The 141,506-nt window shown below is 49.4% G+C and overlaps 6 protein-coding genes and 1 long non-coding RNA gene across 8 annotated transcripts in view; 3 read left to right on the top strand and 4 right to left on the bottom strand.

Moving 5' to 3' along the window:
* The window catches only part of ZNF283 (zinc finger protein 283), an 11,769-nt gene extending 6,649 nt beyond the window's left edge, over positions 1–5,120 (bottom strand). The window contains exons 1-2 of the mRNA XM_052656800.1: positions 5,112–5,120; positions 2,968–3,094 (exon numbers count right to left, since the gene is read on the bottom strand). Coding sequence (XP_052512760.1) covers positions 2,968–3,094; positions 5,112–5,120 — 136 coding nt within the window. The remainder of the gene's footprint in view (positions 1–2,967; positions 3,095–5,111) is intronic.
* Positions 5,121–43,902: 38,782 nt separating this feature from the next.
* LYPD5 (LY6/PLAUR domain containing 5) lies at positions 43,903–48,005 on the top strand. Its single transcript, XM_052655955.1, is given in 5 exon segments — positions 43,903–44,101; positions 46,202–46,330; positions 46,866–47,042; positions 47,243–47,389; positions 47,746–48,005. Coding segments are annotated over 5 exon segments (912 nt in total).
* A 13,692-nt stretch (positions 48,006–61,697) lies between these two features.
* On the top strand, positions 61,698–75,041 carry KCNN4 (potassium calcium-activated channel subfamily N member 4). Its single transcript, XM_052655954.1, has 9 exons — positions 61,698–61,856; positions 64,937–65,032; positions 66,301–66,731; positions 68,892–69,027; positions 71,988–72,098; positions 72,219–72,337; positions 72,739–72,808; positions 74,028–74,195; positions 74,453–75,041. The coding sequence occupies exons 1-8, from the start codon at positions 61,698–61,700 to the stop codon at positions 74,190–74,192; spliced, it is 1,287 nt and encodes a 428-aa protein (XP_052511914.1). The 3' UTR covers positions 74,193–74,195; positions 74,453–75,041.
* Positions 75,042–77,428: 2,387 nt separating this feature from the next.
* Positions 77,429–81,709, bottom strand: LOC128063275 (uncharacterized). Its single transcript, XR_008200890.1, has 3 exons — positions 81,635–81,709; positions 80,922–81,056; positions 77,429–77,491 (listed from the first exon to the last, which is right to left on the bottom strand). It is a non-coding gene; the product is annotated as an uncharacterized LOC128063275 (long non-coding RNA).
* A 3,309-nt stretch (positions 81,710–85,018) lies between these two features.
* Positions 85,019–105,385, top strand: SMG9 (SMG9 nonsense mediated mRNA decay factor). Of its 2 annotated transcripts, none has more exons than XM_052655235.1 (14): positions 85,019–85,489; positions 88,521–88,676; positions 91,033–91,107; positions 91,202–91,466; positions 91,563–91,660; positions 93,403–93,515; positions 96,644–96,755; positions 98,880–98,975; positions 99,387–99,472; positions 101,996–102,102; positions 102,815–102,922; positions 103,123–103,251; positions 103,531–103,675; positions 104,880–105,385. In XM_052655235.1, the coding sequence occupies exons 2-14, from the start codon at positions 88,527–88,529 to the stop codon at positions 104,956–104,958; spliced, it is 1,563 nt and encodes a 520-aa protein (XP_052511195.1). In that variant the 5' UTR covers positions 85,019–85,489; positions 88,521–88,526; the 3' UTR covers positions 104,959–105,385. The 2 variants fall into 2 exon arrangements, with proteins under 2 accessions (XP_052511195.1, XP_052511196.1); XM_052655236.1 differs by lacking the exon at positions 104,880–105,385 and adding an exon at positions 104,162–104,866.
* A 2,252-nt stretch (positions 105,386–107,637) lies between these two features.
* LOC128063974 (interferon-inducible GTPase 5-like) lies at positions 107,638–110,130 on the bottom strand. The gene is made up of 2 exons (XM_052656799.1): positions 109,527–110,130; positions 107,638–108,293 (listed from the first exon to the last, which is right to left on the bottom strand). Exons 1-2 carry the CDS (start codon positions 110,128–110,130, stop codon positions 107,638–107,640), a joined length of 1,260 nt encoding a protein of 419 aa, XP_052512759.1.
* A 3,353-nt stretch (positions 110,131–113,483) lies between these two features.
* LOC128063653 (interferon-inducible GTPase 5) lies at positions 113,484–114,890 on the bottom strand. The gene has a single exon (XM_052656459.1). The coding sequence runs from the start codon at positions 114,888–114,890 to the stop codon at positions 113,484–113,486; it is 1,407 nt and encodes a 468-aa protein (XP_052512419.1).
* Positions 114,891–141,506: the final 26,616 nt, after the last annotated feature.

Genomic DNA, 141,506 nt, shown 5'->3' with positions numbered 1-141,506 from the left:
CCGGGACCAGCACACACTCCTTTACTAACTCTACCCTTCTTAGAGAGTTCTTCCAATAAAGTTCCTTACCACCTTCAGGGCCTTTGCCCTTCAGTTCATTGTGACTGAAATGTTCCTCCCCCAGGTATTCATATAACCTGATCCTAGACATCACATTTCTATTCAAAAATGCTTTCCCTGACCCCCTTGTCTGAATTAGCTGTATCAGTTTAGTTCAGTTCAGTTGTTCAGTCGTGTCCAACTCTTTGCAACCCCATGAACTGCAGCACGCCAGGCCTCCCTGTCCATCACCAACTCCCAGAGTTCACTCAAACTCACGTCCATCAAGTCGGTGATGCCATCCAGCCATCTCATCCTCGGTCGTCCCCTTCTCCTCCTGCCCCCAATCCTTCCCAGCATCAGAGTCATTTCCAATGAGTCAGCTCTTCGCATGAGGTGGCCAAAGTACTGGAGTTTCAGCTTTAGCATCATTCCTTCCAAAGAACACCCAGGACTGATCTCTTTTAGAATGGACTGGTTGGATCTCCTTGCAGTCCAAGGGACTCTCAAGAGTCTTCTCCAACATCACAGTTCCCATCATTTTCTGTTCTCTTATGCTGCCTGCCTCTCATGAATAACATGTTTCATTACATGATACTATTTATCTATTTATTTACTTATTTATGTTTCTCCCCAATGACGCAAAGTACACAAGAATGAGCAAGTTTTATCAATCTTGTTCCTGATGGTATTAGTAGTGCCCAGTATGCAGCCTGGCTAGGAGTAGGAACTCCAAATAGGTGGTGAATTGATGAACGAGTATGTATATTCATTCACATACACAAATGCAAAACAGCTGGAAAATAGCTATATCCAACATGTAAGTAAAATGGTTCCAATGGGAACAAAAAAGAATTCCTCACTGAAATGGGAGGGAAATAGAAGAAGAGAAACAAGGAGTCTCAGAAATGAGATCAAGATGAAGTTCCTCTGGTAGCTCAAACTGAGATCTCTATTTTCTCCCAGGTGTCAGGCCTTCACTCCACAGGCCTTGGTCCTTCATAACGAACTTCCAAACACCATCCCAGCTGTTCCCTTTCTCCTCCTGTGTGACCTGTGAGGGTGTTCCCTGGGCTGATGGCTCCCTCCTGCCTTTGCCTTCCTGGGATCTAACTTCTTGCACCTCCTCACATCCCCAACAATTATCCAGGGCTCTTCTCCTTGCTCCAATAATGCTGCTATATATGGCTTAGAAATGGAGTGTCTGGTTGCAGGAAAAGAAATCTCAAATGGTGCAGAGATTTGTTTTTTGTTTTTTTTAATAATAAGTGCAAAACATTTGGTCTAATTTGCAATAAAGGTAAAAATGATATTGACAAAGACTCCAGAGAAGAGAGAAACAGTGGGAATGAAGAACATGAGATCATATAAAGTAGAAAAATGACCTTGTTTTAGGCTCATTCAGGTTCTGCCTCTTTTGAGCAAACAGAACACATAATGGTGGTTTTAAAACACAGATTCTAGAGCCAGACTTCTTAGGTGCAACTGTTGCTACTGTGTCCCCACCAGCTGTGTGACCTTGGGAGGTCATTTAAACTGTGTATGTGTCTCAGTAATCTCCTCTATAAAAAGGGTTAAAAATAGTACCTACCTCATGGGGATGTTATAAAAGTTAAAAACATTCATGTATTTGCTCTGCTTAGTACAGGGCCTGGTTTTTAGTAAGTATAATGTTAACTATTAATGTTATTATTGTTACTGTTGTTATTTTGCTAAGGTGAAAACAAGTTTTGTGAGACATTTCTAGGCTTTAACTCAGTGTAGGATTTAACTTAGTAAAGTGCAAAGTTCAGGTTGTAATTTTCAACTTCAAATATGTTGGAAGTAAAAGAACATGTTCACTTAGTATGCAATGAATTTCTGTTCATTCAGTCCACCACTCTATTAAAGTAGAGAGGTTCTTCTGAAAGCCACAGTGTATCAGGATTTTGTTTCTAGCTGCACTTCCCATATGTGGGTCAGAATATAACAAATGGGAGCAACTTTTTAAGGGGAATAAAAATCACCAGGGACCATAAGTAAATACAGATGCTGGAGTAGGACCTGACAAGCTGCAATTTCTAACAAACCCTGGAAGCAGCTTATCATAGGTGTTTGTGTAACACTTAAAAATAAAAAAGTTAAAACCCCACGTAAACCAAATCATGGCTTCTAATCACTGAGAGAACAATCCACATTATTCCCCGAAACCAACACCACAGCCTGTCACCTGGGCTCTTCCTGTCTCCCTCACTCACTTCTGGGTACTCTCTCTCTCAGTAACTCTGTTCTGGCCTTTCTATGGTCCCTCACATAAAAGAACCACATAGGCAACGGCACCCCACTCCAGTGCCCTTGCCTGGAAAATCCCATGGACGGAGGAGCCTGGTGGGCTGCAGTCCATGGGGTCACTAAGAGTCAGACATGACTGAGCGACTTCACTTTCACTTTTCACTCTCATGCATTGGGGAAGGAAATGGCAACCCACTCCAGTGTTCTTGCCTGGAGAATCCCAGGGATGGGGGAGCCTGGTGGGCTGCCATCTATGCGGTCGCACAGAGTTGGACACGACTGAAGTGACTCAGCATAGCATAGCATCACTAGCAAGGACAGAGATCACCTGTAGAAATGCTGACATTAAACACAGTCTGAAATGTGGTTTCTCTGACAGTAGTTATGAAATAAACATATGCCCCATAATACAAATCCAGCTCCTTGGTCATTGAAGAGAGGCCACTGCAGAAAAGGCCAGAGGGTTGAAGCTCCTGAGGGATGGGATGATCAAGGTGCTCAATGAACCCATTTCTAAGCCAATGAATACCAAAGCATTATTTTGAGAACATGAAGGAGAAATTCACCTGATTTCTTCAAAAACAGCCCTGTAATTCCCAGTGGAGAAAGCTGATGTTGCAGATAGAAAAGTAAATTATTTCAGGCAGATGAGCTTACCCAGTGAGACCAAGTTGCTGTAGTTCTCCAACATCACATCCACATACAAGTCCCTCTGAGCAGGGTTCAGGAATTCCCACTCCTCCTGAGAGAAGTCAATGGCCACATCCCCGAATGTCACCAAGCCCTAAAACCAAAAACCCACTCATTACTTGAGAAATTAAAGAAATTGAAAAAATATTTCCAAGAGGAAAAAAGAGAGGAGTATGAAGGATAACCTATAAGAAGAGAAAAATATAGCAACCAAGTCAGCTGAAAGCCTGTGAAACAGATGGGTAGGAAAAAGTAAGGAAATTAGTTTGATTAAAGCAGAGTGTCTACATGTTCAAGAAGAAACCTGTTATCGCAGAACTTCCTGTATACTGTGAGATAACTCAGCTGTCCAGATCTGTCTGATACGCATAAAATAACCCCAGTTTCTCTTCTATTAAATAAAAAGTGTGTTGGGGGAAGGGACAGGGATGTTTATGGGTGTGTATACATACATACAACCTGCTAGGTGCCCACTTCATAAATTCTTTATATATAGGAATTGCTACACCATCTCATCCCTTTTAAAAAATATGGAAAAAAAAAAAAACACTTTTCCCAAATGTACTATAAAATCTCTTTATTTTAGAAAAATGATTTCCATTAAATTAAGGATTACCATTAAACCTCAAGTGAATCATTTTGTTAGATTATATCATAGGCATTTTCCTTTTTATAACTTATATTAATTTTTTACTGATGTATAGTTGATTTATAATATTGTGCTAGTTTCAGGTATATAGCACAGGGCTTTCAGATTCTTTTCCCTTATAGATAATTATAAAATATTGAGTATAGTTCCCTGTGGTTAGCATTCTTTTCTTATTGTGATGAATTGGATACATAAAACATTTTTATTAGCTGCAGTTCAGTTCATCATACGAACGTACAAGATTAATAACTATTATACATTCAGAGTGAACAAAAGTTTTAAAGATTTTCTTAATTCCAGGAGTCTGTTATCATCCAGTATTTAAGAATTTGGATCCTCTTATGTGGTACCATCAACCATCCATCACTTAACACATTCCTTGTTCTCGAGTTGGAAGATACGGATAGAAGATCAGACATGACACAGATGTCACAACCTGGTCAATAACAAAATAGACTTTGACACTGGTGTTTATTGATAAAGGAATCCCTGGAAAGAACCACTCACTCCCCACTCTAATCCTGAAAGTTTACAAAACATGTGATCTCATACAAACTGAAGCTGAAACTAAGAAATCCTATATTCTAAGTTATCTTTCTGGAAAACTCAGGTTTATGTAGAAGTTCCAAGTTTTCCTGTGTGATCCAAAGGAACCCTCATCACTAACTCATCACACCACAGACTTGTCATGGGAATGAGAAACCCTAATAAAGGAAATGGGGCAGCCCTGGCTGAACAAAGATGGAAGTAATAACAAAAGGCAAGACCTAAGACAGCCTGATATGGATCTGTGCCAGTTAAATACCAAAGCTCTACCAGAGAATACAAAATTGAAACTCTTCCCATGGGTGAGCATTCAGCTGGCTAAGGGTAGAGCACCCTGACCCGCTTCTTTGATGGCTGCATATTAGCCTGAAAAAGGAAAACTATTGAGGGAACTTTATCCTTTTTTTTTTTCTAGATAGAACATGAATTAATTGGCATCTTGACTTGCAAAAGGAAAACTGTTGCTTTCCAAAGATCTGAAGTCTTCATTCTCCCCTCCTTCCTCCTCTTTATATGAATCCTCTTCGTGCCTTTGAAAGATGATGAACTCAACCTACTGTTGGTTTTCCTAGTATATAAATAAAAGCGAACTGATTGTTCAGTATATTTCTTTGTGTTATTCTTGGACAGATGCTCAAATATTTCCCTTAGAGGACTCCATCCCTTCACTACTCTTGATGGAAGACTGAGCCACAGGAGACATTGAGTCAAGTGGTTGATAAATACGATGGTGCTGACTGGAAATGGCACAGAGGGCAGACGCTGGGCTATTTGGCATCACCCTTTACTGGAACAGGATGAACTAAGAAGGAGGTTCAAGGAAGGGGTTCTGTTAAGTAGAAAGCTTTAGGGTAATTCAGGAAAAGATCCACATGACCTAAACATCACAACATGTCAAGGAGAAAGACCAACTTACGTCAGTCATGGTTCTACAATCCCAGGAACTAATTAGTGCTCCATAGGGTTCCTCTGGTAAAACACAGAGTCCAGAAAAGCCAGAGCTGCAGAAGGAAAAAGAAGCTTTAGTCTAGGTGTGCTGAAGTGAGCCTGTCCTGACTTAAACAACTGAATAAAAAGACATCAAAATAATAAGAATGATTAACTCTACGGGATATAATTTTTAACTTTCTTCTCTATACATTTCCTGGATTGGTGAATGTTTTCCAACAAACCTGTGTTAACTCTGTCATCAGAAAAATAAAAGTGAAAATGCTCAGTCGTGTCCAATTCTTTGGGACCCCATGGACCGTAGTCTGCCAGGCTCCTCTGTCCGTGGAATTCTCCAGGCACGAATACTGGAGTGGGTAGCTGTTCCATTCTCCAGGGGATCTTCCCAACCCAGGGATCAAACCTAGGTCTCCCACATTGCAGGCAGATTCTTTTCCACCTGAGCCACCAGGGAAGCCCAAGAATACTGGAGTGAGTAGCCTATCCCTTCTCCAGGAAGTTTCCTGACCCAGGAGTCAAACTGGGGTCTCCTGAATTGCAGATGAATTCTTTACCAGCTGAGCTACCAGGGAAGCCCAATCAGAAAAATAAAGATATTTGCAAATGTAAAAAATTGAGTGATAGGGAATTCAGTCATGAAGAAAACCGAACCAACAGGCCCAACACTGAAAATCAGTGGGTCTGAAACAAATGACATCTACCAGCTCCTCAACATCTTGTAGCTGTAGCTCACTACAGTGAGACACTTTCACTGTCAAGATTCTCCTGTGAATGAACACAAATCATTTTTCTCCTTCGAAGTCAGAGCAAGGAAATCTACATACATAAACACAATATTTCCTACAGAGTAGATACTTAACAAATGTGGCTACCCCATTCTCATTCTTCACTGAATAGTCAATTTAAAACATTTGGATATAATCCTTGAAAAATGTCTTCCAATGCATCTGAGGATTTGAACAATTTGCCATATGAACAGATGGCTACTGACTGAGGAGAAGGACAATAGGGGGTCTCTGGGGAGAGGGCTACATCAGCGTGGTGGGTCATTCACCAGAAGGCCCAGGACAGACACTACTAATGGAGATATTTCAGGTCAAGGAAAACTAAAATTCTCATGATTTAAAAACAAAGGTGGGACTTCCCTAGCAGTCCAGTGGTTAGGACTTCGCTTTCCAATCCAGGGAGTGTGAGCTCGATCCCTCCACCAAAAAACCAAAACATGTAACAGGAGAAACGTTGTAACAAATTCAATAAAGACTTAAAAAAGAGACGCAGAGAAAGAGAAGAAACAAAGGGAACTATGAATTAAAAAAAGAAAGACAAATTCACCTGAACCTTGATGTCTAAACATGCAGCAACAAAAAATATGCAAGAATTATTTCCTACTTCTCAGGGTCATCTCAGAAACCCAGCAGCACCGGGGGTGGGGGAGGACGCGGGTATGAGGGGGGTCGGTAGGGGCGGCGGGAAGGGATGAGAAGAAATCGTGAGACACCAGCATTCCTTGGAACACAGATAGACCTACCTAAAAACAAACAAAACACTTTCGGGGTCACATCTGCCGTAGTCCACACACAAGCAAACTGAATTAAAGGGAAAGCTGCAACTCAGCTGAGAGCAATTCTTGGGGACAGAGGTCTGGTTGCAGTGGTGCTGACACATGAAGCTGGCCCCGCAAAGAGGAATCCTACACATCTTCCCCAGGAGACTGTGATGAGGACGCTTCCAGATGTAAAACTGTAAAATCCTCATCTCAAGACTCGATCTGTGTCTTCTTGCCGGAAACACACATTCTAGGGCTTAATACACGGCTACTTTGCTTGTGGTCCCTTAACTCAGGCAGCGACTAAGAGAGTCTAGAACCTAGAGCGTCCCGCCAAAGCAAACCACACGTACTAACAAGACCACGCACCTCGTCACTTCGTCACACAGTCCCAATCTCGCACACCGTTAGGGAGACACGCTCTGGCCCTGTCACGCCGTCTGTCACACACCATTTTTCTGACTCTCGCTCACACACCAGGCTTGAGGCTCCGGGACAACATACAACCTGTCAGCCGCCGGGCCTTCTCACCTCGAGCGCCTCCCTCCCTCACTGCCATTTCTGACAGGGCGCTGGAGAAGTCCGCAGAGCCTTCCCACCCTCCCGGGGGGCTGACCACTTGCTCCAACGCGCCCAACTCACCGCACAGAGACCAAAAATCTCGAAGACACCGGAAAGGGACCCAGCGACTGAGATTAGTTTAGGGCCAGAGGTTCATGGGAAATAAGAGCCCGAAAATCCTTAGAGGCTCCAGCGGAGCACTTCGAAGAGCTCTCCCGTAAACTCGCCCCGCCCGGAGAGGATTTGTGCCGAAAGACGTCTGGGAAATGTAGTCCGGAGCCAGCGAATCCCCCGGAAGGTGGGAATTTGGACCTTCATCGCAGCATGCAACTTGGCTCCGCCTGTCACAGGCGCCTTTTCTAAAGCCAATCTGAATTTCTGATCTTTGCTGGAGAGAGAAGTTCCGAGTATTGGCCGAACCTAGTGGCTTCGTTGTCTTTGGCGTGGCTGAGGGAGAGTTAGGAAGTTGTCAGCGAACGTCGAGGAAGGCATTCTGAAGTCCAGGGCAGGTGGAGATGGGGGTTATGATAGCTTACTTTGAACGATGTCGGGTTTGTGATCTCCAAAAAAGATTTAGTTTCAGGACTAGGGACCAGGCTTGATCACTCAAGAGCTTTTGTGTAGCAGAGTTTTATTAAAGTATGAAAAGGGACAGAGAAAGCTTCTGACATAGACATCAGAAAGGGGACGGAGAGTGCCTCCCTCGCTAGTCTTAGCAAGGGAGCTATATACTTTTTAAATTGGTTACTACAATAAATCAAAAGAATGTCTCAAGGTTGTAATGGTCTTACTAGGCCCACTCCCACAATTTACATTTTTAAGATGACAGGATTAGTTCATTTCAGTTCAGTCACTCAGTCGTGTCTGACTTATTGCAACCCTATGGACTGCAGCACACCAGGCCTCCCTGTCCATCACTGACTCCCGGAGTTTACTCAAACTCATGTCCATTGGGTTGGTGATGCCACCCAACCATCTCATCCTCTGTCGTCCCCTTCTCCTCTTGCTTTCAATCTTTCCCAGCATCAGGGTCTTTTCAAATGAATCAGTTCTTTGCATCAGGTGGCAAAAGTGTTGGGAGTTTCAGCTTCAACATCAGTCCTTCCAATGAATATTCAGGACTGATTTCCTTTAGGATAGACTGGTTGGATCTCCTTGCAGTCCAAGGGACTCTCAAGAGTCTTCTCCAACACCACAGTTCAAAAGCATCAATTCTTTGGCACTCAGCTTTCTTTATAGTCCAATTCTCACATCCATACATGACTACTGGAAAAACTATAGCCTTGACTAGACCTTTGTTGGCAGAGTAATGTCTCTGCTTTTTAATATGCTGTCTATGTTGGTCATAACTTTCCTTCCAAGCAGCAAGCATCTTTTAATTTCATGGCTGAGTCACCATCTGCAGTGATTTTGGAGCCCCCCAAAATAAAGTCTGTCACTGTTTCCGCTGTTTCCCCATCTATTTGCCGTGAAGTGATGGGACCAGATGCCATGATCTTCGTTTTCTGAATGTGGAGCTTTAAGCCAACCTTTTCACTCTCCTCTTTCACTTTCATCAAGAGGCTTTTTAGTTCCTCTTCATTTTCTGCCATAAGGGTGTTGTCATCTGCATATCTGAGGCTATTGATATTTCTCCTGGCAATCTTGAGTCCAGCCTGTGTGTCATCCACCCAGCATTTTTCATGAGGTACTCTTCATAAAAGTTAAACAAGCAGGGTGACAATATACAGCCTTGACACACTCCTTTCCCAACGTGGAACCAGTCTGTTGTTCCATATCCAGTTCTAACTGTTGTTTCCTGACCTGCATACAGATTTCTCAAGAGGCAGGTCAAGTGGTCTGGTATTCCCATCTCTTTCAGAATTTTCCACAGTTTGTTGTGATCCACACAGTCAAAGGCTTTGGCATAGTCAATAAAACAGAAATAGATGTTTTCCCGGAACTCTCTTGCTTTTTCGATGATCCAATGGATGTTTGCAATTTGATCTCTGGTTCCTCTGCCTTTTCCAAAACTAGCTTGAACATCTGAAAATTCATGGTTCACGTACTGTTGAAGCCTGGCTTGGAGAATTTTGAGCATTATTTTGCTAGCATGTGAGATGAGTGCACTAGTGTGGTAGTTCGAGCATTCTTTGGCATTGCCTTTCTTTGGGATTGGAATGAAAACTGACATTTTCCAGTCCTGTGGCCACTGCTGAGTTTTCCAAATTTGCTGGCATATTGAGTGCAGCACTTTCACAGCATCAGCTTTCAGGATTTGAAATAGCTCAACTGGAATTCCATCACCTCCACTAGCCTTCCTAAGGCTCAGTTGACTTCACATTCCAAGATGTCTGGCTCTAGGTGAGTGATCACACCATCGTGATTATCTGAGTCATGAAGCTCTTTTTTGTATAGTTCTTCTGTGTATTCTTGCCACTTCTTCTTAATATCTTCTGCTTCTGTTAGGTCCCTACCATTTCTGTCCTTTGTTATGCCCATCTTTGCATAATATGTTCCTTTGGCATCTCTAATTTTCTTGAAGAGATCTCTAGTCTTCCCATTCTATTGTGTTCCTCTATTTCTTTGCGTTGATCACTGAGGAAGGCTTTCTTATCTCTTCTTGCTATTCTTTGGAACTCTGCATTCAAATGGGTATATCTTTCCTTTTCTCCTTTGCCTTTCATTTCTCTTCTTTTCACAGCTATTTGTAAGGCCTCCCCAGACAAACATTTTGCCTGTTTGCATTTCTTTTTCTTGGGGATGGTCTTGATCTCTGCCTCCTGTACAATGTCACAAACCTCCATTCATAGTTCTCCAAGCACTCTATCAGATTGAATCCCTTGAATCTATTTGTCACTTCCACTGTATAATCATAAGGGATTTGATTTAGGTCATACCTGAATGGTCTAGTGGTTTCCCCTACTTTCTTCAATTTAAGCCTGAATTTGGCAATAAGGAGTTCATGATCTGAGCCACAGTCAGCTCCCAGTCTTGTTTTTGCTGACTGTATAGGGCTTCTCCATCTTTGGCTGCAAAGAATATAATCAGTCTGATTTCGGTATTGAGCATCTGGTGATGTCCATGTGTAGAGTCTTCTCTTGTGTTGTTGGAAGAGGGTGTTTGCTATGACCAGTGCGTTCTCTTGGCAAAACTCTATTAGCCTTTGCCCTGCTTCCTTCTGTACTTCAAGACCAAATTTGCCTGTTACTCCAGGTGTTTCTCGACTTCCTACTTTTGCATTCCAGTCCCCTATAATGAAAAGGACATCTTTTGGGGATGTTAGTTCTAGAAGATCTTGTAGGTCTTCATAGAACCGTTCAACTTCAGCTTCTTCAGCGTTACTGGTCAGAGCATAGACTTGGATTACTGATATTGAATGGTTTGCCTTGGAAATGAACAGAGATATAATATATATTTTAAGATGACAGAATTAGTCAGAAGGTTCTCAAGAAGGAAAAATATGTCCACAAGCAGGATACATTGTTGTTATATTATCATTCCTACAGAGTTTAAGGGAAAACATATCCTTGAGCAAGATGAGTTGTTTTCTTGTGCAATCATCGGCTCTGGGCTTAAAGAACAAAATGTTTGTCCTTTTCTCCTCCTTGAGAACTCCAGACCCCTCTCTCCTCCTCTGGGACCCTGAACTTCTTGTCAACCTACCTAGGAATGATTCTCTCAGTTAGGGGGCTTAGGCCTCAGTGAGCTGAGGCATCTGGGGTAAAAGTCATGGAAATGACCCTGAGCTGGGCCACGACGAGCTTCCCTGGGTATGAGAGACTGGAGCAGGGTCTGGCAGTTGAAAAGATGAGTGTGTATTGCCTTAGGTGAGCTTGTGGATGCAATTCGACGTCTGGAACACTGTGTAGAGTTGTTTATATTGATGGGATAGTTTCTGCAAATGTGAATCTCTGCTTCCTGGGCTTCCCTGGTGGCTCAGCTGGTAAAGAATCTCCCTGCAATGCGGGAGACCTGGGTTCGATCCCTGGGTTGGGAAGATCCCCTGGAGAAGGAAATGGCTACCCACTCCAGTGTTCTTGCCTGGAGAATTCCATGGACTGTACAGTCCATGGGGTCATAAAGAGTTGGACATGACTGAGCAACTTTCACTTTCAAAGCAGTTTGTATTAGAGATTATATGCCATTGTTGGGAAACAACAATAAATGGTCATGAATGGATATTGTGACCATGGGGACCTGTGAGAAGGACAGAGACTTGAGGTCTGTGTCTTTGTGTATTTCTATTAATGTCAGTAAAACTGAACATGACAGTATTTGTGAGATGTTTTTTCTGATAGGTTCTTCTTTTGTGTGAGTACCATGGTGATTGTGAAAATGGGACACTGTCCAGCTGGAATTGAAAAACAGTACAATGTTATCTAACTTGGCATGTTAGATTTTTAGTTTGATTATCTACCAACCACTATATGTGCCTGGGAATCGTGACTGTGTGTTTTGATAGTGAATGACGTGACTGAACAGGACAATAATCCAGTTTCATTACCTCAAAAATAGAATAGTGTCATATCATCTTGTCGGAGAATCAAATTTAATATGCAGAAAAAGACTTGAACTTTATCTACCAAAAGATTTGGATATTTTATAATGAATCAAATATGTTTTATGGGAAAGAATGCAAATCAGCATAACCTTGAAAAATAAAAAAGAAATCAAAGTAACAGCCAGTCACGGAATGGCTGAGGTAGGCTTCCACTCTTCTATGATGTTAAGGGAACTTGAGCAAATGACTTTGAAAACCGTGGACTAAAGAAATAAATTCCCACTGGTAGGGGCAGGTAGATTAGAGCAGAGCCCAGAATTAGGGAATCAGATGTCCTATCTTATGGGTCAGATAAGGGATGGTATCTGTTTGAGACGATGTAATTAGTCAGTCAGAAAATTACTTGTTTTATTTCCAAAAATGATTATTGCATTTAAAAATATTCTAAATATACAAAATCAAGTTTTTATTTCTTAGGCAGGACCTGTGCCAGTTGCAATGCTGAACCAAAATATCTATAGTTTCTTCTGCCAGACTTTTTTCTCTTATCTGAAATGGTAGATAAAAATAGATGAACAGTTAATGGGCATAGTATTAGGGAAGAAGATAAAACTCCTCTCCTATTGTAATTTCAGAATAAAATTCTAAGCATTCCTGAAAAAAAAAAAAAAAAGGATTTTCTTTTCTGACCTTTTTTTGTTGGTTGGTTTGTTTCTCTTCCAAAAGTCTCTATTTTGCTTCACCCTAATTGGTTTCCTGGGTGTTCACTGGAAGGACTGATGCTAAAGCTGAAACTCCAATACTTTGGCCACCTCATGCGAAGAGTTTACTCATTGGAAAAGAGTCTGATGCTGGGAGGGATTGGGGGCAGGAGGAGAAGGGGACAACAGAGGATGAGATGGCTGGATGGTATCACTGACTCAATGGACATGAGTTTGAGTAAACTCCGGGAGTTGGTGATAGACAGGGAGGCCTGGTGTGCTGCAATTCATGGAGTCGCAGAGTCAGACATGACTGAGCGACTGAACTGAACTGAACTGAACTGAACTGAACTGGTTTCATCAAAATTTTCACTGTCATCAAAATCAACAACATTGATTTCACTACATTGCTTTCACTGTTTTCATTTCACTGCAATAACAAATCCAGAAATGAAACATGCCCATCAGAAGAGGAATGGATAATTAGGTGTGGAGTACATATACAGTAGGACAGTGCACAGCAGTGAAAATTACTGAATTTAACAAATATGATGAACAAAGCATTATATACATACAGTATAATTTCATCCATAAAACTTTTAAAAGAGGCAAAACAAGCAATATTTTGTGCACAAGTGGTACATAATAAAAAACAAACATTATAAATTCAGGAACGTGGAAACTACAGGAAGACAAGAAGATGAAGAGATAAGCTGATAAAAGGATTTAAAGTTACTTTGTGTTTTCTATTTCTTGGGTTGTACTTACACAATTATATACTTTTAAAATATATTCATTAGTTATAAAAAATTTATCTGTGCTGAAATTTTAAACTTTTTGATATAGAAATTGAAGGCAACTGTGTTGGTATGAGTGTATGAACAAGGGCAAAGTTATGTATGCCAGATTTTTAACAATATTCTATGCCTGTTAAAAAGGTCAAATACAGGACTTCCCTGGTGATGTAGTGGATAAGAATCTGCCTGCCAATGCAGGGTACGTGGGTTTGACACTTGGTCCAAGAAGAATCCACATGCTGTGGAGCAACTAAGCCTGTGTGCCACAACCACTGAGCCTGTGTGCCCTAGAGCCTGTGCAGCAAACAAGAGAAGCCACCGCAATGAGAAGCCAGTACACCACATCCAGAGAGAAGCCCCTCCTCTCCACAACTAGAGAGCCCATGCAAAGCAACAAAGACCGAGCACAGGCAAAAATAAAAAAATAATTTAATAAAAATTTTTAAAATGTAAAATACATACATACACCTCTTATTTACATGTATATGTGTCAGAAGAGACTGAGGGCTACTAAGAATCATTATAACAAGGCAATAGATGTCCAGGTGTTTTCATTTGATATGTTTATGCCCTACTTGAATTTTTGACAAAATCTATTTTAGGTAATTAAAGTATTGCCACTCATGCTTTTGGTGGTTCAGCTGTAAAGAATCCACCTGCCAGTGCAGGAGACGTGGGTTCGATCCCTGGGTCAGGAAGATCCCCTGGAGAAGGAGATGGCAGTGTTCTTGCCTGGGAAATCTCATGGACACAAGAACCTGGCAGGCTAGAGTCCATGAGGTTGCAAAGAGTTGGGCACAACTTAGTGACTAAACAACACCCATGATTTCATTTTTAATTTGCATGGTATGTCTTTTTCCATGCTTTCACTTTCAGCTTCTGTGTGTCTAAATTTAAATTGAATCTCTTGTAGATAAAATATAGTTGGATCTTTTTTGTTTATTCTTTCAACAACTGTCTTTTGATAGGGAGGTTTAATCCATTGTTATTTAAAGTAATAATTAACAGGGAAGGACTTACTATTGTCATTTTGTTAATTGTTTTCTGTTTGTCTTACAGCTTTTTTGTCACTTTTCCCTTCTTGCTATATTCCTTTCTGTTTCCTTGATTCGTGTGTGTGTGTGTGTGTGTGTGTGTGTGTGTGGTCGGCTGTCTTTCTCATTTTCTTTTGAGTGTCTTCTATATGTGTATTCTTTCAGGTTACCATGATCTCACTGTGGATTACTTTGGATTCATCCTATTTTGAGTCTATATGGCTTCTTGAATCTTGATGTCATTTATTTTCCTGGATTTGGGAAGTTTGGGGCCATTATTTTTTCTTTTTTTTTCAATCCAGGTAACATTGGTTTATAACATTATGTTTCATGTGTATAACATTATATTTCTATTTCTGTATGCACTTAGGCCTCCTTACCACCAAAAATTTAGCTTCCATCCATGACTCTACAGTTGACTGCCTGTGGGGAAGTAAAGATATTGAGTAATAGTCTCTGAACTGAGAAGAAACTTTGAGACTGGAATATTAAGCAGGCCACTACATAAAGTACAATTTTAAAGTTCATTGTGGTTAACTTACATACAGTCAGGAAAGATCTGGTAGATGGATGATCCAGAAGCATTCACAGCTGGACTCCATGTCATCAAAAAGGGTGTGGGGTAATTTAAAGGGGTCAAAGCTAAAAATAGAATTTGACTACCAAGTAAAAAGGACACCCACACTGACAGGAATGGGGCATTTTTCCTCTCTCTGATGGGTCTCATGACCACTGACCATCGGCACCAGCAAAGCATTCGACTATTTGCCTATCAGATGAAGGCAAGGGTAAAAATTGATAGAGAACTTATCTGGTTTGTGTGCGTTCCTTGTGAGGAGGCTAAGTTCAGTCACTCAGAAGGGGAAGATGGTAGGACTGTGAGTCTGAGAATGAGCTGACAAAATGGAGTCAGTGTGGTCAAGCCAGACACCCCTTTTAACCACTTCACCTTCTCCCACCCACCAACCTACTCCTTCCCCTCTGGCAACCACCACTCTGTTATCCATGTCTACACATTCAGTTTGATTTGGCTTGTTCATTTATTTTGTTTTTTGATTCTTTTTTTTTTAATTTATGCCACAATATGCATGAAGCCATATGTTGTTTGTCTTTCTCTGTCTGATTTATTTCACTTGGCATAATTCCCTCAAGGTCCATCCATGCTGTCTCAAAGGGCAGGATTTCACCTTTTTATGGCTCAATAATATTCTTGTGTATCTGTGAATCTCCCACATCTTTATCCATTCATCCATTAATGGGCACGTAGGTTGTTTCCATAATACTAAGATGAACATAGGGGTGCATATATCATTCCTGTTTCTTTTCTAAGGTTTCTAATGTTCTTAGCCCTTCGTCCAATTTCCTAGAGATTCCTCCATTTTAATTTCCAACCACTCTACTGAACACTTCACCTCTTCTGTCATGTTTCTAAGTCCCAGTAGTCTTTTTGGTCTTCTATCATTCTTTTGATAGCATACTACCCTTGCCTTATGCATGTAATAGAGTTTCATATCTCACCAACAATATTGCTTACAAACTGTAAAATTTTAGCTTACTTCTTTAATATCCTTTTTCTTCTACGTTATTTTCCCCTATCTGTTTGTCTTTGTCTTTGTTTCAGGATAGAATATTTCTTCAAGTGCCTGCTGGTCCTTAGCTGATCCATTTTAAGGATGAGGCCTTAAAAAGCTAAATCAAATTATATGTAGTAGGGCAAGAATAGTATCAAGTAGGTCTTCCACTGGAATTATTAATAGCTCCCTGTCATATAGGATAATGCCGAGAGTCAATAAAAGTGATCCCTTTTTTCTTGGGTAGAGGAAAACATATTTGCTGCATTGAAAGACAATATGCAAAGAGAAAATACAAAAGCATACAGAAAACTAAACTAAATCACAAATCACATTGAAAAATAATACATTTTAGATGAGTCTACAGCTAAACTCAGTCACTGAATATTGAGTGCTTAAAAAGTGTTGAATGAATGGTAGCTATCTGTAAAACGACTATTTGGAGATTTTTGTTTTACCACAAATAACAACGTAGGTTCTGAAGATTTGAGTATCACACCTGATGAGCACAAAGGGGCTGAGAGCTGGAAAACAAGCAGCCAGGAATGCACTGACATTCACTAGTTGCAAGCTGTGGTTGACAAAGCAAGTCATATAAAGTGATAAGATGGAGGAGAGAGAATAAAAGGAAACAAATGAGCTCACCAGAAGCAAGACAGTGCGAATGGCAGAAGCCTCCTGGGATGCTCTGGGAGAGAGACTATTGTGGTAAATATACTGGACTCTCTGCTTATGTCTTTGCAGGAAGAGCACTATGGAACCACTGGCCCAACCCATGGGTACCAAACACAACATATCAAGGAAAGGAAACAGGAAGGCATAGACTGAGGTCAAAAATGAATCAGGCATTTTTGCAGAACACAATCCAAAATGTTGCTTTTCTGTTACATTTGCAGTAATTATCTGGTGAGTCAGTTTCATTGGCACAACAACATTTATCAGGAGATGAACAATCCAACAGAGGGAACAGGCAGGTTGAACAAATTTTGGAGCTTCAAGTTTGAGTTTTGCCCACCTGGAATTACTAGGGCTGATTGTGATAGCCTGGAAGCCACTCAAGAGGCAGGTGGTACAGAGGGAAACCCCCCGGGCCACTCTGTGAGTATAAAAGCTAACCTTACATTCAGCTTCTCCCAGGAAATGTTTCAAACCAAAAGCATCCAGTGTCTGAGGGATTCCCCTAGAGAAAAGGACCAGGGAGTTGGCTAAGGTCAACTGATTGAGAATTACATTTGTGGGCCTCTGACTGTGTTTTGTGAACAAGGTCAACATATAAAAATAAAGGAGTGAAAAATTCCCTAAGAGCCCAACTCCAGTCTGGAAGAGAAAGAGAATCCCCAATACCAACTCACCAGGAGCCATAATGTCAACATCCAGCAGCTTATTTTATTCAAAGCCAGATGGTCTAGAGGGAAAGATAAGATGTGTATTATTTTTCCTTCATGTGGAAAATTTTACCTTGATTCATATTTGTAAAATCTTACTTCAGATTTTTGGATATACATATATTGATTAAAACTATCTTGAAAGAATAAACTAGCTATTTTCCAAGTTGTAAATGATTTGCTAGCATTTTATGTGGTTTTTCCAGTAGTCATGAACAGATGTGAGAGTTGGACCATAAAGAAGGCTGAGCACCAAAGAATTGATGCTTTCAGACTGTGGTGTTGGAGACGACTCTTGAGAGTCCCTTGGACTACAAAAGCCAGTCCATCCTAAAGGACATCAACCCTAAATAGTCATTGGAAGGATTGATGCTGAAGCTGAAGCTCCAATATTTTGGCCACCTGATGTGAAGAGCTGACTCACTGGAAAAGACTCTGATGCTGGGAAAAGTTGAAGGCAAAAGAATGGGGCAGCAGAGAGTGAGATGATTGGATGACATCATTGACTCAATGGACAGGAGTTTCAGCAAATTCTGGGAGATAGTGAAGGACGGGGGAGCCTGGAGTGCTGCAGTCCATGGCATTGCAGAGTCTCACACAACTTAGCAACTGAAGAACAGCAATGTGGCTATGTATTTAGGAATGATGTTTGTCTAAACATGGGCTACACAGTGGCAGAAAATGGGCAGTTATGGCACCAGTATGTCTTTTCTTTTTCCCATTCTGTGGTTTATAAATTTTAGATTAAATGCCAACTTCAGAACAATCTAGTGTTTTTGGTTTCTCTTAAAAAATTAGAAAATGCTATAGTCATGGCCAGTGTTTTCCCATGAAAAATGGTAAATGGAGCTAGGTAATGTCACCTCTATTGACTGGGAAGGCATCCTCTAATTCACTGTAGTCTCCATGAAATAAGCTTTATTTATTCACGTTAATGGCTTAACCTTGTAGGATTTTTTTTTTTTTTTTTTTTGCCACATCGTGCAGCATGTGGTATCATCAAACCTGTGGCCCCTGGATTGGAAGCACAGAGTCTTAACCACTAGGCCACCAAGAAAGTCCCTTAATCCTGTAGGATTTTGAACTGACAGTTTCCTTTTTATAGTAAAAGGCTTTAGGAAATAGAAAGACACAAGATACAGTTTAACAGATATCTATCTGAAAAATGTCACTGAGTTCCCAAAATAAACAAAATATAGAGAATTTGAGTAACGTGCTCAGCCTGCCTGATTTGAAGGAATAATTTTAAACTGTAAAAAAATATTTAATTAACTTATGTATTTTGCTTAATTTTGCTTAGGACACTAGAGGGAACATAGCATGAAGATAAAAGAATAAATTAATAAAATAGAAATAAAAGTAACTATACTTGATAAAAGTAGAAAAGATGTAAATGAGACTAATATTGGTAAATGTGGTCAAGAAGGATGATAATTTTGGAGAGAGACCTTTGATATTCTACACTTGTTGCTCCCCTGTATAGTATTTCAAGGGTATATATTGACCCAATATCCATAATATTAGATAATAATATCCTAGGTGGGGATTTCCCTGGTGGTCCAGTGGCTGAGATTCCAGCTTCCAATGTAGGGGGCCCAGATTCCATCTTTGGTCAGGAAACAACATCTCACATCCAAAAGTAATTAAGAGTTCATATGCCACAGTTAAAAGATCCTGCATGCACTGTTTACAACAGCTAGGACACGGAAGCAACCTAGATGCCCATCAGCAGATGAATGGATAAGAAAGTTGTGGTACATATACACAATGGAACATTACTCAGCTGTTAAAAAGAATGCATTTGAGTCAGTTCTAATGAGGTGGATGAAACTGGAGCCTATTATACAGAGTGAATTAAGTCAGAAAAAAAAAACACCAATATAGTATATTAACGAATCTATATGGAATTTAGAAAGATGGTAATGATGACCCTATATGTGAGGCAGCAAAAGAAACACAGATGTAAGGAACAGACTTTTGGACTCTGAGAGAAAGCAAGGGTGGGATGATTGGAGAGAATAGCACTGAAAACGTATATTACCATATGTGAAATAGATGATGAGTCCAAGTTTGATGCATGAAACAGCACTAAAAGCTGGTGCACTGGGACAACCCAGGGGGATGGAATAGGAAGGGAGGGGGGAGGGGAGTTCGGGACAGGGGGACACATGTGCACGGCTGATTCATGTCAATGTATGGCAAAAAACACCACAATGTTGTAACTAGCCTCCAATTATAATAAATAAATTCATTTTTAAATAGATAGATAAAATAAAATATAAAAAAGATCCTGTATGCCACCACTAAGACCCAGTGCAGCCAAATAAATAATAACATAAATTGTTGTTGTTTAGTTGCTAAGTTGAGTCCAATTCTTTCGTGACTCCATGGACTGTAAGCCCTTCAGGCTTCTCTGTCCATGGGATTTCCCAGGCCATAATACTGGAGCAGGTTGCCATTTCCTACTCCAGGGGAATCTTCCTGACCCAGGAATTGAACCCATGTCTTCTGCGTTGCCAGGCAGATTCTTTACAGTGGTAAAGAGACACCACGGAAGCCAAATCAAATAAATAAAATTTTTTTTAAATCTCAAGTGATGTGACTTTGGAGGGGTTGATCCAGGAAAATTAAAAGCCTTGCTGAATTGAGAAAATTATGAAAACAGATGTAGGGTTACCAGCTCTGCCCAGATACTCTCTCCTTTCTTTCTCCACCAAACCCCAGGGTGAAAGGTGATGGAAGAAATCTCCCTACCAAGTTCTGCTTCATTAGGTTTTAAAGTGGAGTGCCTGGCAGGGAATTGGCAATGAATAGAGCGATCCCTGGCCTTTCCTGGTGGCTCAGTGGGTAAGGAATCTGCCTGCAATGCAAGGGACCTGAGTTCTATCCCTGAGTCAGGAAGATCCCCTGGAGAAGTTAATGGCAACCCACTCCTGTATTCTTGCCTGGTAAATCCCTTGGACAGAGAAGCCTGATGGGCTACAGTCCACGGGGTTGCAAGAGTTGGACAGGACATAGCGACTAAGCTACTACTACCACCACCAGAGTGATCCACAGTCATTCTGTGGAACTTGAGGCTTTCCAATCTACAGCCCTTTCCCTCTCTTCTGCTTACACTCAACAAGGGCACAAACTGGAGCCTTGTTGTGACCTTTCCACAAGAGAGATTACCAGTCCGGAATGGAAAATAGATGCTCACAGACTAAAAGAGTTAAGGGAGGGAATGACACTTCTCTAATTGAAAAAAATGTACATACTTTGATTTTTTTTAAACCATGTTTAAAACGTTCTACATTTTCCAAAAATAATATAAAATCAGAAAGGATGGGAAAGGATTAAAAAAAAACTAAAACTGAAACCAATGAACCCAATTGGACTTCAATGACTACCATAACTGCACTGAGGAAAGAGGGAAAAGAAAACAAGACAATATTTGAACAGACACCCCCAGTCTTGAGTGAGGTAGGTGGTGGAAGAGAACAGCAAATTAAGTGCAAACAAATCTGGAACTCCGTTTAGTAGGTGTGTTTTCTGTGGTTGAAGCAATTCTGAAACTATATTTTACTGCATCGAAAATGTGAATAAATGTGTTGATGCTGGGAGCCAGTGTTCTCACTGAAGTAGAAAAGACACATTCAGTAGCAATTCAATAGGAATATTGCAAGAAGAAAGGCAAAAATGCACCCATGGAGTTTGATCAGAGCCCCTTTTCATTCTAAACCTTTCTGGTTTGGAAAAGTAATTGTTTGTTCATGCTAAGCAGAAACTCTGGAAGTCATGAAGGGGAGGTATATGACTGAAACATGTGTGTCAAGTACATAAAAACAGGGGAGGATGGCAATGTTCTAAGTATAGTACTTCATGTGATACTTTAACTTACTAATTTCTCTTTTAAAATGGGCTTCCCTGATAATTCAGCTGGTTAAGAATCTGCCTGCAATGCAGGAGAATTCCTGGGTCAGGAAAATTCCCTGGAGAAGGGAATGGCTACCCACTCCAGTATCCTTGCCTGGAGAATTAAATCAAGGGAGGAAGGCAATTTTCTAAGTATAGTACTTTATGTAATAGTGTAACTTACTAATATTCTCTTCAAAAATAAATGTTGGGATTTTCCTGGCAGTCCAGTGGTTAAGACTCCGTGTTTCCACTTCAGGGGGCATGGGTTTGATCACTGGTTGGGAAACTAAGGTCCTTCAAGCTGTATGATGGGGAATAAAGAAATAAAAGAGGTGTTATTATCATCATCTGTTACAGATGAGAAAAGCTTAATAAATTACCTGTAATTACAGGACAGTAATGTAGGAACCTTTGAATCCAAGCATGGCTTCTCCATGTCTCCTATCTCAACTCCTACTTTACAGCTAAAGCACAAAGCCTTCTCAGAAAAGGAGGAATTAAACAGCATCTTACTTTCAAAGGCTCATGCCTTTGGTAGTTCTGAGGACGCAGCTGTTGTATTTGAAGGAAGCGGGGAGGGCTATAGATTAGCAGTATGACCTTAAAGTCCATTTATACTGTGTTATGGTAAAAGGGCGAAAAAAAAAGGCGGGGGGAAGGAAGGGAGGAAGGAGGAATGGAGGAAGGAGGAGAGGTGTCATTTTCAATTATTCCCATCAATCAATTTCCAAATATCCAGGAATAATGGCCCATGGGAAGACTTTCATGCCATTTCCGATTTCCAGTGCCAAGCACAGGATGCTGAAGGAACACACACACACACACACACACTCCATCTCAGAGATGTCTTTGATAACTGGAACATCAGTGCTTAGCGGCTCAGATTTGGGGTCTCATGCCTTTAAGCTAAGCCTCTTGTTCATTATGAAGCGGGATAATCAGCATTTTAGGTCAAGTTCCCGTGGAGCAGAGCCTGTGATGGAGAAGCTGTCAAGCTGCTTAACTGAGAGAACTCTCAGGAGAGAGGGAGGGAGGGAGGCAGGTGCCGCGGGAGAGAGGCTAAGCAAGCCTGTTCCCACAAGGGGGCCCTGGTGCCCCCACTGTTCAGTTCAGTTCAGTTAAGTTGCTCAGTCATGTCTGACTCTTTGCGACCCCATGGACTGCAGCACACCAGGCTTCCCTGTCCATCACCAACTCCCAGAGCTTACTCAAACTCATGTCCATTGAGTCGGTGATGCCATCCAACCATCTCATCCTCTGTCGTTCCCTTCTCCTGCCTTCAATCTTTCGCAGCATCAGGGCCTTTTCCAAGGAGTCGGTTCCTCACATCAAGTGGCCAAAGTATTGGAGTTTCAGCTTCAGCATCAGCCCTTCCAATGAATATTCAGAATTGATGTCCTTTAGGATGGTCTGGTTGGATAACCTTGCAGTCCAAGGGGCTGTAGCACACTGTGGCACAGAGTTAACTCCTCACTGAGACCATAGGCTGGGTTTACAGACCCCACTCCTATCAATAATTGATCGCTAGCCATTCAGGTGATAGCCTTGTAGGTCAGGCTGCTCTTTAATGAAGGGAAAAACTCCTGAGAGATATACAGGTAAGAAGCTTTAGTAGCCAACACACACAGCAACTGGGGACCAGCCAGATTTAAGGGAGTCCCCCACACACACACTTCAATCTGCCTTGAAGGAGTACAGAGCCATGAACACCAGGGCAGATCCTGTGATAATTCCACAGAATCCCACGTGTTGTGGTGCATGAACACAAGTCATCAGGAACAAGTACAATGTAGAGAGGGGCTTCCAGGTGGCTCAGTGGTAAAAAGAACCCACCTGCCAATGCAGGAGATGTGGGTTTGATCCCTGGGTTGGGAAGATGCCCTGGAGGAGGAGATCACAACCCACTCTGGTAATCTTGCCTGGAGAATTCCATAGACAGTGGAGCCTGGTGGGCTACAGTCCATGGGGTTGCAAAGAGTCAGACATGACTTAGCGACTAAACAATAACAACACAGTGTGGAGATGGGAAACTAGACATGAGATAATGAGAATTAAAAATGTGGAACAAAAACACAGACATCCAGGGACTTTCCTGGTGGTCCAGAGGTTAGGACTTGGCATTTCCAATGCGGGGGGCCCGGGTTCAATATCTGGTTGAGGAACCGAGATCCCACAAGCCAAGCAGCATGCCGAGAAAAAAAACAGACATCCAGATATTTTGGAGTGAGCTTTCCTTTGTCAAAAAACAGCATTACATATAAGGGAAACAAAGGAGTGAGTTCAAGCAAGTGGTCGCATACTCAGACAGAAAAGACAGTCCCCAGGTAAGAAGGGTAATCAATTTAGATTTTTCCTTCTTCAGGCATTGGCCTTCAGCCAGCTGGGGGGAAGCAAGGTGGCAACCTTCTCCCTGCAGGCACCAATGACTAATGTTAAAAATAATGGCATGTTCAAATCTAGAGTGGATGTATGTTTATGTAGAACAATCACTTTGCTCTATGCCTGAAGTTAACACAACATTGTTGTTAAGGTAACATTGTAAATCAACTAGACTCTAATAAAAAAAGTTTTTTTTTATAATAAATAAAATAGTCAAACTCAGAACAATAAATAAAATTGTTAGAAAAACCTTTTAAAAAGAAAGAAGTCTGTTTGGTTTCTTTTCTTTTCTTTTTACTTTATCTTGATATTCTGAGAGTTTGGGGCACTGCAGGGAAACCAGGTAGAGAATGAGATCCAGAGAATGACAGAAGGCAAAGATTCAAAAACATCTGGGCCCTGATAACATCATGGAGCCGCTTTAAATAAAAAAGGCATATAGCCTCCCTACCTTCTGGACTTGTTACATGTTACAATAAATCCACTTTGCTTAAGCCAAAAAACAATCATTCCATCATTCCTCACTCAATGGGCTCTTTGCCGGGCCCTGCCCTGGCACGTTTCATTTCCTCTCCAGCACCGAGGGCAGGGTGGGGTCATATCTGGGCATGTTAGAGGGAACCATCCTGAATTAGAGCCCCCTGTCCTAAAGTCATGGCTCATTTTGTGACTCGGGCTCAGTGCCGACAATGTGGTCCATGAGTGGCTTTACATCTATGCTTGGCTCTGGGAAATAAATTCAGGAATACATCTCTCTTTGGACTTCCCGGCTGGCAGGTGGAATGAATAAGAATCCACTTGCCAGCACAGGGGACATGGGTTTGATCCCTAGTCCGGGAAGATTCCACACGCCTCTGGGCAACTAAGCTTGTGCATGTGCTGGCTGAGTCCATCTGTCTAGAGGCCTGCTCTACAACAAGAGCAGCCACCACAATGAGAAGCCCATGAACTGCAATGAAGAGCAGCCCCTGCTTTCAGCAGCTAGAGAAAGCCAGCACGCATCAGCAAAGACCAAGTGCAACCAAAAAGAAAAATAACAAATGAATACATATTTTTTTAAAGGAATATATCTCTCCTTATAAGACTCAGAGTCAACAGTTGCATCTCTTCCCTATGGTCTAAGAAGAACTTGAAAAGAATAGGCTTTATGCCTTTTCCTCACACCACCCAAGGGGATAGCTCTTTATGGTTGTTTTTCTAAAGCTGATCTTGATCCCAGAGAAAACAAGAGGAAAAAAAAAAAAAAAAAGAACCCACATTTTCTGTGTCAAAGCCAGACATTTATATATTTATTCTTCACAATATTCCTACAATGGAGGTCCTGTGGTCCCCAGTTTTAAAGAAAAGTTTTAAAAGCTTGGAAGGAAAGGAGAATTCTAGCAAGTCTAATCTTGAGAAAGTATGGACAAAAGGGGTCTCAGGAAGCCAAGAACAAAAAAGAAGGTGGGGACTCTTTACCCCCTCTCAGTGTCTATGCTGAGGGCTTTGTACTTTCCTCCTCTCTAATAAATTCTATTCTCTTGCTTAAAAAAAATAAAGAAGAGAAGAGTAACACAGTAAATGCCATAAAAAGGCAAGAACTGGGACTTCCTTGACCATCCAGTGGCTAAGACGTCACCTCCCAATGCCGGAGGTCTCGGGTTTAACTCCTGGTTGGGGAGCTAAGATCCCACATAACTTGGGGCCATAAAACTGAAACATAAAACAGAAAGAATATCGTAACAAATTCAATAAACACTTTTTAAATGGTCCACATTAAAAAAAAAATCTAAAAAAACTGCAAGCGCTAGTAGAGTCCTCATGAAGGTCATAGATTTCACTGTAATCTTCAGATTTAAGGTGACACACTGCTTCTTCCCAACTAAGAAAGCATAGTAGGACTCCAAGATAAAGTTCCAACACCAAAAGTCACTTTGGGGGACTTCTTCTAAAAGGAGAGATAAGAAAAACATACTCACCAAGCAGCCCTCTGATATGTGCCTGGTGAGCCTGTCTCTGCCAGGGTTCATGTCTCAGAGTGTGAGAAAGCACCCCAGTTATAGGTTAGAGACACCATGACCTCATTTCCCACTAGGGCAGTCATTATAATGTCACTGGTAGCGGTGACACTGTCTGCCAGGAGAATTGATAATACCTCTGAGAAATGGCTGACTTTGGTTAAAAAAAAAAATAACGACATGATCAATTACTAACGCTTGATGAGAAAAATCCAGGAAGACCGATGCACCATGCAGGAAACTTTCCTGTGATGCAAGGAGACAGACATGTCCCTAGGGTGGAGCAGAGGGGACGTGCGTGACTTGCACACAGACTGTGCAGCAACAGAATCGATGACAAACTCCCGTGTCCCCATGCTCACACTTTCTCCTGTGTTGATCGTCTCCACATCCAGCTCCACAGTCTTCTCCCTTCAACCCTCCAACTGAGCCGCTCTGGGTCCACTGCCTACCAGCCGGTGAGGCGAACCTGACTTTTCAGCACCCAGGAATCCCCTTTGCCTAATTGAAGCCTCTTGTTTTTCCACTGTTGGAAGAAAGTGATTGCTTTTAAAAATCCAATTGTAAGTCACCGATAACTCTATTAAAATTTTAAAAAACAGATAAACAAAGGGCTTCCCTGGTGGCTCAGTGGTAAAGAATCCACCTGCCAATGCAGGGGACACAGGTTTAATCCCTGGTCCAGGAAGATTCCACATGCCTTGGAGCAACTAAACCCGAGAGCCCCAACTACAGAGCCTGCATGCTGCAACTACGGTGGGCCTCATGCCTCAAACCCAGGGCTCCACAATAAGAGAAGCCACTGCAAGGAGAAGCCCGCGCATGGCAATTAGCGAGTAGCCCCTGGCTGCCACAGCTAGAGAAAGCCTGCACAAAGCAACAAAAACCCACAGCAGCCAAAAATAAATAAATAAAATTATAAAAATTTTAAAAAAGAAATAAAATTCTAGCTCTTGAGGTAAATGCCTGATGTCTAACTGATACACTGAATGTGGACAAATAAATCCCACTATCTGTCAGATATTTGTCTCTGTGCTGACTATAGAGCAGGAATTGGCACATTTATCCCATATAGGACCAGACAGTAAGTGTTCAAGACAGGGTGTCTGTTTCAACTACTTGACGTGGCCACTGCAGTGGGACGGCAGCCATTGGCGAGGTCTAAACAAACAGCGGAGCTGTGTTCCCCTCACACTTGATTTAAAGACAGTGAAGTTCAAATCGTAATAATTTTCAACTCGTCACAAATCTGTTTATCTCTCTTTTTTAAAAAAGTGACAACCACTTTTTTTTTTCCTTAGCTCATTAGCTGTACAAAACAGGTGGTGGGTCAGACTTGACCCAGGGTTTTTGGGTTTTTTTTTAAGTTTTTTTTTTTTTTGCTGTCCCACCTGGTTTGTGGGATCTTAGCTCTCCAATCAGGGACTGAACACACACCCTTGGCACTGGAAGCATGGAATCTTAACCACTGGACCGCCAAGGAAGTCCTGGGAACATAGTTTTCTGACCCTTGCTATCAATGAATATGGAGGAGGAAATGGCAACCTACCCCAGTATTCCTGCCTGGAGAATCCTATGGACAGAGGAGCCTGGCGGGCTACAGTCCATGGGGTTGCAAAGAGTCAGACACGACTGAGCAACTAACATACATCAATGAATAATCAAAGAGTCACAACGTCTGACCTAATGGACACTTTATTTGACAAAGAACACAGCCACAGAATAATCCAAATATAAAGAAACATAAAATCACACATTGTGATGAGTTGTAAGAACAAAAAGAAAAGGATTTTTGGAGAACTTGTGATGGGTAATCATGATATGTGAGTGTAGGGAAAGCTTGAAAGAGAAATTAGTGATTAAGCTGCTGTTCCAAAGATGAGAAAGAGTATTTCAGGTGAAGATATGGAGGAGAGAATTTCTGGCATTGCAAAGACTTTGCGAGGGTAAAGTGCTTTGAGATTTTGAGAGGAACTGAAAGGTCAGAGGTGTGTGGGGGCACCACTTCGGGGCGTGCCCCTCATCTATCCTTCCATGAAAATTTAGTTCTAATGTAAGTGTCGTTTGGCTGGATATCCTGCCTGAACAGGCTTCCCAGGTGGCTCAGTGGTAAAGAATCTGCCTGCTAAACAGAAGAGATAGGAGACACAGGTTCATTCCTAGGTCAGGAAGATCCCCTGGAGAAGAGAATGGCAACCAAAATTCTCGTCTGGAGAATCCCATGGACAGAGGAGCCTGGTGGGCTACAGTCCATGGAGTCACAAAGAGTGAGACACAACTGATCATGCACGTAAGTATCTCCCTGAAGGGTCCCCACCAACAGTTTAGTTGGCTGACATCATTGCTAAGCTCCTCCACGACTAAAATTATCTTTCTTTTACCTTCATTGTGAAGGATATTTTGCCCAGTGTGGCCGTCAACGGTGACGTGCTGTCCAATAGCAATTTCTTTTTTTGAAGACAGAATTGCAGTTTTGTTTGGTTTGGTTCGGTTGTTGTTATTACTGCTGGTTTTGTTTTTGTTTTGGCCATGCCATGCAGCATGCAGAATATTAGTTTCCCAACCAGGAACCCATGCCTCCTGCAGTGGAAGTGTGGAGTCCTAAAACCAGTGGGCTGCCAGGGAATTCCCAAGGCTTGTTTTGAATCATTAAGTTTCGGGGTGATTTCCTATTGTTGTTGATTAGTCCCACAGTCGTGTCTGACTCTTTGTGACCCCGTGGACTGCAGCACGCCAGGCTTCCCTGTCCTTCATCATCTCCCTGAGCTTGCACAAACTCATGTCCATTGAGTCGGTGATGCCATCCAACCATCTCATCCTGTCGTCCCCTTCTCTTCCTGCCTTCAATCATTTCCAGCATCAGGATCTTTTCCAATGAGTCAGTTCTTCGAATCAGATGGCCAAAGTATCGGAGCCTCAGCTTCTTCAGTATCAGTCCTTCCAGTGAATATTCAGGACTGATTTCCTCTAGGATTGACTGGTTTGACCTCCTTGCAGTCCAAGGGACTCTCAAGAGTCTTCTCCAACATCATAGTTAAAAGGCATCAATTTTTTTGATGCTCAGTCTTCTTTATGGTCCAACTCTCACATCCATACATGACTACTGGAAAAGCCATTAACTTTTATTATACAGACCTTGGTTGGCAAAGTAATGTCTCTGCTTTTTAATATGTTGTCTAGATTTGTCATAGCTTTTCTTCCAAGGAGCAAGCATCTTTTAATTTCAAGGCTTCAGTCACTGTCTGCAATGATTTTGGAGCCCAAGAAAATAAAGTCTCTCACTGTTTCCACTGTTATCCCTTCTATTTGCCATGAAGTGATAGGACCAGATGCCATGATCTTAGTTTTTTGAATGTTGAGTTTTAAGCCAGCTCTTTCACTGGCTTAAAAGCTTTTTCTTTTTTTATATAGATTTCCTATGTATCAAAAACAATTGAAACTTTCTCTCAGATGTATAATTGTCTGTGTGCATGCCTGTGTGCTCAATTGCTCAGTCATGTCCAACTCTTTGCAACCCTATGGACTGTAGCCCACCAGGCCCCTCGGTCCTTACATCCCCTCTATATCCTAGCACTCCCTACCTAGAAAAAAAGACTGAGGAAGCTGCCATATTGGATAGAAGATTGGGAACCTTGTGTTGCAGGAGGACGGGGTGGATTAATGCTCCCTAGAGCTACCATCCACACTCATCACTCCTTAGGCACAGATTCCTCTGGGACTGAAGATTTGCACCTGCTTCTAAATCTGAGCACTCCTGGGTGAATCCTGTAGCTATCTCTGGGGAAATGATTCCATGACATAGTCTTGTCAAAATCAGGGATTTGGTCCACGTTGTTAAGAAATGATAATTCAGAGCACCCATTTTTCAGGTCTTTTATTTCTTTATTTTGACATAGCCTTCCTTGTCCTGTCATCTGGGATTGGTTATTGGGAAACAGGAACAACTAAAACGTCCAACATTAAGGAATTTGTTGGTACAGTTTTAACATCCAAACAATGATACATTGTTTAATAAAGTACTGAAGTACAAAATGTTTGAATGATGGGGGAAAGCCTGTGAATTTGATGCATATTAGGTGCATCAAACATGACCTGGGACTCTCTACTGCAGAGTGATGACAGTGTTGGTGCTTGGCTTAGTGGAACAAAGGGTATTTTTCCTGTTCTTTTATTTGTATTGTCTTCTCATTTTAATGAGCAGACATTGCTTTTGTCATTACAAAATAAAAAGAAATACATTTTACAAAAACATTTATTGCTGTGGTTTTATTTATTTTTGGCCATGCTGGGGCTTCGTTGCTGCATGCAGGCTTTCTCTGGTTGCGGCGTGCAGGCTTCTGATTGCAGTGGCTTCTCTTGTTGTGGAGCACAGGCTCAGTAGTTGTGGTGCATGGGTTTAGTTGCCCTGCAGCATGTGGAATCTTCCCAGAGTAGGGATTGAACCCATGTCCCCAGCACTGGCAGATGGATTCTTTACCACTGGACCACCAGGGAAGTCCATTGGGATTTTAAATTGATCTCACAGATTTCACATTTTCTGATGCCACAATTCTTCACTATTTGGCTTTTTTCATCAATTCCTTTTGCTAATGCTTTTCAGTGAGGAGATAAAACAGTAAGGAGTGAAGTCTTTCAGTATATCAAGAAAGTATATCAAGAGTATATCAAGAAAGAGTAAGCATCTGAGAGGGTAGAAAGCAGCATAGAATCTCTCAAAACAAGTAAAATTATGCATTTGGACTTAGTAATACTGAGTTGATTTTAGTTTTTAAATATTCAAACAACAGAGTCCATGGTGTCACAAAGAGTCGAACATGACTGAGCAACTAATGCTTTCAACATTTCCAATACAGCAACTGGTAGTCACACTGACTAACAAGCATTTGAAACGTGACTGATTTGACTAAGGAACTGAATATTAAATTTTATTTAATTTTAATGACTTTAATAGCCACAAATAGTTATCATGTTGTTCAGCAGAGACTAACATGTCCTCAAAGGATTAACCAGAGGTTAATTTGGCATTACAGGCATGGCTTCATTAAGCTTTACTGTATTCACATCTTCTTTCAAGTCAGAATTTTTGTAAACTAGACTCTTATATGTAACTGCTAAGTCACTTCAGTCGTGTCCGACTCTGTGCGACCCCAGAGATGGCAGCCCACCAGGCTCCCCGGTCCCTGGGATTCTCCAGGCAAGAACACTGGAGTGGGTTGCCATTTCCTTCCCCAGTGCATGAAAGTGAAAGGTGAAAGTGAAGTCACTCAGTCGTGTCCGACTTTTGGCGACCCCATGGACTACAGCCTACCAGGCTAGTGGGGTGCCATTGCCTTCTCCGTCTTATATGTAAAAATGCTGGTTTATTAGGGGTTTGCTTTCAGGCATTGTAATAATTATATCCAGATGAATTGCAAGAAGACTGTAGTCGTTCCCTATGAGAGTTCTCATTCCCCCACATTCTCAACAATACTGTATACTACATTTGTTTTTGAAATTTGTTAAGAGACATCATTTTGCCAACAAAGGTCTGTACAGTCAAAGCTATGATTTTTCCAGTGGTCATGTATGGATGTGAGAGCTGGGCAATAAAGAAGGCTGAGTGCCAAAGAATTGATGTTTTTGAATTGTGGTCCTGCAGAAGACTCTTGAGAGTTCATTTGACTGCAAGGAAATCAAACCAGTCAATCCTAAAGGAAATCAACACTGAATAATCATTGGAAGGACTGATGCTGAAGCTGAGGCTCCAGTGCTTTGGCCACCTTATGCGAAGAGCCGACTCATTGGAAAAGACCTTGTTGCTGGGAAAGATTGAAGGCAAAAGGAGAAGAGGGCGGCAGAGGATGAGATGGTTAGACAGCATCACTGACTCAATGGACATGAATTTGAGCAAATTCTGAGAAATAGCAGAGGACAGAGGAGCCTGGCATGCTGCAGTCCATAGAGCTGCAAAGAGTCAGACATGACTCAGCAGGTAAACATCAAGTGAAGACATGATAAGTCATTTGTTTCCATTATTAAACAATTGCCTCAGCTCGCAAAGGTAAGCTTAACCAAAAGAGGGCACTAGAAGGACATTGCAGGTGGAGGAGGTAGGACTCTGGGAAGCTCCCTCATCCCCAGACCAACAAAACAATACATCATTTGTAGTAATTACCAATACCCATGGTGTTAAGTGTCCTGTGATGGCCAATTTCTAGCTACCAATGTGGTATCACTGAAGGTGGAGTTGGAAAGAGATGTCCAGTGAACACCATGATACAGTTATCTCCACCCTACAGACACAACAGACATAATCTCAAGAGCATAGATAATAGTTAGGAAGTGATGTATTGAGTATTTACTACCTTAGTTTTCTAAACATATTTCTTTTAAGTCTATGTAACTTTTAAATATAATCAGCCCTCCATATCATAGGTTTAGCATTCATGAATTTAACTAAGCATTAATTTAAAAAAATTTTTTTTTAATTCCAAAAAGCAAAACTTGGATTTGCTTTGTTGTTGTTATGTGGTCACTATGTCATGTCAGACTTTTTCAACCCCATGGATTGTAGCCAGCCAGGCTCCTCTATCCACAGGTTTTTCCAGGCAAGAATACTGAAGTGGGCTGCCATTTCCTTCTCCAGAGGATCGCCCCGACCCAGGGATCAAAACTGTGTCGTTAGTTATTAGGTAAATAATATCTAATACAAGTAATCCACAGATGACAATGTGTAGGGAAGGATATGCACGGGCCACATGCAAATACTATGCCATTTTATTAAAGGGACTTCAGCATCCTCAGCACTATCCACAGCAGGTCTCCAGCAGATACTGAGGGTTTACTGTAATGGTGAGGCAGGAGGTAGATGGGCCTCCCTAGGGTAGATACTTCAAAACAAGAATGGCAGGATAGAGGAGGCTGCCCAGATAGAAGATAAGAGACCACATATTTCTCATTCTCCAAGTCAGGAGACCGCCCCAACTACACATGCACAGAGAGGCTTCTTAGCGGTCAAAAGGGGAATGATGCTAAGTGACGTTAACTACCCATAGACCTCTTCACTGGAATCCATCTCGGCTAAGAGGGGAGGATCCTGAGATATACCAAATATGGACTCTGAACCAGACAAATCAAAATGGTTAGCCAAGGAAAACCAGAAGAAATGCTCCATATAAGTAATTCAAACTTCCATGAAGGTGAGACTCAGCAACTGAGTCTGTCCACGTGTCTATCCATGTATATTGTACTCATTTTTTCTCCTAATAAATACTTTGTTACACTACTTTCCATCATTGTGAGAATTCTTTTTCTGCAAAGCTCAAGGGCCAGGACCTTGTCACTGACCATTAGTCTAGTGGCTGGGATTCAGTGCTCTCACCTCCTGGACTGGACCTTGCTCTCTGGCAGGAACCGAAGCCTTGCTTCAAGCCAGTGCAGGACGAGGCACTCCAGATCAACGGTTGTGTTAACACGTTTCAATTTTTCTGAGCATCTGACTGTAGGAACCAGCTCCAGAACACCGCCACACCCATCCAAAGCCATTCAATCTGTCCCTCGCCTGTCACAGCAAACCAGAGTCAAACACGCACACTCCTGTTGGGACTCCAGGTGCTTGCGCACCTGAAGGGACCTTCAGCCTACACTGGGCCTTCCGGAGCGCAAAGGTGCACAGGCACTCATATCGTCCAGCACCTGCTGGCTTCGGAACACTCACCCTTGGCACCCAAGACCAAGGATGGCCAGATCCGGCGCCTGCGCACTATGAGCCCCGACTACAACTCCCAGAAAACTCCGCGGCGAGGATGCCCCAGGGCCCTTAGGCTTCCGGTGTCTTCTGCTTTCCCGGCTCTGGACTACATTTCCCACAGGTCACAAGGCGCGAATGACAGGCGGTCTCGAAAGTCCCCTTAGAGCGATCTTGTGGTTCTTGGGCTCGGGTTGTGAGCCGGTCCAGTGGAAACAGAAATAGATGTAGGACGTGAAAGGAAGGACTTTGCTAACTCGGACCCCAGCCGGCGGTGGAGGTGAGAGGAGGGTAGCTGTCCAGGTGAACGCGAGCTGCGAGGGAGGTGATGGTGTGACAGACAAGAAGGGAGAGGTGGTCAAAACAGGTGAGGGTGTTTCCTGGTTGCGTGTGATGCAGAGTCAGGTATGGGACAAGGTCGGAGTGTGCTTCCGTGATAGTGAGAGACAGGTGTGGTGTAAGAGCTGTGTGTGAACACTGTGCGCATGGTAGGGCCAAAAGTGGGTCACACTGTATGAAAGGTGATATTGTATTTGCATGACTGTGCACACGACAGGGCTGAGATGTCCTGTGATATGGAATTGGGTGTGTGGGTGTGTGTAAGCAGGCATCTGTGCCTACGAAGTGGCCAGTTTGTTTTTGAACTTCAATTAAGTTCAGTCGCTCAGTCGTGTCCGGCTCTTTGCGACCCCACGGACTGTGACACGCCAGGCTTCCCTGTCCTTCACCAACCCCCGGAGTCTGCTCAAACTTAGGTCTGTCAAGTTGGTGATGCCATCCAACCATCTAATCCTCTGTCATCCCCTTCTCCTCCTGCCTTCAATCTTTCCCAGCATCTGGGTCTTTTCTAATGAGTCAGTTATTCACATCAGGTGGCCAAAGTATTGGATCTTCAGCTTTAGCAGCAGTCCTTCCAATGAATATTCAAGACTGATTTCGTTTAGGATGGACTGGTTGGATCTCCTTGCAGTCCAAAGGGCTCTCAAGAGTCTTCTCCAACACCACAGTTCAAAAATATCAATTCTTTGGCACTCAGCTTTCTTTATGATCCAACTTTCACATCCGTACATGACTACTGGAAAAACCATAGCTTTGACAAGACGGACCTTTGTCAGCAATCTTTGCCTTTTAATATGCCGTCTAGGTTGGTCATAGCTTTTCTTCAAGGAGGAAGCGTCTTTTAATTTCATGGCTGCAGTCACCATCTGCAGTGATTTTGGAGCCCAAGAAAATAAAGTCTCTCACTGTTTCCATTGTTATCGCATCTATTTGCCATGAAGTGATGGGCCTGGATGCCATAATCTTAGTTTTTTGAATGTTGAGTTTTAAGCCAACATTCATAAGCTTTGTATGAGCTTATATGTTGCTTATGATGGAGTGGGAGTGTTTTTCTATGACCGTGTGACAAGGCCATATGTGTGCACCAGAGAGAAGAGACAGGATGACAGGATTGGGATGAATCTGTGACTGTGGTGAAAGTGTGTGTGTGTTTGTGTGTAGCATGACAGGGCTAGAGTGTGACTGCTGTGTGGCCTGCGGCATATCTCTGTGATTCTGTGTTACATGTGTATGTATGCCCATCTATGCATGTGACATGTCAGCATATGTCTCTATGTGTGATGGGCATTGTGTATGTTTGCTGAGTGGGTTGTTAGTTGGGTGGGTTATTTAGTATGATGTTTGCTCTAACTTTCTTTTTAAAAAAACACACACTCTTAATCCAAAGAAATAAGTTCATTTCAATTATTAGTTTGCTAAAAAATCTTCATAATTATTATTATAATTTTCTGTTGATTTTTTTAATCAGATGTCTTTTCTGTGTCTACTAATACAACCATAAAGTTTTTCTTCTTTATTTTGATAACATGGTAGCATACATTGATTTTTTTAAATGTTAAACCAACCTTCCTTTTTTGGAATAAGTCAAGGGAGGGCATGATATAAGATCCTTTTTGTAAATTGCTGTGTAAGTGAAAGTGTTAGTTGATCAGCTGTATTTGACTCTTTGCAACCCCATGGACTGTAGCCCACCAGGTTCCTCTGTCCATGGAATTCCCCAGGTAAGAATACTGGAGTGGGCTGCCATTCCCTTCTCTAGGGGATCTTCCCAACCCAGGGATCAAATCTGTGTCTCCTGCTTTGCAGGCAGCAGATTCTTTACTGTCTGAGCCATCAGGGAACCCCAAATTACTGTGTACCTCTCTTAATATTTTGTTAGTACCTTGATTTATATTGCTAGCATGTTCTGGGAAATTCAGGCTGAGAAATTAGTATAAAATCGATCCTGGGCTTGGAGTGCCAGGGTGTTTGGAAAAATCATCAAGGAAATTCTCTGGAGGATTGTAACTTCCATTCATACATTGAAGAGCTTTTACAGACAACCTCAAATTTAATGTAAGGAAACAAGCCACTATGCATTACAGTAGCAAAAACAACAAACAATATAAGTAGAACACCAAGAAAATTAGGTATTAAACTTAAAATACCAGAATGAGTAACAGAAATTGGAGCAAAGCAAGTGAATTAATGAAGCATGAGCTAATTAAGGAGAAAACACTGAAAGGAATGAAGGAAGGGACTTCCCTGGTGTTTTAGTGGCTAAGATTCCACTCTTCCAATGCAGCAGGGGGTGGGTTTGATCACTGATCGGGGAACAAGATCCCACAGGTGGCAACTAAGACCTGTTGCAGGCAAATAAATAATTTTTTTAAGCGGGGGTGGAGGGGGGAGAAGAAAGGTAACAGATGACATAACAAATTCCTAGAAAGATACAACTTAAAGAATTGACAAGAACAAATAGAAACTTGTAATAGGTAGTTAATCACTGATGATAATAGTGTCAGTAGTTTAGGATCCAAAGTCTAATCATCACCAGGCTCAGATAATTGTGTAGAAGAGTTTAATTAGGGGAGCATTCAGACAGGTCTTAGGTGCTACTTCATTCATAGCCTCTCAGCCTCACCTGTGCCTGGGGCCTTTGGAAACTTGTTTCTCTTGATTCCCTGCTGTGGCAACCTTCCCTGCATGAATTCTGGTCAATTCTACACGGGTACAACCCAGGGTAGTGCCCAACCTTGTGCCTGACCTCATGCCTGCACTGGGCACCTCTTGCCTCAAGGCACCTGGGCCTGTCTGGTTGCACTTTTATCTTGATGACACAAATAAAATAGATTCTCCAAAAGGTTTTAATGGGTACTGTGCCTCAAACGTATAACTTCTTTGTGGGCAAAAGTTCATGTTTGTGAATATTTCTCTTCGCTGGCCCTTCATTATTGTTGCAGTTATTGTGTGAATGGGAGATAAATGACTGAGTTTCAAATCATTTAGCTCTTTAAAAATAGCCTGCAGAACCTAAGTGTCCAACAGATGAATAGACAAAGAAGATGCAGTATAAAACAAACTTATTTACAAAACAGAAATGGGGTCACATACTTAGAGAACAAACTTATGGTCACCAGGGGGAAGGGTAAGAGGAAGGGATAGTTAGGGAATTTAGGATTGACATGTACACACTGCTATATTTAAAATGGATAACCAAGGGACTTTCTTGATGGTCCAGTGGCTAAGACTCTGCACTGCCCATTCAGGGGGCCCAGATTCGATCCCTGGTCAGGGAACTAGATCCCACGTGCCACAACTAAAAATCCCACATGCTGTAACTAAGATCTGGTGCAGCCAAATAAATAATAAATAAATAAACATTTAAAAAATAATAATAAAATGGATAACTGACAGGACTCGCTGCATAGCACAGGGAACTTTGCTCAATATTATGTGGCAGCCTGGATAGGAGGGGAGTTTGGGGAGAATGGACGCATGTATATGTATGGCTGAGGTGCTTTGCTGCACACTTGAAAGTATCACAACATTGTTAACTGAATAAACTCCAATATAAAATAAAAAGCTTTTTAAAAATGTTTTTAAAAAGAAGATGTGGCGTGTGTGTATATATATATATGAAAATGAAAGTGAAGTTGCTCAGTCGTGTCCAACTCTTTCCCATAGACTGTGGCCTACCAGCCTCTTCTGTCTGTGGAATTTTCCAGGCAAGAGTACTGGAGTGGGTTGCCATTTCCTTCTCCAGTATATATATATATACACACACACACACACACAATGTAATCTTAAACATAAGAAAGAATGAAATGATGCCACTTGCAACAAGACAGATGGACCTAGAGACGATCATACCAAGAGCAGTAAGTCAGACAGAGAAAGACAGGTATCTTATGATATCACATATGTAGAATCTAAAAAAAGATACAAACGAACTTATTTACAAAACAGAAATGGACTCACAAACATAGAAACAAACTTACGGTTCCCAAAGGGAGAAGAGAAGAAAGCAGGGGTTTGGGATTAAAAGATACACACTAATATGCATAAAATAGATAAACAACAAGGACCTACCGTATAGCACAGGGAACTATAGTCAATATCTTGTAATAACCTATAGTGGAAAAGAATCCAACTCAGAATAAGTATGTGTTTGTATAACAGAATCACTTTGCTGCAAAACTGAAACTAACAAAACATTGTGAATCAATGATACTTCAATTTAAAAAGATAGCCTTCAGAGAGGGAGAGGGAGAGTCATACTCGGGAAAAGATTCATTGCCTCCTCCAGGGTTTATATTTAGAAGTTAAGCAAAATGATATCTGCCACTTGCTTTTACTGGTTCAACAGTAGTAGGTAAATAGAGCAAAAGTGCCAGCAAATTTGGAAAACTCAGCAGTGGCCACAGGACTGGAAAAGGTCAGTTTTCATTCCAATCCCAAAGAAAAGCAATGCAAAAGAATGCTCAAACTACTGCACAGTTGCACTCATCTCACACGCTAGTAAAGTAATGCTCAAAATTCTCCAAGCCAGGCTTCAGCAATATGTGAACCATGAACTTCCAGATGTTCAAGCTGGTTTTAGAAAAGGCAGAGGAACCAGAGATCAAATTGCCAACATCCTTTGGATCATGGAAAAAGCAAGAGAGTTCCAGAAAAACATCTATTTCTGCTTTCTCGACTATGCCAAAGCCTTTGACCATGTGGATCACAATAAATTGTGAAAAATTCTGAAAGAGATGGGAATACCAGACCACCTGACCTGCCTCTTGAGAAACCTATATGCAGATCAGGAAGCAACAGTTAGAACTGGACATGGAACAACAGACTGGTTCCAAATAGGAAAAGGAGTACGTCAAGGCTGTATATTGTCACCCTGCTTATTTAACTTCTAAGCAGAGTACATCATGAGAAATGCTGGGCTGGAAGAAGCACAAGCTGGAATCAAGATTGCCGGGAGAAATATCAATAACCTCAGATATGCAGATGACACCACCCTCATGGCAGAAAGTGAAGAGGAACTAAAAAGCCTCTTGATGAAAGTGAAAGAGAGTGAAAAGGTTGGCTTAAAGCTCCACATTCAGAAAACGAAGATCATGGCATCTGGTCCCATCACTTCATGGGAAATAAATGGGGAAACAGTGGAAACAGTGTCAGACTTTATTTTGGGGGGCTCCAGAATCACTGTAGATGGTGACTGCAGCCATGAAATTAAAAAACGCTTACTCCTTGGAAGGAAAGTTATGACCAACCTAGATAGCATATTGAAAAGCAGAGACATTACTTTGCCAACAAAGGTCCATCTAGTCAAGGCTATGGTTTTTCCAGTGGTCATGTATGGATGTGAGAGTTGGACTGTGAAGAAAGCTGAGTGCCGAAGAATTGATGGTTTTGAACTGTGGTGTTGGAGAAGACTCTTGAGAGTCCCTTGGACTGCAAGGAGATCCAACCAGTCCGTTCTGAAGGAGATCAGCCCTGGGATTTCTTTGGAAGGAATGATGCTAAAGCTGAAACTCCAGTACTTTGGCCACCTCATGCAAAGAGCTGACTCATTGGAAAAGACTCTGATGCTGGGAGGGATTGGGGGCAGGAGGAGAAAGGGACAACAGAGAATGAGATGGCTGGATGGCATCACTGACTCGATGGACGTGAGTCTGAGTGAACTCCGGGAGATGGTGATGGACAGGGAGGCCTGGTGAGCTGCAGTTCATGGGGTTGCAGAGAGTTGGGCATGACTGAGCGACTGACCTGAACTGAACTGAACCATGAATTGGTCTTCCCCAGTGGCTCAGGGGTAAAGAAACCACCTGCAATGCAGGAGACACAGGTTTGATCCCTAGGTCAGAAAGATCCACTGGAGTAGGAAATGGCAACCCACTCCAGTATTCTTGCCTAGGAAATCCCATGGACAAACAAGCCTGGTGGGCTACAGTCCATGGGGTTGTAAGGAATCAGACATGACTGAGCACAGCACAGCACACACACACACACACACACACACACACACACACACACAAAGGATCTTTTAAAAAAATCGCTATTGGTATCTGTGCTTTGGCCACGTTCTGTGTTTCATATTGCAATTCATAGTTTCTGCTAATTATTTACTATACCAGACTAGAAATACTGAATTCCAAATTTAAACCCATATATGCTTTCACTTGGCCTAAATCGCTATATAATAACTAACATTTGATTAGGGTGTTAGTAATCCACAAAGAATGTAGGTGGGTGGAAATAAAAGAGTATTACACAGTAGTCTCTTAACTATATTATTACAGTAGTTGCTAATTATTGCTTTAGAAATTTCATCAGCATAAAAACTATTCTAAAAATTAATTGCTTGTATTTTACATGTTGTTTTAAGGCGTTAAAATTTTTTAAAAATTAGTCCTATCTGACATCTATCACCTGGAGAAGGAAATGGCAACCCACTCCAGTACTCTTGCCTGGAAAATTCCATGGACAGAGGAGCCTGGTAGGCTACAGTCCATAGGGTCACAAAGCGTCAGACACGACTGAGCGACTTCAATGTCAATGTCAAAAATGACATCTATCAAGAAGGAAAAACAGGGAATTCCTTGGCAGTCCAGTGGTTAGGACTCGGTGCTTTCACTGCTGTAGCCCCAGGTTCAAACTGGTCAGGGAACTGAAATCCTGAAAAGTCAAAAAAAGAAAAGTAATCAAGGCCAGAACATGGAAAGCTATTACAAAACTAACTGGATCACTGAATACATTTTTGTGAAAAATAAGGTGGTGGGTTGGAGGGACTGTCCCAGGTGTTATTTCAGGTGAACGTAGATGAATCCAGATCCATTAATTTATCTGAATTTATCTTCTACCTCCGTTTAAACTATGAAGGAAAAATTTCAAGAAATAACTAGAAGAGGAGGAAAACAAAGAATCCTTTCATCTAACTTTTTTTGCATACTTAATTCAACCCAAGGACCTAGCCATGTAATTTGAATATTAGCCTCAAATCTAAACTCTAGAAATTTGAATGTTTGGATATTAAACTCAAATTTAAATTCTTAAAAATTATTCGCTTTAAGTAAGAACATTGGGACTTCCCTGGTAAATTCACCTCGCAATGCTGGAGATGACGGTTCGATCCCTAGCCAGGGAACTAAGATCCTACGTGCCTCAGAGCAACTAAGCCCGCTTGCAGCAACTACTGAGTCCTCAAGCCACAGCTAGAGAGCTTGTGTGCTGTAAGGAAAGATCCTGAATGATACAGCGATGGTCCTGCATGCTGCAGCTAAGACCCAACACAGCTAGATTAATTAATTAAAATAATGTCATTTAATTAATTAAGATACGGACGTTTAACTTCCAAAAGACAGAAATGTTGTGTCACCAAATCCTTCCCATTGAGGAATAAATTATCAGATTCAGGTGAGTTTATTTCATCTCAAAGATTCTTAAAATTCATCTTTATTTCAAGCTCTGGAGATGGAAAAAATATACTAAAAAGAGAATGAGTTGAGGATGGTAGTTGCTGTGATTTATCTCTGAGATCTTTTTAGGGATGAAGAACTGGCTTCTCATCTCAGCAGGTTCATGAAGAAGCTGCTAAGAACCCACACACTAGAGCTTCCCAAGGTGGACTGAACCCTTCGTGGGGCTGAACCACAGCCCAGCTTTTCCCTCTGCCCAGCCCTGCCCCCTTGGCTCCCCTTCCATGGCTGTAGAGTCCCACAGTCTTGATCACTTGCCTCTCAAGGAGTCACCTCAGAAATTGACAGACAGCCTGGATCACATGTTTGAAAACAAGAAAATGAGGGGAACAATCCACAACAGTTTGCAATATTCAACGTTAGGATCAGATTTAGTATAAATAACAAAGAATTGAAAGAAAGGTCCCCAACTGATGGTTGTACACCCATATTCATTGCAGCTGCGTTCACAACAGCCAATAAGCAGAAGCAATCTATGTGCACATCGACAGATGGATGAATAAACAAAATGAAATAGATAAATACAACGGGCTGTTACTCATCCTTAAAAAGAAAGGAAATTCTGACACATGCTACGACTTGTGTCATGGATGAACAACAAGGTACATGGATGAACCTTGAGAACTACATGAAATAAGCCAGTCGTAACAAGATAAACACCATTTGATTTCACTCATACAGGGTAGTCAGATTCATAGAAACACAAAGTTAAATGGCAAATGCCAGACTTTAGGAGGAGAGGGTAAGAGAAGATACTGTTTAAGGGGTCTGAATTTTCAGTTTGGCAGCATAAAAAGGGTCTAGAGATTGGTTGCACAACAATGTAGATATGTTTAACACTACTGAACTGTTTGAAAAAATTAAGGTCTGATCTGAAAAAGAAATACTGATGTAGCAGAGTCTGTGTGAAATAAGAAAATACTGGCACACAATGTTCACAATTCAGCTTTGGGTAAGGCTGTGACTAAAGTCCCAGAAGAAAACTCCACAGTTCTGATCATGTATGTGAAGAACATTTATGCAGAATATAAAAACTGGCAGGGACTTCCCTGGTGGTCCAGTGACTAAGACTCTGTGCTCCCAAAGAAGACACACTGAACTCAGTTCCACTGAAATAAAACGATGCGGGGGGGTGGGGGGGTAGTTTTGGCGCTGGACAAACTAGTGGGAAAGTGCCGGAGACAGAGGGGAGGTTGGCCCAAGGGATGGTCCAGCACAATGACTTACTCCTGTGTTTGCAAATGTTCTTTGCTGTGATCAGGCATCTGTGTTTGCTAATTTGGCTCCTGCCCCGCCATACACAGAGCCTGGGGGACAGGGGTACTATCTTCCTTAATGATGACATTTCGAAGGGATGGCTCCCAGGTCCCTGAGAAAGACATTCCTGGGCTGTAAAACTGGCAAGCAGCTGGGAGAGGATCTACCTACATTTTAAAGGAACAGGGAAAGAATCGGCAAAGACAAGTTTTCTAAGGTAAATGCTCTAAGAAAAGGGAGGCTGGGGTCTCCTGTAGTCAGGAAGAAACCCCATGTTGAGTTTAGTCAAGCTCAGGAAACCATCAAGGCTGTTGTCCTGGTCACTGCCTCTGCCCGTCCATCTGTGGGCTCATGACTCTAGGTCTCTACATGTGCCTGGTGCCTACCCTGTATGGCACAGTGAGTGGGTATGACCCCAGCAAGCAAAGCCTTCAAGCAGCGAGAAGCAAGGCGGATCAGGCAGTGAGGACCTGGGCTCTCTGTCACAGGCCCCACTGCCCATCTGGAAGTCCCCATCTGCCCAATGTCTGAGCGTCCACATGGGCGTGTCCGCATCCTTGGGCAACAGGGTATGTCTCCAATCATCTGCCTGTGTCTGTCCCCTCCAGTGTTTTGAAAGTTATTCATTTAACAATCTAGGGACTTCCTTGGTGATCCGCTGACTAAGACTCCACTCTACCAATGCAGAGGGCCTGGGTTTGATCCCTGGTCAGGGAATTAGACCCCATATGCAGCCATTAAAGATCCTGTGTGCCACAACTAAGACCCAGTACAGCCAAATTAGGAAGGAAAAAAAAAAGAATCTGACTTGCAATTCAGGGGACATGGGTTCGATCCCTGGCCAGGAACTAAGACCCGACATCCCACGGAGCAGTTGTGCCATGACTAGAAAGTTTGTGTGCCACAGCCAAAGATCCCACGTGATGCAACTAAGATCCAACACTGCCAAATAAATAAAGTATTTAAAACAATCTAATAAAAGTCTATCAAATACCTTCTGTGGGCACGTCCGGTTCCTCAGGTCTGGGTTGATTCGTCTGCATAGATTTGCATCAGTCCATACCGGGTGTGTCTGTTTTTCTGCATCCCATGAGTAACTGCCTCTCTGGGAGGCTCTGTCTCCCTGTCAGTTTGTCAGGTCTTTGATTCACTCATTCCTACATCATCACAAACATCCCCTGAGACCCCTGAGGAATTCACAGCCTGATGAAGGAGAAGGACGTTAGCCTAACCCAGAGTGACCAAGGCTGGGAGAGAGGGAGGTGCTTGAGGCCGAGGGTGGAGGGATGATTGTTGGGGCAGGGGTGCAGGTCAGGGAAGGCTTCAGGGAGGAGGTGACGTTTGCTTCTCTGGGTCTGGAGGCATGGTCCCCTACAGGTGCCATGTATCAGGGTAAAGGAAGAGAAGTTGGAGGCCACGTGTGCCCACCTCAGACTAGGGCTAGGGGAGTGGGGTAGACAGCCCCCCAAACACAAATCCCCCAAAATTAAGGGTTACAAGGCCCCAGCCCCTCCTCTCTCAGACCCAGGAGTCAAGGCCCCAGTCCCTCCTCCCTCAGACCCAGTGTCCAGGCCCCCATCATGATTATCTAGGAGGAGACTAACCTAAGCAGGGGAGGGCGGGGGTGGAAGAATGCCAACCTGCCTGGGTAGCCAGGATGCCTGAGGCTTGGCTTGGAGAACCAGCCAGGCAGACGTCAGAGCAGGAGGAGCTGTCCTCCGTGTCTCCACTCAGGTCCACAACATGGCAGTGGGAGTTGCCAGAGCCATCCTGCTGGGCCTTTTTGGGCCTGTCCTCTGCCTGACCGATGTCCAGACTTCTGAGTCCAGTGGTAAGAAGGGCAGTTGGGTGGGTGGAAGCAGGACTTTTCTGGGTCTGAGGGAGCAGAGAGAGTGGGGGCCAGATTCCAAGGACTCAGGGAAAAGTGAACTGGAGGCCCTGACTCCTGGTCTGAGGGAGGAGGGGCTGAGGGCCTGGACCCCTGGGTCTGAGGGAAGAGGGGCTGGGGGCCTGGACCCCTGGGTCTGGGGGAGAAGAGGTTGGGGGCCTGGACCCCTGGGTCTGAGGGAGGATGGGCTGGGGGCCTAGATCCTGGGTCTGGGGGAGGAGGGGCTGGGGGTCTGGACCCCTGGGTCTGGGGGAGGAGGGGTGAGGTCTGGATCCTGGGTCTGGGGGAGGAAGGGCTTGGGGCCTGGACCCCTGGGTCTGAGGGAGGAGGGGCTGGGGGCCTAGAGCCTAGGTCTGGGGGAGGAGGGGCTGGGGGCCTGGATCCTGGGTCTAGGGGAGGAGGGGCTTGGGGCCTGGACCCCTGGGTCTGAGGGAGGAGGGGCTGGGGGCCTGGACCCCTGGGTCTGGGGGAGGAGGGGCTGGGGGCCTGGACCCTTGGGTCTGGGGGAGGAGGGGCTGGGAGCCTGGATCCTGGGTCTGGGGGAGGAGGGGCTGGGGGCCTGGACCCCTGGGTCTTGGTCAGGGAGACTGTGTCCTCTCCCTTCTCTTCCCCTCCTCTGGTCTTCCCATATCACTCACTTGCTCCACTCTCTCTGGTTCACTACTCCAGCCTTTCTCATCCTCTTTGCCCATGTCCCCATTCATTCAAAGGTACTTCTGGGGAGGCATGGGGGATCTTTGTAGAACTGGCAGGAAATCCTGACTCAGGCAACCTCTTCCCCTACAGGGACACAGTCATATCAGGATTGAAGTGGCTACAAACTTGAGATATTTGAGAGATGGGAGGGAGGCTATGCCTGCACACAACTTTGTGTGTGTGTGTGTGTGTGTGTGCTCAGCCACAGAAAGAAGAGAGTTCTATTTCTGTGTGTGTCCATGGGTCAGCATGTGCTGTGGGTCTCTGTGCTTGTGTGTGTGTATCTACAGCAGGTTTTCGTGTCTGGGTATTTGAACAAATATTTTCATGGGTCTGTTCATCTCTGATCCTCACTTGTTTTTGTAAAAGAGATGTGAGTATAATTTTGCATCTCTGCTTCTCTTTGTGCATCTCTGTGCCAGGTAGGCCTGTATTTCTCTCTGTGTATGTGTGTTTGGGTATTATGTTGCATGTCTGTCTCTCTGTGTATCTCTTGTGTGTCTCTATAAATCTTGTATCTGAATGATTTTAAGTTGTCTGATTTTGTAGGTCTCTTTTTTTTATGTATCTCTATCTTCACCTAATTGTAGGCTCTGATTTTATTTGTGATTCTTGGGTCTGTATTTCTCTCTCTCTGGGTATGAGTTCCTGTGTTCCTGGGTCTGTGTGTTGTGACTGTCTCTCTATCCACACATATTTCTGTCTGAGAGTCTGAATTTTGTGTGTATAAGATACCTTGGTTTAGAGAGTTTCTGTTGGAGGGTCTGGGTGGTACTTGTTTTGTGTGTGAATGTAGAACTCTACATGAACGCATACAGGGTCCTCTGTGTATATTTCTGATTGGCATGAACTTGTGTCAATTTCGTTATTTTGTATTTACGTCAGTGTGTCAGTGTTCTGTCCAGGTACTGCAGGGACTGGCTGTGCGTGTGTGTTTGTAGCATGAGATTGCACACCCCGCTGCTTGTACTAGAGTGTTTGTTTTCCATCAGCAGCCTTTTAGTGCTACTGGATGTTGTGCATTTTGGGGGGAGAGGGGAAAGCAGAGTAGGAGTGAATTGCTTCCTCCTTTATCAAAATCTTAAAGGGCTTCCTGAAAGAGGGTGGAAATTTGAAACAGTCTGGGGGAAAAAACTGGACTGGCAGGTGCAGAGGCCAATACCCTTGCCAACAGTCAGGCACAGTCATGAGCAGCCACACCAGCAGACCCTGCTTCTCTCAAGGCAACAAGGCCTGTCACCTCTCAGAGCAGAAGGGCCTGGCTGTCATCTTTAGGACGGAGCCCCAGGTGCCTGGCCCAGGCTCATCGCGGGCCTGTTCCTCTCACCGCACCCCTGCTCTCCCCAGGGTCCCAGGCCCGGCAGTGCTACAGCTTCCAACACATCTACTTCGGGCCCTTTGACCTCAGTAATGTGAACTTCAGCAATGTCTCCTGTCCGCAGGGATGCTCTGAGGCTGTCTTGTCCCTGAACACTGGTGAGGAGCAGGAAACGCAGAATAAGAAAGGGGCGGGGGACGGGGCACGGGGACGGGGGTGAACATCAGCCAGGTGGGGGTGGGAAAGGGGGGACGGAGTAGGAGACAAAGGATGCGGAGGAGCTGGGTAGAAGAGGAGAGGAAAGGCGGCGGCAGAGATGCGGAGGTGGAGGGAGGAGGAAGCCGGAGAGAAAGAGGGGATGAAGGGGTGGGAGGTGGAAGGAGGCGACGTGTGGAAGAGCCAGGAAGGGGCGACGGAAGGGCAGACCCGGGAGAGAGAAAAGGAGGAGAAAAGGGCTGGTGGTGTGGGGCGGGGGGGCGCGGCGGGGAGGGATGTAGGGACAGCGGAGAGGGAAGCGAGGGAGGAAGAGAAGGGCAGGGCAGCAGGGAGAAGAGAAGCCAGGCTGAGAGGAGAGTGGAGGAGGAGAGGAGACAGGAGGGGGAGACTTGAGACGAGAGGGAGAGGAATGGGTGTGGGAGAGGAGGGCGGGCTGGAGAAGAGGCAGCGCCCCAGACTCCATCCCCTCGCCCCCAGGGTACCGCTCCTCAGTGACCTTGGTACAGAAGGGCTGCTGGGGAGGCCCGCTTACGGGCCAGATGCTGTCGAATGACAAGTCGCTGCCGCCTGACTACTCGGTGGTGCGCCGCTGTGCCACCGACCTGTGCAACACGAACCTCCAGAGCCACGACTCCCTCCCCAATCTGAGCCCAGGTATAAGAGAGGGCGGGGCTGGGCGTGGGGCGGGACGGGCCCCCGGCGTGCGGGGGCGTGGCCTCCGCCGGGCTCCTCCTCCCAGCGCGCTGGCAGTCCAGCCTTCCAGGCGCGCAAGGTGGGCGCCGTGGCGCAGTGCGCACGCCCCACGCCCGGACGGCGGAGGGTGACCTGAGTGTGCCTCCACGCTCTCTTGGCAGCGCCCAACCCGCCGACGCTCAGCGGCACCGAATGTTACGCCTGCGTGGGGATCCACCCAGAGGACTGCACTCCGGAGAAGTCCCGGCGGGTCCAGTGTCACCAGGACCAGAGCGTCTGCTTCCAGGGCAATGGACGAATGACCCTTGGTGAGGGGCTGGGAGGGCCTGGGCAAGGGGCGTGGAGGCAGGGCAGGACTGACAGACACGGCCCTGATCTGCGGGAGGAGGCGTGGCCCTGGTCTGGGGAGGAGGCGTGGCCCTGGCCTGGGGGAGGAGGCGTGGCCCTGGCCTGAGGGAGGAGGCGTGGCCCTGGTCTGGGGAGGAGGCCTGGCCCTGATCTGAGGGAGGAGGCGTGGTCCTGATCTAAAGAAGGAGGCATGGCTCTGGTCTGAGGGGACTGGAAGGAAGTCCGAGGACCCAGTCGTGGCCTTGGCCTCTGAGGTGAAGGTTCAGCTGTGGCTGCCTCCTTCGGTCCTGACCCCTCCTCACCACCCCCCTCCCAGGCAATTTCTCAGCCGCTGTGTACGTCCGAACCTGCCAACGGCCCTCCTGCACCATCAAGGGCACCACCAGCCCCTGGACAGACATCGACTTGCAGGGCTCCTGCTGTGAGGGGGACCTCTGCAACAGGGACTCCCTGACCCAGCCCTTCACCAGCGCCTCGGACACCGCCGCTCCCCGGGCGCCCCATGTCACGGGCCTGCTCCTCATGGTCTCCCTGCTGGGTGGCGCTCTGGGAGGACCCCTTGGGCTCTCCTCATAGTCAGTCCCTCCAGCTTCTTCCTGAGTGGGATGCTGGGGGCAGGGCACACATAACCTCTTCTCATTGCTTCATTTCCTGGAATGTGGAAAATCAGAGTTACACACCTGTCTCTCTCTCCCTCCCTCCCTCCTGCTTCCCTACTGATGCCTAGCAGGCCTGGTCAGCAGGCCTGGAAGAAACTGGGCAAGGTCCCCAGCACCCCAGGGTGGGGAGCAATGGCCACATCCCACATAAAGAGCAAACCTGATCCCATGCTGAGCACCAAACAGGCCCAGCCTCCCCACAGCCCATTTCCTGTTGTGGGTTTCCTGGTCTGAGGCTCTCCCAGAACCTAACCAGCTCCAGCAGGGAGCTACAATGATGTCTTTATTAATACCATCATGGGAGACTTGAAAGGCAGTATAACCAGTATATCCTAGACATTAGGAGCCCAGACCCTGAAGCCAGGCTGCATGGATTCAAATCCCGCCTCTACCATTTAGCCTGTGGGTGACCTTGGGTGGTTACTTAACCTCGCTGAGACTATGTTTCCTCACCTGTTGGGCAGAGGTGAAAATAAAACCTACGATAATGACAAGATCTACTTCACAGTGGTCGTGGTCAGAATTTAACAAGATGAACATGGAGTACCAAGGACAAAACTGCCACCCATTGTCATGGTCCTCATGTCACAGACGAGCAGATGTGATGCTTGCAAAGGCACCTGATTGACCTCATGTATCTCAGGAGTGGGGAGCGTGACTCCAAGCCCTGTGAACCACTAGGCAACTCTGCCTCACAAACACATGAATGTTGACTGACTTGATAGAAAAACACTTGAGACCCCGCAATCCCACTATTGGGCATATACCCCGAGGAAACCATAACTGAAAAAGATCTGTACCCCAGTGTTCCCTGCAGCGTATTTACAGTAGCCAAGATGTGGAAGCAACCTAAATGTTCATTACAGATGAATGGATAAAGACGGTATTGCACATCTTTATCACTCATTCATAAAAAGGAACAAAACCGGGTCATTTGTAGTGATGTGGATTTGGGCTTCCCAGATGGCCAGTGGTAAAGAACCAGCCTGCCAATTCAGGAGACTTAAGACACACAGGTTTGATCCCTGCATAGGGAAGATCCCCTGGAGGAGGGCTTGGCAACCCACTCTGGTATTCTTGCCTGGAGAATCCCATGGATGGAGGAGCCTGGCAGGCTGTGGCTCTTAGGGTCTCAAAAAGTCAGACACAACTGAAGCGACTTAGCATGAATGAACCTAGAGTCTGTCATTCAGAGTGAAGTAAATCAGAAAGAGAAAAAAAATCATATATTAACACATATATATGGAATGTAGAAAAATGGTACTGATGAACCTGTTTGCAGGGCAGGAATAGAGGCAAAGATGTAGAGAATGGCTTGTGGACTCAGGGCAGGGAAGGGGAGGGTGGGACGAATTGAGAGAGTGGCATTAAGTAGTGTCCATGTGTAAAACAGATAGCTACTGGGAAGCTACTGTATAGTACAGGGAATTCAGCTTGGTGCTCTGTGACTTAGAGGGGTGGGGTGGGAGATGAGGTGGGAAGGAGGCTCCAGAGGGAAGGGATATACGTACACATGTGGCTGATTCACTTTGTTAAACAGCAGAAACCAACACAACATTGTAAAGCAATTCTACTCCAATGAAAAAAATCAAAATTAAAAAAAAAAAACACAAAACACGTGAAGCAAAGCTGAACAAGGCAAAACTCTCTAACCTATGGGGATCAGGGAAGATATCCCGAAGGAAGTAAACCTTAGGCAAACTCTTAAAGGATAAAGCGTGCGAGCTCAGTCGTGTCTGACTCTGGGATCCCATGGACTGTAGCCTGCCAGGCTCCACTGTCCATGGGATTTCCCAGGCAAGAATACTGGAGTGGTTTCCATTTCCTTCCCCAGGGGTTCTTCCTGACCCAGGGATCCAACCTGCGTCTCCTGCATTGCAGGAGGATTCTTTAGCACTGAGCCACCTGGGAAGCCCAAAAGATAACGAGGAACTGGCAAAGAGAAGTAGGAGGAAGGGCATTCTAGGTGGAGGAGATAGCCTGGACAAAGATCTGGAGGTAGCAAGGGACTCAGCGTGTGTGGGACATTTACACAAGCTCGTGAACTTCAGAAATGGAACCCTCCAGCACATCTGTTTGCACACAGATTTTACAAAGTCCCTTCACATCATTTCCCCACAAACTGAATCCTCCCAGTGACCCAGTGAGGAAGCAAAAAGAAACCTCATGCCCATTTTGCAGAGAACTTGCCCAAGGCACAATGAGAGTAATTTTCAGAGTAAGCGAGAGTGTATCCTCATAGCTTCAACTTCACCCCAACAGGCAGCCTTATGGGGAGGAGGGCATCTCAGAAACACTCCTACACTCCTCTGAGGTCATGGGGAGAAGGGCTGTCAATGCCTGTACATCCTGACTTAGGCAGGGAAGCTGAATGTCATTATCTATTCATTCATCTTCTTTACTGAGCACATTCTGAGTGCCACCTGATGGGAATAGTGACTCACTGGGAAAGACCCCGATGCTGGGAAAGATTGAGGGCAGGAGGAGAAGGGGGTGGCAGAGGATGAGATGGCTGGATGGCGTCACCCACTCAATGGACATGAGTTTGAGCAAACTCTGGGAGACAGTGAAAGACAAGGAAGCCTGGTGTGCTGCAGTCCATGCAGTTGCAAAGTCGGATACGACTGAGCGACTGAACTGAACTGAACTGTGTGCCAGGCACCATTCTCACTGCTGGACATACAGCAGTGAGGAAAACAGGCAAACATCCCTACCTTCAAGGTAATGACTTTTCTCGTGCGGGGTGCAGAATTGGAATTTTATTACAAATGTGGTTTAAATCTGGGCTGGTCAGTTTGACGTGGACTTGTCTAGATTAGGCTACAGTACCAGTCAGTCATTCAAATGCTAATCTCAGTGCTGCCTGGGAGGTATTTTTTAGATGTGATTAAAGTCTGTGATCAGTTGACTTTAAATTCAGTAGATTACCCTAAGATCATCTGGCTGGGCCTGATTCAATCAGTTCAAAGGCATCAAAAGCAGAGGTAAGGCTTCCCTGCAAAAGAAATCTACCTAGGTGAGACTTCCCTGGGGGCTCAGTGGTTCAGAATCCTCCTACCAATGCAATCCCTGGTCCAGGAAGATCCCACATGTGGTGAAGCAACTAAACCCATGCACTGCAACTTACTGAGCCCGTGCTCTGGAGCCCTCATCCCACAACTACTGAAGTCTTCATGCTTAAAGCCCATGCTCTGCAACAGGAGAAACCACTGCAATGAGAGGCCTGCACGCCAAAACTAGAGAGTAACCTCGACTGGCTGCAACTAGAGAAAGCCCATGCACAGCAACAAAGATTCAGCATGACCGAAAATAATAAATAAGTAAATGAAAATGTTTAAAAATTTTAAAAGCACACAAAGATTCTGGGGAGTGGTGGCATTCTCTCTATGTGTGTGGTGATTTCATGGGCATCCACAAATGTAATTTTTTTCAAAGAATTAATTTATTTTTATTGGAGGAAAATTACAATATTGTGATGGTTTTTGCCATACATCAACATGAATTGGCCACGGAGAAGGCAATGGCACCCCACTCCAGTACTCTTGCCCGGAAAATCCCATGGACGGAGGAGCCTGGTAGGCTGCAGTCCATGGGGTCACTAAGAGTCAGGCACGACTGAGCGACTTCACTTTCACTTTTCACTTTCACGCACTGGAGAAGGAAATGGCAACCCACTCCAGTGTTCTTGCCTGGAGAATCCCAGGGACGGTGGAGCCTGATGGGCTGCCGTCTACGGGGTCCCATAGAGTCGGACACGACTGAAATGACTTAGCAGCAGTAGCAGCAGCAGCATACATGTGTCCCCATCATCCTGAACCCTCTCCCACCTGCCCCATGAATGTAATTTGTCCAGTGTTCTTAGTCACTCAGTCGTGTCTGGCTCTTCCGACCCCATGGACTGTAGCCCGCCAGGCTTCTCTGTCTATGGGATTCTCCAGGCAAGAATACTGGAGTGGGTAGACATGCCCTCCTCCAGCGGATCTTCCCAACCCAGGGATCGAACCCAGGTCTCCAGCATTGCAGGCAGATTCTTTCTGTAAAGAATCTGAGTCACCAGGGAAGCCCAAGAATACTGGAATGGGTAGTCTATCCCTTCTCTAGGGGATCTTCCCAACCCAGGAATCAAACTGGGGTTGCCTGCATTGCAGATGGATTCTTTGCCAGATGAGCTACCAGGGAAGCTCCTATTTGTCCAATATATATCTCTATTTGTATCTACTTTATGCATGTGTGGTATACTGCATAAAAAAAATGCTAATGACAACAGTAAAGTCAGACCTAGAGCCCAAGACTCCCACATTGTGGCTCTTTAATCTTTGGTGACAGAGGTCAGGATACTGGCCATCTCTGGTGCATCAGTTGGAAGAGGGGACAGGAGAACCTCTTGAGATAACGGAGTTGCTCTATGACTTGCTTGAGGTGACAGTCACACATGTCTACACAGAGGTAGAACTGCATCAATCTGGACACTTAAGATGTGTGACCTTTCCAAAGTGTCAGCCATACCTCCACAAAAGGAAGCAAAATTAAAAGTATGACATATAATTGAATGATCTCATTCTGGGATTTGCATGAAAATAATATAGGACGTGAGGAAATGGGTGGAGGCACTGATGAAATGCAATTAAGCATGAGTTGGTATTTGTTAGATGGGTACGTGGAGGCTTATTATACTCTTCTGTTCACTTCTGTATGTTTGAAGTTTTCCATAATAATATACATGTCTCTGTGTGTGTATACATGAACAGATAGATGGACAGAACAACTCCCATTTGAGTCCAGTGACTCAGAACTCAGATGCCTGCCTCCTCTCAATGGTCTACATGGTCCAGTGTCTGGACCATCCCGCTCACATCGATCACCCTTCTCGTTTGAGTCCCTTGCCCTCCCCCGGTTAATGCAAATGGGAGCCTAGGTCAGCACCAAGGATAGATCCACACACTGGGTCTCAGAACCACAGACAGCAACTCAACTAATAAGTGGGACAAAGGACACGGCAATGAGGAAACGACATCCTTCCCACTTCCAGGAGGGTGTGGGACAGGGTGAGAGGGCAGAGTCAAAGGAGAGCCAATCAGTACTACTGAATAAGAGCAGTCCGTCAACCAATAGCCACTGAGCACCTCCTGTGCCCACCACTGTTCTAAACATTCGGGATGGCAAAATCCCTGTCCTGAACAACTTGAAAGAGAAGAAAACAGGGTCATTTAATAATCCTAAGGGCCATGATAAAGACATAGTAATGAGGTGTGATATAGAGTTATTTATGAGGCGGGAGAGAACCATTTCTAAGTTGTATTTTGTTTTCTGGTATTTTTGTGGCGGGGAGAGGCGCTGTGGAATCTTAGTTCCCTGACCATGCCACTTGCATTGGAGGCTTGGAGTCTTAATCACTGGACCACCTGGTAAGCCCCAAAGGGAAGTGGATCTTTTTTTTTTAGGTTGCACTGGACAGCACACTGAACTTCCCCCACCAGGAATCAAACCCACAGCCCTTGTGGTGGACGCACAGAATCTTAGCCACTGGACTACCAGGGAAGTCCAGGGACCATTTCTGAAGAAGTGGCCAAGGAAGAGACTATATTGAACAGAGAACTGGATGAAGTAAAGAAATGATCCAAGAGGGGACTGAAGATCAAAGCATTCAGGCAGAGAAAAGTAAGCACCAAGGTGTTGAGGCAGGAAACAGCATGGCATGTTTGAGGATCAGTAAGAAGGTCAATGTGGTGGAGCAAAGTAAGTGGAAGGGAAAGTGGCCATAGGGGTTTTTAGTAAGATAGACAAGATAGGAATAGACATACAGAGAGAAAAAGATAAAGAGAGATGGGAAAATAGGAATGACAAGCAGAGACTGAAACAGTAAAAGCAAGACCCAGAAGCAAAAAGAAATTAAGGACTTCCCTGGTGGTCCAGTGGTTAAGACTCTGCATTTCCAAGGCAGGGGGCACAGGATGGAACCTTGGTAGGGGAACTAAGATCCCACATGTTGCACAGTGTTGCCAAAAAATAAAAGTGAAAGTGAAGTAGCTCAGTCGTGTCTGACTCTTTGCAACCCCAGGGACTGTAGCCTACCAGGCTCTTCCCTCCATAGGATTCTCCAGGCAAGAGTGCTGGAGCGGGTTGCCATTTCCTTCTCCAGGGGATCTTCCTGACCCAGGGATCAAACCCAGGTCTCCTGCACTGCAGGCAGGTTCTTTAACCTCTGAGCCACCAGGGAAGCCCTAAAGCCCACTCCTAGTTCCCATACCGGGAGTGGAAAAATAAAAATAAATTTTAAAAAGAGAGAAATAAAATAACACCGCTATAATGTATAAAGTGCAGTTTCTATTATCTATTACATTACCTACTCTCATGTACATATTTATGGGCTTCCCTTGTGGCTCAGGTTCAGTCCCTGGGTTGGGAAGATCCCCTGGAGGAGGGCATGGCAATCCACTCCAAACAACGTATTTATTTTTAATTGGAGGATAATTGTTGTAGTGTTGGCTTCTGCCATACATCAACAGGAATCAGCCATAGGTATATGTATGTTCACTCCCTCTAGAAAGATGGTACTGACGAGCCTATCTGTGAATCTGCAGGGCGGCAATGAAGATGCAGACGTACTTGTGCACACCGCGGGGGAAAGGGGAGGGGGTGGAATGAATTGAGAGAGTAGCAAAATTTAGTGCCTTAAAGCAAAAAGTTACTTCTCATGATTCTGGGGGTTGACAAGGCAATCCTGCTGATTTCTCTGGAATTTACTCATGCAACTGCAACAGATGGGGCTGGGCTGGGGCTGCGGCCAGGGTGCTTTGTTCCTCCTCTGCATGGCCGCTTCATGTGACAAGCTTGGGCTTCCTTACAGCATGGAGTCTTAGAGTTCCAGCTTTTAGTTCTCTTCAGAACTGGACCTGGATCTGGCCCAGCATCGTTTCTGCTACATTTCAATGAGTTGAAGCGAGTCACAAGCCAGCAGATGGAAGGAAAAAGGACGCAGAGTCTACCTGTTGGAGGGAGACGCCACCTGCCAGCACAAAGGAGGAGGAATTACTGGAGCCAGCTTGGGAGACAAAGTGCCACAGGGGCTTAACATATGCCAGGCCCTGTGTGTGTGGTGTGTGTGTGTGTGTGTGTGTGTGTACTTAGTCACTCAGTTGTGTCTGACTCTTTGTGACCCCATGGACTATATAGCCTACCAGGCTCCTCTGTCCATATATTTCCCAGGCAAGAATACTGGAGTGGCTTGCCATTTCCTCCTCCAGGGGATCTTCCCAACCCAGGAATGGAACCTGCATCTATGTCTTCCACTGGTAGGCAAACTCTTTACCACTGAGCCATGGGGAGCTGCACCTAATCCTCAAGCAACCTTGCGACACAGGGTATAATCATCCTAATTTCACGGGTCTCATAGCACACAGCTAGGGACAGCAGAGCTAGACATGAACCTGGGCCTGTCTCTAAACAAGGCTGTATGTGTGTTACTCTGTTCCATCCAAAAAAGTCAGTAACAGTGGCCGTGTCAAGATTTAACCCAACTGACCCAAAGTCTCTAAACACCCAGATTGTGAGACTGATAGTTTAGTTGTTAAGTTGTGTCCGATTCTTTGCGAACTCTTTTGGACTCTAGCCTGCCAGGCTCCTCTGTCCATGGGATTTCCCAGGCAAGAATACTGGAGTGGGTTGCCACTTCCTTCTCCAGTGGATCTTTCTGACCCAGAGATCGAACCCTGGTCTGCTGCACTGCAGGCGGATTCTTTAAATATACATATATATGACTTAATAAAACAAATTGTTTTTAATTGGTAGGGAACACAGAAATACAAAGGACAGAATAAAAACAGAGAGGCATGCATTTGGAGACAAAGACCAGGAGACAGAAACTCAGAAGCAAGGCCAGTGAGTACAGAGAGAGAAAAGCAGATTCACAGAGACAAAGCAAAAGCAAGAGACAGATTGACAGAACCACAGGCTCTCCCTCTTTAGCCAGGAAGCTCCATGGGGCAGGGATTTTGCCTGTGTTGTTATTACTGTACCCCAAATGCTTACAGCAGTATCTGACACTCAGTAGGTATTCAATAGATGGATTGTTTAGTTGCTAAGTCGTGTCGCTAAGCCCACCAGGCTCCTCTGTCCATGGGATTTCCTAGGCAAGAGTGGAGTGGGTTGCCATTTCCTTCTCCAGGGGATCTTCCTGACCCAGGGATCGAAATCTCCTCTCCTGCATTGCAGGCAGGTTCTTTCCCTGGTGGCTCAGATCGTAAAGAATCTGCCTGCAATGCAGGAGACCCAGGTTCCATCCCTGGACGATCCTCTGGAGAAGGGCATGGCTACCCACTCCAGTATTCTTATCTGGAGAATTCCATGGATAGAAGAACCTGACAGCCCATGGGGTTACAAAGAGTCGGACACGACTGAGCAACTAACACTTTTTTTTTCCTTTACCGTCTGAGCCACCAGGGAAGCCTAACAGATGAACATTATACTGGAAATGAGTTTGGGTAAGCTCCAGGTGTTGGTGATGGACAGAGAGGCCTGGCGTGCTGTAGTCCATGGGGTCGCAAAGAATCGGACACGACTGAGCGACTGAACTCAACTGAGACTGGAGAAACAGAGAACATGCAGTTCCCCCAAAATACCGCCAGGTGGCAGGATCCCCAGGCCCTGACGCCTCCTGATGTGTAAATCCAAAAGACAGCGGTTGGAGGATTTGACGCCACAGGCCTCAGACTTTCAGCATGTCTTCCCCCCGGGCTGAGCCCCGCCTTTCCCTGCACGAGCCCTGGGCGACGAGTGACCTTTCCTTCTGAGACAACCTCTTCACCCGCTCCGCCACCCTGCCGAGTTAAACACCTCTTTGTCTTGGCCCCTTCCGGCTGGGCCCCAGGGCATGTGGGTCCTTTCCAGGCCCGGAGATGGAGCTGGGATGAAGGTGGGGCAGCTGGGAGGAAGCCAAGCGAAAGTCCTAAGGACTTGCAAATAAGTTCTAGTCTTCCCGGACCAGCGCTGCGGGATTGAGGCCCGCTCCGCCCTCAGACCCAGGGGTCCAGGCCCCAGCCCCTCCTCCCCCAGACCCAGGGGTCCAGGCCCCAGCCCCTCCTCCCCCAGACCCAGGGGTCTAGGCCCCAGCCCCTCCTCCCGAAGACCCAGGATCCAGACCCCTAGCCCCTCCTCCCTCAGACCCAGGATCCAGACCCCCAGCCCTTCCTCCCCCAGACCCAGGGGTCTAGGCCCCAGCCCCTCCTCCCTCAGACCCCGGGCCCAGACCCCCCAGCCCCTCCTCCCGAAGACCCAGGATCCAGACCCCCAGCCCCTCCTTCCCCAGACCCAGGGGTCTAGGCCCCAGCCCCTCCTCCCGAAGACCCAGGATCCAGACCCCCAGCCCCTCCTCCGGAAGACCCAGGATCCAGACCCCCAGCCCCTCCTTCCCCAGACCCAGGGGTCCAGGCCCCAGCCCCTCCTCCCCCAGACCCAGGGGTCCAGGCCCCAGCCCCTCCTCCCCTCAAAGTCCCAGGCCGCAGCCCCACCCCCTCCTCCGGGCAAAGACCTCCTCTGGAGCTCCCCCTCCCTCTCTCTTCAGAGACCCCTCTCCCCCTGCACTCCCCGCTCCAGGACTGAGAACAAGGCTGAGTCACAGGAAGCGCCGGGGCCCTGAGTCACCAACCCCCTCTCTGGGCTGCAGGGAGCTGGCTCTGGAGCCGCGTGTCCCACCAGCTGACCCCCACAGCCCAGAACTTCCCTGTGGAGGCAGGTGCCCTTCCCACTGAACCTCGCCGCCCACCCCGGCATCTCCCCCGCCTGCCTTCTCTCCGCCTTTCTCTTTTGGTTTTGGTCTCTTTGGAGGCAAAATTCCCCTCTGCTCCACCTTCCAAGTCTTTGGTTCTGACTCCTGTTTTCTCCTCACCTTTGGGTCTTCTGTCTCCATCGCTCTGAGTAAAAAGAAAATCCCCTCCCCCCACCTCCCACCTTCCCTCCCTCTGTTCCTTCTCTGTCTGTCTCTCTGCCTCCCTCTCCTCTGGCTACAGCATTCAAGCTCTCGTTATTGTCTCTCTTCCCTCAGGTGTTTCACAGTTGCCCGCACGGGCGCACGGAGGCAGTGCAGGGCCTGCAGCTAGGGGCCCCATCTGTGGCTACCGACCCTCTCAGGCAGCTGCAGGCTGGGTGTCTCTGGCCTTTGGCCCCTGACGCGAGGCGAAGGTGGAACGGGGAGGGGGAGGCAAGGCCGTCCCCAGCTGTGTCCCTGAACAGGAGAGGGAAACTGAGGCAGAGATGAGCTTAGAGAGGTCCAGAGACACAGAGCTCTAGAGACAGAGAGAGGATGAGACAGACAGCAAGACACAGAGACCCGGAGTGGGGGTGGGGATCCTCTGAGGTTCAGTGGTTAGGACTCTGCGCTCTCCCTGTTGAGGACCTGGGTTCAATCCCTGGTCGGGGAACTAATACCCCACAAGTCATGTGGCACAACCGAAAAAGAAAAAGAGACAGAGCCTGGAAGACAGAGACACAGACAGTGAGAACACTGAGGAGGGGCATGGACGCAGAAGGACGAGGACAGGGAGAGAGAGAAATAGAAAAGCAGAGGGGTCGTCGGGGATCACCTATATATGGAGTCTTAAAAAACCGGCACAAATAAACTTACAAAACAGATACAGAATCAGAGACACAGAAAACGAACTTATGGTCACCCAGGTAAAAGGAAAGTAAAGTTGCTCAGTCGCCTCCGACTCTTTGCGACCCCATGGACGGTAGCCTACCAGGCTCCTCCGTCCGTGGGATTTTCCAGGCAAGAATACTGGAGTGGGTTGCCATTTCCTTCTCCAGGGGATCTTCTCCAGCCAGGGATCGAACTCTGGTCTCCCGCATTGCAGGCAAAAGGAGGTGGGATAAATTGGGAATTGGGGATGAACCCACTACTGTATATAAAATAGAGAAACAAAAAGGACTTACTGTATAGCATAGGGAACTACATTCAATATCTTGTAATAACCTATCATGGAAAAGAATCTGAAAGAAAATGTATATTTACACACGCACACACATATATAAAACTGAATTACTTGCTGTACACCAGAATCATTGTAAGTCAACTATACTTCATAAAACTGTTAAAAAGCAGTGAGACAGAGATGCTGAGAGACACAGAGACACCAAGAGAAGCAGAGTGAGAGAGAGAAACGGAACCACACAAATGCACAGACTCAGAGGTACTCTGAGAGAGCGCGAGCCGGGAGAGACAGAGGGGCTTAGAACAGGGGAAAACAGAGACCGAGAAAGACAGCCGGAGACAGAGATAAAGAGGAACCCGGAGGCTTCCAGAGTGGGAGAGACAAGAGGAGTCAGGGGAGAGGCCCCGCGGAAGCCGAGAGGGAGGAGAGGAGAAATGGAGGGCTGCAGGTGGGCGGCGGGGGTAGCGGGCTGCAGTCTTGTGACCGCCCAGAGGCGGCAGCGTCTCCTCCGAGCCGGCACACGCGTGCGTCTCCATCAGCCTCCCGCCGCGTCTCAGCCTCTCATCCCGAGTGGGAATCACACGCGCGGCACGGGGCAGCGCCCCAGCCTAGGTTGTGTTTTTGTCACCGGGTGTGTCTGAGTTTGCGGTTTGGTGCCTCTGGGCGTGTCTGTGTGGGTTGTGTTGGTGTGACGCCAGGCATGTCTGTGTGTGTCTCATTGCTCGGTGGCTGGCGGGTCCATGTTCCTGCTTGACATATGACTCCGGGGAAGGGAGAAGGGTTAATGTCTTGGGTGTCCCTCCTCCCCACCCAGAGTGGTGTCCATGGGTCCACGGGCCACACCTTGAGAGGGCTTTTGTGTCACCCTGCCAGCAAGTCCTCGTGTGTTGCTGCGGGAGGGCTTTGACCTGTGCCCAGCTGTATACAGCAGAGACCCCTGCGTTGCTTCTATGCTGCTGCACGTGGGCACGTGGCACACGCCGTGCGGCTGTCACTCTGGGAGTCATCACGCATCACTCTGCGCTGCATTTGCTATTCTGTACATCAGCGCACGTGTTGTGTCTCTTCATAGGCTTTGTGTGTGTAAAAGTTGTGTCTCACTCAGTGGTGTGACACCGTGCTCTCCTTCAAGGTGTATGTCCATGTTGGGGGCCTCTCCTTTCCCTGCCAAGGACACAGCCCGGGGACCACTCTCAGAGTGTTGTGACCATGTGGCTGTGTGTTACACTGTACCAGAGGGTGTCCCCCGGTGCTGTGTGGGTGTTGGTGCCGGCCTAGGTGACGGACGTGTCAGTGGGCCTCGTCCGCCGGTTCACGGGACAGTGTCTGTGCCGGGCAGACTGCATCAGCGCTTTTCATCATGATGTCTTGGTGTAGTCCCCTGTGTATGTGGTGTTGGTGTGGCCCCTGGTGTTGGAGTGTATCATGTGCATGGGTGTGGAATGTGCTGTCTGTCAGTCTGAGGCAATGGTTGGTGTTCTATTCCGCGTACGTGGCTCTTGGGCATCAGGGCCTATGTAGCCTGTGTGCCGGGTCTCCCTCCCCCGGGTACCATTCTGTTGTGTCCTGGGTGATGCAACGAAACAGCTCAGGACATCTTACGGGGCGGGTGCCACCTGGGTTTCTGTGTGTGGCGCTGTGCCTGTGGGCCTTTCCCTACACGCATCCATTCCTACTGGTCTCTGGCTGTGTATTTGAACGGCAGCGTGTGCTCAGGGTACATTGTGTGTTGAGGTGAATCCGTGTGTGTTGTGAGTCATTCCGTGAGCATACGTGCTGCAGTCACTGTGCTAGGTGAGTGCTGACTGCATGGGTGTGTCACTAAATGTGTGTCTGCATGTACTGGCTGCTGGTCCACGGGTGTGTGATGGCTGCGTGCCTTGTTCATACAGATATGCTGTGCGTGGCACCGGGGGATTGCTAAGTCAATACAGATTGCGTGTTTGTGGAACTCTCGTATAGGTCGTGTTTGTGTAGCTACTGACGGGCATCATCCCATGTGCCGTGTCTGGGTGTGGCTGTTTGTGTCAGACGATGTTGTGCCAGTTTGGACTGTGATGTCTGTGCTTCTGTGTGGACAATATTTGGGTGGCCCTGGGTGCCACGGGGACGCTGCCTGCTCGCTAAGTGCCGGCGTGTGTCACACCGTGTGTGTGTGGTGTCTGGGTGTGGCTGTGGGTTTCAGAGCTTGTCGGGAGTTGTGAGTCACTCGGTGTCAGTAGTGTTGTGTGCCCATGGGTGTTAGGTTCCGTCTCTGGCCATGCCATGGTTCAGGGTGTAGTGTTGCGTGGTGTCCGGGTGTGGCCCAGAGTAGGTGTGTATTATATGCTGCAGACCGCTGTGTGTCACAAAGCCCATTGTGTGTTGGTGTGTGTGTGTCTTAATCCACGTGGACGCACGCCTCTTCCTTGCTCTGCCCTAAGACACACCCCCGCCCCTCCTTAGTCTGAGAAGGGGGGTTGGGGAGCCTCCCCTCTGCCCGGGGGCCTCCCCAGCACCTCCCCGCCCTGCCCAGCAGTCACCACCTCCCAGAGGGCACAGACTCTGCTGCACCTCAAAGCACAAGCCCAGAGCAAGGGAGCAGAGCAGGCCGGGGGCCTCAAGCCACCGTGGCTGCCCTTTGCGTGCTGCGAGGTGGGGGACCCTGGGCAGGAAGCTGGCTGGGCCCCAAGACCCCGGGAGCCATGGGCGGGGAGCTGGTGCCGGGCCTGGGGGCCCTGCGGCGGCGAAAGCGCCTGCTGGAGCAGGAGAAGAGTCTGGCCGGCTGGACGCTGGCACTGGCAGGAACTGGCATTGGGCTCATGGTCCTGCATGCGGAGATGCTGTGGTTCGGGGGGTGCCCGGTGAGTGGAGGGTAGAGGCAGAGACTTCTAGTCTTGAAGGAGGAGGGGCTGGGGGCCAGGACTCCTGGGTCTGAGGGAGGAGGAGGCGCTGGGGGCTGAGACTCCAGGGTTAGAGGGAGGTGGGGCCAGGGACCCCCGGGTCTGAGAGTGGAGGAGGTTGAGCGCTGGACTCCTGGGACCCAGGGAGGGAAATGGTAGGGGCCCCCTCTGCAGATGGAAGGGAAGAGGGGTGACAGGGTGTCAATTTGAAGATACTGCAGTCAGGCAGTTGGAGGTCCAAGGGGTGGCTGGTCAGATACTGGAGTCTCCTAAGAGCAGATTAGGGGAGGGGTAGCCCCAGGTTCAGTGAAGGGAGGGTGAGGAGAAAGCCTGACTTCTTCCACTAGGTGGAGGCTCCTTGGTCCTTATCTGAACTCAAATGTTTGCCCAGTATCTCAGAGGCAAAGGGCAGAGATGGAAAAAACTGGCTGGGGTTGGGGGTGCTGGTTGCGGGGGAAGAAGTATCCCCCAGCCCCGCTGCCAATTCCATCCCCATCATTGAGAAGCTCAGCTTCCTCAGAATTTATTTAGTCTGAGAAGTCGGAGAAGTAGGTTTCTCGTAGGCCGGTCTCCTGGGCCCCGGGGAGGAGAGGCTGGGGCCTGGGCTCCTGGGTTTGCAGGGCAGGGCGCCTTAGAGCATGTGTAGGGGAAGAGTTGCGGACTTTGAGGATAGTGTGAACAGGGAAGGAAAGGACAGGTGGGGCCGGGACAGGTCTGAGCAGGCTTCCAGCACATTCCAGCCCGGGTCCGGGCTGTGATGGGGGCAGATGAAGGACATGGGTCAGAACTGGAAGCTGGAGGACGGGACGGAATTGCTCAACAGGAAAGGAGGGGCTGCAGATCTGTCTGGGGTAAGGGGCGTGGAACTGGGCTCGTCAGGGGGGGCCTGGATTTGAGGGTAAGGTGAGGGCATTCCCGGGGACAAGGCTCAGGCTTGGATTTGGGAGTGGGAGAGGCAGGCAGCTTTGAAGTGCCCAGGAGCCCCACAGAGGGTCGGGGCAGGCTGGCTTCCTCTGGGCGGGTGAGGGCAGCGGGCACTGAGGGGGTGGGGCCGCCGAAGCCCAGGCCAACAGGAAGCATGGCCGGGCTGACCCGCCGCTCCCAGGCTTCAGCACCCCGCCCAGCAGGGGAGGTGAGGCTAAGGGGGCAGATGCGATGGGTCGGGGGTCTTTCCTTCACCATCCAGGCCCTCCGCCCTCTCACCTCCCCCTGCTTCCCTCCACCGCCCACCAGGCTGCTGCCTCCAGCAGGGCGACTCTGGCATCTGCTGCAGCTCTCTGGGGCCGTTTTGTCAACTGGAAACTGGGGGTGAGGGTTGAAATAGATGACCTGAAGGGTCCTCCTCAGCCCCCTTTCTATGACCGCCTTGACAATACCCATGCCCTCTCCCCACCTCCATCACAATCCATCGCAATCTATGAATTCATTCTGCAGGGATCCAGACACCTGCTGGTAGCAGGGAGGGGCTGGAGGAGAGGCGAGGCCCACGCCCACTGAGACAGCGGAACGTGACCGACGCAGCCGGGCAGGAGAGGGAGGGTGGTGAGGGGTACAGAGAGGCTACCCAGGTGGTGCTGGTGGTAAAGAACCCGCCTGCCAATGCAGGAGACATAAGAGATGCTGTTTTCATCCCTGAGTCGGGAAGATCCCCTGGAGGAGGGCATGGCAATCCACTCCAGTATTCTTGCCTGGAGAATCCCATGGACAGAGGAGCCTGGTGGGCTACAGTCCAAAGGGTCACAAAGGGTTGGACACGACTGAAGCGACTCAACACACGCACAAACACACAGAGGCAGAGATACACAGAAAGACGAAGACAGAGAGAGACCAAGGCAAAGATGCGGTGAGAGACAGCGTGCTACACACAGAGAAGGGGGTGCAGGATTCGGGGCAAAAGGAATTGAAAGGAGAGAGGACCACCAGAGAAGTGGACGACGGAGCTGGGAGAGGCTGGGTCAGGTGGGGTGCTGGTTGAGACAAACTAAAGAAAGGGACAGGGAGCTGGGGAGCCATAGGATGACGGGGTGGGGGAGGGCTAGGGACAACAGCACCATTGTTCAGGGAGGGGTGGGGGGCAGGCCCCCCGGGGCAGGAAACTGGCCCTTTTCCCCTGCACAGAGGCGGGGCCCTGGCTGGCGGGGAGAGCTGGCAGCATTCTAGAAGAAACAGGTGCTGAGCTCATTGCGGGCGCCCAGGTGGCCCTTTCTCCCAACACCACCTTCCAGGCAGGCACCCCCTCCCAGCCCCTCCTAGGGAATCCAGCAGTCCCATTCCCCTCTAAATCTCTCCCTTAAGAATTCTAGATTCCTCCAAGATATAGACGCACAAAGAGAGGGAAAAAAACTTCCCGTGGTTTCTGGAGGCCATGTGCTTCCGGCCAGATCTGCCCTGGGCTTGGAGCCAGGAGAGAGGGCAGGAGGTGGTGGGGGGAAGGGACACACAGGGCAGGACTGGAGGCCTTTCTCAGAGCTGGGACTGGGGTCTCAGGGACCCCAGGGAATGAGGGCAAGGGAGGGTGTCATTCATTCCTTGGGGATTGAGTGACAGTTTCTAGGCTCCTTAGGAACTGGGTTGCTGGGTGGGGGGAGACTTGAAGTTGCTTTCTAGGGCAGAGACCAGCTGGGGAGGAAGGGAAGAGGAGGGACACTCTTTAGAGGCTAAATGTCTGTTTCTAGACACCCCTCCGCCAACTGAGAACTATTTTTGATGGGGACCCTTAAGTGGCAGTTAAGAAGGAATGTGCATTTTGAGGTCTTCTCTCAGGGGTGTGGTCTTAGGAGAGGCTGAGGAGGAGGGTGAACCCTACGTCTAGGCCAGGGCTGTCCCCTTAGGAAGGAAGAGGGTGCTCTCCTTGGGGACCCGATGACAGTTCTGAGGCTTCCCCAGACCTGGAGGCATCAGGAGACGGCTGGACTGGGGGTGGGGTTAGGAGCCTAGGAATGAATGGGAAGGGAGAAGGGATGGTGGTTTGGGAGGAGGGTAGAGGGGGCAGAGCCGGTGGAGACCTAGGATCTCACCCCTTTCTCTCTCCCTCCCAACAGTGGGTGCTCTACCTGTTCCTGGTTAAATGCTTGATCAGCATTTCCACGTTCCTGCTCCTCTCCCTTATCGTGGCCTTTCACGCCAAAGAGGTCCAGGTAGGGCAGGCCCCGCCCCCAGCCCCTTCTTGCTCCCCTCAGCCCCCACCACGCCCTGTCAGCTCACACTTTCCAGCCTGCTGGGCTGAGTAATGAGCTTCCTCCACCCTGAGATGCATCCACACCCTTATCTACCCGGAGGGGACGAACCTTGGACAACAGACAGAGCCTCCCAGAGCAGCCCTGACCTTCCTCCACCTGCTGCCCTGACTCACCTGGCAGGCACATCTGTAGGTGCTGAGAGTTCCTGCCCCCGGGCCTCTCTGCCCGCTCTAGCTCCAGGCTGCCTCACACCAGGCCCAGCCTCCCAGACCTCCCTTCTTCAACCCTTGGGCCCCCACCTGTTCCGGTCCCAACAACTCAGATCCTAGTTATGTGCCTGAAGTCCTTCCCCATGCCTGAGCTCCACACCTCTGTGCCAGTGACCCCCAGATCCAGGCGCCCTTCCCACCCACGTCCCCCCTCCCATCGCATGTCTCAGTCCACACTGGGCTCCCCACCCCTTCCCCTCTCCTCCCATCTTCCACACCCCCAGATCCTGTTCCCTTCCGCCACAACCTTGGCGTATAAAATGAGGGATATTGGCCGAGTGTGGTATGCCCCTTGCAGAGACTGGCATACAAGACATGCTCAGTAAGAAGTACACCTTGTCATTCATAGCAGTCATTTCAAGTAGTTAAGCGGCCTGCCCAGCTGTGCAGCTGCACCTGAGCGCCCTGGGCCTCAGTTTCCACATCTATAAAATGGGGGTAAGAATACCTTCAGTCTCACTGTCTTGTGACCATTCCAGGAGTCACAACACCAAAGGGGATAGCGCAATGCCGGGCACCCCCCAGGTGCCCCGCACGTGTTGGCTATTGTCACTGTAATGGGATGATGCCAGTTACACTGCTGGGTCCCCAGAGACAGGAGTAAGCCTGGCTCCATGGGTGTGGAATGTAGGCTCCCGGAAGGAAGGTGTTTTTGTCTTGTTCACCCATATCCTCAACATATCTCAACGTCCTGCACACAGTAGGCACTCAATAAGTGTTCCTGGGCTGGAGGTTCTGGAAGTAGGCTGCGCGGGACACGGGAGTGAAGGTGGAGAGATGTCTTCCTCGGGTCCTGCCGTGTCCCTTCCCCACCCTCCCCGGCCCCAGGCCCTTGCGCTATCTGCCTCCCTCTGCGGCCCCGCGGGTGCGCCCCCCTTATCTCCTCGCGCAGGCTGGGGAGCGGGCGCCTGACCTTCGCGTGACTCCCTCCTTCTCCGTCCGTCCTCCTCCCCGCAGCTGTTCATGACGGACAACGGGCTCAGGGACTGGCGCGTGGCGCTGACCGGGCGGCAGGTGGCGCAGATCGTGCTGGAGCTGGTGGTGTGCGGGCTGCACCCGCCGCCGGTGCCGGGCCCGCCGTGCGTGCTGAGCTCCGGGTTCCCGAAGACCGCGGCCACGCAGTCCTGGCCCAGCTTCCTGGACCAGGGGGAGGCGCTGCTGTCGCTGGCCATGCTGCTGCGCCTGTACCTGGTGCCCCGCGCCCTGCTCCTGCGCAGCGGCGTGCTGCTCAACGCCTCCTACCGCAGCATCGGCGCGCTCAACCAGGTCCGCTTCCGCCACTGGTTCGTGGCCAAGCTGTACATGAACACGCACCCCGGCCGCCTGCTGCTCTGCCTCACGCTTGGCCTCTGGCTCACCACCGCCTGGGTGCTGTCGGTAGCCGAGAGGTGAGGGTGCCAGGGCGGGTGGGAATGGAGGGTACCTGGAGCCTCTGGAGGAGCCGCTTACAACCACACTTGCCCTGCACGGTGGTGCAGATCAGGACTCCCCGGGACCAGGCCGTGTCGTGGAGAAAGCTATCTGTCCACACTCTTATGCAGCAGGGTGGGAAGAACCGACAGACCAGCCCCAAAGCCTTTCGTCCGCTTGCAGCCTCCCGTCTCCCCCACCCCAACCCCCCAACACACATATACCCTAGGAAGCCCTGCCCTTCCTGCCTCAAATCTCTCCTGCTTCCAGAGTGCAGGCACTGCGGCCTGGCTGGCCAAGGGTTGCACCTGCTTTGAAGGAAGGAGACTTTCTGCTTTTCCAAACTAGCTCACCTGCACTGGTAGGCGCTCCTAACCACCCCGGGGCTGCCCTGGAAGAAATCCCCGGCTGCCTGCTGGGCTCTGACCTGATGCTGGAACTGCACCCCACCAGGGCCTCCACTTACCTTTGTTGCTTTAGTCACCAAGTCCTGTCCGACTCTTTGCGACCCCATGGACTGTAGCCTGTCAGCCTCCTCTGTCCCTGGGGTTTCCTAGCAAGAATACTAGAGTCGGTTGCTATTTCCTTCTCCAGGGATCTTCCCAATCCAGAAATTGAACCCATGTCTCCTGCATCAGCAGATGGATTCTTTACCCCTGAGCCACCAGGGAAGCCCCATTTATCTTACAGATAAAAGAAATTAGGGGTAATCTTAGCCAGTGGTTCTGGGACCAGCAGCATCTCCTGGATTCAGTTTAGTTGCTCAGTTGTGTCTGACTCTTTGCAACCCCATGGACTGCAACACGCCAGGCCTCTCTGTCCATCACCAACTCCTGGAGTTTACTCAAACTCATGTCCATTGAGTCTGTGATGCCATCCAACTGTCTCATCCTCTGTTGTCCCCTTCACCTCCTGCCCTCAATCTTTCCCAGCATCATGGTCTTTTCCAAAGAGTCAGTTCTTTGCATCAGGTGGCCAAAATAGTGGAGTTTCAGCTTCAGCATCAGTCCTTCTAATGAATATTCAGGACTGATTTCTTTAGGATGGACTGGTTGGATCTCCTTACACTCCAAGGGACTCTCAAGAGTCTTCTCCAACACCACAGTTCAAAGCATCAATTTCTCGGCACTCAGCCTTCTTTATAGTCCAACTCTCACACCCATACATGACTACTGGAAAAACCGTAGCTTTAATTAGATGGACCTTTGCTGGCAAAGTAATGTCTTTGCTTTTTAGCATGCTCTCTATCTCCTGGGAACTGGTTGCAAATCCAAATTTGTAGGCCCCACCCATATCTATGGAATCCAAGACTCTAATGGGCGGGACTCAGCAATCTGCTTTTAACAGTTAATTCTGATGCTGGCTCAAGTTTGAGAACCTCTAGTTTAGTACATCGAGCAAAGGATTCTTGAGGGGAGGTGGAGAATGGGACCATCTGCCCTGAGATTTCTCCTCTCTGAGCTTCTGAGAGGCGGAAGTCCACAAACTTGAGTGTACTTTGGGCTGAAGTGGGGGGTGGGGTGTTTAACGATACAGTCAGTCCCCACCTCTGGGCACTAACTTAGTGGTTTTGAGGTTTCTGGGACCCTGGTGAATGATGCTTTCTATGCTCTGGGCTAACTATGGGTCAGAGTTAGACACATCCTGATTTTCAGTCGTTTCTATGACTGGACCTAAATATCCCCTTCCATGAAGTGTGGGGAAAGAAGAGAGTCCCCCCGCCCAAGCCTTTTTAGAGTCCCACCTTTTTAGTCCTGACAGAGCCACCTCTAGGCAACAGAGAATCTTTGTGGAAATCAGAAAAGCCACCCTTTCTCTGGGTGGAGGCAGTTCCCTGCCAGGGACTGACAAGTGAACTTCAGGTTGGGTTTCCTCCCCCTTTCAATCCCTCAATCACATTCAATGCAGCAGCCCTGGTAGCCTAGCTGAAACCAAATGGTCTTTGGAATTGACAGGATCCAGGTTCAAAGCCCACAGTGATTGAGCATCTTGTCTAGGTCACACAGCAAAGAGGAGGCCAGGCAGGCTTGCCAAAGCCAGGCAAGCTTTGAGTGCTTTTTTTGAGTGTGAGTGTGTGCTAAGAAAAAGGGTATCAAACACCACAGGAACCCCAGAACTAACCTGCTCTTCCCCTATAGGCAGGCCGTGAATGCCACCGGGCACCTTTCGGACACACTGTGGCTGATCCCCATCACATTCCTGACCATTGGCTACGGTGATGTGGTGCCAGGCACCATTTGGGGCAAGATCGTCTGCCTCTGCACTGGGGTCATGGTGAGTACATCCACTTAGGGACTCCTGCACTGCACACTGCTCACCCCCCGGGCCCCAGGAAACCATGGAGCCAACTGAGGCACTCAGGGACACCCCAGGGAACTTGGGTGTCTGGACCCCCACAGCCTCACTCCCTGTCCAGGACACAGTCGTTGTGGTTCAGATGCTAAGTCGTGTCCAGCTCTTTGCAACCCCATGGACTATAGCATGCCAGGCTCTTCTGTCCTCCACTGTCTCCCAGAGTTTGCTCAAATTCATGTCCATTGAGTTGGTGATGCTATCTGACCATCTCATCCTCTGCTGTCTCCTTTTCCTATTGCCTAAAGGCTCTCCTAGCATCAGGGTCTTTTCCAATGAGTTGGCTCTTCCCATCCGGTGATCAAAAGTATTGGAGCTTCAGCTTCAGCAAGAGTCCTTCCAATGAATATTCAGAGTTGATTTCCTTTAGGATTGACTGGCTTGATCTTGCTGTCCAAGGGGACTCTTGAGTCTTCTCCAGCACCACAGTTCAAAAGCATCAATTCTTTGGCACTCAGCCTTCTTAATGATCCAGCTCTCACGTCTGTACACGACTGCTGGAAAAACCATAGCTCTGACTACATGGATCTTTGCTCAGAACAGACACCAGCCCTATTTCCTTTGAAAATCCCGGGAATCCATCCCCTAAAGTCCTAGCTCTCTCTGGAATCTAGCACCCCAGACCTCATCCTCCTTGGGAAGCTCCCAGCCCTTTTTCTTTTTCCTCCCAGAATTCAGGAATTCAGCCCTGAGTTCCCCCAAGGCTCAGGATCTTGCTCTCTCCCCTCTTTACCCTCTCAATCATCCAGGATTCAGGGTACCTGGTTTCCCAGCTCCAGGTTCCTTCAGGACCCAGGGATCCAGTCTCCCAGTCTCCTTTAAGGCAATTGCATATAGATATCAGGAGCTTGCCTGTGGGCTCAGGCTGCTTGAGTTCAAATTCTGTTTCTGCCACTTCCTAGCTAGGAGTCAGCCATATAATCTTTCTGGGCCTCAGTTTTCTCATCTATAAAATGGGGATGATGATACCAGTGTACTGCTCCTGAGAAGACTAAATGAATTAAACCATGTAAAGGGTCTCAAAAGGGCTTCCCAGGTGGCTCAGTGGGTAAAGAATCTGCCTGCAATGCAGGAGACACAAGAGACACCAGTTCGATTCCTGGGTCAGGAAGATCCCTTGGAGAAGAGCATGGCAACCCACTCAGTATTCTTGCCTGAAGAATCCCATGGACAGAGGAGCCTGACAGGTTGCAAAAAGTTGGACATGACTGAAGTGACTGCGCATAGCACAGCACAGCACACAAAGGGTCTCAAGCACAGGAAAGGCTCAGGAAATGGGCCAGGGGTGGCGATGGGGAAGCTGTTATTGTAGCTGTTCCAAGCACGTGGCTGTCTACTATCCTGGCTCCTGTGCCCTCAAGGATGAGACAGAGGGCTCCCTAAGCCGTAGACCCGAGCCTATTCCCCAGAGTCGGCCTCCCTCTGAATCTAGACACCCACCCTCTTCCCTTCATAGACCCAGCACCCAATGCCTTGGCCTCCAGCTCCCTATGAGATCTGGCTCCCCTCAAGCTCAGGAATTCAAGCCAACAGCCCCCAGCCCTGATTTGTCCCAGGAAGGACATACTGAACCCCCGAGTCCTGGGTCCACAGGTGATGCATGGGCTGGCAGGGAAATGCGGCTCACATATACACACAGACACACACACAGACACACACACAGACACACACACACACACACACACAGTGGTGAGTCCCTGTGACTAGGAAAGAGGGGCAGGGATGCAGCCAGGGACACACTCCCAAAGGGTCAGGGGCCCTCGGGCTGCCTGGGACCTCCTCCTTCATTTGAGAAAGGGAGAAGCTGAGACAGAAAACTCTCTCATGGTGAGTTTTGCACTAGCTTTGCCTTAGAGTTCACAGCCTACTCCCGACCGAGAGGTTCCAGGGTGCAATAACGGCTAACTTTTATTGGGTCCATACTCTGCCAGGCTCTGCTCTCAAGGTGCTAACTGACGGAATCCCTGGAGTAATTCTGTGTGGGCGTGCACATTTCACAGATAAGAAGCTCAGGCACTGTGAGATTAGATAACTTGCTCCAAGCTGGGCTTGGAACCCAAGCGGTCCCTGTAGATAGCAAATCGTTCCGAGGGTCAAAAGCTGAAACATAATGGGATGCGGACAGACTTCAGATGAGTCATTCTAACCCCAGGGACAGTGAGCAGGTGGTACAGGGCAGTTGGGATTTGATGGGGCCTTGATGGATCAGAGGCCTCAAGAAGGAAAGGATGAGAGTGAGGGTTTGGGACAAGGTGCTCAGGCAGGTGAGGGATAAATTGCCTGAGAGGGAGGCTGGGCAGAGAAGAAGGAGTGGCCTGGACCTTAGCAGACCCTGAGAGCCAGGCTAAGAAGTCTGGGGCCGTGGGAGCCCAGAAGGAGATTAGGGTGAGGGGGTCAGGGTCACAGCTGGGTCAGGATGGGGTGAAGGGGAGGCTAGAAATTGTCCAGGAGGGAGAAGATGTGGCCAGAGCTGGGCAGCGTCTATAGGGGTGGGGAGGAGGGGGAAGAACACCCCTGGTGACCTGATGGCCAACTGGAATGTGGGGAGGCAGGGGTCCTGCAGGAGCCTGAGGTCTGCCCGTCACCCAGCACCAGCCCTTCTCCCTCGTCTCCAATCACACCCTTAACAAAACAGGAAATGGTGAAGGTGTAAACACCATGCCCAGGAGTTGCACTCAGATGTGTGATTTTGATCTCAGCTCCAGCTCTGGAACCTCTGAGACCTTGGTTCTCTCCCAGCGGGTTTGCTTGTTTGTCAACTAGGGGGGTGGTGCCTGCCAGCTGTGTCTGTGGGGAGGGTTCAGGAGAGAGAGGGAGTTGGTGGCACATGGCTGGCCCTCAGAGCCCCAGGGCCCCTGTGTCATTACCTGCTGTGCCCGCAGGGGGTCTGCTGCACAGCCCTGCTGGTGGCCGTGGTGGCCCGGAAGCTGGAGTTTAATAAGGCGGAGAAACACGTGCACAACTTCATGATGGACATTCAGTATGCCAAAGAGGTGAGCGGGCCTCCAGCACCCAGAACACACCCTCTCAGAGCCAGGAGTCCAAGTCCCCAGCCCCTCCTCCCAGAGCCCTAGGAGGTCCCTCTCCCCTGACACTGTGCCCCCCACACCCAGATGAGGGAGTCGGCTGCCCGAGTGCTGCAGGAGTCGTGGATGTTGTACAAACATACACGCAGGAAGGAGTCTGGAGCCGCCCGCAAGCACCAGCGCCGGCTGCTGGCCGCCATCAACCAGTGAGGACCTCTGTGTGTGCACACGCCGTGTACAGCCCTGTCTGAGTCTACTCCTCTCTGCAGCGTGTGAGCGTGTGTGTGTGTCCATGTGTGAGCATGAATGCATACCCAGGTCAGGATGCCCGGGTGTGGTCCCACTAAACAGATGCCCACCTGGACGTCACAGTGACTGTGTGTGTGTGATGGTTTCGTTTGCATGTTTCAGAGTGCCGGTGGGTCTGGCTACCTGGGTCTCTATGTGGGGGGTGGGCTCATGGGTGCAGCCATTCCCTCCCACCCCTTCAGTTCTCTGGCAACTTTTCCTCATTATACTCTATCTTTGTGAGTCTCTGCTCCCCTCATCCCACCCCTGTGCTAGGCTGCTCTGACCCCCACTCCCTGCTGTTCTTTTAAACCCCCAGGTTCCGCCAGGTGCGGCTGAAACACAGAAAGCTCCGGGAGCAAGTGAACTCTATGGTGGACATCTCCAAGGTACTGGGATCCCGTGAGAGGGGGTCTAGGAGAAGAGGGAGGTAGGGGGTGGCTGGTAAGGAGCTCTGGGCCTGGAATCGGAAACGCTGGCACACAAGGGCACTCAAGGAAGCTCTTGTGGTTGAAGGGACAAACCAATGAATAAGTGAATGGTGCAATAGAGTTTCTCGTGAAAGGTGCAGCTTCCTTTGAAGCTTAAGGAACTTGTGCAAAGAACTCCAATGTTTGATGTGAAATTATTCCCATTGTCAAGTTCCCTACATGTGGGTAGATATAAAATTCCTTTCAACTATGACTCTTATACAACCATAAAACCAAAGCAAATTGACAAACGAAGTTCAAACACAAAGGGCAAAGCAATAAAATGTGAATTAACAGCACCAACACACAGACGAGTGACATTGTTCCGGGAAAACTCAATCTGTGCTGCTGTTGTGAAGAGGAGGAAGGTGACCAGGAGCGCTGGGCGGGCTTGCCTGGTCAAGGGCTTGCCCTTCTTCTGCTGGGTCTCCTTGATTCTGAAGTGCTCGGGGTCAGTGATGTCACGCCCCACTGGCTTGGTTAGCAGCTCCTCTTGCTTATCCGGTAGCCTTTGCTTTTTTCTCATTAGTCCGTGACAACTCAAACAGTGGCCCTGGGCCCTGATGCCATGGTAAACACAGCCGCAGGTGCCGGGCCCCTAAACTGCATGGCAGTGGCCTAGATCTGCGGAATCGGCAGGTCGTGATTTCTAAGATTATCCACCTGGCCCCAAACGCGGAAGTCAAAAGTCTTCATAGAAAGCTCCCACGCCCTGAAGGACGAAGCTGTGAATCCTAGTTTGAGAAGGCAGAGAAGGGGCTCTGTGGGTTTTAAAGTCAGATGGCCATCAAGGCCACAAAGATTTAAGTGAGCGCCTACTACATTCTAGGGTCACCCTGATCCAGGCGCTGACTTGGCCATGTCAACTTATCTGCTCCAGGCCTGTTTCCTCAGCTGTTAAAAATGGAAACAGGATTCCCATTCCCGCACTTTTAGGAGGATTTTAAGCTGCATATGAGGATCACGTGGCCCAGTCGCTGGGCGGTGGCAGGTGGTTGATAAATGGTAACTGTTATCATTGAGGATAATCTCCCGGGCCTGTAAGGACTTAGGAAATGCTGGTTCCACTGCCTTACTCTGCAGGGCAGGGAGGGAGTCTCCCCCAGCCCCCTGATCCCTCTGACCTCTCTCTGCCCAGATGCACATGATCCTGTGTGACCTGCAGCTCCGTCTGAGCAGCTCTCACCAGGCCCTGGAGAAGCAGATTGATGCGCTAGCAGGGAGGCTGGACACCCTGAGCGAGCTGCTCAGTGCTGCGCTGAGGCCGCGGCAGCTTCCAGAACCAAGCCAGGAGGCCACGTAGCTGGTGAGGGGACTGGAACTCGGGCAGGACAACCTCCTGGAGGAAGGGTGCCCTGTGGCCAGCACCCCATGTGGCTAAGGGGGAGGGGGCTGGAGGGGCTGGAGTTGAGGCCACCAGATCTCTTCTGCTCTGGCTCTGCCTGCAGGGAAGGACACCAAGTTTGGGGCTGGACCGCCCCCCGTCCTCTTTCTTTGCTTGGTCTGTCTCTTCCTCTGGTGTCTGGCCTGCCTTTCTATCCAGCTCTCTGTTCGTCTCCCCAGGACCCATCGAGGAAGAACCAGGCTACCCTTCCCCAGGATTGAGGTCAAGGACATTCTCTCTGCTACTCCTGACCCAGCCACACATATAAAGACCCCCCTCAGTGTGAGGACTGCTGGGGGCCCCGCCTTGGATGGTGAATGCTGAAGGATGCCGGAGGGGATGCTGGATTAAGGAGGGAGGCCGTGGCCCACCCCCCACCAAGGCCCCAGATGGGAAAACGGTCCCCCCTGCCCCACATACCCTCGACAAAAACATCCTCACTCTGCTGCTGTAGATGGCCACCAGCTTTCAGCTGGATGTGGAGCTGCTTGGGGGCTGGGCCTCCTGGGTCCCAGAGGAGGAGAAAGAGGGGAGCAGGGACCCGGAGTCCAGGATCCAGGGCTGCCTCAGTGACCCGCCGGCTGGCCGGCAGAGCTGAAGGAACCCGGCCCGAGGCCGGGATGAGGCAGGAGGCAGCGCCCCCTGGCGGGAGAGCGAGGAGGACACTGTTTCTCCAGAGCTGCAGAGAATTATCTGGTGGGAGAAAGTCGGAGGGGCCAGGGTGCAGCCCACCAGTCTCTGCTCTTATACTTTGCAATAAATGTTAAACAAAGCCAGAAGAAGTTGTTGTTTCTTTCTAAACACATCCACACTCTAAACAGGCAGGTCAGCCAGTGAAAGGCCCTTTTCCTGTCTGAACCTGCTTGGGTGCTCACAGTCGCTACGGCCGTGTTTAACTCTTTGTGACCCTATGGACTATAGCCCGCCAGGCTCCTCTGTCCATGGCGATTCTCCAGGCAAGAACATTGCAGAGGGTTGCCGTGCCCTCCTCCCGGGGATCTTCCCCACTCAGGGATCCATGAGTCTCCTGCCTTACAGGCGGATTCTTCACCTCCTGAGCAGCTGAGGAAGCCCGCCTGAACCAGCTTTTGCAACTATAAGAGGCCTCCGAGAGTACCCTCCCAGGTCTGCAGGCTTGGGAGTCCTCAACACTGTCCCTACACCTGCCCCAGCCCAGATCTTAGGCTAAGAGCAAGGGCTTTGGATTCAGACAGATTGGGGTTCAAACCTTGGCTCTGCCATCCACTGGCTGTGTGACTTTGGGCAGGTGGCTTCATCTCTCTGAACATTTCACTTCACCTGTGAGATGGGGTCACCTTCCCACAGGGAGGGGCACAAAGGGTTGGGCATTTAGTAAGAATTTGTGAGAGATAATCATTTTTATCAGTGTTACTGATTTTCAGACACAATCAGTACACGGCTGCTCTTTCCTCTGCCCCTCTCTACTCATGGCCCACCAGAACCCAGATGACAACTCATCCATCAGGAGAGTAACAGGAACTCCAAACCATCCCCTGTACTCATTTCTCGTATCTGCTAGGACTTGGCCAGGAAATGGGAAGGGGGCTGGCACTTATGGAGGTCCTCCTGTATGCCCAGCTCTGCGATCCCATTATGTAAGTCACCACCACCTCTGCCTGCCCCGCCCCACCCCACTGTACAAATACAGAGACTGAAGCTTCGAAAGGAGCAAGGCCCCAAGGGTCTGGCTTCACACCCAGTGCATCCTGAGACCGAGCCTGGCTTGAGGTGAGTCAGAGACAGAGTGGCCTTGGACCCTGAACCTGGGTCTCACTTCCCACAGCCGCTGCCTTCCACTTTGAGATGCTGATTCATCCCCACTTCCCTTGACTTGTGGGGAAGCCTGGGCTGCGAGTCATCCTTCTCTGCTGAGCTATCTTTGGATTTCCCTGCAAGTCCGCAGCCAGCCCCACCCCTCAGCCCCCAGAGCTAAACTGGGGCTGCACCACCCACTGCCCCTTCCTCTGGACACCAGCCCACCTGGAGGGCAGAGGAAACAGGAACACTTCCAACACCCTCCCCTGCAGTAAGCCCTCTTCAGTGCTGCCAGATCCCTTAATGGGACCACCCTTTCCTGGTTCTACTTGGCTTCACTGGGCAAACTCCTTCCAACTCCTTTGGGCCCCAGCTTACATGTCTCCTCTGCCAGGAAGCCCTCTCTGTAGCTCCCACAGCCCCCCGAACCTGTCTCTATCACAGTAATATTTATTGTGCCAAGTCCCACATTAAATGCTTTATATGAATGATCTCATAAAATCTCTACAGAAGGAAGCAAGGTGGTATTACTGGTCCTGTTATACAGATGAGGAATCCGAGGCACAGAGATTAAGAACCCTACATGACCCCGCAGCAAGGAGATGGTGAAGCTAGGATTTGACCCAGATGGCCTGGCTCTGAAGGCCCAGAGCTTAGCCAATCAGCTCATTCATTTAGGGATCATTATACCCTACTTTCTGGAGAAGGCGATGACACCCCACTCCAGTACTCTTGCCTGGAAAATCCCATGGACAGAGGAGCCTGGTAGGCCGCAGTCCATGGGGTCGCCAAGAGTCGGACATGACTGAGCGACTTCACTTTCACTTTTCACTTTCATGCATTGGAGAAGGAAATGGCAACCCACTCCAGTGTTCTTGCCTGGAGAATCCCAGGGACGGGGGAGCCTGGTGGGCTGCTGTCTGTGGGGTCGCACAGAGTCGGACACGACTGAAGCGACGCAGCAGCAGCAGCAGCAGCAGCAGCATACCCTACTTTCATTTTTGCTCTCTATATTGTGTCTTCGGTGTCGAGGGCCTGCATGTGCTAGGCCTCAGTGAGTTATCACTGAATGAACACACTCACTACCTGGGGTGGCCGGAAGTGCCGCACCTTCTATCACTTGTTGGTTTCTCCTGGGACAAGGTAGGAACTGGTGAGAAGGGGCTTTTTGCCTAAGGCACTAAGAGCGCGGGAGAGCACTGCTGTTCTGAATGCTCAGATCTGCCCCCTGCCACTCTGCCACCACTGACTGTGGGGCACGGGTCCCGACGCCCCCCCCTTCCAGCAGTCTTTGCAAACCCCCTCACACCATGACCACTTCCTGAATGCCCTGCACCGTCGTGGGGGCTGCAGGCATGAATCAGCAGGCTCTGCTCCCGAGGGACTTGGTTTCACGGTGATTTTGGCAGCTTCCCCCTCCTACTTCAGTTTTGCCTCCATGCCTGTAAGAGGACAGGGTGGGGAAAAGTGGGTCCAGAAAGGGCTGGGGGATTACTGGGGTTCAAGAGCCAGTCAGGGGTTGGGGCCACCACCCAAGACACGACTGGGCCCTTCCCTTGCTCAAAAGCCTGCCATGGTTCCCGCCTGTATTTCTGTCAAATAGAGCTAGCCCTGCGGCATGTGGGATCCTACTCCCCCCACTAGGGATGGAACCTGTGCTCCCAGCAATGGAAGCGAAGATTCTCAACCACTGGACTGCCAGGCAAGTCTCCACTCATTTTTTCTTTTATTGAGCTTTATTTTATATAAATGACACAAAGTTTAAAAGCAGCTTCAATAGATTTTGTTACAAATGCATTCACCCGAGCAAATACCAGTCAGCTCAAGCTTGAAGTTTCCATGACCCTAAAAACTCTCTCTTCCCTTCCTTCTTGATTTTCTTTTGCCCAGTCTTGAACTTTGAAAAGGAACTTGCTGCACACCCTGGTGTGTACCTTGCTTCCAGGTATCAGCCAGGGCTGTGTTCTTTTTCCCTGTAGAATGGTGTTAAGACACCCACAGGCCTCACCTAGGGGGCTCTTCAGGCTGTGGCCCCACCCCTCCTCCAGCCTCCCTACCCACTCCCTGTCACAGCAGATAATGATTCTGCACCCAATTCCATTGTTGTGGTTTGGGTTTTTTTTTCCCCTCAAGCAATTCTCAGACATCACAATTCAGTTCAGCCCTGACACTGTCTACCTGGAGAGAGCATCAGATTCCACAGGTTAAGGGTTGGGTCCTGCAGGGCTGCCCCCAACCCCACCCCTTCAGATGCCAATTTCAAGTCCAGATTATCACCTGTGTGTCTGACCAGCTGGCTACAGATCCAACAGCCCCTTCCTCGGGTTCAGTGAGTGACTCACAGAACTCAGAGACACAGTTTATTTACTAGATTATAGGTTTCTTATAAAATGGTGTAATTGGGGAACAGCCAGATGGAAGAGAGGCACAGGGCAAGGGTTGGGGAAGGGGCAGGGAGTTTCCATGCCCTCTCTTGGCACCGCTCTCCCCAAATCTCCAAGTGTTCACCAACCTGGAAGTTCTCCAAGCCCTGTCCTTTGGGGGTTATTATGGAGGCTTCATTTCATAGCCATGACTGATTAAATCATTGAACTTTGGTGACTAATCCAACCTCCAACCCCTCTCCCATTCCTGTAGATCTGGAAGTTCTAAACCTCTAATCACCCCTTGGGGCCCCTGGCACCCAGCCCCTATCCTCAGGTTACCGAGATGCTTCTCAAAGCCATCTCATTACAAAAGACACCCTTATTACTCTCTTCACTGGAAGTTCCAAAGGTTTTAGGAGCTCTGTGCCAGACTCCAGGATAAAGACCAAATCCATATTTATTATAAACCCAGTATCACAGCTGCTCCAGCCACAGGGCTCCTCTTCCTTCCCAAGGATTGCCGAAACTGGTCATCTCTCCTGGACTCTCCTGTCCTCTTTTCCCCATCCATGTAGAACAAATATCACCAGTATTTTTCCAGTTCTTTATGAGGGTCCATGAAGGAAGCCATGTCATCTACATCAATACCAGACTGCAGACTCAAGACTTGTTTTTAGCTTTTCTGCTGTGTAGGACAGCTGCTAACATGTAAAAAGCAGGAGAGTGCTTTTGCAACTTGAAGCAATGTCTTTTCTTTCTTCTAACAGAATGAACTGGCCCTTCTTCTAGTCCAGCCAAGGGTATACCCTGGCTGCACCCTTTCTCACTTCCTCAAGGGCCACAGTCCTAAGTTTCTTCCCTCATCCATTTTCCCTGCTATTGAAATAGAAGGGAAGGGGCAGGGGGCAACCTTTAAAATAATGACACTGCCATAGGACATGACAAACTAGAACCAACTAGATTCAAGATGGCTGAAGATTCGACTTCTGGTAGACCCGAGTCTCATTATACACTCATTGTAATACGTTAGCTAAATGACACACCCACCAGCTCCATGACAGTTTCAGGGCCAATGATAAAAGGTCAAAACGTGGGCTGTGGTGCAATTCCTGGCAATCCCTGCCCCTTCCTAGAAATAGTTGGACTAATCCTCCCACTCATTAGCCTATGAAATTACAAAGTCCATAAAAAACTCACAACCCCAAAATTTCCAGGGCCTGTCGCCTTCTGAGACAGCCCACATTCTGTCTGTGGGGTGTGTCTCTCTCTAGATAAATCTATTTCTTACCTGTCACGTTGTCTTTCACTGAATTCTTCCTGCAAGGGGACATCAAGAACCTGAGCTTCATTAAGTGCTGAGGCCAGGTGTGTGATCTCAATTAAAAGACCGTGGGTTCAAGTCCCAGTCTGGGTTTGGCCAGGTGTGAGTCCTGGCCCATGGGTTCAAGTTCCAGTTTGAGCGGCATGGTTTCACTATCCCTCCAAGCAGCACACAAACATGCTGTCTTTCCTCCCATGTTAAAACTGGCCCCCCAGAACTTTAAGCAGTTTACATCCTCCACTATCCTTAAAGCCCATCAGGTATTCACCACACTGCAAAGCAGCTGGAAGTCAACTTGAGCCTTTACTTTCTATATTGTAAAACAACCTGCATGTAGAAATCCTTTCAAAGTTCTTACAGAACAAGCTCCTGATACATTCAACAGCAGGGAAGACTCTCACAGACCAAAGAGCTAAAGAAGGCAACACAGAAGACCTGCTGTCAGATTTCTATCAAGTTTCATTTCTATCAAGTTCAAGAGCAGCCACAACTCATCTGTAATGACTGGAATCAGAGCAGAGGCTGTTTCTGGAGTAGGGGAGCTGACAGGGAAACAGCCCATCAGAAATCTCTGGGGTTTCAGAAATGTTCTCTATCTTGACCTGGTTAGTGGTTACATGAGTACATATACATATTTGTAAAACTTTAATGACCCTTTTCTGCACTTGGCCACATTTAAGTTACACTGAGACCAAAAAAGATAAAGAAAAATAAGTGCCTATAAACTTTTCCTTATAGATTCTCTATCACGGTATTGAGAAGTTTCCACAACAGAGTGAGACCAAGACGGGAGGGAAGGGGACAGGACCCAACCTTTAAAAGTGATGCAGATCTTGATGATACAATTAAAACTAGGCCCACGAGGCCCAAGATGACAGAAGATACAACTTCCCTAGACCCTGAGCCTCATTATACGCTCATTGTAATATATCAGCATATGCTAAGTGACACACCACACATGCCATGACCATTCGGAAGCTGACCATAGAAGGTCAAACAGTGGGTGGTGGCCCAATTCCTGGAAATTCTCGCTGTTACCCCAAAAGAGTTGGAATAATACTCCCACGTGTTAGCTTATGAAATTATCCGACCCATAAAAACTAACCACCCCCACACCCACTGGCCACTCTTCTTTCTGAGATGGTCTCCTTTCTGCCTCTGGAATGTGTCTTTCAATAAACTTACTTCCACTTGATACCACGGCTCACTCTTGAGTTCTCTTCTGTGTGAAGCCAAGGACCCTCACTTGGTGGCCCCTCCTAGGGACTCCTCTGAGGCCTGTGACATGGCCATCCTCTTCCAGACAATCCTGCAACAAGACTGGGGGATAAGACAGCCATGTTTTCTTCAAGGTGGACTCACATCTGCCTCCAGCTACTGCTCTGTTAGCTCTGCTCTCCAGCTGGTCACCGGCTTTTAGGAACTCTTCTTTCCCTTGGCCCTAGGTTATCACCTCTCCTGATGTTCCTGCTCCTTCTCTAGGACAGTGGTTCTTTCTCTGATTCCTAAACCAGGGCCCAGTCTCTGCTCAATCTGCTCCCTCAGTCTGGATGGTTTCAACAAATCCCCAGGCTTTAAATGCCATCTATATATTAACAGCTCCATAATCTAGCATACTTGTATAGTTATTGGTAAAATGACAGGACATCTGAGAGTCTGCTTAAAAGCGTAAAAAATAAAACAGAAACTCCAGGAGAAAGTGTCCTTATAAAATTAGAAAGAAGAAAACAGAAGAAAAAAGATAAGTAAAATGGGCTGACTGGCCATACTGGGTGGTGGGTTTAGAGTTCTTCATAGCGGAAAAACTTTTGTGTGTGTTTTTAAAACTCCACAATGAAAAGTCAGTAAAAAAATTCTGTATCTACAAATGCTGGCTTCTCTCTACTGTGACCACTTACTTGGACCAACGTGCACCTCAAAGCTTGGTCCCATCAAGTCTGCTCATTCCCATCTTCAAAAAGCATCACTCTTCACCCAGTGGGTCAGGCCCAAACCTCCAGGACGACTTTTAAGTCATCTCTGATTCATGCTTCCTCTCACCCAACCCTCCTCCTGAGTCATCATCCTCTCTCGCCCAGGGAAGGGACAGTGGCTTTCTCATCTCCTGCTTCCACTGCTGCCCAGCTGCAGCCCACTCGCCTCATGGCAACCAGCACTGCTTTAACTTTTTTGCTTGTACATAACAGTCTCATAGTTCAGAAATGTAAAAGTCTTAAGAAAACGTACATCACAACACGCTGGGCCTTGCTTACAGCCCTCCAAAGGCTTCCTGTTTCACTTAGAAGTAAATTCAAAAGCCTTTACCATGGCCTACAAGGCCTCCTGGAACTTGACCCTCTCTATAGCTGTATCCCTAAATAAGCCTATCCCTATTTCACTATGCTTCAGCCACTCTGGCTGATAGTCCTTCAACTTGATAATCCTTGAACACCCAGGTCCGTTCTCACTTTGGGATCTTTAATCTGTTTTTCAGCATCTGCTTATGGTTCATCCCCTTACCATCTTTCAGGCCTCTGCTCAAATATCACCTTCTCACAGGAGCCTTCCCTGACCACCTGTCACTCTCTGTGAGCTCTGTCATTCTCAATTCCCTTATCCTGATTTTTCCTTCCAAGCATCTTTTACCTGACATCATCCACCCCACCAGAAGATCTGTTCCAGGAGGGCAGATGCTCTGTCCTATCACTAAAGCAGTGGTCCCCAACCTTTTTGGCACCAGAGACCAGTTTCAACCTTTTTGGCACCAGAGACCAGTTTCGTGGAAGACAATTTTTCCACAGATGGCATGGGGTGGTTTGGGAATGATTCAAGCGTCTTACATTTATTGCACACTTGATTTCCATTATTACATGAGCTCCAGCTCAGATCATCAGGCATTAGATCCTAGAGGTTGGGGACCCCTGCACTACAGGATCTCCACCCTACACCATGTCTAGCAGATGACTAGAGTTCTAGAATTCATTCAATAGATATAAACAAATGAATGAAACCAACGGAGAAGTGCCTTGAGAAATGAACAGATCATTTGGCAAAGGGCTCTTAAAATTCCCAGTGCATGTACTCTTTGACCCAGCAATTCTACTTCAAATGAGGTACTCTGTTGATACTATCACCTACATGCAATCTGATGTACAGCAATATTCATTGTGATGAATGTTTGTAACAGCAAAAGTTCAGAAAGAACCTGAGTGTTTCTCAATCAGGAAATGGTTAAATCCTGCACATCCACATAACTGCATACCATCCTACTAATACCAAAGGCAGCTCCTGGGTGCTTGATTGTGACTCACCGTTAGCTAGGCAGGCTGCCCATTGCCTGTGAAAAAATTGTGAGCTCACCCTAGAATGAAACAAGCTAGAGTTTGAATCCAGGCCTTGATGCCTCCTGGCTATGGGGGCTTCAGGAAGGCCCTTCTTCTCAGACTCATATTCTGCATGTGTTAAACAAGGAGGGGAGGTGGTTATAGTGGGCCCACAGTCCAATGCCAAACCTCTCCTTTTCCCTTAACTCAAATTTCTACCTCTAAGGGTTTCCCAGAGGTGAAACTGGCATGGTGGCTCCTCTGGGGTTGAGAAATTCAGGTAATAAAAACAGATGCAACCTAACAGATGAAGATGCTAAAAAGGGACACTGACAGACATAACACAAAGGTGTCCTGTCATGTGTATCTCTGCCAAACACCCACAGTTTTCTGGAGAATCCATAAACAACAGGACTCTCAACTCAGTCTGTGTGATGGTTTTCACCCAGACTGTAACAACCTGGAGAAATAATTCCACCTGCCACCTGTGCTGAGAAAAGGGCAGCAGGGATGAGGCGTGGAGGGGAGGGGAGCAGTTCAGACTCAGTCACTATCACTGTCATTGTAAACTACCAAAGAATAACATAGTGCCACTCTGCATGGGCGCTCAGTCCCTCAGTTGTGTCCCACTCTTTGGGATCCCATGCACTGTAGCCTGCCAGGCTCTTCTGTCCATAGGATTTTCCCCAGGTGAGCTTACTAGAGTGTGTTGCCATTTCCTATTCCATGGGATCTTCCCAACCCAAGGATCAAACCTGTCTCCTGCATTGGTAGGTGGACTCTTATTCACTGCGCCACCGGGAAAGTCCACCTCCATTGTACCTTTTAGTTATTTGGCTATACTGGGTCTTAGTCGTTGCACTCTGGACCTTTGCTCTTTATTGGGGCATTTGGAAACTTTAGTTGGGGCACATGAACTCTTAGTTGAGGCATGTGGGATCTAGTTCCCAAGCCCCTTGCATTGGGAGTGCAGTGAATTAGCCACTGGACCACCAGGGAAGTGGTGATCCATCACTCCCTTTTTCTTTCTTTGGCCTTGCAAAGCTGGAGGCAGGACCTTTGTTTCCCAAGCAGGGATCCATCCCGTGCCCCCCTGCACTGGAAGCATGGAGTGTTAACCACCGGACCGCCAGGGAAGTCCTCCACTGTAGAAACAGACGAAAAGGCAGAAAGGGTTAAAGAACTTGGCCAGGCTCAAGTTCTCAGCTCCAATGCTTTGGTGTAACAGTAGCTCCAGGACACTAGGAAGCGGTGCGCTAGGAATGGAATATGGGAACCAGCGTGGAGAAGGACTTTTCTCGTGTACCCCATGGGCTGCTCGAATTTTGTCAAAAAGTACATGTATTCCCTGTCCAAATAGAATTTTTACATGAAAAAGGGTAAATTCTCCCCTCATCTACGTAGCTATGAATACATAGACACTTCTCTCTTCTCTTGAAGCATCTATCGTTCCCATGGGTAATCATCAGCTCCAGCTAAGTCGCGGAGCCCTTTGGACTGACTGCGCCTGCACCCTCTGCAGACAGCGCTCTGCCTGGCATTCCTTTTTCGCGCGCAGTGGGCCCCACACACAGGCGTTTGAATTTTGACCTTTAGCACTGTTCCTCCTCCACCGCGGCTCGCGAAGGGTTTAATACGTGGTCTTCTTCCCACCAGTCCGCGTCTCGTTTCCCTCAGGATCTGACCTGCCCATTTCTGCTGCCTCATCTCTCACCCGTGGAACTCCAGGAGTCCAAGCCCGTCTGGCTGGACCTTTCTTCCCAGGTTCCCTCGCCTGCAGTGTCCTTGCCCGCCCTTCAAGACCCGCGCCCTTTCCTAAGTGATTTGATTCCCCAACTGTCTCTTTCCACAGGCCGGGATCCCTTCCAGCGTATGCGCCAGGTCTGATTCATCCCTGTGTTCTCAACACTCAGTCAGCCCAGGACACTTAAATTCTCCCTTGCTGTCTCACCCCACAGCGTCTCGCCGACTCTGCTAAGAAAGAACTCAAACCTAAAGTCCTCGGCGCCACGCCCACCCCACCCCTCTCTGCAAGCCTACGCATGCTCCCTGCGACGCGCACGCGCACTAAAGCAGAATCGGCGCCCCCGTTGAGGCCAACCACCTGCATCGACGCATGCTCAGTCTGGCGCTCACGCTCGATTCTTGCGCGCCCAGCCAGCGGCGCATGCGTGGGGCCGGCAGCCCGCGAGACCTGATTTCAGTTTGGCCTCGCGATATTTCATCCAGCTGTTCCTCCCTCCGGCTGGCCTTCCTCCGGTGCTGCTTCCGGGATGCCCCGACCTGTCCTGGGTTGACCGGTACCGGTTCTCTTACTTCTCTCCTGCGACGCTCCTGGGCCCCCAGACTCCATTTACAGGCCGGTGGCTTCTGGTGGACCCTGCTCACCCCTACCCTACCCCATCTCGGAGAGCCCGCTGCGCCCCAGGAGCCAATCAGCAGCCGCCTTAGGTAAGAGGCCCGCGTGTCCGCTCGAGGCCGGCGCCCCTACCGGGGCGGGGCGCGGGGCGTGTTTCGGGGCCCGCCCCTTCCTCGACCGCTAACTGGTTGCCCGGACTCCCGGCGGCTGTGTGTCACTGAGTACCCAGCTAAAGCGACCCATTAAATGCTGGCTGGGTTGGCGGGAGTTCGGTGGAGAGGAGACAGATGATATGTATATAGCAATGTCAGTTCTGGGGGACCATTAATAGTGAGGGCCTGTAAACTAGCGGCAAAGTACTGCGAAATCCCTTTAATAACGTGCAAAGAGAAATTTAAGTCCTGGGGACACTCGTAGAAGGCCTACAAACGGCTCCTTGACTTTTGTCTTCCAAATGACAACAGATACTGTGTAAATAGAAATTTAAGTTCTGGGGTTCTCCCGTGGGAGGCTTCTAAACAGATTCATAATTATGAGGACGTGTCCTGAGTAAAACATTCTAGACTCAAGTTCCAGGGGAGACCCCGTATAAAGGACTGTACATATATATGTAATTGTTAGAGAGTCTTTTAGAAAAAGTGTGACTAGACTCAAGTACTGGGGTGGGGTTGCTTCATTATACCATAAGTACGGGGTTAGGAATTGGGAGACTCCCCAGACAACTTGCAGATAGGCACTTTGATTCTGGGAGATCCCCTGAAAGAGGCATGTTAAGATATGCCTGAGTACTGAGGAGGTTCCTCAAAGAGCCTTAATTTAATTAGGCTCTTAATTTCTGGGGGATTGCCTTAAGAGTCCTGTAAATAAACACAAATAAGCTGGCTTTATTCTTTTGGAGGGAGGGTAGAATCCCCAGAGGAGCCTAGAGACAATGTTGTGAGTCCCCAAAATGCTTGTAGGTGAACTCTTAAACTCTGGGGAACTTCCCTTCAGGGCTGTAGAATTGACTCGAATACTGCGTGAGTTCCCAGAATAACATGCATAGGAAGAGGGTCCTTATGGGACACCTTGCTGCTCAGGCAGAATACCCATTGAGACAAGAAAACAGACACTTCAGTGCTGGGAAGGTCTCCAGGATAAAGTGTAAACAGACCCTTAATTGCAAAGAGGGAGGAGTCCCAATTTCTGAGGGGACTCTCCAGAACTGTAAATAGTCATTTAAGTGCTGAATCAGTTTCCGTAAGTATCTTTAAACTGGCCTTGCCCTCCTTTGTCTCAGAAGGCAGTCTTCCACCTAGTTTGTGGCTGGGGAAGAGGTCATGTAAAGCAGTGGGAGAGGAGCTAGACAAAATTACTAGCTAGCAAAATTACTCCTGCATCCAGTAAACAGTTATTTCTATTCTAGCGAAAGTGTCTCACACAGGGATCTCTTAATGTCACTGTGTCATGGGGTAGGAGGTGGCGCGATTCATAGAATGATTTGAAGGCACCTAAGAGCTAAGCAAAGGTCAGCATACTTTTTCTGTAAAGGTCCAGAGGGTAGTTATTTTAGACTCGGCAGTCTGTCTCGACTGCTCTGCCATTGTATCAAGAAGCCAGGCGTAGACTATTTATAAATTGATGGATGTGGCCGTATTTCAATAAAACTATTCCCCAAAACAGAAGGCAGACCAGCTGTCTCCCTGTGAGCTATAGCAGTTGGCCTCGTAGTCCTGCCAAGAGACATACTCAGAGATTTCCCTGGAATGAGGTGTAAACAGCTGGATAAACTCCCTGGGGACCTATAAAAGAAAGAAAAAGTGAAGTCACTCAGTCCTGTCTGACTCTTTGCGACCCCATGGTCTGTAGCCTACCAGGCTCCCCCGTCCGTGGGATTTTCCAGGCAAGAGACCTGGAGTGGGTTGCCATCTCCTTCTCCAGGGGATCTTCCCAACCCAGGGATCGAACCCAGGTCTCCTGCATTGCAGGCAGACGCTTTACCATCTGAGCCACCAGGGGTAGAGAGTGGGTCATTGAGGTAACCATATATTTTATAATGTCTTAGAGTAAACCCTGGTGAGAGCTTGGAGTTTGAGGGATGGCAGACCATCAGAAATGGAAGGTAAACACACTGAAAGCAGAGGGACACCAGATGAAAATGGGTCCTTGAATATTGGAGCCCCCCCCACCCCCCAAACATGTGCTATTGGCTTATCAGAAGAGTAGTTGTCAAACTGGAAATCATGTTACAAATATGTCTGGACAGGATTTGCTACACTTTGGGAAAGAATGTGTCCCATTTTGGGGGCTTCCCTGGTGCTTCAGTGATAAAGAATCCGCCTGCAATGCAGGAGATGAGGGTTCAGTCCCCAGGTCATGAAGATCCCCTGGAGAAGGAGATGGCAGTCCACTCCAGTATTCTTGCCTGGGAAACCCCAAGGACGGAGGAGCCTGGTGGGCTACAGTCCGTGGAGTCACAGAAGAGTCTGACACAACTGAGCAACTAAACAACAACAATATCCCATCTTTATGTGACCCTCCTGCTATGTGTTATTATTTATGCTGAGCAAAGTGATTAGTAGTTGGGAATAGTTTTGGCTACAAGAGAAGGGGATATTATTTGTCTCTGCGTCCAGAGATAGCCAATTTAAGGTTAATATTCAATATAAGGTTAATAGGGAATCTCTGAACCTCGTGTTTTGTTCTGTCATGCCTTCTTTCCATTCAGTTGCCTCAAAGGCCAAAATAGCTGCTTAAACGCCAGCCTCCAGACCCACATTCCTTTCAGCCAGGAGGAGAAGGGGACAAACGGCATGTGCCAGCATCTGTGAAGAAAAGTTTCCCAGTGCTGCCAAAACACACTTCTACTGTCATACTGTTGACCAGAAAGAATTTAGTCACATGGCCACACCTAACTGTAGACCAGCCTGAGAAGCGTATCCTAAATAACCATGTACCCAACTCAGAACTGTGGGTTTTATTTCTTTGAAAGAAGTGGAGAATGGATGTTGGGAGCCCATTGGCAATCACTGCCGCAGCCACAGAGCTCTCTTGAAAGGAAGTGCTTTCTTATATTCCAGGGTAAGCCAGATGGAGTGAGGAGGGACTCTCTTCACCCTGGGATCAACCTCATTCTCCCCGCAGGTGACCATGTCTGAGTCTGGGCACAGTCAGCCAGGGCTCTATGGGATAGAGAGGCGGCGGCGCTGGAAGGAGCCAGGCCCTGGCGGCCCCCAGAATCTCTCCGGGCCCGGAGGTCGGGAGAGGGACTACATCGCACCCTGGGAAAGAGAGAGACGGGTGAGTGTCTGGGTCCAAGGGCGGCATTCATGCATCCACTCATTCCGCAAAACTTTATTAAGTGCCTGCTTGTGCCAGGGATGTATCTGTGGACAAGACGAACGGTCCTCAGAGAACGATAAAGGGACTGTCTTAGATGAAGTGGTCAGAGGAGGCTTCTTTGAAGAGCTGACTCATGAGCAGAGACCTGAGGTGAGAGGACAAGCCCTGACAGAGTCTGAGTGAAGAGCCTTCAAAACAGGAAAACAGCCAATGTGAAGACCCTGAGGCCTTTATCTGGTGGGTTCAAAGAGGAGCCTGGGAGCACCAGTGGCTGCAGTGGATGAAAAAGGGAGAGCAGTAGGAGATGAGGTCAGGGGACACTGGGGCCAGGCCATGTGGGACCTGCTCGGCCTTGGGAAGCACTTTGGATCTCACTGAGTGGGATTGGCTTTGGAGTTGGAGCTGAGAGGTGCCAGAGCTCCTGTCTTCCAAAGTTGTGTAATCGTAGTGGCCATTTCTGTTTGCTGAGCAGTGTGCTGGCGCTCTGCAAAGTGCTTTCCGTCCTTTGGTTCTTCTTGAACTCCTGCAGCTGCCCTGTGAAGTGGAGGCTACATTTGACCTGATTTTCACTAATGAGGAGTTGAGTCTTAGAGGGGAAGGGACACCCCCACAGTCACAGGTCAGTAGCCTTTGGAGCCAGGACTCGAACCCAAATCCAAGGGAGCCTAAGGCATAGCACCCTCACACCCAGTCTAGAGACTGTCCTGTCCTGGGATTCAGGACTTGGGAACTTCGGCCAGGTCCCTGTCCCACCCTGCTCCTCTCACTGCCAGAACCACACTCCCAGGTTCTTTGTCCAGCGCCCTGCCCACCTCTGAGGGCTGTTTGTGGGGAGGTGGAAGAAGGTAACAGTTGGGACAGTTTCTGAGCCATAAAATGGTAGACATGAAGGAAATTTCTTCACAGTGAGCTTGGCTCTTGCTCCTTCCCTTGGGTCTCAGGGTAAGTGGTAACAACAGTCTCCCGTCCCACACATCCTTCTGGGGAGCGTTACCATCTTCCTGCACTTTCAGCTTCAGTCCCTGAACAGGCAACTCCCAGATCTCTGGTCTGTGACTCTGCCTTTGCTGCTGAGCCCCGGCAGCCTGCTAACTGGCCAGTGGACTCCCCACAGCCTCCCCATCTCCCGCTGACCCCAGTGTCTTTCTGCCACTTCTCTTCCTCTCAGGATCACTGACAGCCCATCAGGCCTCGTCCTGGACACTCCACACCCCCACCCTCCCTGCGCCTGTTGCTGTACAAGGTGCCTCCTGACTGTATCTCCAGTCCATCATCATCTCTCCACCCTCGCCTCTTCTTTTTTTTTAATTTTAATATTCATTTATTTGTTCATTTATTTAATTACTTGGCTGTTAGTTGCAATATACGGGATCTTTCCTTGTGGCATGCAGTCTCGAAAGCCCAAGGGCTCCATAGTTGCAGCATTTGGGCTTAGTTGCCAACCAGGGATCAAACCTGCGTCCCCTGCATTGGAAGGCGGATTCTTAACCACTTTTCCCCCAGGGACGTCCCCCTCACCTTTTCTTTCCAAAGCACTTTGATATCCTTTGGTTTGTCCGTCGTAGGCCAGTGAGTGAGCAGGATTTAAATGTGTCCTCAATATGTGGGTAAAGAAACCGACCCAGTGAGGGGTCAGGACCCTCCCAACGTTACTCAGGGCACCCGAGAAGGAACAGGTCTTTAACCCAGATCTCTCCCCTTTCTTAGACAGATTTGGGGTGAGTCAGAAGAGGCCTGAAGAGGGCAAGGCGTGGATTCAGCTCGCAGGTCTGAGGAGGAGAAGGGGACTGCAGGGCTGTCAGATAGCAGCTCTAGGTAGCTTGCTCCTGCTGCGTGCCTGAAGCCGTGTGAGCAGCTGGGGAGTCCTGTCTACTTTCAGCCTCTTAACAGTCCTGTGAGGAAGGAGTTCCTGTCCCAGTTCACCAAATGAGTACATAGGCCTGAGTGAGGCTGGTTCCTGGTCCAAGTCTACACAAACAAAACCCAGGGCCAACTTAAACCCGGTTCCCTCTCCCGAGCCCCAGCTCCTCCCACCCAGGCTTGTCCAGCAGAACAGCTGGCAGCGTGGTTCTGGAGCCGGATCCAGAACTGGGGTCTGGCTCCACCACTTAATGGCTGTGTGACCTTGGGCAAGCCGGTTAACCTCTCTGGATCTCAGTTACTTCATTCGAAACGTGGGGCTCAAGGTACCTGTCTGACAGCGCTGTCTTGGTAGGTTAGGAGGGGTTCATGTCTGAAGGCATTTAGAGTGGCCCCTGGCACTTACCGAGTGTGCAGGGCATCACTGCTGAGTAACTGCCCTCCCTTACCACAGGATGGCAGCGAAGAGACTAGCACGGCGGTCATGCAGAAAACCCCCATCATCCTCTCAAAGCCTCCAGCAGAGCGGGTGAGCAAGGCAGACTCTTTTCTGTGGAAGGGGAGGCTGGGAGCAGCTAGGGCAAGGATCTCTCCTGCTGACCAGCACCTTCTCACTCCCGCAGTCAAAGCAGCCCCCGCCTCCAGCAGCCCCTGCCGCCCCACCTGCCCCGGCCCCTCTGGAGAAGCCCATTGTGCTCATGAAGCCCCGGGAGGAGGGGAAAGGGCCGGCGGCCACAACGAGCGCCTCAACCCCCGAGGGCACTGCCCCACCACCCCCGGCAGCCCCTGTGCCACCCAAGGGGGAGAAGGAGGGCCAGAGACCCACACAGCCCGTGTACCAGATCCAGAACCGGGGCATGGGCACTGCCGCTCCAGCAGCCATGGACCGTGAGTCGGGGGCCGGGCGGGGTCTGGTTGGGAGCCGACACCCCCTCGCACAGAGCCTCACCACGTCCCCGGCCTCCTGCTTGCTCTCGCCTGCAGCTGTCGTGGGCCAGGCCAAACTGCTGCCCCCAGAGCGCATGAAGCACAGCATCAAGCTGGTGGACGACCAGATGAATTGGTGCGACAGTGCCATTGAGGTACTGGGGTGCTGGGCGGCGCCCTGCTCGAGCTTCTGTGGGTTCCACCCTCCCCTCCACTCCCCGGTGCCCTCCACTCTCACCCTCTCGGCAGGCAACGCCAGCCTAGACGGCTTTTGGGCAGTGACGGCAGTGAGAGGGATTCTCCGGTGGCTCAGCTGGTAAAGAACCTGCTAGCCAATGCAGGAGACACAGAGGACTCGGGTTCCATCCCTGGGTCGGGAAGATGCCCTGGAGAAGGAAATGGCAACCCACTCCAGTGTTCTTGCCTGGGAAATTCCAGGGAAAGAGGAGTCTGACGGGTTCCAGTCCATTGAGTCACAAAGAGTCAGACACGACTGAGCGCGTCCACGCAGGGGTGAGAGGGAAGGGATGAGGGAGTTTTCACCTAGCTGGGCGGAATCTCAATGGCTCAGCTGTGCTGGTGGTTCAGTTACTGAAATACTTTGATACTGGTTGGCCAAGAGGGCTCCCCTAGCACTGCAGAGTCCCGGGGATCCCCTCCCCACTCCCACAGCAGGGCAGCCTCCAGGGCCTGCGCCAGTCCTCCTGATTGGCTGAACCCCATGCTGGACCAGTGCAAACTGGCTTGAGTGTCAACCCTCCGAGATTCCCTGCTCCATCCCAGGAGTCCCCACTCTGGTTCACACCTCACACTCCTGGCTGTCAGACCTACTTCCAGTGTCCCAGTCTTCGTTTCCCCTCTTCTGATGTGTTCCCCCCAATACCTGACACATCACTTCTCTGCTCGAATTCTTCCAGGTGACCCCCTCTCCTTCCCAGCTTGGCCTGAGTAGGACAACATGCCAGGCCATCTGCCAGGACAGCATTCCTGGCCCCTGCTGCCTTGCTGGGTCCATTCTCATGTTGATGTCAACTGGGGCATGGGGGAAAAAAAAAAATCACTGTCCAGGCCCTGCTATTGAGCGCTTACCCACAAATCCCCAAATATGGCTCATATAACTGAGGAACTAAATTTGTAGTTTTGTTTAATTTTAATTAAACTCCAGTCATCACATGTGGTCAGCATCTACCATATTGAATAGCGCTAGCCCTTGATATTCTACTTTGATGGGTTCAGGGTTAGGCTCAGGATTAGATTCTTTTTTTTTTTTTTTTCAGAGCTCTCCTGGTGATTCTTAGGTGCAATAGCCACATAGAGGGCATGACTGTTTTCCTTGAGGAGTGTGTCTCTCACACCCCCTGGTGGTGAAAGTTAGCATCACTGGCAGCCCAGAGGCAAAGGTCTCCAGACTCCACAGGACTCTTAAATCCCACAGACAAGAGCCAGGACCGGCCTGGCTCCCCTTCCTGCTTGCTGCTCCCTTTCTCACGCTTTCCCAGTTTTCCCAACTTTCCTGAAGCCCAGGCCTCCCGGGGTCGCTGCAGTGGCCGGCAGCTACCCGGTTCTGTCTTCCACCTGTCCTTCTGTTCCCTTTCCATCGCCAAAGTCAGGTGCCCCTTGTCCACTGTGTTCCAGCCATACTGACTTCCTGTTAGCTTCTCGACCAGACAGGCTCTCATCTACTTGGGAGCTCTCACAAATGCTGTTCTTTGTAGCAGGAACATTCCGTGTGTGCCTCCACCACCACCACACACACAGTTTCTGTGCCCAGGTGAGGGGATTTGGGGCCATATATCTGACAAGGCAGGGGGGCAGCCACGAACGTCTGTAGGGCCCCAATCTCCCACATTAGCAACGGGCACATTTTTGAGGGTTGCATTCCGGCGTCTCCCCACAGTACCTGTTGGATCAGACTGATGTCCTGGTGGTTGGTGTCCTGGGCCTCCAGGGGACGGGCAAGTCCATGGTCATGTCGTTGTTGTCAGCCAACACTCCGGAGGAGGACCAGAGGTGAGGGGGCCATTGGGTAGGGGTGTGGAAGGCTGTGGGGGCGGTGGACACCCACCTTTATCAGCCGGGTGTTGCAAGTGGCATCACCAAAGGACTTGGGAAAGTCACTTCCCCTCCCTTAACCTCAGTGTCTCTGTCAGAGGAGGAGGAGGATGGGCTGGACCACACTCTCCTCTGGTGCAGCTCCAAGGAAACCAGTCCCGTTCCTCCCTCTCTCCCTGCCTGCCTGACTCCAGGAAATGGTGCAGGGCCAGCCAGGAACTGGGATGGCCCATTCAGTAAGTCTGGATTTAGGTCTACCTTGGTCTGAGCCCTGCACCAGCTGGTTGACCTCGGGCAAGCCCCTTCACCTATTGGTACCTCACTTCGTCATCTGTCAAGTGAGTTTTGGGAGAGTGAGACAAGATTTGGGAGGCAGACTTGAGCATGAATCTGGCACAGAGCAAATGCTCCCAGGACGAGGCTGTTTTGGCCCGGAAAACCAGAGTGAGGGGAGAGGCCTGGAAGAAGGCTGTGGCTTCTAGACTAGCCTCTCGCCTGCCTTGTTAGGGAGGATGGGGTATGGTTGTGATGGGAGAGGATGTGGGGGAGGGGGGATTTTAAGAACTAGGGCTCCAATCAGGGCAAGGAAGAGAGACAGGCAGGGATTATAAGGACTAGAGTAGGGGACATAGACAGTCTTAATTCAGGAAGAATCAAGATGGGGGGTGACGTAGTAGTAGCCATTGGGGATTTCTTTGAAACAATAGGGGTCTGTTTTTTTATGAAACCAGTGATTTTGCTGTGGACTTCATGGATGGGCTTCAGGGGTCCGTGAACCCCCCCAGTGGTGTATGTGGGGTTTTACATACATCTACAGCCAGGCTTTGCTTCTAGGGAGAGGCTCCATAGTTCCCGGCAGATCTCAGAGGGGCCCGAGGGAACCCCAGAACGGGTTACGTTTCCCTGTGGCGAGAACATACACCCCCAGACCCAGAGCTGCGGGCGCTCTGCCTCCCGGCTGGCTCTGTCCTGCTCTTGCTCACGACGTCAGCTCCGATCTGGCACAGCTGCGGCCCTCTTGGCTGGCATTCTTTCCATCTCAGCTTCCACCCCCAACTCTTGGCGCAGAGTCCTCAGCTAGACTCCCGTCAGCCTGCCATGTCTTTCCGAGGCAGCTCAGCCTGTGCCGTGGTAGACGTTACTACCTTTTGTCATCAGGTCTCATGAGGTTTTTTAAAATTTTTTATTTTGTATTGGGGTGTGGCCAGTTAACAATGTTGTTAGTTTTAGATGAACAGCAAAGAGGCTCAGCCATACATACACATGTGTTCATTCTCCCCAAACCCCCCTCCCATCCAGTGTAGGCCGCCGCATAACCCTGAGCAGAGTTCCATGTGCTATGCAGTAGGTCCTTGTTGGTTATCTGTTACAAGTATAGCAGTGTGTACATGCTAATCCCAAGCTCTCTAACTGTCCCTTCCCCCAGGCAACCATTAGCTCATTTTCCAAGTCTGTGAGTCTCTTTCTGTTTTGTACGTTCATTTCTTTTTAGATGCTGCATTTAAAGAATGTCGTACAGTGTTTCTGCTTGTCTGTCTGACCGACTTTGGTCAGAGTGGCACTCTGTAGGTCCATGCATGTTGCTGCAGATGACATGATTTCCTCCTCCTTAACGGCTGAGTAACACCCCATTGCATACATGTGCAGCATCTTTATCCATTCCTTTGCTGATGGGCATTTAGGTGGTTTCTGTGTCTTATGCTTTTGTAAACAGAGCTGCAGTGAACCTTGGGGTGTGTGTATCTTTTCAAGGTCTTACGCTGTTGTAAACAGCACGGCAGTGAATATTGGGGTGTGTGTATCTTTCGGAGATAATTACATTTTTTTGTTTGGGATTTTTTTCTGGTCACACCACACATGTGGAATCTTCATTCCCCAACCAGTGATTGTGCCCCCTGCATTGGAAGTGCAGAGTCTCACCCCTGGACCACCACAGAAGTCCAGATCTCATAAGTTTTACTCCTAATTATCTTGAGAATAGGCTTCCCAGGTGGCTCAGACGGTAAAGAATCTGCCTGCAATGCAGGAGACCCGGGTTTGATCCCTCAGTTGGGAAGATCCCCTGGAGAAGGAAATGGCACCCCACTTAAGTATTCTTGCCTGGAGAATCCCATGGACAGAGGAGGCTGGCGGGCTACAGTCCATGGGGTCTTACAGAGTCAGAACCTTGAGAATTCATCTGCTCCTCTCCTCCTCACACCACCTCCTGGCCCAGGTCACTGCCGCCTTCTCTGGAGGAGGCCAGGAATCTCCTAACTGGCCTCCCTGCTTCACTTCAATCAGTATTTACGAGGCACTTGCCATGAGCCAGGCCCTGTTCTCCTCTTGGGGCTACAGCAATAAACAAAAACTGGCAGAAATCCCTGTCCTTATGGAGCTTGCATTTTAATGGAGGAGATGGTAAACAAGCACGTTAGATGGTAACTGAACGGGCAAGGGTTATAGGGAGGCAGCATTGGAGCCAGGTTACTGTTTTAAATCAGGTGGTCCGGGAGACATTTGAGAAGCAGCAGCCTTGGAGCAGGGGAGCAGGGAAAGCATTCCAATCAGGGCAGGAGCTAGGCACCGGGACACCCACATCCTCACTGTGGGGTGGAGGGTTTTCAGGTCTGTCTGTCCTGTGCCTGGTGTATGGTGGGTACACTTGGCAATGAATAGCTAGCAAGTTTATATTGCCGTGTGTCAGCCACTCTTCTAAAGGCTTTACGTATGTTAACCTCACAATCACCCTGAGAGGTTGAGACTACTGTCCCCACTTTACAGATGAGGAAACAGAAGAAAGATTAAGGAACTTGCTCAAAGCCACACAGCCGGGAAGAGGCAGAGCTAGGGTTTGAATCTGGGTAGCCTCGGGGAGTCCCTGCTCTGAAACACCTCAGTCTAGTGATTTTGTTGAGAATTCGCAGGTCCACTTATGGGTTGGGATGAAGTCACATGATATAAAACGTAGCCCCCAGACAGCAGGGCCACAGATGGAAAGCTTTGCAGGCGGGTGGGGAGTCAAGTCCCACAGGCTCACGGCCTCACTCTGGAGGCAGCAGAGGCCGAGAACCTGACCTCTGATGACCCCACCTGCTCCTCCGCAGGGCGTATGTTTTCCGGGCCCAGAGCGCCGAAATGAAGGAGCGAGGGGGCAACCAGACCAGTGGCATCGACTTCTTTATTACCCAAGAGCGGATTGTTTTCCTGGACACACAGGTGCTGGCCCCCACCCACCCCGCCCCGCCCCGCCGCATGCCGTGTTAAGCTCCTTCCCTGGAAGTGTCTAAGCCACAGCTTTGCTTGTGTCCCCATGGCTCCAGCCAAGCCGTGGACATGCTCATGCCTTTGGGCACGTTGTGTCTCTTCTTGGCCCTTAGTCTCCTCTTGTCAGATTTTATCACCCTCCCCTCCTGTCTGTTGTATACAGAGGCGCCTCAAGAATTTTGTAACACAGTGGTCCCCCACCTTTTTGGCACTGGGGATCAGTTTCGTGGAAGACAGTTTTTCCACAGGCTGGGCGGTTGGTGGAATGGTTTGGGGATGATTTCTCATAAGGAGGTCATGACCTAGACCCTCACATGTGAGGTTCACAATAGGATTCGCGCTCCTATGAGAGTTTAATGCCACTGCAGACCTGATAGAAGGTGGATCTAAGGCGGTAATGCGCACACGGGGAGCGGCTGTAAATACAGGTGAAGCTTCATTCAGTTGCCTACTGCTCACCTCCGGCTCTGTGGCCTGGTTCCCAGCGGGGTTGGAGACCCGTGCTGTAACCTGATGGTTAAAAGTGGGGGCCCTGGAGTCAGTCTGAAGCCAGATCTGACCTTCAATTCTTACCAGCTGGGTGACTTTAAGTTTTAACCTCCCCCAGACACCTCAGTTTGTTCATCTGTGAATGGGGTTGATGGTTGTTTTCAGCTTCATGGGAGGGTTTCAGGGAGTCAGTGGACCAGTCCAGGCAGCGTGCTTGGCACAGGAGCCGGCACGTGGGAAAACTTCAGGCACCTGAGTGTCATGGGAGCCGGCCTGTCCTGTGATGCCCGGCAGCTTTCCTTAGCTCCTCCGGGTTCCCTGTTCCTCAGCCTGGCATCCAGAGCCCGTGTGGCTAGCCTCCCTCAGCCTCACCACGGGCTCTTTCCCGAGCTGCACGACCTCGACCAAGTTACTTAACATTTCCATTCCTTAGTTTTCTGAAGCAGGATAGACAGTATTACCTCCCTCGTGGGGCTTCTGTGAGGTGTCAGTGAGTGAGCACAGGTGAAGTCCTGTCAGGGCCTGGCAGGAAGCGGGTTCTCAGTACTGTTGGCCGTCGGGACCGGCACCATGAGAACGCACTCTCTCCCTGCCCTGTTCCCTGGCCTCTGCCTTCTCCCTGAAGACTGCTTGGGGGAAATGCCTCCTCCCAGGAGCCGCCGCCTCTGAGCGCCCGCTGGTGCCCGTGTGGCCGTCCCAGCACCGCTCGTGGCTGACCGCGGTCTGGTTCTCGGTCTCCGCGGTCTGCGCTCACTCCCCCACTGCCTGCAGCTGCTTAGGGAGAGGCCCGGCCACGGCTGGTGCTCAGGGAATGCTAGTGCAGCAGAGTTCTGGCCGCCGCACACGTGGGCCGTCAGGAGAGCGGGAGACCTTGCACAGATGTGGGGTGTGCCCTGTGGGCTAGGACCACCGGCCCTTAGAGACACAGTGAGATGGCTGTGGGCAGGGCCAGGGCCTCCGCGGAAAAGAGCAGAAGTTACGACCCAGACACTGTGCTGTTTGGATCCTGTTTTAGAAAGTGAGCCCTTGGGGAACCTCTTTCTTAAAGGGTTCCACCAAGTGCAGAAAGAAATAGATAGCCCCGCCACTAATTTAGGCTCTTGTTTTTCTAAATGGAATGTTCCTTTAAGAAGAGCTGATGAGTTCACCGCTGATTCTTGCACACCCACTGATGCTGCTGTTAAAATCCTCACCAATCTTTACATTAATCATGGTTATTTGACCTAAGTAATTATCTTAGTGAAATTTTGAAGGCATTCGAAACAACAAAACAAGTGTGTTGTAGGGACATGACTCACTCGTGTAGATGTTAGATCTGTTAGCCCTGGAAGCGTTCTTCTCGGGCAGGCGACGCTGGAGCAGCGGGGATTTGCAGAAGCGCTGGGGAAGGCGAAAGTGCTTTGAGGCTCCTCCTTTCACCTCCTCTGGCTGATTAGCTCTGTGCTAATCAGAAGGAAGCTGCCTGTGTTTCCAAACTTGCTTTGTCCTGAGAGGCGGTGTGCTTGCCATCACCAAGTGGAACTTGGGTGACTGTGTCCCCTGGGGTCCCTACGCCCACCCTGACAATCCTCTCTCTCCCTACCCCAGCCCATCCTGAGCCCTTCCATCTTGGACCATCTCATCAACAACGACCGCAAGCTGCCTCCAGAGTACAACCTGCCCCACACCTACGTTGAGATGCAGGTGAGGTGACCGAGCCAGGCCTGGGGACCCGGGGCAGAGAGCTCATGGGTATGGGTTTGCCAGTTCTACTTGCAAAGAGCCCTGGGTACCCCGAGAGCTGGTGGGAGAAGATGGCACCAAGAGTTGGGTCTGGCTCTGCCCCTTGGGAAAGTAACCCCCCACCTTAAGCCTCCATATCCGCCTATAGGACCAGGGGCTGATCATTGCCATCTGGCCCGATCTAGGGACAGCTTGGAAGGGAAGTACCAGTGCAGTCTGGGCACACAGTAGGTGCTTATAGGCTCAGAGGCCCTTGTCCTGCGGCCCCCTCAGCTGAGTCCTGAGGCCCCCTCAGCTGAGTCCTGAGATCAGGGATCCCATTCTGGACCCCAAGGACCTTCAACTCTGTTGTCCCTTCCTGCCCCACCTCAGTCACTCCAGATTGCTGCCTTCCTTTTCACGGTCTGCCACGTGGTGATAGTCGTCCAGGACTGGTTCACGGACCTCAGTCTGTACAGGTGAGGAACTGGGGCAGGGGTGAGCCAGGTGAAGGATGGACCCCCAGACTCGGCGATCTGCCCAGCTCTCACCACTCCCATATGGCAGCCAAGGGACCCTTTGAAAATTTAAGCCAGAGAGGGTCACTGCCACTGCATTCTCTCTCAGCGCACGCACATAGACTGTGCCTGTCACTCCTGGTAAAATCTGAAGCCCTTCCCCTGCGTGGTTTACAAGGTCCAGTTAATGTGGTCCCGGTCACCACACTGACCTCTCCCACCACGTCCCTCACTCCTTCCATCAAGGGTATAGAGGCCCCATAGCTGTTCCTCCTGCTGCTTTGAACCTCTGCACGCCTCATCCCTCAGCCAGAAAAACTCTCCCCGGGTGCCAGAACCACCCTCATGTCCTTGAGGTCGACCCGAGGCCTCCCCTGACCTACTGAGTCTCCTGTGACCCTGCTGTGTACTTCTTTGCACCGATGACAAAGCCTTCTTTATGGTCCTTCTCCCTCCTTAGAATGTGATTCCCAGTGCCTCGCACATTGCCTGGCACAAGGTGGATGTTTAACCCTAGTTTGTTGAATGAACAGCGTGCTGAGGAGCTGGCATGTCTGGTTCTTCGAGCCTCGTGGTCCATCTCCTCCAAGCACGGGTGCTGTCCCTGAAGTACCCTGCTGGGCTGGGAGGGGAAGGAGCCAGGATCTGGCAGGAGTGCTGCCTAAAGCAGCTGGAGGTTCAGAAATGCCCCCAGATAGGCCTGGCTCCCATCCGTAGGTCCCAGGAGGTAGCTGTGGGTTGGCCAGCAGCCCTGGGCTCGAGGCCCAGACAGACAGATGGAAGGAACGAGCGTTCACAGGGAGAGGGAGCCAAGCTGAAGGCAGCAGATGTCCCCAGAGTCAGGCAGCCCTGGGTTTGAATCCGCGTCCTTGTTAGGCAGTGGCTGCTTTTTCCACAGTTCTCATAAGCAAACGGTGTCCTGCGATGAAGTGAGTTAAAGAATGTAAAGCGTTCAGCGCAGTACCTGGTACATAGTAAGATGTTGACAAGTAGGAGCTTAATGTGTGTGCTAGGAACTCTGGGGATGGAGATAGGCTGAGGGTCTGGCCAACAGTAAAAAAACAACTTGTTGCGAGAGCCGGCTGACATGACCAGATCTAAGTGGCTTCATTCTGAAACATCCCCCTCCTCCCACCATTGTCTGTTGGTTCATTCAGGGGACAGGTGTATTGGACGTTGTTTAGGCCAGTCGCTGTCCTTTGCCCTGGGGATACAGGTGTGATCGAACAGATAACACAGGCTGCCCTGGGGAGTTCACATTCTTGGTGGGGTAGGGGATGTGCTGTGGGCTGACCTGGCCCACGCAGAGCCTCAGTTTTAAGTCAGTGTCTTCAAGGTGGGCTTCCCAGAGTGGGTGAATCACTGGAAACTGTGGGCAACATATTTGTGCGTGTGTCTGTTTGAGGAGAATAGCCAGAGTTAATCAGACCCCATTATCTCTTATCTCAGGTAATAGGTTTATTTTATTTACCTTTATTGACATATGTTTGGAAAAATTTACTTTAAAATTGCGTAAACTGAGAACTTATACTGATGCAAAAACCTGCACAGCTTTATCCATAATTGCCAAAACTAGGGGCAGCCAGGATGTCGTTTGGTAAATAAATGGATCCTAAGTTGCAGCACAGCCACATGTTGTTGTTGTTCAGTCGCTCGGTTGTGTCTGACTCTCTGCGACCCGATGGACTGCGCCGCACCAAGCTCCTCTGCCCTCCACTGTCTCCTGGAGTTTGCTCAGATTCGTGACCATTGAGTGGGTGATGCTGTCTAACCACATTATTCAGTGTTGAAAAGAGATGTGCTGTCATGCCATGAAAGACATGCAGAAGCCTCAGATGCATACAATTAAGTGAAAGAAGCCAGTTTGAAAAGGCTTCATACTGTACGATTCCAGCTCTGTGACATTCTGGAAAAGGCAAACCATGGAGACCAGTGAAAATACCAGTGGCTGCCAGGATTGGGAGGGAAGAGGGAGCAGAGACAGCTTAGGGCTGGGCAGCTGCTCAGTGTGACGCTCTACGGTGTGCTCACATGATTTTTCTTTTTTTTTTTTGTCAAAACCCATAGAACAGACAAACAGCAGGAGTGAATCCACGTGTAAACCAGGGGCTTTGGGTGACAGGGGAGGGTCATCAGAATGTTGCTAAGTTGGGGGCGTGGCGGGGGCAGGCAATCTATGGGAAGTCTCTGTACTTTCCACTCAATTTTGCTGTGAATCCAAAACTCTCAAAAAATAAAGTCCTTCTGGATGGCATGAATTCATTAAAAAATACATAACATGTTGATCTGGGTCCATGAATTGGTGTCTAAGGGTTGTCTCTGGATTCCCTGAAATTGTGTGAGGAACGTGGTGTCTGTGTGGTGTTTTTTCCCAGTGTGGCTCTCGCTTCAATCAAATCAGCAAAGGGAGCCCCCTCCTTCCCCAGACAGTGGGATACAGAGGGGCCGGTGTTGGAGCGCCAACCTCTCACCCCGAACCCCCAGGTTCCTCCAGACAGCAGAGATGGTGAAACCCTCCACCCCATCTCCCAGCCACGAGTCCAGCAGCTCGTCAGGATCCGACGAAGGCGCTGAGTACTACCCTCACCTGGGTGAGCGGCTTCCCCGGGGGCCGGAGGGCTGGGCGGGGGGAGAGTGGAGGTGGAAACCAGGAGTGCTCTGGGGAAGGGGCGCTGGGAGGAGTGCCTGCTAGAGCCGTGAGGAGGGTCAGGACTGTCTGCCACTTCCTCTGAAGGCCCTCTCAGGCTTCAGGGGCTCTACCCCCAGGTCTGACTTCGGCTCGTTCACCAGAATGGGAATCTCTTGGGGGTAGGACCCTAATCTGGATCCCTGGCCTGGAGCTCAGGGAGTGTCAAGTTGGCCTGAGTGGCGCCGTGCACCCTGGCCGCCCTGCCTGGGGCCCCTGCATGCATGTCCTTGGCCTGCTCTGTCCCTGCCCTGCTCTGTCCCTGCCGCACTCTCCTGCAAACATCTGGCTCATATTTGACGCCTCAGACAGGCTCTTCCCCATTCTTCCTCTTGGCTTGACTCCTGGTCTTTCTAGCTCAGTCCTGATCACGTGCCCATCTAGTCTTCATCTTTTCCATCAGACTGGGGACTTCCTGAGTGCAGAAGCCATATCTAACTCATTTTTCCAGGTCCCCAGCATCAACCAGCACAGGGGCCTGATACTGAATACTTACCCGTGATCAGAACTCTGGGTCAGGGTGGGTCTTTGGAGTGAAGAGGGGAGTCCGCGTGGCGGAGCACCAGCTGCCTGTCAGGCTCCGCCTCCCCCCCAACACCCACCCCCCCACCCCCAAGTCTTCCTGCAGAATAAAGCTCGCCGGGAGGACTTCTGTCCCCGCAAGCTACGGCAGATGCACCTGATGATCGACCAGCTCATGGCCCACTCCCACCTGCGGTACAAGGGTGAGGGTCCCCTGGCTGCCCCCAAGCTGGCCCGTGGCCACCGGGCTCCTGATCCAGTCCCATGGCCCCTCCCCCAGACTTGGGAGGGAGGTCAGACGCGGTCTCCGGACCCCAACTTGACCACCCAGCACAGACCTCGCTCCCCGCCCCCTGGCCCTGCACCGCGGTGCCTGCAGCCTCTCACGGGTTCTCTCCACCAGGTACTCTATCCATGTTGCAGTGCAATGTCTTCCCTGGGCTCCCGCCTGACTTCCTGGACTCTGAGGTCAACCTGTTCCTAATGCCCTTCATGGACAGTGAGACAGAGAGTGAAACCCCACCTCGCGCAGGTAGGGATCCCCCTCGAGGGGATCTGGGCCCTGGGGAGACACGGGCTGCCCTGGTTTGAATGTGAGAGAGACTCTTTCTGGTCTGAGCAGAGATGCAGGCCTGTCCCTGAGTTGCTCAGACCCTTTCTTGGGAGTATGTTTCCAAATTGTGGAAGAATGGGAGGACCTGCACCGAGGCTGAACTCAGGGGTGCTCCTGGGAGGCCAGGACGCTGTTGATGGGGAGGCCGGCCCTCTCGTGGCAGGCTGCCACCTCCCCTGCTAACCTCTAACTTTCTAGGACCTGGTTCCAGCCCCCTCTTCTCCCTGCTCCCCGGGTACCGAGGCCACCCCAGCTTCCAGTCCTTGGTGAGCAAGCTTCGGAGCCAGGTGATGTCCATGGCCCGGCCGCAGCTGTCACACACGATCCTCACCGAGAAGAACTGGTACGAGTACTCGGCAGAGGGAGGGGGTCAGTGTGAGGGCCCCATGTCGAGGGTCTCGGGGATCTCTCCACCTCAGCACCTGTCCTGGAACATTGATAGCTGCCATCTTGCTGCTGTTCCCTGTGATTTTGAATCCTCAAGAGCTGGTAGTGTGTAGGTTTTGTTATCCGTTTTACTAGTGGGGAAGGTTAGGCTCAAAGAAAGGAGTGTTGTGTAGTGAGGTCACACACTGTAACTGGGTGTCACTTGACTGCAAGGAGTAGGAGCAGTGTGCCTGGCCAAGTTAAAGGATTTATGCTAAGACCCTGAGTGCAGAAAGCACAGCAGCACCGGAGAGGAGAGCAGAAAGCCGTCAGGAACCACGGGCACTGTTCCGCAGCCCCCGCTGGCTCGCGGGTCCCGTCGTCCCCTCCACTTTCCCACCTCTGCCCTCACAGAGCCCGGCACCGCCTCCCCAGCCCTGACTACGTGACTTTCTATGTCCAGAGCCCACAGCAGGGCTGCCGCAGATCCAGGACTGCCTCGTTTCCAAGAGAAACAAGAACCTGAGAAGTAGCTTCAGCTCGGCTCCCCTGGGTCTGTCCAGTTGGCTGTGGGCAGAAGGGGCAAGGGAGTGCGGACGCAGCAGGATGCCGCTTGGCGGCTGCAGGGCCTGGGGGATCGGAGGTCTGCTCCTCTTGTTGGTCTGAACCAGGACCCAGCGCGGAGAGAACTGGGGAGCTGGTAGGCTTACGCTGCTGCCGGACGTTCCTGAGGGGCTTCCCTGGTGGCTCAGTGCAGAAGAGCACACGTGCCAGTGCAGGAGCCTCAGGCTCAGTCCCTGGGCCGGGAGAGCCCCTGGAGGAGGAAACGGCAGCCCACTCCAGTCTTCTGGCCTGGGAAATCCCGTGGACAGACGAGCCTGCCAGCCTAGTCCGTGGGTCACGAGAGTCAGACACAACTTAGAGGCTGAATGACAACACAAGACGTTTCTGATCGTCACACGACTCGGGGGCTGAAGAGATAGACCCACGCCCACGAAGGCTGCACTGAGGGGAGCGGGGAGCAGAGTGGGCTCGCAGCTGGGGGCCTGTGGACTCCAGCCCCGCCGCCCCGGGGAGGTGAGGGGCTCGGGCCGCCTCACAGTCTCCGCATCCCAGGCGATGGGGTCGGTCGTGCAGGGCCTGCAGCCAGGGCAGCGCTGACTCTTGGCCTCCCCTCACAGGTTCCACTATGCCGCCCGGATCTGGGACGGGGTGAAGAAGTCCTCCGCCCTGGCAGAGTACAGCCGCCTGCTGGCCTGAGGCCGAGGGGAGGGTTGTCACACAGAAAACCCCCTTCCGGGCCCCCGGTGGGTGGTGACAGGCTCCCACGTTCTCCCCCCAAAGGGTGGAGAAGGGCAGCCAGCCTGATGGACGAGGACCTGACTTCCTCGTCTGGAGACGTGAGGGGTCCAGGGCCAGGCCCCTACCCTCCAGGGAGCATTGTTCAGGGGGCCACTGAGATTCAGCCCTACAGCTGGGCGGGGCAGTCCATCCTCAGCCCCCAGGGCCAGGCGGTGGGAGGAGCCTGCGTGGTCACCAGGAAGCCCTGCTCCATGCCGGCCTCCCTCTGGAGGGACCAGAGCAGCAGGTCCCTCTGCCCTGGCTCCAGGCTCCTGCCTGGAATGTGAGGCATCCGGGGAGCTCTTCATCAGAGCGTCTGGTGGTTGGAATAAACGCAGTCACACAAGTCTGTTCTGGTGCTTCTCTTCCTCCTCCCCAGCGTGCCGTCCTGAGAAGCCCCGAGATTGCTGTTCCCAGCCCTTGGGGGCAGAGGAGCCGTGGCCTCCCATTGAACTTCTGTGGGGACACGTCCACTGTAGGTCAGAGTTGTCAGCAGATAAAAACAAGTCTGCTGAGGAGGAAGCCTCTAGAGAGGGGCTTTCTGTTTTGTGAGGTACTGTCAAGCCTCCCGTCTATGTGTGTCATGGAGAAGAACGTGCAGGCCCTCACGGTTCATCTGTTCCCTTGAAGATGGTGGCAGCCTTTGGTGATACGGCCTAGCTAAGTGCAGTGCCTAATTCAGTACGTTAAAAAGAGGACAGGCCCCTAGTTAAATACCATAGAGTCACTCAGTGTCCACAAGGGATTGGTCCCAGGACCCCTACAGATCCCCAAATCGTGGTGGCTCAAGTCCCTTAGGTTAGATAGCATAGCATGTTCTTATAACCTATGCACATCCTCCCATCTACGTAAGTCATTTTCTAGACTGCTTAAAGCACCTAATCCACTGTCAGTGCTAATAAATGTAAATACAATGTAAATAGTTGCCAGCACTTAAAGTCAAGTTTTGCTTTCTGAACTTTCTGGGTTTTTTTTGTTTGTTTTTACTGTTCTCAAGGGTGGTTGAATCCGCACACGTGGAATCCTGCAATATAGAGGGCCAACTGCCCTTCCCCTTAGTCAAAACAGGCGCTGCTGCTGCTAAGTCACTTCAGTCGTGTCCGACTCTGTGCGACCCCAGAGACAGCAGCCCAGTAGGCCCCCCTGTCCCTGGGATTCTCCAGGCAAGAACACTGGAGTGGGTTGCCATTTCCTTCTCCAATGCGTGAAAGTGAAGTTGCTCAGTCGTGTCCGACCCTCAGCGACCCCGTGGACTGCAGCCTTCCAGTCTCCTCTGTCCGTGGGATTTTCCAGGCACGAGTACTGGAGTGGGGTGCCATATTACCCTTGTCGAATACTCATACGTTATTAACCATTAGACATGATGGCTTCCCCTATATACCTCAACTACTCTTTGAAAAATGGCCCCTCCCTTCAAAGCCAGAACCTAACCCTCAAATACACCATTCAGTTCATTAGAGTACCTGCCCTCCCCTACTCGGTTAAATACAGTACACCATCCTAGTTCAGTGTTTCCCAAAATACGTCTCCGAATTGGTCTGGTCACCACACCCTAATCCCAAACTAGTCCTGACCCTCCAATGATGCCACTCCACCTTTGAGTAAAGCGCTTGGTTCCAGTCTAAGCAGCTTGAGCCGGTCTGCCCAGCCTGCCCCCCATGCCACTGGTCTCCCTGGCTTCCCGTTGCTCCTGGGCACATCCTGTACACAGTTCTGGTGTGAAGGTCATGGCAGCCCCGGGGGCACTGGCCTTCAGAGGAAAAAGTACAGCTGAAGAGGGTGAGTTAAAGTGATAGTTGCTGAGTCGTGTCCGACCCTTTGCAGCCTCATGGGCCATAGCCCGCCAGGCTCCTCTGTCCATGGAATTCTACAGGCAAGAATACTGGAGTAGGTTGCCATGCCCTTCTTCAGAGGATCTTCCCACCCCAACCCAGGGATCAAACCTGGGTCTCCTGCACTGCAGGCGGATTCTTTACCATCTGAGCCCCCTGGGAAGCCTGAAGAAGGTAGGGGGACAGAGAAGAATGCAAACCTCTGGCCTCAGAGCAGGTCTGGCGGAAAGTGGGGAGTCTGCAGGACTGCAGCAAGTCTGACTGGAAGCCGCAGACTCAGAGCAGGTCTGGCCAGAAGTCTGAGTTATGAGACCCAGGGCAGACTCTGGCCCTGCCACACACTGCCCAAGACCTTAGGCGGGGCCTCCCTTTGTGAACCCTGAGATTGCTGAGAACTGTTCACTGCCCTCTTACAGAAATGCTTCTGGACCCTTTGCCTCAGCCCGCCCCCCTACCCTGACCTGCGTGGTGGACACCCTCCTGACTGCCCTCCCCAGCCAGGCAACTGGCTTTTCCCTGCCTTGTCACAACTTAGCAGGCCCGTGTCTGTCCCCTCCCTGTGATTCCCAGGGGACTGCTGGTTGATGTGGGGTTCACCGGAAGAGGGAAAGTGGGAGCCATGGCCAGAGAGGGCAAAAGCACGAGACAGCACACGGCTCAGTCCAGGACAGTGGAGTTTCTTCCTTCCCCTCCCCCAACACCCCCCCAGCCTGGGCACAGACAGAGCCTGCAGGCTCCCAGCTCCTCGCTGCCACCTCTGGCTGGCCTAGGCGCCGGGCTGGGACCACTGACCATCCGGGAGCTTGCGGTCGGGGCTGTCTAGGGAGGCCTGGACCAGCACGCTCTGGGCATCACTGACAGCCACATTCAGGGAGGTACGGAGCATCCAGTAGACGGTGGCGAAGGATAGGCCACAGGAGGCCAGGGAGCCCAGGACGGGCACGTTGAGGAGCTTCTGGCTGAAGGCCGAGGCATCCCCGGAGGCCTGACCCAGCAGCTCTGCCACCAGCGCCTCAGTGACCTTGGTCTTCGGGCCCTGGAGCACCTGCAGGATCTTGTGCAAGGGCTGGCCCGTCTGCTCTGCCAGCCTGACGAGGGATCCCCCGTCCAGGCCGAAGCTGTGGCGGTAGCCCTCCAGGGCCCGGGTGAGCATGTACAGGTCACATGCCACCTCCGGCAGGCCTGGCACGGGCCTTGGGTTGGCCCCGCAGGCCACCGTGGCCACCAGCCAGGTGTGCTGCCTCAGCGAGGCCGCCTTCCGCTCCAGTGTGGGCTTGGAGACGTTGGGCAGGGCCACCAGGAATGCGTGCCGCTTGTGACTCTCAAGGTCCCTCACCATCGACTCCTCCAGCAGGTGGAAGTCATACTTGCCCAGCTCAAACATGGACAGCAAGAAGACCTTGGGGTCCCGGAGTCCCTGTGCTGTGGGAGACAAGGGCACCTTGGGTGAGTTTCCCCACTGAGCAGACCCAGGTGTCCTGACAGCTGCCTGTGAGTGTGGGGGTGGGGTGGGGGAGGGATGGGGGGTGATAAGCTGTGTCTACATAGCACGTGGCTTAAGAGCATCAGCCCTGGAGCCAGGCTGCTTGAGTTCAGATCCCAGCCTCCATCCCTATTCCCTGTGTGGCCTCAGGCTAGTTACCACACCTATCTCTCTGGGCTTCCATGTAAGTAAGTAAGTGAAGTCGCTCAGTCGTGTCCGACTCTTTGCGACCCCATGGACTGTAGCCTACCAGGCTCCTCTGTCCATGGGATGTTCCAGGCAATAGTACTGGAGTGGATTGCCATTTCCTTCTCGAGGGGATCTTCCCTATCCAGGGATCAAACCCAGGTCTCCTGCATTGTAGACAGACGCTTTACCGTCTGAGCCACCAGGGAAGTCCATGTACTTATCTATAAAACAAGAGAATGGGTGTACCTTCCTCCTAGGGATATCATGCTGGTGAAATGAGCTGTGAACATGGTGCCTGGCCTCTGGTGAGCCCCCAAGAAATGTTAGCTGCCCCCCGGCCCCCCGGCCCAGAGGTGTGTCAGTGTGGGCGTGGGTGCATAGCATTTGCACTGGCCAGTGGGACTTCCCAGCTGGAGCTAGTGGTAAAGAACCAGCTTGCCAATGCGGGAGATTTAGTAAGAGACTGAGGGTTCGATCCCTGGGTTGGGAAGATCTCCTGGAGGAGGGCATAGCAACCCACGCCAGGACTCTTGCCTGGAGAAGCCCCATGGACAGAGGAGCCAGGCAAGCTACAGTCCATGGGGTTGCAAAGAGTCGGACACGACTGAGCGACTTAGCACACACACACCCTTTTCTTTAATGCAAGTGACTGGTCTCTGTCATCTGTGACTGAAATTGCAGCTGTAAGCGGCATTTCACCAACAGGGGCCATGTAACTTACCCCACCTTGGGCCTCAGTGGGAAGATGCAGGGGAACTGGGGTAATCCCTCAAGAATCCAGCCCCCCCCCCCCGAGTCAATGAATACATAAAATAATTAAAAATAGATAGGAATTTCCAGGCAGTCCAGTGGTTAGGACTCAGCACTTTCACTGCCAAGGGCCCAGGTTCAATCCCTGGTCAGGGAACTAAGATCCTGCAAGCCGCATTGTGCATCCTAAATAAATAAATAAATAACCCAGGCCCCCAGAGCCTGCCCCTCACCCTCCAGCCGCTGCACACAGTCGTCCCGGATCTGGTTGAGCACCCTCTCCTCCGAGAAGGAGCTGGGGCGGCGGCTGCGGGAGGCGGCGATGTCCACGTCCACCTTGGAGCGGATGCAGTAGAAGTGCTTGCCCTGTCGCAGGATCTCAAGAGCCAGCTCAGCGAGGTCGGCGGTGAAGCTCTCCGAGGTAATGATGACGAAGAAGTCATACCGGAAGAGCTGCACCCGCCGCAAGTATTTGCCAGCCCGGAAGGCGGGGGTGCCGACGCCCGGCAGGTCCCAGAAGACGACACTGGGGTACTTGGGATGTGGGTACGGTGTGGGGTCCACGGTCATTTCCACCACGCCCGTGCAGGCCGAGTTGGTGTCCTCGTCCCCTAGCCCCCGGATGGCGTTGACGAAGGTGGACTTGCCTGAGCCCATCCCCCCGGTGACACCGATGTCCAGCCGGACGTTCTCCAGAGAATGAAGCGTAGATTGTAACTTGGCGGCAACTGCTGGCAGATCCCCCGCCTCAAAGGCCTCCTTCAGGGCCCTGGTGTCCTTTGAGAGCTCCAGGATCTTGCATTGCCTGAGGCATGATTGGAAGACCTCGCTGGCCATGGGCTGCCAGACCCCCAGTTCTCCGTCTTCAGGACTTGATGACCTTGGACAGGGAAGGGAAGGGAGTGTTTTCACTCTGAGTTACCCTATCTTCTCTACATCCCTCAGCTTTCCTGGAGTATTTGTGGCATCACCAGTAATAGCGCTGAGGGTGTTACAAGATGCCAGGTCTGGTGCTAAGCACTTTATTTTAATTCACATTTACTCATCACCGCCAACTTCTCCTGAAGTATCCACAAATCCTCAAACCAGCTGGAGAAGGAATTTCCCTCCCTTCTTATCCACATTTGGCATTGAGAAAATAAATGGGGCCCAAGGTCCTCCCCTGGAGAAGGAAATGGCAACCCATTCAGTATTCTTGCCTGGAAAATTCCATGGACGGAGGAGCCTGGTAGGCTACAGTCCATGGGGTAGCAAAGAGTTGGACATGACTGAGCGACTTCACTTCACTTCAAGGTCCTCCAGCTAATGCGTGGGAAAACTGGGAATGGGGCTAAGGTCTTCTGGCCCTAAAATTCAGTCTTAACTTTGAGGAAGGGGGCAGGGGTTTTACCATGCGCCCAGCACCAGGATTAAGAGCTGGAACCTTCATCACTGGTAGTCATAGCTTGGGTTTATTTGAGGTTTATTCGGGGCCAGCCACTGTTCTAACCGCATGCACGATTTTATCAAGTCCGTATGATGGGTGGGGCAGCCACGCTCACATCCAGGGATTGTGTGACTGTGTCTGGTCCCAGCCGTGTCAAGGATTTGCAGGGGTGACACCAGCCAAGTCACAGCCCCTCTGGGGCTTTTATTTTCCCCTCCGTGAAAGGTGGGGGCGCCAGTTTCCTCACCTGTGGAATGGAAAGATGACTCCTCAGAACCCTCCAAGCCCTACTGTTTTAGGAAGACTCGAGGTATTACTGCTGACGAGGTTCAGGCAGAGGCCAGCTTGGGAAGGGCGTGGAGCATCTGGCTGCTCTTGATCGTTATCTGTGGGTAGCCATGGAAGGGTTCTGAGCAGGGAAGGGAGAGGTCCACTGGGGACATTACCAAGAGCCCTCCTGGGAATTCCTTGGCGGTCCAGTGGTTAGGACACCACACTTTCACTGCCGAGGGCCCAGGTTCTATCCCTGGTTGGGGAACTAAGATCCCACAAGTCTCTTGGTAAAGCCAGTTAATTTTTTCCAAAGAGCCCTCTATGACCTTATGGTTCAGGAGACTGGGGCCTGGGAGACAAGGGGAGTGGCAGGGGCAGGACCTGGGTGGGCAGGGCCAAGAGCTGGAACAGGGGCTGGGGGTGGAGATGGGGAAGGGAGAGATAGAGGCAGAAGGGACAGGACAGAATGAGGCCACCAGTTGGAAGCAGGGGACAGTGGTCACCCAGACTGTCTCTTTTAACCTCAGGCCCATTGTATTGAGAGCATGCCCAACCTTTCCATCCCAGCCACTTGGGGCCAGTGAGTCCGAGGGTCCTCAGGTATAGGGATGTGGGCTGTGCCTTTTGAGAATAGATTTGAAAGAGACCATCTTTCTCATGCATCTGAGAAATGCCTACCATGGAGGTTTCCCCTGGGGGTCTGGAATATCCCTACCATGATCCTTTGTACCCTCTTTGGTGCAGAAAGGTCCATGTGAACCCCAAATAGTCCTTGCAGAGCCAATGGGAGGCCTTCTGGGAAGACAGGAATCTTTTTTGCAAAGCAGAGAGTTCTTCAGCAAAGAAAATTTAACATCCCAGGTAAAAGTGGACCCTGTTAGTCCATTTCCCAGAGTCAGGGGTAAGTTGAGGCCCCTAGATGGGGCTAGAGGAGCTTCCCAGGTGGCGCAATGGTAAAGACCCTGCCTGCTAATGCCGGAGACGCAGGAGATGTGGGTTCGATCCCTGGGTCAGGAAGATGCCCTGGAATAGGAAATGGCAACCCGCTCCAGTATTCTTGTCTGGAAAATTCCATGAACAGAGGAGCCTGGCGGGCTGCAGTCCATGGGGTCACAAAGCATCATATATGACTGAGCATGCATGCACATACTCTTATGTACAATGAGGCTAGAACCATCATCAGGTCCTGGAACAACTCAGGGAGTGTTAGTGAGGCCGCTGCACCGGAACCACCCTGTGAATTCCTCAAATCCCACCCTTTCCTGCACCCTCGTCCCAGTCCACGGATGCTCTTGGGGCAACCCCTGTCCTGTCCAAGTGCCCCAGTCTGGTGATTCCTTTTTAAACATGCGTGACCCTCGACTCGGCATGTGAGTCTTGGTTTGAGCAGATAAGGGTGTCAGATTCACTTCTGCATCCAGCTGGAGAGCTCAGCACAGAGCGAGGGGCTGTAGCAAGCAGTTGAGGTCCCAAGGCCGCCTCACTGTGTTATACAGCCTGTGTTTTTTGAAACCTCGTGCAGCTTCAGAAATCCCAACAGGCGCCCTGTCAGACCCACGGCCTTACAGCACCATCCCCCAAACTCACGCCCAGCCATGCAGCCAGGCACACACAGACCTGAAACCCCAGTCTCAGCCAGTCACTCACAATCTTAGACCCACCCACAGCATCCAAATCAGCAAGGCTTACCAAGAGCCCTCCCGATCAGACACACCAGCAAGCGCATTCCCGCATGCATCCACATGCAGACACGCTGGCCATCTTTCTGAAATGAGGCTTGTTCCAGGGGGCCTTTCTGCCTTTCTCCGTGGATGCTCATAGATGCGCCCACCCACCCTCTCACCACCCCCACTCTCATTCTGTGTCCCCAGGTTCTGCACAGAGGCCAGTCCAGTGGCCACCTGGCTGCCCCCTCCCTCCTCCCTCCCGCCCTACATCACTCACAGGCAGCAGGGCTGGCTCAGGATGTCCCATCTCCCTGGCATCTGTTTCACTCAGTTGGTTGCTAGGCACTATTGTGCCCAGCCCGTGTACCAGTTGGCCGCCCCTCCCCCACCAGAGCAGGCCTCTGGAGCTCTCAGGAAGGGACACGAGACTGCAGGCCCCAGGGCCCATTCAGCCACACACCTATGTTGACAGTGGGCTGCTGGCTTGGCTCAGGCCAGGCTGTCCTGTTGTCCCCAACGCCCTCCCCCCCCGCCCCCAACCTCTCCCATGGCCACTTGGGGATCAGGGGGAGAGAGGCTTTTTCTTTTTAAAGAGTCCGGCCCCACCCTCATCCACACCTTGAACCTCTGCCTCCCAATATCAATTCCTGTCCTCGGTTAGGGACTTGGCCTTGGGCCTCCCTCCACCTGCCTCCCTCAGCCTGCCCCACCCTGTCCCCACTCAGCAACCGCATCTCTCATTTTCACCACATTAGGCCTTTTTTGATTGGTGGGTTTTCAAAAGGCTTGGTTTGTGGGTGAGGCAGTGGGTAAGGGCTGCGCTTTCATTTGTCTTCGGACAAGTCTCGCTTCTTCCAGCTGTCCAAAATGTACTTAAGGAGGAGGCCAATCTTCCGGCGGGTCGAGAGTGGGGCTTCCTCCATGCTCCCCTCCCCGGATCCCCGCTTCTCCACTCCGTTGTCACCAGCCGCCTCCAGGCTGACATCGGGCTGAGCGTCCTCCTCCTCCTCCTCCTCCTCCAGAGCCTTGATGCGGACACGCTGGGCATCCTCGGCCATCTCGTTTAGGCAGCCCTGGAGCATGGTGTAGACGGTGCCGAAGCTGATGCCCCCCGCCACCAGTGTCCCGAACACCGGGATACCCTTCTCAAAGGCCCGGGCCACCCTCATGGCGCCGTCGGACGACTGGGAGTAGAGCCGCAGGACAGTCTCGGGGGAGACCTCGTTGGCCAGCGGGGAGCGGATGACGGAGCGCAGGTCCCCTGCCTGTTTGCCCACCTGCTCGGCCAGCTTGGCCAGCGAGTCGTCGTCCAGGCCGAAGCTGCGGTGGTAGCCGCGCAGCGAGCGGATGAGCAGCGCGTCGTCGTAGGCGGCCGCCAGCCCGGGCACAGGCAGGGCCTGGATGACGCCGGACACCAGGGCCGTCTTGAGCACCTGCTCCTGGAGCATGTCCTTCTTCTTCTGCAGGGCCTCCAGCGAGATGTCCGGCAGCGACAGCAGGCCGGCGTGGCGCCGGTGCGCGGGCAGATCGCGCTCCCAGGTGGACATGAGCAGCGGGAAGTCGTAGCGCGCGGGCGAGAGGTTGGACACAAGGAAGACGCGCGGGTCGTGGACGCCGGCCCCGCGCAGCCGCTCGGCGCAGTGCTCGCGGATCTCGTGCAGGACCGCCCCCTCGCTGAAGCCCGAGGGCCGCTGCATGCGCGTGGCCGCCAGGTCCTCGTCCACCTTGGTGCGCACGAAATAGAACTTCTTGCCCTGGCGCAGGATCTCGGAGGCCAGGCGGGTCTCCACCGCGCCGCAGCGGCGGGGCGAGACGAGTAGGAAGAAATCGTAGCGGCCGAAGTCCACCTGCTTCAGGTACTTGTCGGCCGAGCAGCCGGGAGAGCCGGCCCCTGGCAGGTCCCACAGGGTCACGTCTGGAAACTGCGGGTGCGGGTAGGGCGAGGGCTCTATTGTGGTCTCCACGACGCCGGTGAGGGCCGCGTCGGGGTCCTCGGCGCCCAGGCCGCGAAGGGCGTTGATGAGGGACGACTTGCCGGCCCCCGATTCGCCTGTGACGCCCACCTCCAGCCGGGTGCAGTCCGAGGAGGCCAGCAGCTCCCGGAGGCGGGAAGCGGCCTGGGGGATGTCGCCCGACTCGAAGGCGGTGCGCAGGGCCTCCAGCTCTTCCTTGGCCATGAGGATGGTGGTCTCCTCCTCCCCGGACACCGCTGGCAACTTCGAAGTAGCCATGGTGACTGGCGGGTCAGAGGGTGCGGGGGGGTGGGGGAGAGTCACGGCGGACGCGTGGTCCTCAGTGTCTGCGGAGGGGAGAGCAGAAGGGAGCCAGCCGTTCAGGCCTCCTGGGACGTGGCGTGGGGCAGGGAGAGACACACCAGGGCTATGAAGAAGGTCTCTCTCGAGCCCCACAGCCCTCTCCTTCTTAGAAAAAAGCCCGGGATACCTTTCAGACAGGAGGTAGGGAGGGGGCTTTGTAGTCGGTGGCCCCAGGTTCCCATCCCATCTCTGCCACTAACCTGCCGTGTGACCTGGGGCAAAACGAAGCACGCCTCTCTGAGCCTGTTTGATTCTTGCTTAACGAGTGTACTGACTGACCTGCCTCCCAGGGTGCTGAGGAGTCTTCTTCGGGATAACCCTAGGAACTCCCCACCCTTTTGTGGGCAGCTTGAGACCCATGCCGTCACATGGGGCCCCACATCAAAAGGCCCAGCTCTCCTGGGACTTCCCTGGTGGTCTAGTGGTTAGGAATCCACCTTGCAATGCAGGGGACGGGGTTCGATCCCTGACTGGGAAACTAAGATCCCACATGCTGCTGGGCAACTAAACCTGCGTGCCAGCTCTAGAGAGCCCAAGTGACCCGACACAGCTAGATAAGATAAATAAAATTTTAAAATAAATAAAAAACAAAACAAAACTCAGCTCCTGCCTTAATGCTCTTTTGACCTTGACTAAAATTCTAAACATTCGAAGCAAGGGTGCTGCATTTTCATTTTCGACTGGGCCCTGCGATTTATGTATGTAGCCAGGCCTGCAGTGGAAGGGGCTTTAGCTCAGCTCCTGGGCCCAGGAAAAGGGAGCAGCGGGTCTTCCGCTGCTGCCTCTGCGGTGACTAGAAGCAGCAAGAAGTGATGGCCAAGGGGACCCAGACCCTGGAGCCACACTGCCTGGGATTCCATCCAGACGGGCCCTACCACACACCAGCCGAGAGACTTGGGGCAAGTTCCTGACCGCTGCCTCACTTTCCTCATCTTACAGATCAAAGCGATCTGCAATCCTTACAGCAGACCACCTCCTAGAGCTTTTGAGAATGAAATGAGCTCATCCAGAAAAAGCACTTAAAATAGTGCCCAAGCCAGTATCTGTCCAGCAGAACCCATTGTGAATTTTACCACAGAGGCCAAGTACATTTAGCATGGCATTGAGCTGTGATATCGTTTTACTTTGATGTGCGTTTTGAATTTCAGCTACACCTAGATAGATGTAAAATGATAACTAAAATGCTGTAGCCACCTTATCTAATGAAATCAGCACCCAGCCACTATTTTGTTGACTATGAGAAAGTTTATGTTAATTTTTAGGGTCTGATATAGAATATTTCATGTGTATTGCAGTGGTATTCATATGCTATGTCTCTAAACTTTATTTTCAAAAGCTTGAGGCCCAAATAAAAACTGCTCTGGAAAAAATAATAGTGCCCAACCCAGAGCAGGCGGTCTGCATTATCAGCATCACTGTTATCATCATTATTACTATTCCTGGCTGTGTGGCATCCCTGCCCTCTCTGAGCCCCTGCTGTAGCACCTGCATGGTGGAAGATAACCTTGGCCACGTCGCCAGGCTTCTGTGACCATCATGAGCCCCATCACCTGTCTGTCTCTAGGTCACCTTTGAAGATATTCTTGGGTTCAGCCAGGCACGGGGAGGGGTGCCCCCACCCTGGACGTCTCCTTAAACACCCAGCCCTGCTTGGCAGGGCTGGCTAGGCTAAGTCCCCTCCCTCCTCCAGGAGCCTGTCATGGTGGTCTCTTCTGAGATCCTTCCTCCTCACCTGGGAGCTTCCCTGGCCCTCCCTCTTCCCGATCACACACTCTCCTTGTCTATTGCCTCTAAAATACCCTTCCTTATTGACTAAAGACTCTTCAGAGAGCCCTGGGAGAGATGCTCAGGTCAGGGATCAGTGTCCCCATCAGATGGAGATGGATTGAGGTTCAGACTAGACATGAGATGTCCCCATTCAGAGGCTCAGCCAGGGCTCCAACCCAGGTCCTTCTGAAGAGCTGTTCTCCCTTCAATCACATGTCTTTACCTCCCCTCTTTCTCCTCAGCTGCGCCTGGCCGCATCCTCACCCAACCTTCTGCAGGAAGACAGTCCTTATTCCATTGTTCCCGCCAGGTCTGATCACCCATCCCAGGTGGGGCCATTTCACCCTGGGGCTCTACCCATTCCCTCCTGCATCCCGACCCCTGACCCATCTCAGAGTGTGGCCTGGGTAGAGGAGAAAGGGAATCCTTGGACAGGTCTCAGTGCAAGGGGCGGAGGGGCCAGTGGCCACTGGGGTGGACCGAGGGGCTGAGGGAGCTGGGCCTGGGATTGGACAAGGGGAGCTGCCCTCAGGGGGACTCACCTGCCCTGCAGGCTCTCCCTCTCCCCTTCACTCTTCCCGCTGGTGGGGCCTCCTCTCCTGTTAGCACAGGATCAGGGCCTGTTGCTAGGACCCATTATAGTAGCAAACCACAGCTTATTGGTCAGCCAGCCCTGGTGCAATAATGTGAGGGTGATGTCAGGGGGTGGGGTCCCAGCCCCGCTGTGGGACCCCACCCCTAGCTGCTCGTGGGACCACCACTGGGTGGTCTCGGGCCCTTAGCCCCCCTCCACCCCCATCCCCCAGGTACCCAGAGAGAGCTTTCTGACACCAAGTCTTGTTCAAAACCTGCCCGTGGTCTCTATCACCCCCAGCACAAAATCCCAGCTCTGGCATCTGAGAATCTGGCCTTGCTCACCATCCCACCCTCTATTTCTCCTCCATCCCGGGACTCAAGTTTCCCAAACAAGTCATTTACTTTCCCTCCTTTGCACTGTCTACCCATTCACCCACCTTACCAAGGGTCGTGTAGGCTCTGTGGGTGGTGATTAAGCTCAGCCAGCTCTGGCTGAGTTGGGAGGAAGTGCTAGGGAGAGCCCCGTGTGATTTGGCCCGGTCCTGGCCAGGACTGGTGGTCCATGGGGCAGTGGGGCAGCACCCACACCCCAATTCAGTATCTGGTTTCTAAGCTCCCTGATTGGCCTTCCTCCTTCCCTAGCATTTTAACATCCTCTGATGCTGGGAAAGATTGATGGCGAAAGGAGAAGAAGGCGGCAGAGGATGAGATGGCTAGATAGCATCACTCACTCAATGGACATGAACTTGAGCAAACTCTGGGAGATAGTGAAGGACAGGGGAGCCTGGAACGCTGCAGTTCAAAGAATCGGACATGACTGAGCGGCTGAACAACATTAACAACACTGTACCCTCAGCCCATCCTTCAAATCCCAGCTCGGGTGCCGACTTCATAACACTTTCCTCCTTTCTCCTGTCTCCCTCCCCTGCTTCCTCAAAACCATTTAAAATGGCACTGAGGGGGCTTCCCTGGTTGTCCAGTGGTTAAGACTCCACAGTCCCGGTGCAGAAGTCACGGGTTCAGTTCCTGGTCGGGGAAGTAAGACCCTGCATGCTACATGGCATGGCCAAAAAGTAAAAATAATTTCTAAAAAATAAAATGGCATCTTTTAGTATGACAAAGAGGGAGATGGAAGCAGGGAGAGATGTGAATGAGAAAAGAGAGTTGAGGGGGGTGGTGGGGGGGAGGCTCAAGAAGAGGAGGATGTATGTACTGTTGTAGCTGATCCACATTCTTGGACACCAGAAGCTAACACAACATTGTAAAGCAATTACCCTCCTATTTAAACTACATTTTAAAAAACAGAGAGAAAGAGTTGGGATGGAAAAGAGACTCCTTAGAGAGGAAACAGAAGGAGAGTCAGGCAGGAATTCAGGGATGAGAGAAGAGGGCGGCAGAAAACCACCAGAGATGCTCTCAGAGGCGCAAGTTACAGACAGAGCAAAAAGATGCAGAGCCTCAGAGATGGAAAGCGAGGCGTGGACCCAGGTGCGCACAGGGAAGAAGCTGAAGGTCTAGAGACCGGGACACAAGCACACTAGCCTCCTGGGGGATATCTCTGGCTCTCCTCTATTCCAGCGCCCATCTCTGCACCTTCCAAGCCTCCCTTCCAGTCCAAGGGAATCTTTTATGACAGTCTCCACCCTGGCTCTCCTCCCAACCCCCTCTCTGCCCAGGCCACATGTCCCACCCTCACTCCCATTTCCTGGGATGAAGCCAGAAGCCCCCACTACCCAGAGGCCCCTGCTTCCAAGGTGGCACTAGGGGTAAAAAACCTGCCTGCCGATGCAGGAGACGTAAGAGATGCAGGTTCGATCCCTGAGTCAGGAAGATCCCCTGGAGGAGGGCATGGCAACCCATTCCAGTATTCTTGCCTGGGAAATCCTATGGACAAAGGAGCCTGGCAGACTACAGTCCATGGGGTTGCAAAGGGTCGGACATGACTGAGCAAATTAGCACCCACACAGCCAGAGGCCCTGGATACTCAGAGGGTTTTGCTGACAATCTGAAGCTCAATTCTGGAAAGAACCCTCCAAAAGAACAGCTGAGGAAGAGGTGGAGGCCCAGAAAGGAAAGAGAGGGGACTTCATCCCCCACCCCCGCAAAAAAAAAGAAAGGGAAGAGACTAGTTGAAGACCACAAGGAGAATGGGAAATGGATAGTCTGCTGACTACACTGAGTTCTTAAACCACAGGCGAGACAGAAATGCAGGTCAGCACACAAACTCATCCACATCCTCACTGACTGACACAAACACAGAGACCAAGAGTTGAGGAAAGATCCTCAGACATTCCCAGACAGCAAACACACGAACTAAGTTTTCTCCCCGCAAATCCAGACCCAAAGCCTGGCCCAGGAGGGAAAGGAAAAGACACAGAGCCTCAAGTACAGAGACATTACAGACAAGTCCAAGGCAGGCAGACTTACAAAAGCCTCGCAAGCCACACACACGCAGGCGCACACAGACCAGCAGACCAGAGGAGCCGCAGTCACATTTGCAGACAGTGTACTCAGATGGCGGCCCCTGAAACCCTCCACGTCCATGCATCCTGCTCCAGCTCCTAAGCTGTGTGAGCAGCCACGAGCCAGGGTCCCCAAAGTAGACACATCAGGCTCTGCCCTTGGGAGCTCCTGGTTGGAGGAAAGGAAGGGGACGGTCACAGCCAAGGGTAACTCTGGACCAAGACCAGGACGCAGGACGCCTGCACAAAGGCATCTAATGCAGGCTGGCACACTGCCGGGGCACTTCTCCCACCTCCGGAGAGTGCCAGCCCGCGGGAGGCTGCGCCCGTGCCTGTCCGCCAGACCTCCTCTTCTGTTTTCATTTATCAAACACTCAGCACCTCTCCAAGGCCCTGTGCTGGGCTAGATGCTGGGAACACAGCAAAGACCAACCCCCCGCCCCCGGCTCTGTTCCCGCGGGACTGATTCATAGTGCAGTTAGAGTGTCAGTTGCTCAGTGGTGTCTGACTCTGCGATCCCATGGACTGTAGCCAGTCAGGCTCCTCTGTCCATGGGATTCTCCATGCAAGAATATTGGAGTGGGTTGCCGTTTCTTCCTCCAGGGGACCTTCCTGGAGGATTGAACCCGGGTCTCCTGTATTGCCGGCGGATTCTGTACCATCTGAGCCACCAGGGGAAGCCAGGGTAGTGGGGGGAGTCGGATCCATCCCCAGGCCATGATGACCCGGAGCGGGCCAGGCTGGGATGGGGAGGGTGGCCCAGAGGACTGTGGGAGCACCAAGGAACCACCTGAACTAGCTCAGGGGTCCAGGAGGGCTTCCGGGAGGAACAGGCGCCTGAGCTGAGAACTGAAGGATGGGTAGGAGTGAGCCAGATGGTCTGCTTGGAAGTTGCATCCCAGCCCTAAAGAACCTAAGCAAAGACCCCGAGCTGAGAGAGAGCTCTCATTTGTCTTGTAACTGACTCAGCCGTGTGGTCATCCCACAAACATTTGTGTGGACCTCGCCAGTCCTTGTGCTGGTCCCAAGATGTGACTCACACATCCCTGCTCCTACAGACCTCCCAGGCTGGTGGGGGCACTCTCTCCTCACATGCTAAAGCCAAACGCTCACTTATAGGACATTGTTGATACACCAGGTGTCCATGGACTTCCCCGGTGGCTCAGTGGTAAAAAATACCTGGCTGCCAATGCAGGAGACGCAAGTTCAATCCTAGGGTCAGGAAGATCCCCTGGAGAAGGAAATGGCAACCCACTCCAGTATTCTTACTGGGAAATCCCATGGACAGAGGAGCCTGGTGGGCTACAGTCCGTGGGGTTGCAGAGAGTCAGACGTGACTTAGCGACTAAACAACAAGGTGTGTGTGAAGCCTGTCAGGTGGAGTAACTCATTTAGCCCAGACTAAAATTCCGTTCTCCCACCTGTCATCCCAAGATAGACACAACACCCAGGAGCTGAGACTGGAATAGAGAGAGAGAGAGAGAGAAACATACCAATTCACCCTCTCCTTCTGTGGGTTCCCCAGCTCATCCAATCTAAGGTGCCGTGGTTGTCAGGTGCACCGTTTTCTATGCCATTAACAAAATTTTAAAAGTGCTGCCAATAAAATTATGATGTATTTCACTATCACTTAAAATGTTTAGGAAATTCCCTGGCGATTCAGTGGTTAAGACATGGCACTTCCACTGGAAGGGGTATGGGTTTGATCCCTGTTGGGGAACTTAGATCCTGAATATCACATGAGGTGGCCAAAAAGCAGAAAATAAAATTAAATGCAAGAGCACTTGGTAGACTTACTGAGAAAATATAGGTTTGTATCTTATACTCTCCGTGTGTGCCTCTAACTAGGACAATACAAGAGAAATAAGTTAGCTGAGCTGAGCCTAAAATCACAGACTCTGACCCTGTGGAGTCACTTCTGCTCCAAGCAGTGGATGTCCACACTTCCTCACGCAACACATTTTCTGTCCTCCATGCCAACAGGCACAGCCACGAGGCTATTAAAAAGCAGCTCAGTTAGGGGTAAAGAAGATGTGGTACATTATACAATGGAATTCTACTCAGCGTAAAAAAGAATGAAATGGTGCTACTGGCAGCAACATGGATGCAACTAGTGATTATCATACGAAGAGAAGTAAGTCAAAAAGAGAAAGACATACGTTATCAGCTGCATGTGGAATCTAAAATATGACGCAGCCACAGCTAAGCTGAGCCCATGTTCCCTGCAATCTGTGCTCTGCAATAAGAGAAGCCACCTCAAGGAGAAGCCTGCTCACTGCAGCTAGAGAGTAGCCCCCACTTGCCACAACTAGAGAGTAGCCCCCTCTCACCACAACTAGAGAAAGCCCACGTGCAACGGTGAAGATGCAGTGAAAGTGTTAGTCACTCAGTCGTGTCCGATTCTTTGTGACCCCGTGAACTGTAGCCCTCCAGTCTCCTCCATCCATGGAATTCTCTAGGCAAGAATACTGGAGTGGGTTGCCATTCCTTTCTCCAGGGGATCTTCTTGACCCAGAGATCGAACCAGGTCTCCCGCATTGCAGGTGGATTCTTTACCATCTGAGCCACCAGGGAAGCCAAGTGAAGACTCAGCACAGCCATAAATAAATAAATAAAAATTTTAAAAGTAGTAAAATGTGACACAAATGAGCTTATTTATGAAACAGAAACTCATGGACATAGAGAAGACTTGTTGCCCAGAGGGGCAGATGGGAGAGGGATGAAGTGGCAGCCTGGAATCAACAGATCTAAGTTATCATATGTGGAATGGATAAACAACAAAGTCCTGCTGGGTGGCACAGGAAACTATATTCAATATCCTGTGATACCTCATACTAGAAAGGAATATTAAAAATAAAATGTGTGTGTGAGTCACTCAGTCATGTCCAACTCTTCGAGACCCCACAGACTGCAGCCCGCCAGGCTCCTCTGTCCATGGAATTCTCCAGGCAAGAATGCTGCAGTGGGTTGCCATTCCTTCCCCAGGGAATCTTCCCAACCCAGGGATCAAACCCAGGTCTCCTGTGTTGCAGGCAGATTCTTTACCACTGAGGCACCAAGGAAGCATACATATGTGTAAACTGAATCACTTTGCTATATAGCAGAAATTAACACAGCATTGTAAATCATCTATACTTCAGTAAGAAAATAAATTTTAAAAAAATGCTCTACCACTAAAATAAGGATAACCATCGGGGTGAAAAAATCTTCGTGTTCACACCCAGTCAGTGACAGCTGAGTCACAATGACTGCCTGGATGTAAGGTGTCAACCTCTATGACTCTTCCTGATCTCAGAATTACTAAAAGGCAGGGTGAGTGCGGGGGATGAAGGGTGCATCTTAGAATCGATGAAGGTGCTTCCTGAGTGTTTGCTCTGCACCTGCTAGTCCCGGAACACAGCGATGACGCAGACGGTACTTCCTGCAGGGAGGAAGTTTGTGCAATAGACACTGACTGTGGGCCAAGGCTGTTGGTTGACGGGTCTCACTGTGGTGGCTTCTCTGTTGGGGAGCCCGAGCTCTGGGGTGCTCGGGCTTCAGTGGTTGCAGCACGCGGGGTCAATAGTTGCGGCTCCCGGGCTCTAGAGCACAGGTTCAGTAGCTGTGGCACACAGCCTCAGTTGCTCCGAGGTCATGTGGGATCTTCTCGTATCAGGGATCGAACCCATGTCTCCTACACTGGCAGGCGGATTCGTTACCACTGAGCTACCAGGGAAGCCCCCACCTTCTCTCCATTTGCCGTCATCCTGGGGAAACCTGAAGCTAGCCCCCAGGGGTTCATTCATTCATTCAGATAGGTACTGTCTGCCTTCTGGATCTAGACAGAGTTCTGGGCACTGACACACGGTTGAACAAGCCACAGGTGACCTTTGCGCTCATGGAGCTTATACTTTGGGGAAGATATAGATAATAAACAAAAGCAAGATAGTGTCCAATAGCAATAAGAAAAGAGAAGAACAAGGCAGCAAATGTAAGGGATGGACTGAGGGGCTGGTGGATCGCCTGCAACTGTGACTGCTGATCATCTCTCCGTCTCCTTAGACACACGCCACTCTTCCCCACAAGAGGGGGAGTCTTTGTCCTCTCCAGAATCTGAGCTGACCTTGTAACTTGCTTCGATCAACAGAATGTCTGTATAGGATTGTCCGAGTTTGGGAAATGAAAACAGGAAGAGATATCTGAGATTGTTAACATGAGGTTCCTGGGATGAGCTTCCCTGGGGAAAGTCTCTGGGGAGAAAAGAGAAAATGCAAAGGGAAAAGGCTTGGTTCAGAACACTCAAAGCGTGGACATAGGTAGCAAAATTGCCGCTATCGTGTTTGGGGCAGAATTTATCTCAGGCGAGGAGAGAGGAAAGGCAAGCAGCCAGGGAAAGGGCCGCAGGAGCTTTCAACTGTTTTGTTAATGCTTTCTGCCTTTTAGCTGAGCCGTGAAAAACACTACCCATTTCTGTATTTGTATTTGTAGGTTGATTTTGGTTTTTGTTTATTTTTTAATTATTTAAAACTTTTGTTTGCTTATGTAAGCTTTAAATAATTAATAGTAAAAATTTTACCTTGAATCATGGACCCACATGTATGCCGTTACAGAAAAGTAGAAATTAAAAGACTTGACAATAAAAAGACCTGAACAATAAAATTCAAGCTTCTGCCCAGGTCAGCCCCACCCCACTCCCAAAGTACCTTTCTCTTCCTGCAGACTCCAGAGTTGCTGCTGCTGCTGCTAAGTCGCTTCAGTCGTGACCCCATAGAGTTACAGCCCACCAGACTCCGCCATCCCTGAGATTCTCCAGGCAAGAATACTGGAGTGGGTTGCCATTTCCTTCTCCAGTGCATGAAAGTGAAAAGTGAAAGTGAAGTCGCTCAGTCGTGTCCGACTCTTAGCGACCCCATGGACTGCAGCCCACCAGGCTCCTCCGCCCATGGGATTTTCCAGGCAAGAGTACTGGAGTCCGGACTCCAGGGTTAGGGTCATTCAGTGCCTTTTTCCTTCTATGAGCAGTTCCTGACCACCTGCCATGGGCTCCAGCTCAGCCCAGGTGGATCATATCCTGGCCTCATCCCTGGGGACCTCTGATCTCACAGGAACACTTCCTTCCTTCCTCATCCCCTCCCTGCCACCCCAGGTCACTCCGCACCCACACCTCAGGGCAGGCATCCTCTAGACAGGCCATGCTGGGGAGCAGAAAGAAAGGGACTTTGTTTTTTAAAATAGTGTATATTGTTGTCGTTGTTCAGTTGCTGAGTCATGCCCGGCTCTTTGCGACCCCATGGGCTGCAGCACGCCAGGCCTCCCTGTCCCTCACTACCTCTTGGAGTTTGCCCAAGTTCATGGCCATTGAGTCGGTGATGCTATCCAGCCACCAATAAACAGTGAGTATTCTCTTGTAAAGACTTATCTATTTTATTTTATTTTTTATTTAATTTTTTGGCTATGCTGGGTCTTTGCTGCTTTGTGCCCGCTTTCTCTAGTTGCAGCAGCAGGCGTGGTGTGCACACCGCACTCCTCGTTGTGGTGTGCGGGCTTCTCACTGCCGTGGCTTCAGTCACTGTGGCACACGGGCTTAGTTGCTCTGTGGCCTGCGCGATCTTCCCAGACCAGGGATGGAATCCGTGTCCCCTGCACTGGCGGGTGGATTCTTAACCACTAGACCACCAGGGAAGCCCAAGAAAGGGATTTTTAGAGCCAAAGGGCATTCTCCCTCCCAAGTAATAGTAGTAAATGCTCTTGGTTACTTACAGGAAACTCTTTCCACATGTGCCTTTCTGATTTCTGTACACATATCAACTCTTGAGTAGGAAGCATGATCACCCCATTTCACCAGTGGAAACACTGAGGGGTAAGGGCTCACCCAATGTGATGAAACTAGTCACTGGCTAAGCTTGGACTTCTAGCCTAGACAGGCTGGTATCAGAGTCCATACTCTTAACTACTGCACTGGACTCTGATTGTGTCTCCTGACTGCAAATTGAACTTTTGACATGATTTTTCTATGAAGACTTTAGAAGAATGTCACTACCCTAGGGGTGCAGTGAGATAGATATCTGAAGGTGAAGGACATTCGGGAGCCTTTTGCTAATGGGCAGGGATGGGGGCAGGTCATGCTTGGCTCTCATCAGGTTTATTTAGTTAATCCTCTCTCCCAGGAAGGAGGGGTAACCCAAAGGGACTTCCCTGGCAGTCCAGCGGTTAGGACTTTGCCTTCCATCGCCAATGATTCACAATGTTATGTGGGTTTCTGTTGCACAACAATCATTCAGCTATATGTAAACATACATTCCGTTCCTCCTGAGCCTGCCTCCCACCCTTCCAGGTCATCACAGAGCCCTGAGCTGGGCTCCGTGGGCTACACTGCAGCTTCCCACTAGCTAGCTATTTTTCACACGATAGTGTGTATATGTCAATCCTCCTCCCCCAGTGCATCCCGGCCTCCCCTACCTCTAGGCCCACATGTCCATCCCCTCTCCATCTGCATCTCCATTCCTGCCCTGCAAATAAGTTTGTCTCTCCCATTTTTCTAGATTCCAATATATGGATGAATATAGGATATTTGTTTTCCTCTTTGTGACCTGCTTCAACAGATCAGAGCTTTGGATGATGAATCCAGCACAGTCTGAAAGGTTATAGCGATGGCCTGGGAGAAATGGATGATGGCATTATCTTTCCAGACCCGTGACAGAGTAAAGGAAAGACAGGCAAGAAGAAAGAACGTGTTTTACGTTTAGCTTAAGTACAAAGTCTTTATCTGGCATCTTGGGAGGAAGCAGTCCGCCGCAGTGTCAGCTACATCTCTTCCCAGTCAATTTGATTCGGAGGTCTCTAGCATTTTCAGAGGATCAGATGCCAGGCAGGGCCATTTCAGCTGTGAAATGTGTGTCCAAGTTTCCAGTGCCTGAAGTTTGGCTGCCATCCAGGTAATGAGGAAGACCTGGTGTAGTCCCTTCCAAGGAGATCCAGGGCAGCGGATCCTTTGTTTCTACTGATTGAAACATTAGTGTGGGGATTAATAGCCAGATATCTGTGGAAACTAGCAGAATTCAGGGGCTTCCCAGGTGGCACAGTGGTAAAGAACCCACCTGCCAATGCAGGAGATGCAAGAGATGAGGGTTTGATCCCTGGGTTTTGAAGATTCCCTGGAGGAGGGCATGGCAACTCACTCCAGTATTCTTGCCTGGAGGATCCCATAGACAGAAGAGCCTGGCGGGCCACAGTGCATGGGATTGCAAAGAAGCTGACCACACACACACAGACATACGCAGAAGAATTTCCAAGATCCAGTTCAGTTTATAGGTATATAAAACCTCAGAGACTGTTGACAAGATTAGAATACATATAAAGGTGCAAACATAATTTCTTTCTCTCTACAATTGCCCTCATTTTTTATCAAAGATACACAGGGAATCCCCTGGCGTTCCAGTGGTTAGGACTAAGCACTTTCACTGCTGGGGGCCCAGGTTCAATCCCTGGTTGGGGAACTAAGATCTCACAAGCCACACACACACACACACACACACACACACACACACACACAAACAAGACCCCAAAACCCACACACAGTCAAAATAAATTTATTTGCATGAAATGTTGCCCGATTGTTGACATAAATACAGCAAGAGCAGTGATTGACCATATATTAATATGCTCTTTTTAAGACTGCTTTGTTAGAAATTTTTATAGGGAGTCTCAGAGTAAATGCTTAAAAAGAACTCTCAAGGCCAGGAAGTCATACTAAAGTTAAAGTCACTCCTTAAAGCTGTCTGGTCATATTTAAGCCTATGTATGTCTCTCTTGACTACAATATTCCAGTCAACATCTTGGTAATACATCCAGTGTTTCTAATTATCCTGTTATTAGAAGAATAGCTTTTTGAGGGGAGGGAGTGGGTTGCTGCATGGTATGTGGGAGTTTAGTTTCCCAACAAGGAATCGAAATCATGCCTTCTTCAGTGGAAGCAGAGTCTTAACCGCTGGACCACCAAGGAATCTGTCTGCCAGGGAGGACAGATTTTTATTGAACTTATGTAAATAGCTAACTATATTGCCACGAGACTAATGTGCAAGGATTTCCAAATTTTGGAGAGATCAGGTAGAAAGAGAAAGTAAATGTTTCATTTTTGTTTACAAAGGTATACTTTGCCAAATGGCTATAAGTCATGATAGCTTAAGACAAAAATGTATATGTTCGTCTCTCAGTTGTGTCACTCTTTGTGACCCTCATGGACTATAGCCTGCCAGGCTCCTCTCCATGGTATTTTCACCAGGCAAGAATACTGGAATGGATCGCCAAGCCCTCCTCCAGGGGATCTTCCTGACCTAGGGATCGAACCTATATCTCCTGATTCTGCCTTGGCAGGCGGGTTCTTTACCATTCACGCCACCTGGGAAGCCCAGCTGAAGACAAAAGGTTGCCTTAAACTTGAAAACACAAACACTAAGGAACAGTATGGTTTCAAATGAAAAATGATTTAAAAATTATAATCCTCTCATTTCATTCAATCCTATGTGATTAATACTTGTTCTTCTTGAATCCAGTTTTTCCATTAGCTCTGGAAATTCTTACCTAGTTCAGTTTGATGATCTTCAAGTTATCAGAAACCTGTACTTTTGAAAAGCCCTTTCCTTGAATCTCTTTGACTATGAAGTACTTCTACAGGAACGTTTTTGTGAAAGCATCAGGATAAAAGAATAACGGTCTATAAATGACAAAAGGCTTAAAAATGCCAATGGCTAGATATCTGATGAGAGTTTAGTACAACGCAATTGACAAGAAAATGCCATTGTTTCTGTGACATGCATTTTAAGACAGTAACTGGAATTACAACTGAAAACATTACGCCAGAACATATCAGAATGTTAGGATTTTATACAGTTTCTAGAACACATATTAATAATATTCACCCATGCAATATAACTTAAGAACATTTATCATCACTTACTTGACATTGCTTCTCATGTCATTTAACACACCAAAGAAGCCTAGTTAATTTAAAATTCTGTTTTCCATAAAGAGAACAATTTTTTTTGCAGTGTTCCAGAGGCCCTCTGGAAATCCCCAGAGTTACTTTAGATCAAAAAGACTTTCTTTAGAATTTGGTTTGGGAGAAGTTTGGCAAAATTATCAAAAGATTTTAGACATTGACTAAATTGGATCACAGACTATCATGAAATGATAATTATTATCTACTTTACCAAAGTGACAAAAAGATTTCTAAGGTAAATGTAGAAAGTTTCATAGTTCTGAGCAAAACTTAGCTCTTTAAATATTGAGGAGTCTCTGTTTTCCTTAAGTAATCAAAGATCCGATTAAGATGACATGAAGTCCAGGAAATAATTTTAACAAAACACAGAATCTTTGCTTTCTAGGCATATTACTTAAAAAGTAAGGGAAATTGATGCACATTTTTGTACAGCAGAAACCAACACAACATTGTAAAGCAATTTTCCTCCAATTAAAAATTTTTTTAACAAAAGGGAAGCCTTCAACAACCCCCTCTCAGAAGCAGACCCATACTCCAAGAAGCTGTCATTTTAGCAGATGAAAGAAGGTTAAGTTCCAATTTTACACATAAGTACACTATTGATATTAAAGCTAATTAAAAAAAACTTTTATAACAAATTTTTTTTCAATCTTATCCAGCTTGATCACACCGTAAGATTTCTTTCCCAGATTCCTTTTCCACAAACCTTCAGATTCCTGTGTTCATTTTCATTTCTTTCCCATTCCAAAACAACCAGCTTTATTTTAAGACAAAATGACTTTCATTTCCCTCAACAAAAATGCATCTCCATACCTCGTACACTTTTTAATTTTTAATTTTCTCGTGCACTTTTTAATTGTATCTGTGTTTTTGGCTGCACTGTCTTCGTGGCTGCACACGGGCTTTCTCTGGTTGTGGAGAGCCGGAGCTGCTCTCTACTTCCGGTGCCCAGGCTTCTCATTGCAGTGGCTTCTCTTGTTGCAGAGCACACGCTCTAGGGTGCTAGTTGTGGTTCACAGGCCTGGTTGCTCCCCAGCATGTGGGATCTTCCCAGACCAGGGATGGAACCCGTGTCCCCTGCACTGGCAGGTGGACTCTTACCCACTGGGCCACTAGGGAAGTCCTCTCATACCCTTTCTAACAATAACAACAAACCCATATCTTACTTTTCTTGCATACTGAGTTATTTCCCTTATCATTTCCAGTAGCTTTAATTGCATATATTAATTAGAATTCTTAACCCTTAGAAGGGCTTCCCTTGTGGCTCAGCTGGTATAGAATCTGCCTGCAATGCGGGAGACCTGGGTTCGATCCCTGGGTTGGGAAGATCCCCTGGAGAAGGGAAAGGCTACCCACTCCAGTATTCTGGCCTGGAGAATTCCATGAGCTATATAGTCCATGGGGTCGCAAAGAGTTGGACATAACTGAGTGACTTTCAAGAAACCCTTAGAAACCTCAACTTTTAGTGACTATGAAAGAGTAAAGAATTATGAACTTTCTTTTCTAATTAGCATTCTGTGGCTTGGCAAATTTAGATATACTTTTTATAACTTCCAGAAACATACTTTCTCATGGAACATTTTCTCAGTGCGGCATCAAACATATTTACCAATAAGCCCAAATGTCTAAAGGAAGCCCAAAATGATAAACCTATGTTCAATATTTAGTGTTTCAGTGTTTTATCTTATTTGGAAATGATCTGGATATTCAATGATTTTGGCTTAACTCATTATTTAACTGAACTTGACTCCCCTGGTGGCTCAGACGGTAAGGCGTCTGTCTACAATGTGGGAGACCTGGGTTCGATCCCTGGGTTGGGAAGATCCCCTGGGGAAGGAAATGGCAACCCACTCCAGTACTCTTGCCTGGAAAATTCTGTAGATGGAGGAGCCTGGTAGGCTTCAGGCCATGGGGTCACAAAGAGCCAGATGACTGAGTGACTTCACTTTCACTTCACTTAACTGATCTTCGCAAAACTAAGGTTTCCAGGTTACCAAAAGATATGGGGAAACTATTTGTAAAATTCTCCTTAAAACTTTTTATTCTACTTACATCTATTTAATTTTGGAGGAGGGAATGGCAACCCACTGCAGTATTCTTGCCTGGGAAATCCCATGGACAGAGAAGCCTGGCAGGCTACTGGGCCACCCCTGGCAGGGGTGGCAAGACAGTTGGACACAACCTGGTGACTAAACACCAACTATTTAGATTATTTGTGAAAGTTTCTTCAAACCAACTTACTTTTCTTACTGACAAATTTTGTGGCCTGAACTTATTTTACTAATAAACCCAAGTAGAATAAAAATTGTATGTTTGCATTACACTCCATGTTTATAATTCAAAGACATGTCTGTTTTAATCAAACCAACAAACAAAGTAGTTCTAATATTGAATGTTTTCCCATATCACATGAACCTGAAAAGCATTTTGGTGATGTTCTACTGTATTTCCTAAAGTTTTATGAATACTTAATTTATGCAAGCACTTGATTTTCTTTAAGCCAATTCGATAGAATTCTTTTACACATTCATTTTTGTAATACCATCCAAAAGTAAAAAAAAAATATATCACACATCTATAACACGCTTATTGACACACATAAGCAGAGACAGATACAGAGACCTTAATAGTTTCATTTTAACATTTCTTCCATGAATCAGGTACAACAATACAAAATACACACTAGTTATAAAAGGACAGTTGGAACAAGTTCAGCTTATCTCCTCAGATGGCTATAGCTCTCCTCTACCACCCAGGTATATTTTAGCTTAAAAGAAAGGGCCTTAAAGAAAATTTATCTCAGGGACTTTCCAGGTGGTGCGGTGGCTAAGAATCCACCTGCTGATGCAGGGGACACGGGTTCGATCTCTGGTACCGGAAGATTTCACATGCCACCGGGCAGCTAAGCCTGTGCACCACAGCCACTGAAGCTCCAGTGCTCTCGAGCCCGAGCTCTGCAACGAGAGAAGCCACCGCAACGAGAGGCCCGGGCACCGCAACCAGAGAAAGCTCAGGAGCAGCAATAAAGGCAGAGCACAGCCAAAAATAAACCAGTGAATAATCATAGTAGTAAAAGAATCTGTGCGTTCACTGCAGAGGGTGTGGGTTCAATCCCTGGCTAGGGAACTAAAATCCCACGTTTGTGCTTAGTACCTCAGTCGTGTCTGACTCTTTGTGACCCCGTGGACTGTAACCCACCAGGCTCCTCTGTCCATGGGATTTCCCAGGCAAGAATACTGGAGTGGGTGGCCATTTCCTTCTCCAGGGGATTCTCCAGGAATCAAACCGGCGTCTCCTGCATTGCAGGCAGATTCCCACATGTTCTGTGGCAAAAAGGGGGGAAAAGAAAGGAAAGAAAGAAGGACAGTGGTTATCTCTGGGAGAGGAAGAGGTCTGGATCTGGAAAGGAAGAGACAATGTGAAATGTTATATTTTTCTCTCAACTGGCCACTACAGATGGAGATGCGGGAGAGCTGATTTGGGTAAGAATTTTCACCTTTTGTTGGCTCCTGCCAGGTTTTTTAAGGATCCTGTCTACAGGTTCTATGTGGATTTTAAAGTGGATAGTGTAGCTCCAATATTTACCGGGATTTGGCAAGGTTTTCTTATTAATTTTTTTTCCCCTTATCTGTTTAAGGGTATAATGTAGCATTTAGCAGGAAATCCCAGAGACTTGTCAACTCTAGGGGAAACTACGTGTCAAGACAGGAAGTGGCAGCTGGAGAGCCAGAGAAAAGGGGAAATTCAGTGAGAGGGTTAGAATGAGGAAGAGGAGGGTATGAAGGAGACTGGGTAGGAGCCAGAGGCAAAGAGGAAACGAGTGCAGTGGGGTAAAGGAGGTGAAGAGCCTTCTGATGACTTTTATATTCTTTCAATCATTTATTTGCCTCTGTCAATTTAGAGATTGTTGTCATTCAAGCTAAGTCATGTCCAACTCTTTGCGACCCCATGGACTCTAGCCCGCCAGGCTCCTCTGTCCATGGGATTTCCTAGGCAAGAATACTGGAGTGGGTTGCCATTTCCTTCTCCAGGGGATCTTCCCGACCCAGGGATCGAACCCAGGTCTCCTGTGTTGGCAGGGGAGGATCCTTTATCACTGAACCACCTGGGAAGCCCTTGAATCTTGATTAGGCACAGTCAGTCGAGATAATCCATGACCTTGCCACAGATCGGCTGGGAAGCCCTTGAATCTCGATTAGGCACAGTCAGTCACGATAATCCATGACCTTGCCACAGATCGGCTGACGGGACATGACAGTCTGCTTGATGATGGGGTTTCTGACGAGACAGAGACGGGAAGCCTCCTCTCCCAGCTTTGGATGTGGTTGTACAAATGATGATGGAGCTCTGGCCACCATTGTGCAAACACCGACATGCTGAGGACAGCAGGGCAGCAAGGTAGGTTCTCAGTGACTTTAGGAACTGCTGAATTAATGACCCCTGGGTACCTCCATCCCCACTCTTTCTGTTATGCTGTATTACATTAGGTATTCCTTACTGCTCTTGAGAGTCCCTTGGACAGCAAGGAGATCAAACCAGTCAGTCCTAAAGGAAATCAACCCTGAATACTCATTGGAAGGACTGAGGCTGAAGCTGAAGCTCCAATACTTTGGCCACCTGATGCGAAGAGCCAACTCATTGGAAAAACACCCTGATGCTGGGCAAGACTGAGGGCAGGAGAAGGGGGTGACAGAGGATGAGATGGTTGGATGGCATCACAGATTCAGTGGACATGAACTTGGGAAAACTCTGGGAGATGGTGAGGGACAGGGGGGCCTGGCGTGCTGCAGTCCATGGGGTCGCAGAGTCGACACAACCTGGCAACTGAACCACAACTGCTCCTACTCTGGCACCTTTGTGTTTGACGTTCCTTCTCCCTGGGATGCCTCCCACTCGCTCTCCAGACCTCTGCATGGCCCTCTGTCAGCCCTTTTCAGGTGTTTATTCAGATGACACTGTAAATCCTCTCTGCATAAAAGTGCACCCCAGAACTTCCCCGGTGGTTCAGTGGCTAAGACTCCGAGCTCCCACTGCAGGGGGCCTGGGTTCCCTAGTCAGGGAACTAGATCCCAAATACTGCAACTATGAGTTAACATGCTGCAACCAAAAGAACCTGCGTGCTCCAAAGAAGACTGAAGATCCTGTGCACCACCACTAAGACCCTGCCTGGCCAAATAAATAATAAATATAAAATATAAATGCAATTTTTTAGAAAGGGCACCCCTTTGGCAGCATCCCCACTTCTCTTCCCAAACTGTGTTCTCCAGAGTACTCATTATGATCTGGAATATCATGAAGTGAAGGGTTAGTCACTCGGTCTTGGCGACCCCATAGACTGTAGACCACCGGGATCCTCTGTCCATGGGATTTTTCAGGCAAGAATGCTGGAGTGGGTTTAGATTTTCTTCTCCAGGGGATCTTCCCGACCCAGGGATCGAATCCGGGTCTCCTGTCTTGCAGGTGGATTCTTTACCATCTGAGCCACCAGGGAAACCCAAATGAGAGGTTTATTATCTTCCTCTCCCAAAAAAACATAAACTTCCTGAGAGCAGGAGATTTTGTTTACTCAGCGTCCCCCGTGTCTACAACTGTGCTTGATGTATATAGTATTGTGATCAATACATTTTTGTTAAATGAATCGCTTCAGTTCTTCTCGTTGGGCTTTCTATTACTTTCAGCTGTGAGCAAATGTTCCTGGCATCCTGTCTGCGGTGAGCTCCTCGATTTTATTATGCCTCTCTGCTCCGTCCTTTGGATCCAAAGCTTGCTTTAAAATGACGCTCACTCCACACTGAGCATGTGATCTCAAGGCTCCCAGACCTTGCCATCTGAATCCCCAGGGTATAGAGACCACATCGGGGGGCCCACTTGAGGCTGCAATGTCAGCCAAAGGAGGTCCAAACCACTAGGCACTGTGCAACGCGATTCATTCAGCTTTGGTGACAGCTAGGATCAAACCAGTCAGTCCTAAAGGAGATCAACTCTGAATGTTTATTGGAAGGGATTTGAGCAAACTCTGGGAGACGGTGGGGGACAGGGGAGCCTGGCCTGCTGAAGTCCATGGAGTTGCAAAGAACTGGACACGCCTTAGCAACTGAACAACAGCACAGCTGAGAGACTGTGCCGGGCTGAAGAGGGCCCATGGTGGGGCTGGAGCGGGCTGCTCTGAAAGCCTGGGGAGCGGGCATCCTCAAGCCCCAGCTTGGCTGCCAGGACCTTGCTAGACCCTGAAGAGGGGAAGAGAAGGAGGAGCTGTTTAATGTTCTTGAGAAGAGATACAGTCTGAGGAAGTAGCCCGGTATTGGGAACCTCCTAGTTTGAGGAAGCATGTTTATTTAGTCTTTGGGCCCCCCAGTATGAAGGAGAATGTGTAACCTTGGAAGCATCTCTCATCCTAGGAGGAAAAACAGCCTAGTCTGAGGAAGGAGGCACAGCCCTTGAGGCCCTTGGTGAGGAAAGAGGACCAGACCTGAGGAAGCCCTAGTTCGAGGGAAGAAGTGCAGTCTTTGGGGTCCCAGCGTAAAGAAAGAGGACTAGCTTTGGGGAATCTCTTAGTCTGAGGGAGGAGGCTCACCCCTACTTTTTTAATTTCTCACCGGAAGCTTCCAAACCCCTAGAAATGCCCTGGTAGGGGGGCACCATCTGGTGGAAGCAGCAGGGAGGCTTCGGGGAGGGGGTCGGGGGTGCAGGCGGGCTGGCTCAGGAGAGGGTCGTGGTGCCCAGTGCGACGGTCAGCACCGGCAGGGCGAGGCGGAGGCCAAGCGCCGCACCCGAGTGGCACTTGGGGTCCAGGATGGCGCGTTGCCTGGCGTTGCAGACGGGCGGGCTGGCCAGCCGGTGGCCCGGGAGCGCCGGAAAGCCCTCTTCCTGGCAAAGGTCGCGGGTGCCGCAGCCGCGCACGCTCAGGTTCCGGCCGCCTGCGGAGACGAGGGTGGGGCCCGGGGCGTGAGGAGCCTGGAGGACTGCAGTCCATAGGGTTGCACAGAGTTGGACTTGACGGAGCAGCAGGTACACACCAACAGGAAAATACTTAACCACAACTGTTGGTGTTATTTTTTAGGTCCTTATCTTTTAGCCATATGTGGAAATGCTTATGGTTGAGTAATAGGATATCTGCGTGTATTCAAAATAATATGGGACCTGGGTAGAGATGAAACAGGATCGGCCATGAGTAGATAATGATCACAGTTGGGTGAAAGGTCCTCAGGGCTTATTAAACTGTTTACTCTTATATTTGCCTTTGAATCTCTCCATAATAGAAAAGTTAAAAAGAAATATAAGCCTCACAGCACAGTCTGAGTTTATGTCATCTTGCCCTGAACTGGAGTACACTTCCTCCAAGAGCCATGTTTGTGAGTTATGGTCCCACACCCCCCATCATGCACACCCACCCACACATGTACACACACACACACACACACACACACCTCAATCACAGCCCAGATGAAGCCCAAGAGACCAGAGAACAAACCGCACAAACGCACCCAGGCTTCCCGCTCACTGACATATCACCCCTCCTCCGGAAACACCCGCACACTTACCCCATTGTGCACAAAAACCCAACTTCCCCAGTTCATCCCTTCCCTGGACAGTGATTGAGTAAAGAGCTATTCAGTCCACCTGAACCTTATTCACATTTAACAGTGATAACCACCAACACTGCTGCTGCTGCTGCTGAGTCACATCAGTCGTGTCCCACTCTGTGCTACCCCAACAGGCTCCCCCATCCCTGGGATCCTCCAGGCAAGAACACTGGGGTGGGTTGCCATTTCCTTCTCCAGTGCATGAAAGTGAAAAGTGAAAGGGAAGTTGCTCAGTCGTGTCTGACTCTTGGTGACCCCATGGACTGCAGCCCACCAGGCTCCTCCGCCCATGGGATTTTCCAGGCAAGAGTACTGGAGTGGGGCGCCATTGCCTTCTCCGAACCACTAACACTGAATGTCATCAATTCCAAGATGCAAATCCCTATTCCCCAACACACACACACACACATACACACAGTTTAGTCACTCAGTTGTATTCTACTCTTTGCAACCCCGTGGACTGTAGCCCGCCAGGCTCTTCTGTCCATAGGATTTCCCAGGCAAGAACACTGGAGTGGGTTGCCATTGCCATTTCCATCTCCAGGGAATCTTCCCAACCCAGGGATGGAACCCGAGTCTCCTGTCTTGGCAGGCAGATTCTCTACCTGAGTACATGCATATATTTTTGAACACTTTGGAAGACAGCTGTCTTCCTGTCTTCCCATCACCTTAGATTTGCTGACATGCCATACATAACCCTTACTATGTTCTAGAATTTTGCTATTCAGTATAGTAGCCACTAGCTGTATGTGGCTCTTGAGCCCCTGCCATGTGGTTGGTTTGAACTGGGATGGGCTATGAGTGTAAAACCCACATGAGATTTCAAAGACTTAGTAGGAAAGAAATGAATGTAAGATATATCATTTCTCATTTCTCATGTCATTTGCATGTTGAAATGATAACTGTTGGACAAGTTGGGTTAAAAATATATATTATTCATTTGGCGGAAACCAACACAATTCTGTAAAGCAATTACCCTTCAATTAAAAAATAAATCAATTTAAAGTTAAAAAAAAGAAGCCAGAAGAAAATATATTATTCAATGAATTTCACCTTTTACCTTTTGCATAAGGCTAGGTGAGGCGAGGTGAGGTGAAGTCGCTCAGTTGTGTCCGACTCTTTGTGACCCCGTGGACTGTAACCTACTAGGCTTCTCTGTCCATGGGATTCTCCAGGCAAGAATACTGGAGTGGATTGCCATTTCCTTCTCCAAGGAAGGCTAGTAAAAGTTTTTAATTTGCATATGTGGACATTGTATTTCTTTTGGACAGCGCATATCTAGAAGCTTCATGGATTATTTTATTTTATATTCATAACAGATAAGAGACTTTGATTATCAGATGGGGAAATTGAGGCACAGACAAAGAGAGTCCCCTGCCCAGGGTCACCCAGCTCAGAAGGGCTAGGATTTGAACCCAAGCAGCCTGGCCCCAGAGTCCTGCTTTCCGCCCTCTCCTCCATCACCTCTCTCATGAACTCATTTCATCCTCATCATACCCTGTGAGGTATGCTTCTAGCATCCCCACTTATCAGAAGAGGAAAACGAGGCTAAAAGAGATGAAGGTGCTTGGGCCACACAGGGTCAATGATGGGACTGGGCCCCCCAAACCCAGGCATGCCTGTATCCCAAACCAGTGTGTTCAGACTCTCTCGTGCACACGTGCTCGCACACAAACACACGTCTTACCTACTTCGGACACCAGGTTCACGTGGATACACTCCGTCTCCCTGCTGGGACACTGCATGTAGAAGGAGGGGCTGCAGGGCCCCGAGTGGCCCCCAGGACATGTAGGGCACAGGAACTCACTCAGGGCGCTTGAGGCTGGCAGGGCAGCTGTAGGAGGAGAGCGATGGTCAGCCGGGAGGGCTCTCAGGACCTCCCAGGGTCTTTCGTGGGCTCACAGGCTCTACTACAGGGGGATGACCTTAATGGGATTTCCCAGGGAGCTGCAGTCAAGGCAGCTTAGGGCAACCTGACTGGTAATGTGGGTTGAGTGCCCACCCTCCTCAATCCAGGGCAAACTCTTCTCCAAAGTCACCCCACCACCTCCTTGGCCTCCCATCTGGCCACTTTCTGGTGGCAGCGCACCGAGAGGACTGGGCTCTTGGCAGTTGCCTTGGCAACAGGTGGTGTTGACCCAGAAGCCAAAACCAATGCTGTAGGTCAAGGCAGAGACGGAGTTGTCAGGTGTGCAATCCTTGGAGGCCACACAGGAACCGTTTCTCCAAGCGATAGAGTTAGTTGCACCTAGGACTGGAAGGATGTGGAGAGTGGGTTCATGGAAAGCAAATACGAGCCATCTTCATTCCCCCACCAGGGACTGAACCCACACCTCCACGGGCACCCTCTGCTGTGAAAGTGCTGAGTCCCTCTGCTGTGAAAGTGCTGTGAAAGTGCAAATCACTGGACTGCATGGGAATTCCCCAAATCATTGTTAAGTCATGAAGTCTGTCTTTTTATCATTGTGGTAAAAATATGTATATACATAATACAAAATTTACCTTCTTGGCCAGTTTTAAGCGTGCAGTTCAATAGTGTTCACTATATTACATTGTCGGGTAATACATCTCTAGAATTTTTCATTTTGCAGAATTGAATCTATCACCATTCTACTTTCTTTATCCATGATTTTGGCCATTCTAGATACCTCATGTAAGTGGAATTATACAGTATTTATCTTCTTGTGTCTGGTAAGTAAGTAAGTAAGTGAAGTCGCTCAGTCGTGTCCGAACTCTTTGCGACCCCACGGACTGTAGCCTACCAGGTTCCTCTGTCCATGGGATTTTCCAGGCAATAGTACTGGAGTGGATTGCCATTTCCTTCTCCAGCGGATCTTCCTGACCCAGGGATCGAACCCGGGTCTCCTGCATTGTAGACAGACTCTTTACCGGTCTGGTGAAGCTTCTATATTTTTAGCTGCTTTGCCATTCAGGAATTCCTATTTTGCAGCATCGGGGTTTAAACTCCCATCCTCTGTTGCAACCAACCTCTGTCCTTCATAGCCAGGAAAGCGTTACCATGGCTGGAATTGAAGCAGCAAACACAGGAGGGCAAGGCGAGGTCTTGGATGTCTTCTGTCCCGCTTCTGCCTGTCCTCCCCCATCCTGCCCCGGGGCGCTCACCTGTGATGCCCACCGTCTGAAGGCAGTAGTTCCTATCTTCAGTGCAGGGGAGAGGGTTGCAATGGTGGAGGTCTGAGCAGGTGAAGCACGTGGTGACCTTAGCCTTGCTTCGGGCCATGTAGGGACCTGGGAAGAGAGGAAGATGAGCTGGCTGGAGGATGTGTGTGTGCGTGTGCACGCGCGTGTGTGTCAGTTTCTGGGCACATAGCTATATGCTAGTGACGGTGCTGTGTGGATGCACTTCTGTGATGATGCAGTTTGTGTGTCTGAGCATCCAGGCCTGTTTCTTTGTGCACACGTGGTCATGTGGCTGTACATGCATGTGTTGCCCTCTGTGTGTTCTGGAATTGTCTGAAGAAAGGTAGGAATGTTTGTGTGTCTGCTTTCATGAGCCCCTCTGTGTGTGGGCGTCTATGTGCATTTTTGTGTTTCTGTGTCTATGTTGCTGTGGTTGTTTAGTCGCTAAGTCGAGCCTGACATTTTGCAATCCTATGGACTGTAACCTGCCAGGCTCCTCCGTCCATGGGATTGCCCAGTCAAGAATACAGGAGTGGGTTGCCATTTCCTTCTCCAGGGGATCTTTCCCACCGAGGAATCGGACCCCATCTCCTGCATGTTAGGCAGATTCTTTACCACTGAGCCACCTGGGAAGCCCATGTGTCTGTGTAGGAGGCTGGTCTAGGGAGTCTGTGTTTCCAGCAATATTTAGGGTGCTTGGATATACATGTTGGTGCACAGATGTGTCGGAGAAGGCGATGGCACCCCACTCCAGTACTCTTGCCTGGAAAATCCCATGGACAGAGGAGCCTAGTAGGCTGCGGTCCATGGGGTTGTGAAGAGTCGGACACGACTCAGCGACTTCCCTTTCACTTTTCACTTCCATGCATTGGAGAAGGAAATGGCAACCCACTCCAGTATTCTTGCCTGGAGAATCCCAGGGACGGGGGAGCCTGGTGGGCTGCCGTCTATGGGGTCGCACAGAGTCGGACACGACTGAAGTGACTTAGAAGCAGCAGCAGCAGCAGCAGCAGCACAGATGTGTATGTCAGCTAAGTGTTTCACTGTGTGTGTATATTTTGTACTTTTGTGTATTAATATTTGTGTGTTTATACCTGTCTCTTTCCCAGTCCATGTGCTTGGATCTGACAACTAACCTTCATCTGTGTGTATCCCTGCATACATGTGTCATATATCCACAAGGACTGTACCCACAAAAATTCCATGCCCCATCTCCCAGTTGTCAGTAATCCTAGTTTGCCCTGTTCCTCTTTCCACGTTGTAAATTTTAGCTCTCAAGCCTACCATTTTTTTCTTCATCGTCATCATTCATTTAATCCTCTGATTAGTTTTGAAAAGTAAACTGCCTAACAGCTGGTAATCTGAGATAGTAAAGGTGAGAATGTTCCTGCTTTGCCTGTAAATTCAGCAAACATATCTTCTTTATCACAGGACTGTCTTTGCTGTGCAGGTTCTAACAAGAGTATTTTCTATGCCCCCAGGGCTGAGGGGACACTGAATCCAGGTTTGAAAATTACCTTTGCTCCTCTGAAAAGTCTATAATTCTGCTCAGTTGTCACTTAAAAACCTGTTGCTGGGACTTTGCTGCTGGTCCAATGGCTTAGATTCCACTCTCCCAATCTGGGGGGCCTGGGATTTCATCCCTGGCCAGGGAACTAGACCCCACATGCTGCAACTAAAGATCCTGCATGCTGCAGCTAAGACCTGGCACAGCCAAATAAATTAAATAGATATTTTACAAAAAAAAAACAACAACTGTTAACCTGGTAAATACTATCTCAATGAACATCTCTCTTTTCTGGAAGACAAAGACTATTGTGAGTGTTCTTTGGTAAACCAAAAGAAGGCTGTTGTCAAATCTGTCTTCTTTCACAAGCCAGGAAGTGAAGAAAATGAAAAGACCATCAGATTTCTTCTAGACCGAGTTTAGATCTCAAATCTCATTTACACAACAGGATGTTCTCGTTTTGACGTAGGGCTCCTCTGCAGGCGTGTTTTGGGTGCTAGGATGTAAATGCAGGTGGTC

The sequence above is a fragment of the Budorcas taxicolor genome, chromosome 18 (assembly GCF_023091745.1).
Source record: "Budorcas taxicolor isolate Tak-1 chromosome 18, Takin1.1, whole genome shotgun sequence".
NCBI classification, from domain to species: domain Eukaryota; kingdom Metazoa; phylum Chordata; class Mammalia; order Artiodactyla; family Bovidae; genus Budorcas; species Budorcas taxicolor.
Note: the sequence above shows the minus strand (reverse complement) of the source record. Positions and strands in the feature narration are given on the sequence as shown.

What these genes read in the sequence shown, in the direction of transcription:
- SMG9 (XM_052655235.1), top strand. Translation starts at nt 88,527, where the DNA reads ATGTCTGAGTCTGGGCACAGTCAGCCAGGGCTCTATGGGATAGAGAGG. An exon ending in TGAGTACTACCCTCACCTGG is followed by an intron (nt 102,103 to 102,814) that starts GTGAGCGGCTTC and finishes CCCACCCCCAAG; the next exon opens with TCTTCCTGCAGAATAAAGCT. An exon ending in CTCCCACCTGCGGTACAAGG is followed by an intron (nt 102,923 to 103,122) that starts GTGAGGGTCCCC and finishes TCTCTCCACCAG; the next exon opens with GTACTCTATCCATGTTGCAG.
- LOC128063653 (XM_052656459.1), bottom strand. Translation starts at nt 114,890, where the DNA reads ATGGCTACTTCGAAGTTGCCAGCGGTGTCCGGGGAGGAGGAGACCACC.
- LOC128063974 (XM_052656799.1), bottom strand. Translation starts at nt 110,130, where the DNA reads ATGGCCAGCGAGGTCTTCCAATCATGCCTCAGGCAATGCAAGATCCTG. An exon ending in CTGTGTGCAGCGGCTGGAGG is followed by an intron (nt 108,294 to 109,526) that starts GTGAGGGGCAGG and finishes TGTCTCCCACAG; the next exon opens with CACAGGGACTCCGGGACCCC.
- KCNN4 (XM_052655954.1), top strand. Translation starts at nt 61,698, where the DNA reads ATGGGCGGGGAGCTGGTGCCGGGCCTGGGGGCCCTGCGGCGGCGAAAG. An exon ending in GTGCTGTCGGTAGCCGAGAG is followed by an intron (nt 66,732 to 68,891) that starts GTGAGGGTGCCA and finishes CTTCCCCTATAG; the next exon opens with GCAGGCCGTGAATGCCACCG. An exon ending in GCCTCTGCACTGGGGTCATG is followed by an intron (nt 69,028 to 71,987) that starts GTGAGTACATCC and finishes CTGTGCCCGCAG; the next exon opens with GGGGTCTGCTGCACAGCCCT.